This window comes from Hakea prostrata, chromosome 10, assembly GCF_041222555.1.
Source record: "Hakea prostrata isolate BN-2017 chromosome 10, UWA_Hpros_2, whole genome shotgun sequence".
Lineage (NCBI taxonomy): Eukaryota > Viridiplantae > Streptophyta > Magnoliopsida > Proteales > Proteaceae > Hakea > Hakea prostrata.
Genome location: NC_142609.1, coordinates 39,546,877 through 39,673,370, shown reverse-complemented (window position 1 = coordinate 39,673,370; position 126,494 = coordinate 39,546,877). Strand labels below are relative to the sequence as shown.

General features: G+C 37.0%; 4 protein-coding genes, 1 non-coding gene and 2 pseudogenes across 6 annotated transcripts; all 7 read left to right on the top strand.

Moving 5' to 3' along the window:
* The first annotated feature begins 18,264 nt into the window (after positions 1–18,264).
* EDA25 (CCAAT-binding factor) lies at positions 18,265–66,115 on the top strand. Its single transcript, XM_089138471.1, has 16 exons — positions 18,265–19,016; positions 19,977–20,052; positions 27,765–27,884; positions 28,355–28,430; positions 32,913–32,981; positions 33,205–33,285; positions 44,398–44,469; positions 49,015–49,107; positions 49,216–49,362; positions 52,193–52,276; positions 52,443–52,586; positions 55,780–55,869; positions 62,500–62,582; positions 62,692–63,069; positions 64,227–64,449; positions 64,660–66,115. Exons 1-16 carry the CDS (start codon positions 18,341–18,343, stop codon positions 65,323–65,325), a joined length of 3,078 nt encoding a protein of 1,025 aa, XP_088994597.1. The 5' UTR covers positions 18,265–18,340; the 3' UTR covers positions 65,326–66,115.
* Positions 54,765–54,831, top strand: LOC149002888 (small nucleolar RNA SNORD77). The gene has a single exon (XR_016170457.1). It is a non-coding gene; the product is annotated as a small nucleolar RNA SNORD77 (small nucleolar RNA).
* An 843-nt stretch (positions 66,116–66,958) lies between the features above and the next one.
* On the top strand, positions 66,959–79,256 carry LOC149002886 (small ribosomal subunit protein uS19 pseudogene; annotated as a pseudogene).
* A 12,578-nt stretch (positions 79,257–91,834) lies between these two features.
* On the top strand, positions 91,835–96,513 carry LOC149002885 (uncharacterized; the record flags this gene model as incomplete). The annotated part of the gene is given in 5 exon segments (XM_089138776.1): positions 91,835–92,035; positions 92,037–92,476; positions 92,478–94,465; positions 94,828–95,261; positions 96,364–96,513. Coding segments are annotated over 5 exon segments (3,213 nt in total), but the record flags the coding sequence as incomplete, so codon positions are not given.
* A 4,460-nt stretch (positions 96,514–100,973) lies between these two features.
* Positions 100,974–107,615, top strand: LOC149002884 (uncharacterized; annotated as a pseudogene). The gene is made up of 5 exons (XR_016170192.1): positions 100,974–101,264; positions 102,008–102,840; positions 103,612–103,770; positions 106,144–106,399; positions 107,246–107,615. The product of XR_016170192.1 is annotated as an uncharacterized LOC149002884 (transcript).
* Positions 107,616–110,757: 3,142 nt separating this feature from the next.
* LOC149002883 (uncharacterized) lies at positions 110,758–116,647 on the top strand. Its single transcript, XM_089136794.1, has 5 exons — positions 110,758–110,867; positions 111,320–112,151; positions 113,089–113,247; positions 115,209–115,463; positions 116,262–116,647. Exons 2-5 carry the CDS (start codon positions 111,324–111,326, stop codon positions 116,382–116,384), a joined length of 1,365 nt encoding a protein of 454 aa, XP_088992920.1. The 5' UTR covers positions 110,758–110,867; positions 111,320–111,323; the 3' UTR covers positions 116,385–116,647.
* Positions 116,648–119,874: 3,227 nt separating this feature from the next.
* On the top strand, positions 119,875–122,345 carry LOC149002882 (uncharacterized). Its single transcript, XM_089136795.1, has 5 exons — positions 119,875–120,085; positions 120,208–121,033; positions 121,207–121,365; positions 121,635–121,889; positions 122,074–122,345. The coding sequence occupies exons 2-5, from the start codon at positions 120,212–120,214 to the stop codon at positions 122,194–122,196; spliced, it is 1,359 nt and encodes a 452-aa protein (XP_088992921.1). The 5' UTR covers positions 119,875–120,085; positions 120,208–120,211; the 3' UTR covers positions 122,197–122,345.
* The last annotated feature ends 4,149 nt before the right edge of the window (positions 122,346–126,494 follow it).

Below are 126,494 nucleotides of genomic sequence, written 5' to 3'. Positions count from 1 at the left end.
CCCATTCAAACTAAATTTGAATTGGGTGACCGTTGAATTACTTAATGCCCCATGGCATAATCCTAGGAGGGAATTGTAGGAAATTGTAGGGAAATGAATTATAGAGGATGTGAATCCGGTAGCCACATATGCAGAGGCAGTAAGACTATAAAAATTTTGAATTCGAACTTTCATCCCTTCACATCTTTTCTGCTTTCTCCCCCCTCCTCTCTCTTTTCCCATATCCTGGGCTTATGAACCCCCAATGTTTATGATTGATTTGATGATGAAAAAAAAATTAATTTTACATGCCACACCAGCATCTATCTAACAAATACATGATTTGATCAGATCGGTCAATGTTTTGACTTCACTTCTTTATATAGTTCCTTGAAAAGAAAATAAACTTTATGGTCTCCCAGTCTAGCAACTCAACTCATAATTAAATGTTAACCTAAACCTAACCCTAACCCTAAACCCCAAACAGGAAGAAAAAAAATCACAACTAACAACATAGTTTTGCACGTCGTCTCAGATCTCAACATTAAGAAATTGGATTACAACTGTAGTCTAAGGCACGTAAAGCATTTGTTCATTATTGTAGACAATCACATCTCACCCTCCGGGCTCACGGGTTTTCCTCTTTTGGGTAAAAAGGCCGGGTTCACGGGTTAGGGTAGGTGAAGAAGGGTTCATCCATAAATCATAATTGGGGACCCAAGATAATGGCTTTTCATTCCATGCTTTGTAAGAGAGATTGCCAAAGAACCCTTCAATAAGGTATATTTTTCATGGGTCTTGGATGGAGACACGTGGATCTATTAAGATTCGATAAGTAAGAGAGATCACAGTCGTTGGATCTTAAAATGTATATATATTGTCTTTCGAGAGCTGCACAGAAGATATTCGGGTTTTTATTGCAATGACTTGTATGATCCAATTAAGGAAGATGAGAGTAGATTAAAAGATAAGAGTGACAGAAAATAAGAAAGGATAAACAAGAAAACTATAGGCACCATCAAAAAGTAGGTTGATGATTGTGTGTTTCATCATATTGCTAATGAGACAAATGCTAAAACACTTTGAAAAAAATTGAAGAATCTTTATGAGAAGAAGACAATATTAAAGTTTTCTTGATTAGCAAACTTGTTAATTTGAAGTATAAACAAAAATATCGGCAAAGTGGATTTTATGGAGGATGGACATGAGAGTATTTGTCATTAGTTTTTGAAAACAAAATAATTAAACTCCATCGTACAATTAGGAGAGACCTTTAGGGCCTGTTTGGTTACTTGGGTCTAAAGATTTCAAAAATCTAGAGTCAAATCTATGTAATCATGTTTCATAAAATTAACTGTTTGGTTAGCCTAAATCTTTGAAATGAAATCTATAGATTCATCCTAAAAAAAAACATTTATGGAGCCATGTTCAAATGTTTAACGATTTTATGGTAGGGATGAAATCTCTAGAATTCTCGTCATACCCATAAATCTACAGATTTACATTTTTAGTGTAAAAAGGTGAATCTCTAGATTTCATGAATACAGGGATTCACACAATAAAACAGATAGAAATCTTCCATTTGTGAATCTTGAAATCTCTAGTTTCATGTAACCAAACAGGCCCTTAAGCACTAACAAGGTGGATTAGAGATGTACTCTTTCACCATATGTTCTTTAAATGTATGGGTTTGGGCCCATTGGGCTTTGACAGGCAAAACAAAATAGTTTCTTGCTTTTCTAGTTTAGCATCATCCATGTCCATGTGGACAAATGATTGGGGGTAACATTTAAAAACCATAACTTTCAAGTTCAAACTTGAGGACTTTCTCGGTAAAAGACCGATGTCTCCATTTAAGAGGTCAGAGTTTAAATCCCTTGGGTACCATGAGTAAAATCTAATCTTATATTGAAATTACATGTAACAACTACCCCCTGAGCAAGGTTTAAAGTATCGGTATCGAGTATCGTATTGGTCAGGTGATTTTAAGAGACGTATCGTCCTGTATTGAGTATTGTATCTTTCTGGCTAAGGAATTTTAGTGTAATTCAATGGAGAAACATATCGAGATGTATCATATCGTTGGATCAAATATGCATACGTATCGGCAAGTATCGTATAGTATCGTGGGATACTTTAAACCTTGCCCCTGGGTATATAGTCAAGGTGTGCAAAAGATGACCCGAGCTAACCTTTTCCCCCAAAAAAAATCTATTTTTTAAAAAGTTTAGTTACTTTGTCTATTTTTTCTAATTTTTCTCTTCATACATGTGAAATATCACTTTGTCCCACCACCCACCAAAAATATTGGAAAAATGTTTAAAGGTAAAGATGATGGGCATAAACATCATCCTCAATAATTATCCGATGATTAGTCAATGCAAGGTTGTTAGAGTGGTAAGATCAATACTTTTCAATAGAGAGGTCATATGTTCGACCCTTGCGGACGTCAAAGCTCCACCCTGAAGATGTAATTGAGGTGTCCGCAAACTGGCCTAGCTGAACCTCAGATACTAAAAATTATCCAATGATTAACTGTCGCCATATAGGCAGTTTACAAGAAATCGTCTTACAAAAAAAAGTCGTCAAATAAAACATTTTTCGACCGCCAAATAAATTGTTGAAAAAAACCCAATTTTTCGCAACACTTATGAAATATTCGTCGCTAAAAAAGTGTTACTTCTTAAAAACTTTTTGGCGACGAACATTACTGTCGCCGAAAATATTTTCCCAGTCAATGCTTATAAATTGTCGCCTATTTTCCATGACGCCAATATAGACGACAGACGTGGCAACGGTAGGTAAGCGTAGCCCTTTATGTTTTGCGAAGATTTTGTTATTTTTGGATACGATTGTAAACCGTCACCAAAAATAAATTTTTTGTAGTGTGTTTTTATTTTTTATTTTTTAAAAATAAGTTCCTTATTTTTTTGTAAGCATAAAAATATCATTATAAATGATTATCTATATTTTTAATATGTTAGAGTCATATCTAAACATGATAATATAATTCAAAAGTATGATTTTTACTCGGTCCCACATAGACCCATACAATGTGTAGTAAAAAAACATTAGTGCTCCTTTGATGGAGAGATGATCTAGACTCTCATTATCCGGCCCCTCCAATGTCGAATCCCAGGTCCACTCTCCTGAGTAGAGATTTCCAACCCTTAACATCTTCATCAAATTATGAATACCACATAGCCAACAACCACACCCTACAAATCCTGCTAAACAAACGGGGCATAAATGACTTAGAAGTACTAATAGTCATAATTAATTTAGCTTTGAGTCAAAATTAGTCTAAATCACCATGATAGATGAACATGCACAATATTGACAGATTTTAGTTAAATTATTCTTTAAATGAGTAGTATTATATTGCTGCCTCATAGAGAAAATGACTTTTCTAAAGAAGATTTGATGTTTTTTTTTTTTAATTTGCTTTTTCTTTTTTCAACTTTACTTCAAAAGTAAAGATTCCAAAAGAATTTTGCTTGAACATAAAAAGAAAACTGAAATTGAAATATGGTATGGTTCTTGAACCTTAGTGGTTGGTAATTGAAAAGTTTTTAGGAGTCATAGGTTTTGGAATTCTTTATTGTAATCAGAATTCATTTGAAAATGTGAGCCCTAGCAATTATAACCTACTCTATTTTCACTGTAGATGTTGAAAATCTTATCAATAAATTTGATGTGATAGGTTTTTACACAACCAGCAGAATCCACTAGAAAAAATGTAATTTTTTTTATATAGTTTTATCTTGGTAATTTGAAAATTTAGAACTTATTCAAACATGTTTGGTTGAGTTTGGCACTCAGAATATAAAATATTGAATGGAATTTTAACTAACTTTCAGGTGGTAATTTGTAGTTTAATCATAAGGGAGATCAAGTCCTAATTTGTTATTTTAGGTTTTTTTTTTTGGGAAATTCATCCATTCAAAAATAAAAACGTCAATTACACATGGAGAGCTGCCAAAGGTTCTTTCAACTACAGAGTGGCAATAGGCCAAGAAGTTACACACGAACATGACAAGGCTGCCTTTTACTAGATTATCAACCACAGAGTTGGTTCTAGAAACTCTTTTTAGAGGCAAAACAACGGAGTGGTAATCTAGAAACATACGAAAAAATACAAGAACTATACTTAGAGGCAAGACAACGGATATAAAAAACTAGTAGTCACCTTTCCTCATATCACTTAGGAAGGAAATGAGTCCGCCTCCAGAATTCAATCATCTGCCGACAAGGGTTGCACCCACGACCTCTGAGCTAAGAAATGAGGTTCTCAACCATTCTACTAACCCTCCATTGACACAAATTTTTGTTTCAATCATTTAATCTTAGGATAATTAGTGTCATCTTTCCTGTAATATAATTAATTTACAATCTTATTTCTTGTATTTATTAAAATTACTTATTGAATATTGTATTTTTATTTGTTTTTATTATTGTCCTTTTGTCATTAAGAATTGTTTGTTAATTGTGGATGTGACATTTTTCTATTTTTTAAAATGTCCAAATTGACCCTAATGGTTGCTATTTATCCAGCCTTTAGTTAAGTTACTCTTGTACTCGTGATAAATATTACGTAAAAAACTTTCTTCTTGCGGTTTTACCTCCAATTGAAATCGGCACCATAGTGATTGTTTGTTCATGATTTATCAATAAAGGCAAAGTGATAATTTAATTTAATTTATTTTTTTTTTTGATTATATAAACGGGGTTAAAGAACCTTGAGTGTTAAACTACTAAACTTGCTGGTTGTTTGCCATTAGGATCTCCACAATTTTCAAAGGGGGATCCGGATAGAAAAGTGATGGATTCTCCAACGTTGTTAGCATCTTAGACATTCCATCATCAGCGATGTTTGAACTTCTGTAAGTGTGGTTGAATCTTATGGTTCTAGAAGGACCAGCTGCTTGTCTAATTTCCTTCACCATCCTAGACAAATTCCCATACATGCACTGACTTGTACTTAAAATATATCTCATTTTATTAAATGGTCAATACATCGAAACAGCTTTCTAGTAAAAATTGTTACCAACGGAGGTTGGTCCAAGTGGTAAACAGCTTGGTCCGCTTAAGCAAGGTTCCGGTATTGAAACCTTGTGGATGCAAAAAATCCGTGTTGAGAGACTCGTCCACCACAGTCAGGTGTGCGACCCGGGTCAAACACCGAATTAGTCAGGGCAAAGCCTTGGAAACCGGGATTGGCAACCAAAAATAAATAAAAATTTGTTGGATGTGATTAAAAATAATGAATTAATGAATAAAGTTATTTATTATTGCATATTGGAAATGTAAGAAAATAAGGCAAGGAATAAACTTTATATAAGAAGATTCAAGTCTTTAATTTTGTCAATTCAAATCTATACATATTAAGTATTGTATTTCTCAATGGAGAGGTCATGGATTCAACCCTTGTAGACAGCGTCTCCCCCCAACGCCCCCGAGGATGTAATCAAAGTGCGTGTAAGCTGGCCCAGATGAACCTCATTTTCCAACAAAAAAAAAAGTATTTTATTTTGACTGTAGTTCGTTTATCAAAAAAAGTGTTTGACTTTAGTTAAGTTCCTTGTGTGCGTCATTATATACCAAAGTGAACAGAGTATTGGGGCTATGGGTTGTGAGAGAGTTGTCCATATAATGTAATAATTTTACATGGTGACATTTTTTCTAGTTGTCTTTTGACAATGACCGCGATTTTTCTCCGATTTGACGTTTTTCACATAAATTATTGCAGTTGGTTATTATTCTTCTTGCATCCAGTCCCAATAAGAAAACTTTCAGCATCGAGGGCACCCTTTTTTTGAAGTGATGCTACATTACTATAGAAAAAAGGGGGAGTCGCAAAGGTGTGAACCTACATAGGGGCTACAGTGATTAAAGTAATTTAGAGATGGAACCCTTAGTGGGCCTTATATGGGCCTATACAATATTTATGGTGAAAAAGTGACATACTCTTCAGAAGGACGGGTGATCCAGACTCTCGCTGTTCTCTCCGAACAAGACAGTGATCGAGACTCTCAGTGTTCCTCTATTGAATCCTGATTCCGCCCCTGGAGAATTGAACGAAAGAAGAACTAATTACATATCACATGCACTACCCATGAGAATTGGGAAGTAACCACAAAATTAGAAAGCTTGATTGGGTAAGAGACAAGTTTGACAAAAAAAGATTTGTTCATTCACGTGTGGCAAGCGTAAAACTTGGGAAACTCAAAGTTTCTATAAGGTTTTTTTTTTGGCACCATAATCTATGATGGACTTTCTATAATTTACTTCCCCATCTTTATCTTATTTCTATTTTTTAATTCAATCTCTTTTTTACTTTTCCCATGAGCTTTCCATCTATTCCTTGTTTTCTATTGTACAAAATTCCTAGGCATTGTTGTCGTTGAAGATTCAAAGGTACATTCTCATTTCCCAATAATTTGAATCACAAGATAAGTTTTATCTAAAATATTAAAAAAAATTTGGTTGAAATCTTGGCTTGGACTGACCTTGGTTAGGTTAGAACATGCCTTAAGTTCAACAGCCTTAACTTTAGGATTGAACTTAAAGTCATAGTTTAACAACTTTTAATCTTTTGTCTTTTCTTTCTCGCCTTATTATCTATTGTTCGCATTGAAACAGATTCTACCAAATTTCATATAGAAATAAAATTATGTATAATATCATTTGGGACTCGAAAACAAAATTAAACTACTTCTTTAGCTTTCATTTTATTCAAATTAGAAGTTAACATTCCAAAAGAACAATAATGACTTCTCTCAATCCCCTGAAAAAGGGGCCGAGCTCGCTTGGAGCCTCGCCCCCTAATTTTTAATTATTTTTTAAGAGAACCCTTTTAACCTTTTTTTCATATGTGAAATACCCAAACTTTCCCCCTCCCCCCCCCCCACGTATGAGAAAATTGTTTACCAGTAAAAATAATGGGTAGACAAGTCATTGTGTTATGCAGCTTTTCACTTGTTCTTAATGGTAGAAATTTTGTAACCATCATTTAGGCCCGCTCATCTCAATGTTAAATCATGACTCTGCCCCTCTCAATGTTACATTATGCGTTTGTCAATAATGTACAAAAACCCTCTCACCATCTAGAGATTTGTAATTATTTTTCTCCACTATAATATTATTTTAAAGTAGAGTTCGAAAGTAAATAAAAGAAAAAGAAGAAAAGACCACAAAAAAACAAATTATGAAAAGACAATAACTGATTCATATATATTTGTCAAATTTTTATTCACATTATCCTAAGAGTCTCATCCAACCTCTAGAAGCTACAAATAAAGAAGTGTTTTGTTCACCAATCACACAAATTAGTGAAAGAAATTATGTTTGATTACATTATTAATTAAACCCTCTCGTGTACAACACTAAAACTATAATATATCAACTTTTTACTTACCACTTAATCAGAAAGGGACAACAAGTTAACCAGCCATTATCAAAAAGATTAGAAAATGAACAAAAAAGAAATGGTGAAAAGTCAAATCTAAAGTCAAACAAAACCGGTTTTCCAGCTTCTCCCTCGGGCGTAATGCAAGCCGTAAATTTTTGAAAATGAAAGGGATCTTCTCCATTTTCCCCTTCCGACAAGGTTTATTAAACCAAGGAGATGAAGTTGATGAGATTGAGAAGAGCTACCAACCCTCTAAGCACCATTTCATCTCTAGTTAATCTTTGTTTCTGTTGAATTTGATCAATTGATTAGATCATTGGTTGGATCCTATGTTACTTATGAGACCTAACCTGATCTAGATTTGTTAAGAAATGAAAGAAAAGTCAATGCGGGCGGATCGTGTCAATTGACGTGCGACATTTGATGCTTGAGTCAGATTGCGAGCAATACCAATTAGGGTAACTAATGCTTAGAACAATAGGGATTGAGAACTAGAAATGCATGCCCTCGCTTGACTTTGGTTGAGGGTATTTATACTTATCTCACTTAGAGTTTAGGGTTTTAGATGTGATCGAGTCAACTTTGTAGGTTAAACACGTCTTAGTCAGCATTGACGGTTTATGTCCAATTGTCCACGTAAAATAATGTACTCTAGATGAAGAGAAGGATGTGACATGGTGTCATACAAAGCGCCAAGTGTGTGACCAAAGCTTGTTGGATTGGCTATCAGGCAATCCAGCTAATGCATGACTTACACGCCAAATTGGATCAAACGTCCAACTCAGTGGGCTTGTATCAAATCGGTGGTCGGCATATTTTATCCTAACAATTTTAGTACAAGGTGAAAATTTGTATTAATGGGTCGAACTTGTCTTGAGCTCGAATGGAGTCTTTAACTTAAAATTCTAGCCTTGAGGGTGAGTTTTGGACATGGTCAAAATGAGTCAAAATTAGGACCAGAGCAATGTTAATTAGTTTTGAGCATTTGACCTGGGTTGGCCTGATGTAGGCCAATCCAACCCGACCACCTCGTAGGAAATTTTTGATAAAAGTGGGATAAAATTATATAATTAACATTATTTATTTAATATATATGTTGTGGTTAAGGTCAAAGTTGGATCAAGATTAAGTGTCTAACCTAATTTTGCCCAACTCCATTCTTAGAATTAAGATTAGAATCAAGGTCATATTAAACTATTTAAGATCAAGATGATGGTTTAAAAATACCCAACCTAACTCATCCTTGTTGCAATCCTAAGTAGAAAAATCATTTCCCTTTGTTCATATGACTCATAAACCAAAAGTTTAATCCAATATATTTATTTTTTTCTATCAAATTGAAATTCAATATAATTGTTAAAGTTAGTTGCCTAACAATACAAGTAAAAGCTATGAATGAGCAAGAAGAAAAAAATTTCATGTGGATATGTTTGTCTAATAAAGAAATAAAAATAATAGTTCTGTGGCCTATGAAGTGTCTTTTGTTGTTTAGCTGTTGTTGAGGTGTAGCTATCTCAATATTGAACTTAAAGGGAATAAAGGAATAGGGTAGAGAAAAGAAAGAAATCTTAAACCCTAGTTATGCTTTTTTTTTTTATGCATTTTGATGGATTAGAATCATGAACAACAGATCTTCATCTCAATTTAACTGATAAATTTTAACTTTAATCAAACCAAAGTAACCATCAATCAAAATCAGAAGGGAAAGAAAATTAAGAGATAATTAAGAGAGAACCTAACTAAACTGACAAGTGTAATAAATGTAAACTCTATTAAGGAAGATTATCTTTTCTCCTATCATGAATTGAAGTTGGTTGAAAGCATGATTATGATGTTGATGATGCAATGATCAAAGTGTGTTTTATCACATATATGTACTTTGTTGGGGGAGATGCTTTTTGGATCTGCCTTAATTAATTTTTTTTTTCTTCTTTTCATTTTTAGGGGATGTGAGATTAGGGTATGGGAATATCTTAACCTACAATACGAATTCAAGCAAATGAGTTGTGCATGATCTAATTAAAAGCCGATTTGGTGAAGGTACTACATGAATGGACAATGATTTTTCGCCTTTTCTTATTTTTAGAGGACAACATTAAAATAAAGCGAATACAACAACAAAGAATGAGCGAACACAGGATCTAGAGTAGAAAGGTCATGTCAGGAGAAGCAGAGAGAAGACTCCGATATCCTGTTGCTCTGATGCCCATTACTCAGATGGCAACATATGTTTATAAAAACAATTCAACAATCACCATTGCATTTGGGTTTAAGGTAAATTTTGAGTTTCAACATAAATGACCATTGCAATGTTTTCTTGAACACCTAACTCCATTTGAGTCACAAGAGGTAGAGCTACCAGGAACAAAAGATCAAAATCCGTGAAGGTATGGTTATTTGTTTTTCCAGAATAAGCTAAGGGAAGTATTCCCCTCATTTTGTTCCAAAAATAAGATAATAACAAACCCTGATCAAGATGCTCTTGGTATGATCTGGTCTGAACTCAGAAGCTAATACAATCTAATACAAATCCAAATCCTATTTATTTATGTTAATCGGTGTTCCTAACATATTCTCAAATTGAAAATGAAAGCTTAACAGCCATTCAGAAAAATCATATTTTTTCATCTCTATCTCCATAGATTCTGATTTTCTTGGGAACATCTTTGTCTTCATAGTTCATAACAAAAAGTAAGATCAGACACGAAATAACGTAAACCCACTTGCACTCAACCTTGATGGAAATTAATGAAAGTTAAAGATGAAGAAAACATGTCAGATAAAGACAACTGAGAAGGACCTGGAAAATCAGCAGGAAAAAAACTTTATTTCATTTCTATCAATCTAACCCTTCAAAATCAAGGGCCGTTTACATGTATTTTCTCTTCCAATCTCAACTATGAATCCCTCTCACAAGCTAATTTGAAAATCTGAGTAAGATACAAGAAAAGTAGAACAAGAACAAGAACAAGAACAAGAAGAAAAAAGGAGGAGAAGAAGAAATGCCTGGCTTTCCCATGTATGCCACAAGCTGTCCAATGAATTCTTCACCGAAAACCCATTTCAGACAATGTCAAACAGAGATCGCCAGAAGATCAAGAAAGCAAAGTTTGGTAATCCATGGAGAGATTTGCACAGAAGATGTCTGTTACTGATGCAGCTTTTGTTTTTCTTCTTCTTCTTCTTTCTCTTCTTCTCCATCTTTGCTTGTCTGGTGCTCTCGTTGCTTGTGAAAGAGGAAGGGAGGAAGAGGAGAGAAGAGAAGAAACAGAAAGACAAGAGAAGTGAATGCTACTGAGGCTTTAATGAGAGAGAGAAAGAAAGAAAGGAAGAAAGAAGAGAATATAAAATGGGGTAGCAAGAGAGACCAAGAAGCGTTAAGTAAGGAAGGAAGGAAGAAGAAGAGTGTTCCCAAGAAGATGACGAAGCGTTTCGTGTTTAAGTGTTTTTGTTGAAATTCTGATTAATTAGACTAGTTGTGTGGGCCAGTAACCTATTCTTCTCGTTGTCTTCCTTCTCTTAAGCCTTTATTAGTCAATGATTTTGACTCCTCCAATGACTAAATTGCCCCTTCTCCTTGTCTCACCCAAAATTCTACAATTGATAAAGATGAACGAGATCATTGAAATGAATATGAATGAGATCATGATAAAAAATTTTGGAAAATTATACCAACCATGGTACTAAAATTTGGAATTGGATCTTCAGATCAAGTTGGAATTGATTTCATACTGAATTTTAAGTGTTTAAGTTTGAGGGTCTCAATTTTGTTAAAATAACATAGAAACGAGTATATTGATAAATAATTTTTAAATAATTTAACTAATGCTTTGATATTTGGAAATAGTTTAATTGTTCAAACTTGAAATGAATCATTTAAAAATCAGTTTTTGTTTTTTCCAAATCATTTATTAGATAGGTATACGTGGGACGTTTCATAATCCATCAAATACTTTAAGAAATACCAGAAATAATTTTGAGTATTTATGTAAAGGAAACATTTTTTTTTCAGGCATTCAATAAAACTTGCTTCTAAAAACAAAAGCATAATAAAAAATAATTTCACATTTTCAAATGAATCCGAATCAAGGGGTTTTTACCAAAGCTTTGTCGTAATACGAAAGGGTTTTAGTGGAGTCCTCGACCCTCATTACCCCTAAAGCCTCTAAAATTTGTCTCTCACGATCACTTGACATAGGTAAGACAGCGTGATCTGCGTCAAGTAGACTGCAAGAGGGAATTTTGGAGGCACGGGAGTAGTGGGAATAGATGATATGTTCTACTTTTGGTGAGGTTCTTATGTTTAATATGCTAAATTCCATGAATGTCTCTCTCAAAAAATGCTTTACTTGAAATCAATTGACCACAATTTTTGCTTTTAGAAAAATGGATGCAACGAATAAAAGTGTTTCTCAAATCAACACTTTTCATAAATGATCAATAGTTTCGTCAACTAGTTTTTTATCGATTCCCTGTAAAATTTCTTGAAGAAAGAAATACCAGAAATTGTTTTCTGATAAATACTGAAACAAATCCTTAAACTAAAACTATTAGGGCCTGTTTGGTTACATGAGTCTGGAGATTTCAAATATCTAGAGATTTCAAATCTATGGAATCATAATTTTAAAAAAATTAAATGTCGGAATGAAATTTGTGGATTTATCCTAAAAAAATATTTGATCGATGTGATTTTTGTGAATGTGCAAATGTATAGTTTTTTTGAAATCTCTAGATTTCACTCCTTACCCATAAATCTACATAGTCACGTTTTTATTGTGAAAAGGTGAATCTCTAGATTTCATGAATCTAGAGATTTTTACAATCAAACGGGTATAATTCTCAGATTCATGTAACCAAACATGCCCTTACACAAGCATAACCAAATTCTTTCTGATTATCCAAAAACCCTAAACGAGTTTAAGCCATTTTGATTTTGAGTCTGTTAACTACACCCAACAACCAACATAAATTCTCTTTTGCACTCCACATTCATGAGATATACAAGTTGGGGTTTCATATTTTCAAAACTTTGTGGGAATTTAATGATTGCCAAGGCTAATTATGGCCGACACTTATTTGAGTTTTTAAAAAATCTCATGTGAATTTGGTCTTCAATACGGCAAGTGGTAGTAGGCAGGTCCACTATGACTGCACCTCGGTGTAGTTCTACCCATCCTAGATGTCGTGTGCCAAGTCAGAGTGGCCAACAGATTTTCATTATTGGATTGAAGATTTCTTTTTCTTTTTTTCTTTTTTGATTTGATAAATGAAATATAATATTATATTAAATTAACGTATAAAATATCCATGACTAGAATGTTGAACAAGCTCAAAAGAGTAAAACACATTGTAGAGAGTTTTGGAATCTTGAGAGAGAATTTCCCTACACTATCTTATCTTTGTCAATTGGAAAGTAAGGATAATATAAAATAAAGAAGAAAATTACGGATTGTATGCGGGCCTAGGATTTAAAAGTGGGGGGCGATTAAAACTACATACCCTTCGTATGGGAAGCACTAATGCTTATTTTGTAGCCCATTATTGATAATAATTTTTTTTGACAAATATAGATAAATAAATAAAAATAAAAATAATAAAAATAATAAACATGAATTCAACCCTAGACTCATACGCAAACCAAAATATCAAATAACAAAAATTGTAGAAGAAATTAATTACCAAAAAAATATATATTGTAAAAGAAATAAAGAAAAAAATAGTATAAAATCAAATAAAAATAATAAAAAAATAGAAACGATAAATAAATTGAGAAAGAGAAAGAATACCTATTGTAGAGAGTTTTTTTTCCAATTTTTCCTTCCCATACTTATAGAAAGGGAAGAGAATAAATAGAAAGAGAATATGGAGTGTGAATAAATACGGATTGAGAAGTCTAATGCTTTAATTAGGAACGAAATTTTGAATACATAATAAGATTTTTTTGTAAAAAAATTTCTTTCCGTCTTATAAAAAGATAAGAGAATAAATAGGAAGAAAACATGAGAGAGAAGAAAGGGGAGAATAAATAGGGCTTGAGGAACTAGTTTTTAATTTGGAATGACATTTATATCCATTATATTACCTTTAAAAATGGTTTTCATTGGGGGGCATGTGACATTTCACTGTGAGAGAAAGCTTCAAAAATAAAGGAATTAGCATAAAACCGAAAATTAAGGAATTTATAACAAATTTTAAAAAATTCGTTTTTTAAGCAGCCGCCCTGTGTATGATTTAGTGGGGCTTAAACTATAAGTTGCAAAACCTCCATACCAAAAAAAAAAAAAAAAGTTGCAAAACCTAAAATTTCATTGAAGATTCTGTAATTTAGGGCACTAAAACATGCAACCTAGAGTTTAAACTTCGCTAAATTACAAGTTGCATACTCCTAACATTCCATCTAAGACTCTGTTAACTCATGTGTGAAATGTTTATATTACTCTCGTTAAAGTCAAATGACATAAATACCCTTTTTAAATCCTTTCATACCCAACATTTTAGGAGGGAGAAGTTATCCATCTTCTACCTATACCTCATCATAAACTGCCCACCTTTGCTGAAAATCACCACACATGCTAGAAAATCCATCCACCAACAGTCCCCTACTGGAAAATATCTTCAAAACAATGAAACGACAAATGGCAAGATATCTAACAAATGATAAAATTCAGAATCTACCCTCTTCAAAGCCTTTGAAAATGCCCCTTCTTCGTCTAACCCAAATGAGAAGGAGATATATGATGGCCTCTTATGTTGAATTTGGTTGTTTCAAAGTCATTCCCCTTTCAATCCCTTCGCTCTATCCTTTTCATTGTGTCATGTCATCAAAGACCCTAGCATTTGCTCAATCCACTTCGAAATTGAAACTATAAGATTAATTTGTAATGGGCACAAAGCCCTTTTTCGAGTTCGTTGTGACCTGAGGGTTAGCAACATGTATGGTGATTGTTGGAGACTTGTTGCTATAGCCAAAGCTAAAACTACCCATATCAACCAAGGATAAGCCAAAGAGATCAAAAAGGAATTGTAGAGAGAGGCAGAGGGGGAGAGAGTGAAATCCCCTATAAACTTAACCTAAAAATTCATATTGTAAGTCCGAGAACTCAAAGCGCAGACCGAAGGCAATTGTGGACCATCCAAATAGAGACCATTGGATTGGAACTTGAACCAATGGAAGTGGATGGTGTAGATGACGAAACTGGAGAGTTGTTGAAGTTCAGAAAAATATCTCACTTTAACACTAACAAATATGGAAGGTGGATCAAGAGCAAATTGGCGATACGTTTGGAAAGTCCTAGAGATTAGACAAGACCTCCCCTAAGTATGGATTAAGTGCTAGAGTAGAGCCACAGGAAGAACCACCCTCAAAACTGCTCCTGGAGCAATTCCAAGGGTCAGGGTTGATTGGGGGTATAGGTCTCCTAGGGCGACCCTACCTGGACAACCCATACTAGTGGCCGTGAGTGAAAAAGGTGTAGTTTGGAGATTTGATGTTTTAAACCCCTATTCAATGGTTTCTTGGACTTAAAACGTGTTATTTCACTCGTAAGCCCTCATAGAATGCCAAAGAACTACTAGTAAAGAGGGAGAATACTGTGGAGATCATCCGAAGAGCCTTCCATTCACCAAATTAGTTTTTTTTAAGGTCAGTGTATTCTTTCTTCTTCTAGTTATCTTCTTTAGATTCTTTGCCGTTAGTGGATCCTTGTGAAGATATCATTTGTTAGAAGAGATCTAAACCCCACATTTGTTTTTGTTTCAAAGTGATCCCATAATCACTCTATTCTACCTTTTATTTTCGAATAGATTTTAGGGAAGACCTATTTGTGTTTCATTAGGTTTTTTATTTGATTTGAGTTTTTGAATGATTTCTATTGTTAGATCTTGTTCTTAGGAGTTTTTAGAACTTCATTTTGTTTTGGAAGAAGTTTAGAACCAAATCTTGTAGCCAATACTGTACCAGAGCAAATTATGCTCGTACTCAGACATGGGTCTCCCCGGAGCGGCCCATATAGAGTACTATTCATGCAACCTATAACCCCCAACGGTCTCCAAACAAGGTTCTCTCCAATCAACCCCCTATAGACGCTATTCATGCAACCTATACCCCTCTGAGTTGATTGACCATGGGTCTTTCCAAGTAAGCTATACCCCCTGGGTTGATTGACCAAGAGTCTCTCCAACCAACCCATTTAGTTACTGTTCATGCGACCCATACCCCTTGGGTTGATTGATCAAGGTATCCTTAGGCCACCGATACGTGTTACTATTCACGATATCCATACCTCGGTTTGGTTTTTGCTTATATTTTTTACATAGAACTTCTAGGGTTATTTCTAACCCTTAACCAACCTTTAGATAGGATTAATTGAGACATATTAGACACTTTTTGGTTTCTTTTGAATAAGTACAACTCACTCGCAAGGTGAGAGAATTCATTACCTACGCTTATCTTTAATTCTTAATGCGATATTTGACTTGTAGATTCAACTACATACAAGTTCGTGAGGGATCAGAGTGATGAGACCTACTTAGAGGAAACTGATGTTATATCTTAATGCGTGTCTACCTAGATAGAGATTTGCATTGGTTAGAGTATATGAACATTATTACATCACATTGCATTATCATGACACTTCAAACCATCTTAGCATATTATGGTTATTACTTTTTGTATGAATGAAAGATATGTATATTTATATGACTTACTCGATGAGTTCTTCCGGATTCATCGGTTGTGGAATTGTGTTTTAAATTTATTGTAGATCTAAATACTATGCCGAATCAAGATTATGAGACACCAACGATTGACCAATGCAGTGTACAGCATTACAGAGATGATGACATGCACGGTGAAATGTGTTCATGTTATGACTGTTTAAACCATAATTAGTCCTATACTTCAAGAGATAGTGACAATCCGAGAGATTGGAAATTTTGAGTCTCATATTTACCATTTTTTTTAAAGAATATTTACCATTTAATTAAAGACACTTATTTGATTTAACTCCTTAAGAGATGTGAGTTATTCCTTTTTAGTTCATCTTTCTTTGAGGATTAATATAATTAGATTTGACTTCGCTTCCACTTACTTGATTTTGAGATCCTTGAATACTTTTGATATTTCTATTTTAATATTGGACTTTTGATTTATTCTTGTTCATGGTTATGTTATCATGTGGAATGGAGTGTGATGTGACTTGAAACCTAACTTGTGACTATGGATCACTCCCTCGGGTATTTGAGTAAATGGATACCTACTAGGTGGATGAGAGAGAGAGAGAGAGAGAGAGAGAGAGAGAGAGAGAGAGAGAGAGAGAGAGAGAGAGAGAGAGAGAGTTTTCGGTAGGGGATGGTGAGTGGAGAGATTTCCCGGCAAGGGTAGTGGTTTGAGAGAGATATTTTTCGGTAGGGGATGTTGAGCGGAGAGATTTCCCGGCAAGGGTAGTGGTTTGAGAGAGATATTTTTTGGTAGGGGATGTTGAGCGGAGAGATTTTCTGCAAGGGTAGTGGTTTGAGAGAGATTTTTTGGTAGGAGATGGTGAGCGGAGAGATTTTCCGGCAAGGGTAGTGGTTTTTGGTGAAGGTGTAAGTAGAAGATGGGTGAAGGGAGACCTGGAAACCTAAAGGGTTGCTATGAAAGGGTTTAAAAAGGTATTTATGCCATTTGACTTTAATGGGGTTAATGAGAACATTTCATGCATGAGTTAATAATCTTGGATGGAATATTAGAAGTCTGCAACTTGTAAATTTGAAAGTGTGTAATTTGTAATAGGTATTAAAGTGTACAACACAGAGTTTAAGCCCCACTAAAGCTTGCAATCTACAATTTTCTCAAAATAAAATCAATACCTCCAAGTAAGACGTCGCAGTTTGAATCTCTTCGAGGCTAGGAGCGAAGTCTCGGCTTCCATTTGAATTATATATAACAACTATCTCCAGAAAGATGTAATCAAGGTATGCTTAAGCTGGCCCGGACAAACTTCAGTTCTAACAAAGCCACCCTCGATGAGTAGTCAAGGTGAACAATGCAATATTAGTAAAGCTAGTGTGCAAGCCATGAACTTGGTTTATCTTTAGTGTTGAGGAATGATGGTTATTTATTACAATTATTTTCATGTCTAAGTATTGGTATCATAAGTGATAACATAAGTACATCATTGATGTTTTTGATGGTAATAAAGGTTTATGGAAAAAAATATCTACTTTTACAAAACTATAAGAATAAATATGTAAATATCATTGACTTTTATTAGAAAAATTTACGTTTGGGTTTTCTTAGTAAAACATAAATTAATGTTGGGTTTCCTTGATGCAATAAATTACGTTTAGGTCCCAAACCAACTAATATCTCCAATCGTAATCCAAATTTCAAACATGGAATGATCAAAATGCACCTTAAGTTGTTTAATATATATGATATGACTAAAATACCACCATGCTTCGTTTTATCAATCATACAGGTGGGTGAAGGATAATCCGATCTGTAGACATCCTGAAGAGGGAGACAAAGGGGCTTGACCCAAGGCCTCTTGGGCTCTTGGATCATGTCAACGGCCTTGAGAAGGGTTGGGCCCTTAAAAAAAAAAAAAAAAGGAGAAAATAAGAAATGAAGAAGAAGGAAAAATTTTCAGGGTTGGGGTTATTTTTCTTTTGTTAGTAAAAGTAATATATTTGTAACCAAAAAAAAAAAGTAATATATTTTTGAACGGGATGATTGAAATAATGAAATGTGATGATCCAGGCCCAAATTAAGACCAAGCCCATAATAGGTCCAAAAGCCCAAACGAAGAGCACCCGGCCCGGCCTCAGGATTGAGCTCAGGTTTAAAAAGAACCCGGTTCAAACCGACTTGGTTGAATCCCTAATTCATACATTGCGCTACTGCCGCCTCTGAACAAAACAAAGCTATTGCTAAGCTTCTTCTCTCTTCCGCCATTAGAGAAGCAGAACATGGGGGTTTCGAAAGCTAAAACGAAGTCTAATGACTCTGAAAATTTGGACCTTTTGAAGGATGTTGCATCTTTCGCTTCTTCGATTGGGTTTTCTTCCGCAGCATCTTCGGCTCTTCCGAGTTCTGGTTTCGATGATACTGATTTTAGGAAAACTGGTCCTCTCAAACCTAAGGAACAAGATAAGACTCCCAAACCCAAGCCATCTAACAATGGAAGCAGGAATTTGCAGAAGGAAGAGGTTGAGAAGCAGAAGAAGAAGAGGAATGATCTTCCTGCTAAAACTGGAGCGCCTAAATTGTCATTGGATCATTCTAAGCCTATTGATCGATGGAAGAATCTTCCAAAACTTCCTTTGGTGAAGGCTAATGCATTGGGTGTTTGGTATGCTGATGCAGAAGAATATGAAACAAGGGTTATTGGAGAAGAAGCGAAAAATGTGGAGGCTAAGAATGCTGATGAACTCAAGAGCTTGGCTGCACAGAAGAAGGAACTTGCGGAAAGGCTATTGGCACAGTATACGCAGGATTTTGAGTTGTCAAGAGGGAAGAGCGGGGATATAAAGATGCTACTGACAACGCAGCGATCAGGAACAGCAGCAGATAAGGTATCTGCGTTTTCAGTGTTAATTGGGGAGAACCCAATTGCAAATATGAGATCGCTCGATGCCCTCCTAGGTACTAATTTTCTGCTTCACAATTGCAAATATTTCATTTTAATTGTTTTCACAACCTTATGTTTCTTCTGGAATAATCTTTTTTTGAGTGATTTCGGATGTCTTGCTAATGTAAAAGTTAATATTACATATTTGCTTCAAGTTCAAAAGTTGAGTAGACACAACAATATTAACGTAAGAAGTAATCTGGACTTGAATTAAATAAAGAGGAGGAACATATCTTTCATCACTTGCTTGGTTTCTTTTTCGCGTGATCAACTACGTCCTCAGTCACTAACAAATTAATAACGTAGTGCGGAACGCTTCTGCCATGTAATTTTCAATAATTGAACTAAAAGAAACCCTTTTGGGGTATTGTATAGTTGTTGCTTTCTGAGGGGGCCTATTTTTTTTTCTCTTTCTGAATCATTTATTTGATGTCTCAGCGCAATGCTAGAGGTTCAATTTCATATTGTCATCATAATGGATATCATAGCATGATGGGTGGAAAAACTAGTCCTGCTGATGTCTTACAATGTCCATCTGCAAAAAATTCCGTTTGCTGAAGGGGGGGGGGGGGGAGGGATATTGATCAGTTCAATAAAAAAATTTACCTTACTGCTGGTTTATTTGGTATTACTGGGTTAGAACGCATATTGATGCAAATTCTGCACTTGGTTGATCAATTCCAGCATGTAAGTTCATTGTACTTAGATTTGGTTGTATGGAGGTTTCTGTTAATTTCTATTATTCATTGAGTTAGTTCCATTGTTCTTGATTAAGGTCTCTGTACAATGAATCTCATTTACATGAGGGAAGGATTAGCATGTTTGAAAGGTCATTTAAAATTTTTGCTGGTATCTGGTGCTTATTATGTAATCAAATAATGCTTGAAGATGTTTTCCCTTTATCTCATTCCAAGAATTTCGTTCTCCTCTAGTTCTTAGATCTGGTTTTTTATTGTTTTGATGGGGTGATGCAGCAATGGTGACATCAAAGGTTGGAAAGCGCCACGCGTTGACAGGCTTTGAAGCATTAACGGAATTATTTTTGTCAAGGTCTGCACTACCTCCTGTAAGGAGAATGATCTCTCTTTTCCCTGCCCCATTCCCCCCGTGTTATGCCTCTTTGGCCTTAAAAAGAAAAAGGAAGTGTGGTCTCAAGGTTGCTATTAATGGATGTCTTAGAATCGTAGGAACTGTGTGATTACTTTGTGTCCTTGAGTATTTGATTTCACCATTTTGCAGTTTCCATCTTGGGCTATAATAGATTGAATCCTGGGTATGATTTATTCTTATGGTTTTGGATCATTGCCAAGGCATCAGACACAATAAACATTCAACTTACAGCTGTATGTAGATGTAGTTATGGAGATAGAAGTGAAAACCACTTTGGTGTTAGGAGGCAATAAATTTTATAATTTTGGAGAGAGAAGAATTCTAGGCAAATGTTATAAGTTTGATAACATTAGGCTGAAAAAAGGAAATCTGGTTTCCTGTGAGTCTCCACTGATGTGACTTAGGTGTTCGACAGCCTTCTATAAAATAGATTTTCACTATTGATACATTTATGATATCGAATGGAAAGGTTGCTCCTTTTCTATCTGATGGTCATCCCAGGGGTTGGAACTTCAAGGGTGTGCCATCTACTTGTATGGACCATAACATGTTGACCCCAGTCTTGTCAGGCTCGGGTTGTACAACATTACATTAGGTTAAGGATTAGTAGGGTATTACATGTTAAAAGAATTTTATGCTAACTTCAGGGTACGATTACTCTTGGGCTTGTTTTTCCAAAACACCCCACACACATCCTCTCTGCATATTCGGATGCAGACTGGGCTGGATGTCCAGATGATAGGAAGTTTAGAGGAGGGTATGCAATTTTTGTGTGTTTAGATTTGGTCTCCAATTATACTCTAACCTGATTGATAGAGGAAGAACCATCATCTCGAGAATGCTTGACACTTGAGGCTCATCAAATTTTTATATTTCTTTCCAAGTTGGTGAATAGTCTGTCTGTGCGGTGGGGGCAAGGCTACATAAATTATGCTTCTCCTCAGACCCCACAATATTTTCTTTTTATATATTTTGACATTTATTTTTTGTGGGGGGGGGGGAGGGGGGAAAGGAGGGGGAGGTTGTTATACACCTTGGCAAATGTGGGAGTGGCATACTCTCAAGTGATGATCAAAGTTTAGTCTTGTTTTTAGAAGATCCAATCAGTAATATAGCAATAAGAATACATAAATGTAGTTAGAATACAAACGAAAATTCACTATTAATATTCTGAATTTAAAAAAATGAGCACTTGATAGTTGTATTATATCTTTAAAATGTGTCACTACAAGTTTAGTGTGAAAACACACACACACACACACACACACACGCTTGTCTAATTTAGGAAATGTTGGGACTATCATTTTTATCTAGCCTTGTGTACAATGTTTGTTGACATGCAAAGTTGGTGGCTTGTCTGGATGTGTTGCCATTTGCCTTCATTGGTTGCTTGGGTCACCCTAACTATTATTTTCTAGGGTGCAGACAAGCACCTGTAAACCAAAAAAAAGCGATTTTCTAACTGCCTGAACTATCCTTAGGTTAGGAATGTTGTTAGCAAGTCGCCTGTCACAACCCACCTGAACTACGTTGGTTCTGGGCATGACTAATGTGCGCGCTCACCACATGATCTAGTAGCACATAGTTTAAGGGCCAAACCTCACATCCACTCCATGGATTTCAATATCAATGGCATAAAGAGAATCCAATGATCATTAGCAGCGGAATAAGAAATAAACTATATTAATTGAAACCATTAAGGTTTTCAAAGACTAATTATTGGAGTGCTATCTACTTGTCTTATTATAACCAAATCCAATTAAATAGAGTAAAACCAATGTATCATGAAGAAAAGCTCTTATGTCCATAAGCACAATCAACATACAATCCGAGAAGCATCATGCATCTCTATCTCCTACCCATACCAAGTATACTCTTCTAGTGTTGAAACATCACCTATTATGGTATCTAATGAAACATTCCTCGAGGACAAGCTTTCCGACAAAAGCTTAGGGAGGGATGATGCAAGTTCAAGGCAATCTAACACATAACATCTCTACATGTAATATTAAAACTATTATAATGAGTAATCATGCAAGCAAGCAATTGAACAAAATCACTTAGTCCATAGTAATACATACTTTCATTTATTAGAAATTAAAACCTAGCAAATGATCTCATAATCTTAAGTGGTATAGTACTACTACAATAGATTAGCTAGATTTCTAGCCTCCATAGTGCAATGAACGCATGGAAACACATCGTCTTGGAAGTAGTCGTGGCTTATACTATTTAACAACCTTCCATATAATCCTTATCTTTTGCCTTTAACCAGGAAGTCCTCATGCCAATCGCCTATTTCGGGTAGAGATCAACATTGTAATTTAGGCTGGGTAGCTTCGCAATTATCTTTGTCGGTTTTACCCATATACAGGATTATACAACTCCTAAAACCCTGTTGGCAAGGGTTGTAGTATTTGGAATGTTCACTCACCGAAATGCATACATCCTCACATTATGTCATGACTGGCTACACTTATTCATGCCTCCTGTACCACATTATGTATGTAATAAGTGAAGTATAGAATCATAATAAACCCAACCCTGAATCAACCACAACATCTGACATAACATCTCATGATTATCCTTCTCATCACATAATGACAATCCCATAACATTGCAATATTGTCAAACAAAATGGTAATGATGCATGAACACATATGATCAGGTAAGACTTGGTAAAATAAAACTGACCCCACTTGTAACAATGATCAACATGTGTTAGGAATCAAACAACAGATATAGCCTCAGAATCACTATTCTAGAATATGGACTTACTTTGATATCACCAATAAACAAAAGGTACCCTCAGGTGTGAGGAACAAAACCCTAAAAGTACAACACTTGATCTTCACATTCTGTGTTAGAAATCTATTTCCCAATTTCAGTCCACAGATTTTGCCCAATTTCCTACGCAGATGTTGTAAAATATGGGATGAATAGAAATAAGCTGAAGTTAATTGATGTAAACCCAGAACTAGGGTTAAGGGTAGAAGTGGGATTTTGCTAGGTCTAGGGGTTGTGCAGGAATTCCCAGCAAAGAAGAACGGAAATCCTAGGGTTTAGAGGGTGCTTTGACACTCCTAAACTCTGCGATAGTGTGGACACAGTTCTGGTTTTTAGCAGAAATCAGAAATTAGGGTTTTGAGAAGGTTCGGCTTGGGTTGATTAGGGTCTATGGTTGCTGGTTCTGTCCTTGTTTGTCCCACTCGTCCCTGCAGTGGTTTTGCTTTCATACTTAGGGAGAGTGTTTGTGTGAATCGCGTTCTCAATTTGTTGACCCGCCTCTGCTAACCCATCAAAGGTAGTCAATGGCTGTGCAAAGAGGTATTAGGCGTACTAAGGGATTCTTAATGACCATTTTAACCTGTTCTTTTTCAGATGGGCGATCCCACATCTGAGCTGCCTTCTTCCTAAACCTCATCAGAAAAGTTGTGAACCCCTCTTTTGGTTCTTATCTAGTGGTCTCCAAGTCATGAGGGTAAGTTCCATCTCTACGGTTAAGTGATTTGGAGGTTTAAGAAGGTCTGAATTGACTGAACTTATGGTTTTCAGAAGTTTTAGAAATCTGCAGAATTCTTCTAAGGAAGAAGATGAAGTGCAGATTTTTTTTTGAAACTGAGAAATTAACAACAGCTTTAAGGCTTAGAGGGTGTTGCGATTTTTGGCTTGTGTCTAAAAAAAATGCTACGCAAGTGCACGTGTCGCAATCAAGTAGTAAATAATATGTAGAGTATCGATCCCACGGAGAATTTTATCATTAACTATTAATGTAAAAGGAAGGCTAATTTAAACAAGATTAACAAAATTACTTTGTGATTAATGAACTAAATAACCAAAGGACAGGTAAATTAAACTAAAGATACTAAATGAAAAATATGCAATAGAAGGAATTATAATACATGGTAAGAATGTTGGGAATCAATTTCCCCTCCCCTGAATTTGGCTGTCAAAACTACAGCAACGCTGCAGTACAAGGTATATCAAGGAACCTAGAACTCAATTGCATACGGGTATCTTCCAATCCACATATGCATCAACATCCTATTTCAAAACCCTTAAATTCCTATGGAGAATTGAACTAAGGATGCAGATTACGCTCGAGTTCCAATATTGGTTACGTGAGGCAGGTGAGTATTCCTACCCCACCCATTAATTAGCTAAACCCAAATAAGGATTAAGCTATCTCACGCTATTCAACATTTATCTAGGTCTAATTAACTTTCCAATTAACTAACACCACAACATTCACTCACGGATGATCAGTCAGTAAATGAAATTACTCAAAACTAACATGCGAATACATTGATAATAGACTGTGCTACAGCAGAGCTACAGAAAACTGGATAATTACAGCTTAAATCACAGGTTCAGGTACTCTTATCATCCCAACACAATAAGAGCTTAGCTCATATTAAAGTTCAAAAACAGAGAAATATATGTAGTCATTAACACATTTCAGCTAGAATATGAAGAATTAAGAATTATAAAACCAAATAGAAAACTCGTGGATGCTTCCACACTGCTCCAACTTCCTGTCTCCAGCAGGTCTTCTTTATGCACGAGCTTAGCTTCCTCTTCTCTCTGGTCCTCACTCATCCGCCTCCCTTCTCATTTTTCCAAACTTTCCTCAAATGATAGGGTAGAAATGGGCTGTAGGATTAGAACCTTTCCACTAGTATCAAGGGCTGAGATCCTTCATGTAGTGACAAGAAGAATGTCTAATTAGTTAACCCCTTTACAATCATTTCACTAGGTGGTACTACGTGAGTTCAATCTGGGAATATTTTGCTACGTAATGCTGTAGCATCTTTACAGCAAGCTGAGAAGACATGTTCTTTGTTCCTCTTCTATGTTTCATGTCATATTTTCCTTTATGATTCTTTTCCTACAAGGCCAAGAGAAAGAGGGCTGATCAGTTCCATCCATTAATTCAAGAGAAATTCATGCATGAATGACATAAAAGACCTTTACAAAATTTAAAACACTCAAACTAACTAAAACAAAATTTAATGACAATTAACACTAAAACAAAGATAAAATACTCTTAAATCAAGCTATCTCAAGTATAAAATTACTAGAATTAACTCTATTTCATAGAGTTATCAGCGACCTAAGGGGAGAAGAAAGAGAGGCTTAAGGTGCTGTGATCTGAAATCTGCAGGGGAAGGGTCCTTAGAGCTGCCGTGGGTAGGAGGGAGGGGTGGGGGAGTTGTAGGGCTAAGGGAGAATTGGGGGAGGGCCAGGAGCTGTTGCAGGGTGTAGGAGAAGGGGGTAAGAGGGGCGGTAGGGGTTGGGGAAGGAACTGGAAGATCCTATGATGGAAGGGGGAGGGGGTCCTATGGTCATGCAAGGGAGGGGAAGGGCGGGAAGGGGCTGCAGAAGAGGGAGGGGCAGGGGTTGGGGGTGGGGTCCTCTATACTTACTTGGTTGCTGCTAGAATTGTTGCTTGAAGGCTAAAGTTGCTTGCTGGAGTTGCAGGACTGAAGTTAAAAACCTTGAAGAATGTTGGCTTAGACAACTGCAGGGTCCTCCTCAAAGGAACCCTGCTAATACCACTTTGGCTGCAATAAAATCGATAATTTTATTCATAAAACTGGGTACATGGGCTGGTTTTTTGCCTCAAAAGCTCTAATTTGGGTGGGATCTCCGGCCCCCCCTTTGACCAAAAAAGAATCCGAATTTATTTAAAATACTTGGACTCTAGGTGGGGTTCCTTTATTGATTAGGGTCTGACCACATTACATGGACTCTTTGAATTGGACTCTACTAATTAAAAACACATGCTAGAGTTAGATTTTAAGTTGACTTAAATAAGTACGTGCTAGTTTAAGGTAACTTAGGGCTCAACCAAACAACTTTGAATTAAAGTAAACCTCCCTAAACTAATCCAAACTCAACTTATTTAGGTATTTGAACTCAAATAAAATTATAATTTTTAAAAAAAATCTGTTCTTTCAAAGCGGAGGGTGAAAGAAAAGGAAAATTTTTTTTTGTCTAATAGAGAAAAAAGAAAGCAGCAATTTTCTGTAATATTCTGGAAAAAATTCCAGAAAAAGGGGGCAAAATGCCCAATATACTCCCAAATAGGGGTTTTGCCAGGTTAGGATGGCTTCTTGGAGTCATCCTGGGGGCCCCACATGAAGTTTCAGCCTGGGGGTCTTTGTGTTCACATCGTTAGTGTAAATTTAATTTCAATTAAACTAGACTTCTAAAACTGACATCCATGAAAATACGAGTCAAAATCAACTCTTAGGTTGGGTATCAGATCTCCTGGAAGTACAGTACCCAGAATTGTTCTATTTTCTGCCCATAGTGGATACATGACTTCAGAATGTACAATTAACAATTTGTAATATTTTTGATAGATTTATTACGTGATACTGAGTTAATTAATGCCAAAAAGTCAGAAGAACTCAAGTGATCTGGCAGTGCTAAAACTTACAAAAACCTGTTGAAATAGGGTTAAACCTGGTAAACACTAGTTTCAATGGTTGGTTTGTCTTAGACAAGGTTGAAATTAGTGTTGTCATGCAAGGTTATTAAAGCGGCAAAGCGACCAAAGCGATTGGGGCTCCATCTTGGTGATTAGGCGACTAAGCGGCGCTTAGGCGGCAATAAAGCAACCAAAGCGGTTTAGTCAATATTTTTAATATAACTACTTTTTAATACAAATACTTTTTATAATAAACTAAAGTACTAAACAAACATTCAACAATCACATTCATAAAAATAAAAATAAAAAAACATTCAAGAATCACAATTATGAAAAATTATCCAAAAAAAGATTAAAAACATAACTTCATCTCATCAAGCATCATAAGATTCATAACAATAATTATGTAGTATGTACTATATTAGTAATCAATGTGAAAAATGAAAATGAAAGTAGTAATTTTACATTCTTACTTATCTCTATGATAGTGTGACGCCAAATAAGTGTCTTGTACTCTTGTGCATAGATCAGTAATCAGAATTGATATATCCATTTTTCCCTTTTTTTAACCAAATAGTGCCGACATGATAAATTAATAGATCTCATTATTCTGATTTCCAAGTCATTGTTTATTTAATGATTCATTGATTATCAATGTTGAATATGGCTCATGCTTCACATTCTGTTGCCGATAGGCACTTTGGGCCTCGATTCCGAAATGGCTCACATATTTAAATTTATATACGGCATTGTAGAATAAATTATGATTGAAAAAAAGAAAAAATAATATGCACAAATTACAAAATGTAAAAAAAAAAAAAAAAAAAACGGTTACTTTAGCATCTAGGCGGCAATATGGCGCAAAAGGCCGCAAAGTGGTAGTGCCTAAGTAAAAAAAAGGCAAGAATTCAGCCCGTTAGTTAAGCGGCAACAATTTAAGCGGTTCAAAAACCGCTTTGCCGCCTTAGCGGCTGCTTAGGCACGCCTGGGCGGACACTTTGATAACCATGTTGTCATGGTCAAGTTTCAACTGAAACTTAGAATGATGATCTCATCCTGCCCAGGTAAGCCTTTGAAATGTTTTTCTTCTGTCGTTGTGCTCCTTGTAGTGCTCTTTTGTTGTATTCCACTTGTTTGTTTTGTGAAGTCACCCCACTACTTAGGTTATGTACTTCTAATTTCTCATCATTGACTAATCATACTTTTGTCATGGCAGTCTCTTACCAGATCGTAAGCTGAAAAGTCTTTTCCAGCGACCGTTGAATTGCCTGCCTGAATCAAAAGATGGTTACTCACTTTTACTATTCTGGTACTGGGAAGAATGCTTAAAGCAGAGGTATTCTCTCACGATATTCATATGGCTATTTCTTTAACACCAGACAATTGAATCCTACATTATTTCCTTTGTACAATGATAAATTCATGCTTCAAGAGATTGCATTACTGATATGAAGCCTCTCTTCCTATGTGCGTATGTATTTATTCATGCAACTAGCATAGCTTGTGATGCCTAACAAAGCTTTGTATTGTTGATGGTCAAATTTGTGAGAATGGTTTTGCATGTCATTGGTTGACTTGCTTCTTTGCTCCCCTAATGAGCTCTGTGGATGGTTTTCCATTGAGTTGCCAATTTAAGGTTTTGAATGCCTGTTACTTGGTTTTTCCATGTGTATTTGATGTTCCAGCACATTGTGTGTCAAGTCAAGATCATTATATTTTTCACTGGAAGTGGTTATAGCTTTGCATTCTGGTGGGCTGAACTAGGTTCTGTTTCACTGAATGTGATCCTTAAATAAATTGCTGCAGGTATGAACGCTTTATTTTGGCACTTGAGGAAGCATCTAAGGATATGTTGCCTGTACTCAAAGATAAGGCTTTGAAGGTTAGCTTGCTTATTCATTCTACTTTGTTCCTTTTCATTCCAACTTTAAAATTTTATCAGTAACTATTTAAGTATGCCTTAATTTTCTGATGGAATCTTCTATAGAATTAGCTTCACTTTGAGTTGTTTGAGTCCAAACAGATGGTATTGGTAGTGTTGTGCCAATTTGCTCGTCATTAGTAGATTGGCTTTGGCAAATTAGGTTCCCATTAAATCAACTAATTCTTTAAGTTCAACTTGGTGCAAAATAGCCAATTGCATTGCAGTTAGGAATTTTTGGAGAGTTAAGAAGCATTATATAGATAAACTCACCGTAACGGAGATGAGGATGTTGATTAGGATTAGTTGCAAAATTAAGAAGGATAAAGCAAGAAATGATCATACTGGAGTTGGTGGTATGGGACTGCTCTGATATGTGAAAGACTATGAGAAGTCATTTAAGATGGGATGGCCATGTTCTTTGGAGGGCTTTGGGTGCTCTAGAACAGAGGAGTGATTCAGTTCAGATTGGAGGAGGCCTTCAGATTCTCTAGCACAGAGGAGTGGTATAATCCAGATTGGAGGAAACAAAAATCCAAGGGCAGAGGTGAAGGATAGGTTTGGTGACTACCTCAGATAACAGTTCTGGCATTTTTTTTATTCTTGGAGAACAGAAGAATGTGTGGCAGGTGTTTATAAAGGTGATTCATTCTTTTGTTCTTGAAGAATGAACAAGTAAGAAAAATGGTCTGAAAAACAGCTTTTATCTGGCAGGGAAATAAAAACTTATTAAAATGGTCCCAATGGTAAATACCCCTTGACACCACCCCCATTCTTGCTCGCAAACTACTTCCACATTGTGCCCTTGCTTTGAATCTATGAAATCTCGAATTGTGGGGCCAATTGGGGAATGCTTCTAGTATGGGTTTATCAAATGCACATTTTCAAACAAAGAACTGTCTCCCAGCATAAAAACACGTAAAAATGGTTTTACACCCTTTTACCAAAAATAAAAAAAGGCTTTACACAAGAGTTGGTTCCCAAAACGTAGATTTTACCAAACACATACAAAATGACCTTGGGAGAAGTGGTGATTTAAGACTTGCATAACTTAGGCCTTATCAAGTATGATCTTTACTAGAGCTGATTGGAGTGCAAGGGTCCATGTAGCTGACCCGATTACTGGTCCCTTCAACATTTCATAAATCTAATGCAGCAGTGGTCTTTGGAACTTGACTTTTGAGTGAATATTGTTGGGAAGGAAAATGGTACAGTGCATTAGCGATCAGAACCTACAAATGCAAAATATCAAAGCCTTAGTGGTGTTTGCATGCATTTGTTATTTTTCAAATGCACAAGGATGTTCTGACATTTTAAAATTTCTTTTATTACCTGCGTGTTTAGATGATGAGCTATTATCTTATGGGAAGAGTCCTCCACCTCAAATCTTTTACTGTAAATGAATTTCGGATATTGCTGGAATTCACCTTCACAATTATTCCAATTCACTTCAGGTTTGGAAACTCCTTTTGTGTTCCTTTGAGAGAATCTAATGTAAAGCTAAGTTCATGGATGACTTATCCCCATTTTAACCGAAATTCAGATAATTAGGAATAGGAACAGACATGATAACCTAGTGTCTGAAACAGCAATTAGAAGTATGATCAGTGTGGTTTATGATGAACCGTGTATGGTGGTGAAAACTGTTCCAAATTTCATTTGATTCCAATGGTCGAATTGAAAGATATGGAGGTGGACTGAAAATTAAAACTTACGATAAAACTCACAGTTTAATGGTGGGTTGCAGTGATGAATTGGGTGCATTGGATAAATGGGAATATGAGATGGAATGGAAGGTCTATAAACCCAGCTGGATTTGAGAGGTGAGTGTGAAGCAAAGTATCCAATCAACCAATTAATTCAGTCTCGCACCTGTTCGGATGAGAGGCTCCAGCTGCAGCTTAACACAGCAGGTGATGGTCTACATGATCAAAATACTAGCTGATTTGTTCAAACAGTACAGCAACACGGGCAGCAATAGCAGATTCTGAACAAGATATTTGAAAAAAAAAAAAAAAGAAGAGAAAATTACACAGTACCCACTATTTTTGGGGTGAAACTAGTGACCACCCACTATTTTCTCCAAAATTACATGGCACCCACATGCATAATTACAAATTACCCACAGTTAAATTTACTGTTAAATGAGTTGTAGAATTACCTAAATGCCCTTTGATGCCATAGCCAACCCCTAGATTGGTGGGATTCTCCCTTCACCCATCTTCTTCCTATGCCGGAACTACCCTCCACCACCGGAAACTGCCCACCACGCCAACGACCAGACCCCCTCCCCGCGGGCGACCACAGCCCAACCCCATCTCTCTCTCTAAAACAAGCGTAGATCTGCAGAAATAACACTCAGATTTGAAGAACAAGATTTTGCAGAAATTTGAAACGCTGGATGGATTTCTACGACTCTCCATCGTGTATATCGAGTAAATGGGTTGTAATAGAAACACTTCGTTTCTCTCTCTCTCTTCTCTTCCTTCTTTCTTCATTGATAAAATCTGCTACCAAACCTCTTATTGCAGATTTAGGGGTTTCCAATTAGGTTCTTCATTTGAGAAGCTAGAAGAAGTGGAAATACTTTCTAGGATGATGAATTTGCATTCGATTTCAGTGGTGAGATGGAGAAAAACTCTCTATACACGAAGGAGCTATTTGATGGAGGAGTAATTCGACCTCCGAAGGTCCTTCCTCCTCTAAAACTCTGTGAGGAATCTTCAACTTGGAATAGCTTTCTACAGATTCCTGGGTTTTCTTGGGCAAACAGTGTATTTCCTTAATGGGTCTTTGGCCGTTGCTCTACCTTTTGATGCACTTCAAAACAAAAGCCAATCTTCTAATCTCCATTTCCTAGAGCCCTTGAGAGATGAAAAAGACAAAGAAGAAGATTGTTTCGACATCGATGCTTCTGCTTTTGTGTTCTCTTGCTGATTCTTCTGTTCTTCTTCCCACGAGAACTCTGGAACTCTATAGGGAGAGAGTGATCTGGTTCCTCTACGACCAGACCTCGAAGACATCAAAATGGGTTCTCTATCTCCACCTCGAGTCTGAGATTTATCTGACCCATTATGTGTTTGTTCTATTGCCGCAATGGATGAATTGGTATCTTTCTTCTGTCTTGGCGAGAAGGTGTCAAGAATCATCTTCTTCTCTAGTCAAACCTCTAATTGCAGATTCAAGGGTTTCCAATTAGAGAGAGAGAGAGAGAAATGGGGTGGGCTGTGGTGGCCAGTGGGGAGGGGGCCTGATCTTTGGCGTGGTGGGCGGCGGTGGAGAGTAGTTTTCAGCATAGGAAGAATATGGGTGAATCCCTTCACCCATCTAGGGGTTGGGTATGACATCAAACGGCATTTAAGTAATTTTTTAACCCATTTAACAGCAGAATTTAACTGTGGGTAACTAGTAATTATGCATGTGGGTGCCATGTAATTTTTGAGACAATAGTGGGTGGTTACTAGTTTCACCCCAAATATAGTGGGTGCCGTATAATTTGCTCAAAAAAAGAAAAAAGAGCTATGATGAGTGTATTTAGCTATCAACAGCAAGGCTTTGCTAGTCCTAGGATTTAACAGTCTAACAACAAGGTTTCCTTGAGGTGCTTAGCTCTCTCAGCCAAACCCTAGCCCTTCTTATCATTTAAGCAAGAAACAAGAGAATAAGCTTCAACAGTAAGTTCATTGAAGTTCTGTGAATTGACTCACCTCACACACACGCGCACAAGTTACATATTAAGTGGTTATGTGAACTGAAAACAGCTTATTACATATTAATTGAGTGTTAATACTAGCTCTCAAGTTACATAGAATATAGAAACTACTAATCCTAAAAATAGGAACCAAATCTTTAGAAACTACTTGGCTTTAAAATTCACCACATGCATGAATTACTAAAATTTTTTTTTGGAAATTAGGAATGGCATAATGATAGTTACTAAAAAACATCTTCACTCTTCTAAAAGGCTAGTTGTGTTCTTGTGAGCTTTTTTCTGCCTTGTTGCTTAGTTAGTAGGCTAGTTGCTTAACAGCTCTTTGATGAGTTAAATTTCTTTCATTTGTTTGTTATATCTAGACTATGATGTTGTACTTAGATATTATGGGTCCTGGATTTTCTGCTTTTTGATGCATGGAACTTTGACATAGTTAGTCATTTATACATTAGAGAACTTATTTTGCACTAGGGCTGTTGAGTAGGAATGCTAAATCATGAGAATATAGTAATAGCCGTGCTTCAAACATCTGTTTTTGTTCAAACTTGAATATTTATTTGGTTGGCTGCTACAAAAAATTTATTTTGGGGGATGTAGGTGCATTATCTCTTTGTTGACGAAACTAAGGAATCTTCATTCTTTCTATCAATATTTTACTGGTGTAGGATATCATGTGTAGGAGGAGGCTAATCTTAATAGAAAGTTTCTTATGTACTGTGACTCTTTTGCAGACAATATATGCTCTACTAAGAAGTAAACCAGAGCAAGAAAGAAGGTTGCTCTCTGCTCTAGTTAATAAGGTAATTCTTGTTATTTTTCTGTTTTGGTCAAAAGAAATTAATGTTATGATTTCCTATTACAATTCTATGTCCAGCATATATGTGTTTCTGGTTATCTGTGGCTTTTATTTTCGTTTTTACTGAGAGGGTCTTACTATTGGAGAGGCTTGTTTGATGTTTCTTAGACTCTTGGAATAATAGAAACTTGACCCAAAAAGTACTTCAATTTTCTGATTCACTGCAGCTTGGGGATCCTACTAATCGGGCTGCGTCAAATGCTGATTTCCATTTGTCAAACCTTTTATCTGCACATCCAAATATGAAGGTAGAACTCTCAAGTTGAGGCTGTTGTGCATTTTACTTACTGATCCTATTGTAGCATATTCATGGATACTAAGCATTAATGGTTTTGCATTTGTATAGTTCTTAACTGTTAGTTTTGAGTACCCTCATTGAAGAGGCAACTAGTATGCCATGGGTCTCTGTTCTCAAGTTGAATAGAGACCAAATTTCCAATTCCAAGTTTTTGAAATATGTTGAGAATTCACTTGGCGGATTTGTTAAAAGACTGATTTCCTTGAAAAGTCAAGAGGAAAATTTTGTGGGACACTTGGATGCACAGCAATGATTATGAAGCTTGATGTTGTATAATAAAGAAACAACATGTGGACAAATTAGTGAAAGCTGAAATGAGGATGTTGGGATGGATTTGGTAAAAGTAGGAAAGAGAAAAATAAGTTGCAAGAATTCTGCTTGATGTTGCATACTTGCTTGTACATGTGCAATGTCGGCATTTGAGTGCTCCGCTCCTGGGGGACGATCTGGTTCAGATCAAAAGAGGGTAAGCCCAAAATGAATCTTAAAGAAGTGAGGAAAGACATGCATACCCTTGGATTAGTATCAAGCATAGAACAAAATTCCATCGAAACTTGCGAAATTTCCACCGAAATTTCCCATTTCGGAAAATGCGAAACGAAACTCATGAGGACCGAAAAAAAGTCCTCAGTTTCGATCAAAACTATCGAAATTTCGTCAACTTGTCGAAACTTGTCGAAACTTGGTTCAACCCAATTGGACCAGCTGGTTCATGAGGAAAAAAAATTCCCAAATTTCGTGGGAAACTTGGGAAATTTCGTGGAAACTTGGAAAATTTCGTGGAAACTTGGGAAATTTTGTGGAAACTTGGGACTTTTTCTTGTAAATTTTGTAGCTTTTCCAAATTTTCATTTATTTTTGTTTATTTCATGTTTTCCTCAAATACCCACGACAAATACCCCCTCCATCAGGACTTCCCTATCCAAAGTGCATATTCCCTCAGGTTGGTTATCTTAAGCATATTTATGACCAGACTCATAAAGTTACCGTTGTCGATTAACTTGACAACCATAGGCATAAAATGTCATGGGATGTCTATGTTCGTTGGTTGGAGGAGAGGATGTTACAGGCATAATACTACTCAGCTCACAGGATGAATCTACTCTTGGCACTCCTCTTAACACTAAGTTGTATTTTCCTTTTATTGTCAACTATTTTGAAGTTAGAAATTATATATTGAATGTTATGTGCTTAAGTAGTTAAGTTTATAATGTACTTTTTGGACAACTCTACATTGATGTTATGTACATTGAATGACATATCTACATTGATTTTTTTAGCAAAATACAACAAATGTATTCTTTATACTCTAATTAGCTTAAATACAGGATCCCACCCCAAAATACTCTCTAAAACCTGTCAAAACTTGATGTCGAAACTTGTACGGAAAAGTCCTCGGTTTCCTCGAAATTTCCCAAGTTTCCACCTAAGTTTCCCATTTTCACCCGGTCGAAACTTGAGTTTCCCTCAAATTTTTTTACATTGTTTTAAAGTATAACTCTTAGTCTTGAATATAAGATCCATATAGCTGAAGTAGGGGTAAGGTCAAGTTGGTTAACAAAGAAGGCGATGCAGAGGATGATGGAGATTGCATTGGGAGTGTTGTCTGATTTGAGGGTCAAGTCAAGAAGAAGGAAACTAGGACAAAAATCAGAGATGCAGGGAGAAGAAACCACATAATAGGAGAGGGGGGGGGGTATGGAGATGATATAGGTCCCAAGACCTTGAGGCCCAAGGAAACTCCTGACTTGCTGCCCAGCAGCATTACAGTAGTCTAATAGTAGTCTTAGTTCTTTTCCAGTTAAAAAAACTTAGGTTGGGCAGGAGAAATTTTGTAATTGTGCCCAACCATGTCGGGGACAGTTTAGTCCTTTCATTTAATCACTACAACTAGTCAGTCAGTCAGTCTTTTAACCCAAGTATGATACTACAAAAGCAGCCTGTGGTTGGGATACAACGTCCTTGTACAGGTCAGCTTACAAGAAGACCTAAAGTTGGTCCATGTTCAAGTTGTATTGGGCGCAAGCTCTAAATCTATGGTTCATCCTCAGGATCCTCTTCAAGTGAACCAGCAGTAAACTAGGGTTTGTAAAACCCTGCAGTTGAGGGAATAGGGCTGTTTTTGTAGGTAGGGTCTAGGGAGGGATATGGCTTGGGCCTAGAAGCTAGGGTAATGAAATTGAAGTCTAAACCCTTGCTGTAAAATTCAGGACTGAATTCCAAGTATAGGTGTTAAGACACTAATGTATAGGGTTTCCACCCATCCTTGTTGGGGGCAGAATCAAGGACAAGGACATGTGGCAGGAATTTATTGGGGAGCAGCTACTGGCTGAAGGAATGGCTGAGGTGGAAAAGGGTTAGTTAGGATTTTTGAGGCATTGGGTGTGGGTATATCAGTGGAGAGAGGAGGAAGAAAGAAGTGGGGAATGAATTCAGTTTTGTTGGGCGAGGTTACTTGCGTGAAGGGGAAGACCCTTAGGTGGGCTTTTTGAAGGGTGAATTCAGATCTGTAATGGACTTTTCTGGGAGAGTTTAGTGCAATTAGCCATTTATATTTCTTTTACAGATCGGTTTGTACCTTTCAAGTGCTGTGCGTGAGTGAATCGAGCTAATCAGGGAGCAGAGTAGAGCTGGTTCTGGTGTTCGATCGATTGGGAATTGCAGGGTCTTATCAACTGGTATCAGAGCATGTTGATCAAGGGAATTGCTGGCAGCCAAATGGAGTCCGGGGTTGATCTGGAATCACAAGTGCAGAATTTGCGTAGTCAAGATTGGCCATGGAATTTAAAATGAAATCCATATTCCAGTGCGTAGAGGAGGTTGAGGAGAATCAGAAGTTCAGCGAAGAAATGAGAGCATGCGTTTTGCGTGCAAAGGCCCTCGATGTTGATTCACTAATGCTGGAGATGACACAGGAGAGAATAACGAAGACGCTATAGCCTTCATCGAACAGAGAAGAGAAGATATGGTAGGAGGTACTCCATTGCGTCGAAGAGTACTTGCAGACGCGACCTCAAGAAAGTCAGTAGATGTGATCGAACACCGCAGAAGGCAAAGGGAGTTCAGAGAAGTTTGCGTCGACTGCCAGAGATTGGGAAGGAGGAGGCTTCAGAAGAGCCGTTAGGCTTGGCTGTGCGAAGAGCATAGGGCGAAGTGGGGTTGGTTGGGCCCACTATATTGAGCCAGCCACAGGCTCCCAAAGCTCTTCTGCTGCGATGAAGCAACATACCAGGGTGCGATCCAGAGCCAGAAGGAACTGCTCGTGGTGGCAAAGGTGTTTGCAGCAATGACGATGGTGGCGGTGTTCCATCTTGCGGTTGAAGATGACCTGGAAAAGATGTTTTACGACGGCATCATCTTCAGGGTTTCGGGCATGCTGGAAAATTTTCTCATACACAAAGGTTATTGCTACTCCAGTGTTGACTGGTGAACTCCATCTCACTTATGGTAGTCGCTTGTTGGTGACTTTAACTCAAGCCTGAGCAAACAGGTGCTCCTCATATCAACTGGAGTTGGAGAGTTGAGCATGATTCTGGTCAGTGCAAATCATGTTGAATTGTTGGATCTGAATTGGAACCCAGAACAAGACCTATAGGTATGCGATAGGTCAACTCGTTATGGGCAAAAATGACTGTCTTTCGCCTTCTTGGAGCCGGTTCCCTAGGGAAACTTCTGCATTCCTGTCAAGTATACAAGCAGCAGCTATTAAACATTGTTGTTTCAGGAAAAATGGAAATAACGATATTTTGAAGGTGTAGAGGACTGAAAGAATTTCAAGGTGAGTTTTTTTGGAATTTTGCAATCTGTTCCCTAATCTGCCTGATAAGCATTTTAGAAGTGAGATTATTGAATCAGTTCAGAAGTGGGAACAAGAACATGGTCTTCAAAATCCAGCTGAACTTGGGGAAAATCTGGTTTCATCAGAATCCAGTGAATCTGATGGGTTGGTCAAGTCTTGAATTGATGCAACAATGCTTTGAGAATTAGGAATTCTCTTTACTCCTTGTAGCGGACCAACTTCGGCCTGGGGTTTCATGGCAGGAAAACTATGACCCCACTCATGAATGATACTGCTGAACAGCTACAGCCATCCAGACCAAAATTAGAAATGAACTCAGGCCCACTTGTGTCCATGGACCATGCTACGCAACTTTGTCTCAGGCTGCTTCAAAGGTTTGCGTTTGAAGTCATTGCTTTGGAGAACCTAGTTCAAGGATATCACCTTGAAGGCAAGGTGAAACCGAAGGAAATCTTGTTAATACACTAATGTATGGGGTTCATTTCCGCCCACCCACGTGGGGGACATAATCAAGGACAATGACATGTGGCAGGGACTCATTGGGGAGCATCCACTGGCTGAGGGTATGGCTGAGGTGGAAAGGAATTAGTTAGGATTTATATTGAGGTATTGGGTTTGGTATATTAAGGGAGAGAGGGAAGAGAGAAGGGGGGAGGGGGGAATGAATTCACTTTTGTTAGGCAAGGTTACTTGTATGAGGGGAAGACCCTTAGGTGGGCATTGTGAAGGGTGAATTCATATATGTAATGGAGTCTTGTAGGAGAATTTAGTGCAATTAGCCATTTATATTTCTTTTACAGATTGGCTTGTACCTTTCAAGTGCTCTGTGTGTGAGTTTATTGAGTTAATCAGGGAGTAGAATAGACCTTGTTCTGGTGTTTGATCAACTGGGAATTGGTGGGTCTTATCACTAGGTTTTAGAAAATTAGGGTTTCTAGGGGATGAGCTAGGGTCGAGTGTCAAGTAAGGGTTGGGGAAGGTAATCCTAAAAGGAATTAAAGTTTGGATTAAAGGTTGAGGAGAATTGGGCTTTTGAAGTCTTCAGGGTTTTAGCGTTTTCTAATCGTGACGATGAAGATTAGGTTTAATAGGATTTAGAGGGAAGGGAGGGGCTGAATTGAGGATTGTAGGGTAGGGGAGGGTAGTCTTGATCCTCAAGGGGATGGGTATTGGTTAAGGGGTTTGGGTAACGTAGGGTTTTTATACATAAATTCTCGTTTTTAATTTTCTGGGAAATCCTAAGCTGCTGCAAGTAAGAACGAAAAATAAGAAGAAGAAAAAAAGGGGAGGGGGGTTGGGGGTTAAGGGAGAGGGTGGGTAAGGTTGTTGCCACCGGGTAGGGGAAGGGGGAGGATGTTATGCCATGGGTAAGGGGCTGTTACTACAGAATTAGGGCTTTGGGGATGGGGGGTGCTGTGGATGACGGAAGAAGAAGAGGGTTGGGGCTCAGCGTGGGGCTTGGCTGTAATTACTTGGAGAACTTAGGGGCCTTGAGACTTTGAAACTGCAGAATTTCATGCACAAACGCAGCCACAAGTTCCCTCCAAAGGAATCACGACTCCTCGCTCATTCAAGTCTCAAATTCTTATTCATCAAATCATAATCTGATTTTTACAAGCTAGAGAGGCTTATTTATATCCTTCAATGCGAAACTCACATTAGGACTCAACTTTAGAAATAAATAAACTAGGGCTCCTATTTTGATTCAAGACTCACATCCATACAAGGACTGTATCATAACTTATTCTAGGATCCAATTTGAAAAATAAAAGTAGGTGGGAAAGTGCGTGTACAAATTGAGGAAGATAATTGCATTGATGCAATTGGAGAGTTGACAAAATTGCAGCAAACCACAACGGTGAGCTTAATCAAGAAAGTTTTAAATAAAAAGACTACTTGTTTCCTAACAGTGTTGTCAAAGCGTTTGCCTAGGCGGTTTTTCAACCGCTCTGTTTTGAACTGCTTAATTGATGCACTTATTTTTTGCCGCTTTTTTGCCTAAGCGTTGTCGCTTTGTGCGCCTTATTGCCACCTATACGCTAAAGCAGCTGCTTTTTTGACATTTTGTGCATAATATTTTTTCTTAACTTTTTTTTTAAAATCAAAATTTATTCTACAAAGCCGTATATAAATACAAAGCCGTATATAAATTAATAGCTTAGTCATTTCGGAATCGAGACCCAAATTGCAAAGGAACTCTGAGGCCCAAGGTGACATAGGACCTTTACAATAGAATGTGAAGCATGAGCCATATTCAACATCAAGAATCAATGAATCATTAAATGGACAATGACTTGGAAATCGGAATAATGAGATTTATTAATTTATTGTGTTGGCCTTGTTATTACATGGTCATTGTTATGATGCTTGATGAGATGAACTTATGTTTGTGTTCTTTTTTTGGATAATTTTCATAATTATGATTCTTGAATGCTTTTTTTTTTGGATGAATGTGACTATTGAATGTTTGTTTAGCTTATTATAGAAAGTTGTAGTATTAAAAAGTAGTATTAAAAATAGTTGTATTGAAAATTTTTGACCCAACCGCTTTGGTGGCCTTATTGCCGCCTAGGCGCTGCTTTGTCACCTAATTGCCTAGGCGGAGCCCCAATCGCTTTTGTTGCCTTGCTGCCTTGAATACCTTGTTTCCAAACAGAAAGTCACTTTGATTGTACTCTGGACTTGAAATTAAAACTTTTTCTTGCTACTTATAACTTTTTACAAGATTAAAAGGAAAATTACATTATTTCCTCTACTTAAAGTGATTCTTGTATATCCCACTGAACCTGTAATAAACTTTGGACCTGGTTTCATTTCACATGGATAACCAAATCGTTTGTATCTATCCTAGGCTGTGCATTTGCATGAACTCTCTTGGTGTATAGAAAAATTGACCATGGGTTATGTAATTGAGAGGATCAACACCACTTGATTTAGCACTGTATTTGAATGATCAAAACAGTAGCCAATTAAGATATTTTCATAGGGAATGAGTTATAGATTTGATAGATTAAGTATAAGACAAAAATCAGGCGCGAATCAAGACTAAAACAACAACAGCAACAACAAGCCTTGTGTCAACTAAATGGGGTCAGCTACATGGATTCTTGCCTTCCAATGAATCCAATCAGCTCTGTTTAGGCCATACTAGATAAAAGGCCTAACTTATTTATATCCTTTCTCACTACTTCTCTTAAGGTTATCTTACATCTACCCTTAGCTCTTCTAACAAATCAGAACTGAAACCTAGAGTGGTATCACATTGAAAATAACATAATAACAGAGACTATACTATCTCTTCAAAGTAGGGGCAGAACTATGAACTAGATTTGAGTTAGGCTAAAATGTGGATTGCCATAATGAATGAGAAAGATACCCTGAGGAACTGATGTCAAGTAGATGGCAGATCTGAATAGTAACCAAAACAGAAAACAGTGACAAAAAGTTGAATTGTCAATAGCCAAAGAAAGTGAGGGAATAATATGAGGGAATTGACAAGACCATAATGACAACTAAGTAACACTTGGGCTTCACACTTGTAAGATGGATAGATTGGATCGAACCCCAAACTACCTTGATCAAACACAAGGTTTCTTTATAGAGAAGAATAGCTTGCAAAGAAACTATTGGTTTTAGTTGATGAATGGGTTTCTCCATCCTCTTGTTTAAGTCCTTTATATAGCCAATGTAAAGACACGTGCATTAGGTAAACCGACCAATCACTAGCTATTACCCACCTAATGTTGATTCAACCACTACCTAACTATGGACAAAGGAAAGCTCCTTTTGACAATGAGTTCTTATTTTCAAACTGCAGCTCTTTTTATTGATTTTGGTGAATTTCTCAAGTACTCATTCATAATAGACTAGACTTGGGCTTAGATCTAGTCCATGAAGATCATGTGGGCAGACTTTTACCCATCAAAATAGCCCTAGCCCATGAAAGCCATGGGTTGATTTGGGTTAGTTCTCAGGCCATTGATTGGCCTAACCTGTTGGGCTTCCTTTTTCTAGCATATGTCTTCAGCCCTGCATCACATCCTCAAATCCCAACTTTGAATTGGGGTGGGGGTGGGGGTAATGATCTGGTGCATCTTCAAATGAATCGTCATGTTCTTTTGATGGTCAATAGCAAATGGCTTTTATTCAATGGAAACCTGAATTTTTTTTTTTGGGGGGGGGGGGGGTTCACAATTAAAATTGGACAATCAATAAGTCAACTTTGATTCATGGAACTGTGCATTTTCCCTTGATCTCCCCTTCCTGTATCTTTTTCCTAACACGATTGAGTCACACCCCCTAAGGCTTCTAGTATGCTGCACATTTATCACAGAATCTGTTTGGTACTATTTGTAAGCTCTCAAAAATGTTATTGAAAATCTGATTTGACATTGGATAGTTCCTTCTAAAAATTCAATAATCCTTCCTGACATTCTTTTGCAGAAAACTTCAAAGATTGTTAAGCTCACAACCGAATACTATCATGTAGGGATCAACTTGGAACCACTTGAAATTTAAGTGCACTAGATGATAAGAGACAGTAATGGGCATTATGTAAAGCTAAAAAAGCAAGATAAAAATAAAATAAAGAATGTAAATGGAACAGTGAGGGGGGGAGAGGTATGCTTGGAAGAACAAGGTAATTAAAAAGAATAAGATGATGGAAAATTTTAATTAAGAGACAATGATATCTTACGTATAGTTCTTTTCACATCTGCGCCCCCCTTCCCTGTGGCCAGGGAAGAGGGTGGGTGGGGGAGTAAATATGGAAGTGAAATAAATGCGGCAGAATAGAATGAGGACAAGAGAAGGTTAAATCTGGAAAAGAAAGTTATTGCTATTAAGTAAAGTAAGATATTATAGGGTGGAGGAATCTTGGAAAAATTGATAATAAGACCTAAAGTTACTAAAAGAATAATATGGGGGCATTATAGGAATGCTGGGCTTTACAGAAGGCAATTATTTCATTGCTAGAATCTAGATTGTATTTGACCCTTTGATGTGAGAATGTCACTGGATGAGTTTGACTCCTCCCGTGGGTGGGGGAGCCTGGTTGGGACTACGAGACTGACGAGGAGAACTCCTCCGTGAGAATGGCCTGGAACTAGAAGACTCATGAGGAGAACTGCAAGGCTGGAATGGACTGGTTATGTTCAGCTGCTCTTTTTCTGATACATTTCACTCTTTTTGCTTTTCTTCTTTCTTTTTGTTTTGCTAGTGGCAGAACTTTAGAGGTGTTTGATGGAGGCGTGTGAGTGAGAGGGGTGGGTTTCGGTGAGAGGATGGGGGTGATGAAGGGTTGTTGCAGAAAAGGGACAGGGTTTTAGTGTTTGAAGCAAGATTCTAAATCTTGTATTGAACCATCATCTTGGCCAAGTCAAGTTTTCTATAGTGATATTTTTAATGTTTCAAACAAAGTTGTCAAGGTGACGTCTAGGTGTCTTGACTCTTTTTTGGGTCAAGACATCCTGGTGTCGCTTTTGGCACCTTGCTTGGTGTTGACTTGGTTTTCGCTGCCCTCTATCTCCTCACCTTGACAATCTTGGTTTCGACCATTGTTTTTTGGGTGGAAAAACGGCCATGGTTGGCTTTCAAATTTTAATAGAAGCTTGGACTAAGTTTAATAACTACGTTTAAACCTTCAATCTGAAAAAAAAAAAACACCTGATTAATGATTTGGATTTAAATCTTTAGCTGGCATTTAAGGCCGAAACCTAAATGTAATTCTGTAATGTTTCCTATTCTATATATGAGACACTATAGAGGGTACAAAAGGTAAATTATGTATGGATGAAGACTTGTAAAATTTACGACTCAAAGTTCCTGCTAGAAAGTACTCGCTATAGTGAGCAATAAGTAAATCACATCAGACAGCTAGATGCAATTCTACCATGTAGATAATACATAAGTCATATAGACACTCATAGTCTTCCATATAAATTTAAGACTTAAAAAGTTTCTATTTGCAAATTGCAAAATGCTTCCTAAATGAACATTAAGTACTAAATCAGTAAGATAGAAACCATTCTACCATGTACATGATACATAAATATCCAAGTGATACACACCCTAGCCTTCCATATCCCTAGCCTCCTAAGGCCTGGCTCCGAAAAAGTAACTGCGTGGTTATTGTCCTAGTCTTCCATGTTGCAACTACCAAGTCCAACAATGCAGTACTACTGTGGTCTAGAATCTTGAGATATTCAAGGTATTATTGTGATTCTTGATGCATTAGGAATTTAAGTTGATCCATTCGTAACTTTTGGTTTTTTTTTTTGTTGTAGAAATTATATGCTACCTAGTCTTAAGCAGCTTGAGTTTCTGGAGATCTCATTGAGATTTTGAACCATGGTTTGACAATCCTTCTACTTCCACATATAAGAGGTTATAGGAGTTACTGAAAGGGGTTAGGGAGATTGGGTTGGTTCTCTGCCCCACCAACTCCCTTTTGTCATATGATCAGTTATGATGTATGGTTGGATATTGAGATGGATCTGTGGCAAGACCGTGAAGGATAAAGTAAGGAATGACCATATTAGAGGAGAGATAGAGAGAATAGAGATGAGTTAAAGAGTAGCTTTTGATTTATGATCATGGTCCTCAAGATGTCGCTTTGGCGATGTCTTGGTACATTTCTGGTGCTTTGTTTGTTGGAGTTGTCTTATTCTTTTGCCCCCACAAATGCCTTGATTGACCTAGATGCCATGGCCACTATGTTCAATATGAACTATGTGAGAATCAATTTGGGGTGTAGGCCAGGTTCAGTGAAGGGCCTTGTAATGCTCCAGTATGGTGGAGTGATTTTATTCAGATTGAAGGTGTGGAGTGATTTAATTCAGATTGAAGGTGCTAGAAGAGCCAGGGGCTGGCCTAAATTAATGATAGGAGAACTGGTGAGGAAAGGCATGCATAACCTGGTACCACTAATGACTTCGAATACAACTTATTAGAGAGCAAGGATTTATGTGGCTGATCCCACCCAAGTCGGAATAAGGTTATGCTGTTGTTAATCGGAGCTGAATTGAGTTCTATGTTGGTATCCAAACCCGGTTTCCAATCAGAACTATTGTTTATACCTTTGCTATTAAAAAAGATATGAGGTTGAAATTTTGCATTTTGAACTTGTTATTATCTTTCATGAATAATGTTTGTAACTCTTTACTGTCATGTGATTAGTTGTTCATTTTATTCTCTGTTATCTTATCCAAGGTAAAGCTTCCAGATCTTATATTTTAGTTCTCAGTATAGAGCTTCTTCTTACAGGCTGTAGTGGTTGCCGAGGTGGACACTTTTCTCTTTCGACCTCATTTGGGATTACGAGCAAAGTACCATGCTGTATGTTCTATCATTTGTACTGCTTCTGTTTCTTTAATTTGACTTTGTTATGTGGAGTGAATGGAAGCTTGTTAGCATGTGTTTGTTACTTCAAGGATTTCTTTTGTTTTTCAGGAGTATCATGCATACGTTCATGTCGTTCACAGTTAATATTCTCCTTCCCTCCCCCTTTTGTAGAATTGATATTTGTAATGATATTACTCTTTGGACTCTATCGTTCTGGAATAATGAGTTCGTTTTTGAACTTTAAGAAGGAATCCAGTTTGAATAAGAACTACTCAAATAACAAGAACTTAAATAAGTAAAATCCAATTTGAAATAGGATTCCAACTTGACACTCCTAAAGGGACTAAAACTTTGTTGTAACTTAACAACCAAGGACCCAGATTCTAAAATAATAGTTGATCTAAACTCCTAACAGGACTCTGAATCAAAGTTTGTTAGATTGGGTTTGACTAGGGGACCCAAAATAACCAAAATACCCCTGCCCAGGTTTGGCTTCTTCCTTGGGCCGTAGGGTGTTGGGCAACATCCTTAGGCCCTGTTTCGTTTAGTGGGGGCTTTTCAGGGTTTGGCCCTTCTGGATACATTAGCTCTCCCGTTTTTGAAAACATTCATCTCCAATGAATGGGTGGGAGCAATATGCCTTTCATGCAAATCTAGGTCACTTCTCTTGAGATCTTCAGTATGAACTTGTCTTTGAATTTTGCAGTAATGTGGGGGGAGTGACACGTGTGTAGCAGCTTGTACCACTCCTAGGCAAAAGTCAGTCAAGTTAGGAGCACTAGAAATGAAGCCTTTTGAGTCTGGGGACCTTGGGACCTTTTTTGAAGAATCATGGGGGCAAGACAATGTAATATGATTAGGTTCAAACTCACCAGCCACGCTGTTCTGATCTTTATTCATCACAACTTCTTTCAGTACTATCGTCTTAGTCATGTCTTCATGAACCTTTGCAGTGCTGTCTCTCACCTTGTGGTCCTTCACGTCGAGAGTTGGACTTTGATAGCTTGTAGGGAAGTCTCTCAATTTCTTCCTTACCTTGCTCTAGAAGTTAGCCGTAATTGCCTCAGTCTCTTCTTCTTCAAGAATATCCTTTACCGGGATAGCCTCCTTGTTGTAGCTTCAAACATTACCTCTTCTTTGGGTAGAACACAATCAGGATCCAGGTCAAAGATATTATGAACTAAAGATAGGGAGGTACTTCTTCAGGCACATTTGCAGCTGGTGTAATTGCTTCGATCTTCTCCTTGTAAGCTGTAGCAGTACCATCTTCAGCTTTCACAACTTTGTTGTCAAGGGCTTGAGTCAACTCTTGGTCCTTAATTGTTTCAGCATTGTTGTCCTTAACTCTCTTCTGGCACTATCTCTGAGAGGAGCTTCTGGATTGGTGAGAGAGTTAATCATCAGGTTGTGGAGTTGCGGCATTGGCAATCGAGGTTGAGCTCTGGTTACTTTCTTGGGGCGGAACCACCATGTGCTGTGGTTTGGTACTGGAGTCCTTCTGATGGGTTTTGAGGGCCTGCTTCTTCTTAATCTCTTGAAGAAGGTTGAGGGGGTGGAGGACGACTTTCTGACGCTTATGGATAAATTTACAAGAATTTTCTCTACCCTTGATGGTGACATCACTATCAATCTATCATACAACCAAGGTCTTCCTAGGACCATATGAGAAAACCTGAACCACATCACACCAGATCTCAGAGTAGGAATGGAGACTGGTGGGTATTAGGCTCCTCACTTTAACTTCTAGTTGGTCATCATTAAGGAGAGATACTCGATAGGGTTGGGGATGTCTTTCAGTTTTGAGTTTGGCTCTGTTGATGAAGCTTTTGGATACTACATTAACACTGTCTATAATCACCTTGGCTGGGATTCCTCCTGATTTGAGTTTGGTGTGGAAGGTGCAACTTCTCCAGAATTTTAGTCATGACATTCACGGGAAAGTTTTGGTCAAGATACTCTTCGTCATAGGGGTTTTCAAGTTCTTCTCTGAAGTTGTCTGCTGATTCATCCGAGGTGCTGGCTACTGCTGATTCCTACGTGGCTCTGATACCAATTGATGTAACCCCCAAATTGAGGGCCACTTATAGGATCACTCAAATTGAATTCAGCAGTAAATTAGGGTTCTTAACCCCTGCAGTTATGGCTTCTTAGGGCAATTCACAGATGGACAACAGCTAAAACACACTGACACAACTAGGACACTAACTAAAGAAAGAATTCTGTTGTAAGGACTTCTAAATAAATAATAATTGCATAATTAAAAGAACCTCCTAACTTAAGAAGGAATCTAATTTGAAGTAGGATTCCAACTTGACTCTCCTACTTGTACTGGGACTTTTAAAAGGATTCAAATAACAAGGTAAAAGTAGATTTGGAGTCCTCAAATTTTGCTGCATCTAAACAGACCAGAAAGAAACTCAAAATGGGTTGGTAGAATAACCAAATTGTCCCCCATATGGTTTGGCCTTCTTGTAGGAGCACATGGTTTTGGGCTGCTGTTCTGTCCTACCTTTTGGCTCTTGGGGATTATCTGGGGGTGGGGGGGTCGATCTGGTTACATCAGTGTCGCAGGCCTTCCTCCTTGGAAGTCTTCAAAACTCCACAATTCTCCAATTCAATTTGTTATTCAACTGTTCTGATAACAAGTGGGAGGCTTTATTTATAGCCTTTACATTGAAGGAGTCACACTACGACTTAGAAACAAAACAAATAAGGAATTCTGTTTTAATAAACTCCTATTCAAATAAGAACTTAAATCCTAATTTAAGGAGGCGGCAAATTTGAAATAGGATTCCAACTTGACAATCCTAAAGGGACTAAGAGTGTTGTAACTTAACAATAATGACGCAAATTCAAAAATAAAAGTAGATCTAAACTCCTAATAGGACTCTGGATCAAACCAGCTCAGGTTGGGTTTGACTAGGGGAACCAAAATGACCAAAAAACCCCTGCCCATGTTTGTCTTCTTCTTTGGCTGTAGGGTGTTGGGCAGCATCCCTAGGCCCTGTTTTGTGTAGTGGGGTCTTTCTGGGGTTGGCCCTTCTGTTACATCAGAGAGATCCGTGACCAGCGAATATAGTGCACGTAGACTTTGAGAAGTCCCCAGCAGGAGGAACCACAAGCAGAATTCTGAGAACAGATCGTCAGGTTTGGAAGTCAAAACAAGGAGGAACACTATGGCGTTCATAAAGAGAATGTATTTTTACTATTATGCCCCCAATTTGCACTTGGATTCTAAGCTGCTTGTGCAGAAATCAATAGAATGAGTTTTTGACTCAGAAATCCATAGCTGACAAAAAGTCTACTATAGATTTTTGGGGTTTTCTATTCTTTTAAATAAAATTAAGTTTTAAAATAGATCCCAAACAAATCGATAAAGTGAAAACAATGTAAGAATTGAAGATGAAAATTGATACCATGGATAGTCTAAATCAGACCAGATCTGAATTCCTCATTCTTTAAAACATAAAATGAAGTATTTCTAAAGTCATGCTCAGCCTAGATACACATATTCAACACCCATAAAAGGAGTACTGTTACAGAATAAACCGTTGGAATCATTGGCTCATTACTTGGAACCAGAATCCCATTTGGGTTATGAATCTGCGTCAGCTTGTCTCGACCAATCCAGATCTCAGCAAGTTAGTGCATTGGCTTCTGATGTCTCGTGGGCAAATGGTGAAAGTTGCATCTGTTAATTTTAAGGGAAACTTGTTTTAGGCACAACGAACATACTGAAATCTTCAAACTGTCGGATGATGAAAACCCAATCTGGTGTCCAGATTTGCACCTTTGGTTGGCTGTAAATGTTGAACCTTAATGCTATATTGTATATTCTACATGTTACTTGAGTACAATGAGACATAATTGGGAAGTTAAGTAAATTATGCAATCATGGATGTAAAAAAGTAATATTGAATAATTATTTATAATAGTTAGATTATTGCATAAGCTACAATGTTGAACAATGTAGATTGCACACTCAAGTTTATTGTAACAATACATGCCATAGACACCATAGTCTTCTATGTCCCAAGTCCCAACATTATAATAACTATGAGTCTTGACTATTTGCTATTTACTGTTGCTTACTGGATTCAGTGCACTTATGATCCAGTGGAGTTGACATACATTGTCTTCTGTTTGCCTGAGAATTTATGCCTTGTCATTGTGTTCGAATATGATTGTGAGTAATTTCTTTTTGGGTAGGTTGAGAAATATCACAGACATTTTGGTAAACTCAACCGAAACTGTATTAAGTTTGATGTTTCATATGCAATCTCATCTCATCCATGTCTAGGTCTTGAGAGTGTATGGACCATGCTCAGACTCTCGATGCATGTTAAGTTAGTAGGCTGTCAAGGAGTTTAAGATTTGTAGTCACAAAGCTTATCTTTGAATCAATGTGGTGCATCACTGTTGTAGCCATATCCTATGTGTTGCTGTATATTCCAAATGTTTTTTCGTAGGTGCTATGTTGCAAATGATGTGAAAACTGTCAGAACACTGATCATACAGTTAAACCCTGTTTATATCTAGGTCAATTTCTTGAGCCAAATTCGTCTGAATCATAAAGGAGATGGACCAAAAGTCGCAAAGCGTTTGGTGGATGTTTATTTTGCACTATTTAAGGTTTGAATCGGTTTCCTGATTGTTGTGTAGAAGATATCTGGATATTACTTTTTTTGAATGTTAACGACATGCCCCCCCCCCCTCCCCAACCCAAAAAAAATCTTGCAGGTCCTGATTTCTGAGGCTAATGGGGGTCAAAACACAGGCAAGGGCAGCAAACAAGAGGAGAATAAAGCCAATGAATCTTCTAAACTTAAAAAAGGAGAAAGCTCTGAAGCAGAAATGGATTCAAGGCTCCTTTCTGCTTTGCTGACGGTCAGTATATATGTGTGTCAATATTATAATATGTATATATATAGGCAGGAAGTTTTTGATATAAGTTTCAAATATAGCTCTTTGTTGATGACCTCAAGTCTTAAAATCATATCTTATGACTTTTTTCCAGTGGATTCAAAGGCAGGTACATACTGATTAGTATCGCTTGGTTAATGCTTAAAAATTAGGTGTTGGATGTACTTTTATATATTGTTTATTGGCAATTTTGTCATGCAGAAATGGATTTATGGCTCCTATCTGCTTTGCTGACGATCAGCATATGTGTGTGTCAATATATATATAGGCAGGAGAGGAGAAAGTAGAAAAGAGGGAATAGGGTAGAGGAGGTGAGGGGATGCTATAATGGGCGAAGAAGATTGGGGAACTGGAGGGGGATTGAGGGAATAGGGTAGGAGAGGCGATGCTGCCGCAGGGTTTAGGAAGGGGGTAGGGTGATTTGCGGTTGAAAGCATGCTGGATAGAATGGATTTTGGGAATATTGGGGTGTTGCTGCAGGCATGGGGGAAGAAGGGCTGCAAGTGAGATAAGAAGAAAGGAGAGAGGTAGGGGTTGGGATGGGGGCTTGTTGTACTTACTTGAAGAAGATAATTGGGGCTGAGGAACCTTAAAATCCGCATAAATCTCACACTACAGCAGCTGCAAATTCCATTCTTAGGGAAACCCACAACTCCCAACATTGGCACCTTTAAATTTCAAATTTTATTAATAAATCGTAATCTGTTCTTTACAAGCTAAAGAAGTTCTATTTATAGCCTTACATGAATGTAATCATATTAGGACTCAACATTAGAAGGCGCCCAAAACATGGACTATAACTAGACTTCGGACTCTTACTTTAATAGAGGCTCTGTCATAACTTCTCCTTGGATGATCCTAATTACGAAACAAGAGAAGATCTAGACACCTTGTAACTAAAGGAATCCCTCTCTAATTGGGATTCCTAACTTGACTAGGAGTCTTCAATAACAAAGCCAGAACCAAACCAAATTCAAAAATAAAAATATAGTTGGAATCCTACTAAACATACTAGATCTAGCAAACCCTAATTTGACTCAACTAGAACAATGCAAAATCACCAAAATGTCCTTGGTTTACTATAGGGGTATAGTGTGTTGCATTATCACCCTAAGCCTTGTTACAACCCTTATTGTTTCCCTGATTCTGGTTCACAACAACCTTCCTAATACAAGTAACCATCTCATTCCACATAGTATTAGTGTCCTTGATTCTGGTTCACAACAACCTTCGTAATACAAGTAACCATCTCATTCCACATAGTATTAGTGACCCCCTTAGACTTCCACTTTTTGTTTTACTACTTCGTTAGTAAAAGATTTCAAGCAATTTCCTTTAAAGCTCCACCACTTTATCCTAGGTATTAACTTCTTACATTTTATGAGTTTGTGGAGTGAGGTACACATCCAATACCACCAATCTGTGCCATGGTCAAGCTTTCCTCTGGTATCACCTTCTAGTCTTTGACAATTCGTCTGATTTTCTAGTTGGAAAGAAGTCTATTTGGCTACTATGATGTCCACCTTTTGAAGGTAACTATATGCTCTTGCTTTTTGAAGTGAAAATTTACAATAGATAAACCAAACGCAACAACAATGTCAAAAATTGAGATCCTACCCACATTCCTCTCTCTAAAACCATAGGTTCCATGTACACTTTCATAACCTCTTTAATTTTTCTCAATATGCTCATTTAGATTGCCCTTATAATCATTTTACCTTGATGAATTCCTTGCACTATTTTTGTCAAATCCTATTTGAGGTGCATATGCACTAATTATATTTAAAATTTTCCAACACAAGCTTGATGGATATAATCCTATGACTAAATGTTTTGACACCATCACATCATTCTTTAAATCATTACCCACTAATATGCCCACTCCAATTTTAATTATTTTATTCTTAGTGTACCAAAATTTGATGTCATCCATCTCCTTCGTTATTTCCCCTTCCATTTATTCTCTTGAATACAAGTTATATTGATCCTTCTTCTCCTCATAAAACCTATCAATTCTAGCGTCTTACTTTGTTAAAGATTCTATGTTCCGAGATGATGTTTCTTATTCTAAAACCCAAAACTTTGTCATCCCCATACTGGATGTTCCTTTAATTAATTAGTTCATCATTTTTTGGGTTTGCTGCTGGGGGGGGCGGTGGAGGGGAGTAAATGTTTCTTTTCTCAGCTCTCAGTTCCTGTTCTATCAAAATTAGGTTGAACTATCTTGAAGGCTACATTTTATTTTTGTGGCACCTTGTACTCGGTTGGAAACTTTACTTGTTTTCTGTGTTTATTCCACGAATTGGCGTTTCTGAAAGAATTTTCTAGGTAATCAATTAATTTGTTTGGCATTTGAAGGATGGACATGTGGGAAATGGGGTTTGTCTTAAAATGCAAGGGTGAAGGGAATGACAGAAGTGTAGAAACTAGGAATGCCATAATGAGTGTTAACTTGCTTTGCGAATACACAGAAGGCCGTCTTGTAATGTGCATATGCAAGGTAGTTTATTGTAATTCAAAAATTCTATTGCTGATGTCTTTTGAAGCATCTTCTTATTTGTACCCACATGGCTCTTTATTACTTCTTTATTTACTGTTAATGCTTCAGTGAGTTCCAATCAGTAATATGAATACAGTGTGTACCATCCTCCCTCCCCCTTTTCTTATCTAGTCCATGACATCCATTTCCTATTGTACTTTTTACTTATAATGAACTAATTGGACGTGGGCAAATGGTCAGGCAAAGTTTTCTGAACTGTTTAGGTGTACTGTTTGTTCTGTATCATGTTCACAGGGTATCAACAGAGCATTTCCTTTTGTTGCAAATGATGAGGTAGATGATGTTATTGAAGTCCAAACACCAATGCTGTTCAAATTGGTGAGTTAACATTATGATACCAACTACATTAAGATTAAATTCTCATCAATCTTTCTTCCTTGTCTCTCAGACGGCATTGGTGTGCCTCTGGCATGCTGACATTATTTGTATATTCATCTTATTCACTTAATTATTGCACTTTTGTTGTTGATGGATTTGCTTGCAGGTTCATTCGAAGAATTTCAATGTGGCTATTCAAGCTTTGATGCTTCTTGATAAAATTTCATCCAAGCACTCAATTGTTAGCGATAGGTTTTACCGTGCTTTATATTCCAAACTTCTGCTTCCATCGGCTATGAATTCTTCAAAGGTTATGGTTGTCTATTTTGTTTCTTTTCAATTTACTCATAGATTGAACTATTTATTTTTCTCAAGAAAGTTATATTTATAATAAACTCCATGAGAACAAGGTGAAAATTAAAGAAAAGCTCAAAATACACTTTGCTTGTTAATGAGCTCAAGTGCAATGTTTATAAGATATTGGAATAACTGTGTATTGAAGGCATTGAAATATTTCATCAATTCTCTCTCTTTTTTATGATGGATTAACTTTTGTCCTTTAATGATGCTTCCACTCTAATTATTTACGGATTTAAGAACAAGTATAACCATGGACTCATGTATACCTGTGTTATCACCATATCGAGTGGTGAGAATAAATTGTATGGAGATTACAAGTTTGGTTATTGTTTCCTAGAACAAATCAGGGAGCAGAACCAGTCTTCTGACTGAGATTTTTTTTTTATTATATATGTTTTTTTTTAAATTATGTCTTCTGTCATCTGATGATATTTGCCATCTCCATTTAACTGGTGATTAAAGGTGAACTTTGTGTTGTTTGCCCTTTGATTTTTTGGCAATTCTTTTTGTTTCTTCTAAAATCTCATATGCATAATCTGTTAATGGTAGGAGATCTTGCTCTTGAAAAGACCGATATCTCGACCATCTCGGTCGAGATATGTCATTTTTTTGGCGTCAACTCGGTAGCCCATCTCGGTGGGTTTTAGGGTCCCAGTTGGGCTAAAACTTGGTATTTAACCTATTTAAGGCCTTTTGAACATACTAGTGGCCTTGGATTTGTGAGAAAACAACCCTAAATATGATTTCTAAGTCACCCATAGTGTGAAACCAAAATGCTATAGGATTAGATAATGCAATGTTATATAACATGTAATATAAAACCATTAATGTTGTAGGATTAGAGAATGCAATGTTATATAACATGTAATATAAAACCATTAAGGCATATAAATGAAAATCAAGTGTGTTAAATACATCAAATAACTTAAATGTCATCAAGATAACATTCATATGAGTATTACAATCTTGACTTTTGAGAATAGAATGATAAAAGTATACAACCGTTAGAAGTTCTATATAAGTCATTAACGCATAAGTTCATAAGACAAGTAGAGGATGATTGAGCTTCCTTTGACGTTGTAGATGCGCGAAGAGTAGTTGGAAGTGAAACTTTGGCTGAAATCCCGCAAAAAATTGGGCAAAAATTGAGAGTTCCAGCGAGATATGGCGAGATTTGGGGTGAAATATGATGAGATATAGCGAGATATGGTGAGATATTGCGAGATCTCGAGCGAGATATCCCATTTCACAGATCTCGCCCTTGATCTCGTCTCGGTTTATGAAAAAAGCGAGATATCTCGCGAGATCTCCCACCATGAATCTGTATCTCTGGTTTATGCAAAACAAAACTTAAAATATTGATGCTGGTTTATGTAATTGTGTTTCATTCTCTCACCAATAATAAACCTGCTAACTGGCCTATTTGTATTGATTTGTCATGCACATATACAAATATAAGCAATAATCATGAATTGGTCCCAGCTGGAAAGGAACTATTCATATCCTTGAATGCTCAAAAAAGAAAATAAAGTCATTTTCTCTAAAAATTATGAGACAGCCATCATCATAGAAGGGGATCTAGCAAAATCTCAGTCAAGATATTGATTTCTAGGGGCTCAAGACGAGACCAAGTGTGATACCTGAATAATACCCAAACTCAACCGAGATCTCGGTTTGAAGACACCCCTTTTTACCTCCTATAGCTCAAGATTCCCATCTCATCTCGACTCCCTCTCGCGCTTCTCGATTCTTTTCTCAACGACAGCCTGCGAGAACCTTTTTGGCTGTATTTTTTGCTTGAATCTTGTCAGATCTTCACCTGCACAACTCCTTAGGACTCTTTAGCACATCTATTGCGGTAAATTCCTCATTAGAGGCAAAATGCGGTTCAATCAACACTTGGTTGGAAACCATAGAGATACATGTGGTTGCCCTGCTGCCCCCTAATTTTGTGTGGGATGATATTCTTGACCACCTCATGAGTTGGCTGAATGATGTAGAGCCACCCGTAGAGTACATGTGGGGCGTGGTCAGGGTGCTGGTGGAGCTGGGCCTTGATGGATTTCATCTCACCTTGTTCTGTTATGAAGTTATGATGGTTGTACAATTATATTCTCGAAAGTCGAGAATATGATGATGTCATATTGTACTCATATGGATGGAATCCTGAATAATTTAAGTTATTTGATGTATCTTATCACTTGGTTTTCATATATATCAATTAATGATTCAAACTTAGGGCCAACTTGGAACTTATATATAGGTTTGTTTTCTTACAAATCTAAGGCCACTAGTGTTTTAAAAGGCCTAAAATATGCTAAATATTTAGTTTCAGCCCAACCTGATCCTTAAAAGTCCCAAGATGACCTCGAGTTCATTCGAGTTGAGCCCTCCAAAAATTACAATATCTGGATTCTTGACTGAGATCTCATGAGATCTTGGTTTTCTAGAAGCTCCAGATCAAGATCTCCTGCAATGGCCATCATATAAAAAGACCTAATGTTCAGGGTAGGACAAAGCTCAATTATTGCCAAGGTGACAGTAGTAGTTTATTTGCATTCACATGTCACCTTGCATTGTTTTCAACAAGGTTTGATTGGTCTTGTCCTTGGAATTGCAAGTAGCTCCAGAAAAATACCTACAGAAAATTCATGCTGTGTAATTTCATGACAAGGTCTGATGGGGCATTATGGTGTCTTGTTCAATTCTCATATATTAAGACTGCATTAAGAGTTTTACAGGAGTTCAGATGGCATTACTACACTGGTGTTACCTCCCTCCTATTCCCAAAACCTCACTACTACCTCCTCTTCCCACCCCTTCCCCCCCCCCCCCCCGGAAAAAAAAAAAAAAGAGAGAGAGAGAGAAGAAGAAGAAAAAAACAATGTAGTAGATTCCTACACTTCTATTCAATTGGTAATGAATCCATTAATACTTGGAATGAAGGAAAATAAGTGTAATTTAAGTTGACCAGATTTTCTGTAATTGTGGCATTATTTCTTTACCGTTCTTTCACCTACATGTGAAGGTTTCCTCGACGAAGATAATGCCTTAGGTTTTTTTATATATGGCCTAGTTTTCTCGGGTTGATTGCTGCACTTACTGACACTGCTTTCATTGCATTGATGTGGTTTGGTTTCCAGGCTGAAATGTTTATTGGACTACTTCTTAGATCTATGAAGAATGACATAAATTTGAAGAGGGTTTCTGCCTTCTCAAAACGTATTCTGCAGGTTAGTGATCAAACTGGTTACTTTTATCTGTGTTACTGGTTAGTATATTTTTTGAGCCCTATGGTCATTTTGATTTTAAAAGTCAGATGAGATACTTTTTTGGTGTTGGGAATCTAGCTAATAACATGAATTGTTTATTTTGTGATTTTTGGGTTTGCTAGACTTCATATACATATGTAGGTGGGTTATCTCTGCAAATTTTAATTCATCTGCTCTGCTGGTATCTGGTAGTACTTGTGAGATTGCGTATATAAATTTTCGCCAAAAAAAATTTAGTTGCACAAGATTTGAAGTACGTGTTTTTGTTGGTCTTGGGCCTAGAACAGTAAATTGGTTGTTGGAGTTTGAAACCCTAGCTCATCTATCCATTTTGGCTGATGTTTTGTCAGATTGGATTTCTGTGCTAGGCCCTACCATTTTTGGACAAAAGGATATTTCTGAGGCATGTCTATCATATGCTTTTTCTAGGTCAATAAAGATCAATGAAGATCTTTCTTATACTTTCAATACATTTCCATAAGTCTCATAATTAGGTAAATAGCTTCCATAGTAGATTTTCCTAACATAGAACTGTTGGTTCTTTGTAATGGTGGTTTCTCAGCTCAAATGGGTTTCAGTTACTCTCTCCCTTGATTTGTGACTTATCAGTTTCATGCCTCTGTTGTTTCAAGGAGATCTTCATATGATCTCCTTGACCCAGAAAAAGCCTATGATAGAGTCCCTAGATAGTGAAATTACCAAGTACTTGAGACGAGAAATGTTTAAAGTAAAATATGTGAACATAGTTAGGATATGTATGTTTGTTCAGTGAAAAGTATATGAAATGTGGGGGACTAGGTGGCAACCTCCCGATTACAGTTGGGTTACATCAAGCATCAACTTTAACCCATATTTATTTTCACTTGTAATGGATGATTTTACCAAAGGCATACATGATGAGGTTTCTTGATGTATGCTTTTTGCTGATGATATTGTTTTAGTAGATGAGACACAAGTAAGGATCAATACCAAGTTACGACTATGAAGTGCAACTTCAGAATCAAAAGATTTTAATCTAAGTAGGATGAAGACATAATGGCTAGTGTATAACTGTGGTTGTGATTGGATGGCTAATAAGGTAATGAATCTTGATGAGAAGGAGATTCTGCAAAGAGATGATTTTAGGTAGCTTGGCTCAAGAAGATGATGTTTCCAAAAGAATCGAAGTCGGATGTGTGAAGTGGAGAGGTGCGTATAGGTTTTTGTGTGATCAAGATGTTCCTTTCAAGTTCAAAGGGAAAATTCTATAGGACCATTGCCAACTATTATGCATGGGGCAAAGCGTTGGGTTGTTAAGAAGCATAATATACATTAACTCAATATAGCAGAAATGAGGATGTTAGAATGGATGAATGGAAACACTAGTAAGGATAATGTAGTGAATGATCATACCACAGTTGTCATGGCGACGAGGCGATTCGAGGTGGTTTAGGCTAGTTGAGGTGATGAGTTGACGAAGCGCCCTCTGAGGCGCTTTTGAGGCGCTTCGTCGGTTTAGGCGTTTTGAGTGAAATTTTTAGTGTACATCTCATACACTCTAATTCATTATAGATCTATCATATTTTATGTAATAAAAAAACTAATTAGCCTACCTTAAGTCATCCAACATACTACAAACCACACATAGTGGGTCCTAAATAAATTCCAAGTAGCATACTATCATTAGCAATTGAATTCAAAAATCAAGATATGATAAAATGGGACTAAATAGTAAACACATAGATGCATAAGCAAAACAAGTAGACAACATACCTTCATTAAATGTCACCAACACCAACACCAGCACCACCTACAACTCCACCTCCACCAGCACCTATAGCTCCACCTCCTCTACATTGTCGAACCCTAGCCAAATATCCTCACAAGTGAAAGAAGAAAATGAAACAAAGCATATAGCCAAATATTTAAATAGAAAGTTTTAAATATTTAAGCAAACAATCCCACTTATATCTAAAACCTAAAGTCCAAATCCCAAATATAGCAAAACATAACATATCCAAAATTCCCAATAAAAATCCACAATCCATATCCAAAATTTCCAATAGAAAAGTATAAGTCAACTAGTTATAATCATTATCAAGCAAATTGGTAGCAAGTGGGAGATCTTCTCGAAGCTGTTGTTGCTCCGAAGAGGTACTTGTCCTAGTCCCCTAACCATAATCATCTACAATGTTCTCATCATCATGCAAATCTTCCTCTTGTTCATGTCTTCATCAGATTTAGAGTCATGTTCCTCAACCACCCTCTCTGAAGTAGGACCACCCTCTCTAAAGACTTGCGACGTGAGTAACATATATTACTCCAATGGATGTTGATTCACTTGGTTGACCTCTCCTCAGTCTGTTATAGCCCTCAAGTGATGCAGATGCCCCCATAGCTCTATCAGCAATGCTCCAAGTAAGATCACCCTCAAGATGGACTAAATCACCAGGTTGACTAACCATCCACTTACTGCTCCAGTCAAGCTCATCAAGGAGTAGTGGATCATAATTTCTACTCTGTAATCGCCTTTCATTGAACCTTTCTTGTAAACGGAAATTGTATTGAATAAAAACTAGATCATTCAACCACTCATGTTCCAGCTTATTCCTCTTCTTGGTGTGAATCTGAATTCATAAACAATTGAAAAGAATCCCAAGTCATTCTTTCAAATTTAAACTTAAAAGTATTTTAAATACATAAATCATTTAATACTTACAAACTCAAATGTGCTCCAATTCCGTTCACAACCAGAGGAGGAACAACAAAGGCCTAGTATCCTCCATTCAATCCTTGTAAGCTCAAAAGCATTTCCTCCATGTGTATCCTACCGTGTAACTATAGTATAAAAAAACTAGATTAACATAAATGCTAGAATTATAAACCAAATAAATATAATCAAAAATAAAAAAACATAGAAGTAAAAACTTACGAGGACTCATAGTTGTACTTGTACCCTGTCTGATAGCCATACTTGCGGAGAAAGGACCTTTAACTTGCTTGTATTCACTTGTCTGGTGTAATACCTTATCTTGTCGATGTACATCAGGCACTAGTCTTCCAACCACTTCATTGAAAAAGGAGAGAACTAATTAACTCACAATCATCTACAACATCTAAATTGTATAGCTTCCCAGGATTCAAAAATATCTCTCCATTTGACACTCCCATCACCTATCAATTATTTGTATGACTTTCTTCCAAATTCGTTCTTTGCCTCCAATATTGTCCTTTACTCTTCTCTTAACCTTTTGCATGGCTATAAACACTTCAGGCAATGCGAGTCTTTCATCAACATCTACAATCCTCAATACAATCATAAGAGGTTCTGATGCTCTAATGCAATCTTCCACACCATGCCAAAATGCTATAGAAAATGTTGTTTCATCTACTCTCTTCCTTGCGTCTGTCTTGGACAAATTGGATTTTGTCCACTCCTCATAAATGAATAAGTGCCTTAAGTCATCCTTGTGTTTCAATAAGCTTTGCAGTTTCAAGAATGAAGTGGCAAATCTAGTCACTGCAGCTCTCACAAGATCCCTGCCATTTGTCTTCTGTCTCAAGGCGTCCAACAATCTTGTGTGCCTATAAATAAAAGTGGTTATTCTCTTCCCCTGAATTATCACCTTCTTATATTGTTTCAAATTCCCAATGTCCTCTAGCATCAAATCAAGACAGTGGGTTGCACAGGGAGTCCAATATAATATAGTCCTCTTCTCCATTAATAATGCCCCTGTTGCTTTGTAATTTGAGGCATTATCAGTCACCACTTGAACTACATGCTTTTCCCCAATTTCTTCAACTTTGTTATTCAATAATTGAAAGAGCATTTTTGCATCTTGCACGTGGCTAGATGCATCCACAGAACCAAGGAAGATTGTTCCCTCTGGATAATTGATCAGAAAATTGATAAGGTGCCTACCCTTTTTGTCAGTTCACCCATTAGACATGAGTGTGCATCCATACATCTTCCAATACCTTTCATATCTTTTCCTCATCTCCATTGTTCTTTCTTTTGCATTCTTCAATAAAGACACCCTGACTTATGGTAAGTTGGGGGCTTATACCCAGAACCATATTGTGCAACAGACTCGATCATCACCTCAAAGCTTTTAGTTTTAACTGCATTGAATGGGATGCCACACTGATACATCCAATCAACGATGTGGTTATCGACTCGCTTCTTTTCTTCTGCAAATCTCATTCTATTTAAGATTGTTGTTTGAGTAGCACCCTTTGCCCTCCTTTCATCAAAAACTTCTTTAGGAGTGTGTCTAACATACATATCCATAGGACCCCTTACTAGTGTCTTTTTGAGGGCATTTTTCAATCTCTTTGATGCAGTCCCCGAGATTGCATTCTTCCCCTTGTCTGGTAAGTTTTGGAGTTTTTCTTCACAAACTGGGGAAACTGTTGACTTTACTAAGTAAGTCCAAAGTTAAACCAAGAAAAGTTGAGACATGGTATATATATTACATTATGTCATTTTGGTGAGATGCTGAACTTTGGCCCCAACTTTTGTACTTCTGTTGAGTTGTGGCATGTCTCATCTCGGTACTTGAAAATTCAATGTTTACTGAGATCTTGAACCATGGGTCTTGGTTCTGTAGGGTTATTATGTGTGAACCATTTTGTACCAAGCTTGATCGTTGCCTTTTGTAGTCATTGTTGTTGTATTCCAAAGTTGAATTCTGTAAACAATACGTGATCATTACCAAGAACCCCAAAGCGAGGGAAAAAATATAAGGATGAGAAGGGGGGGGGGGGGAGGGAAGGACCAACATTCATGGATGAGACTGAAAAGAGGAGCTTAAACCCCAAATTACAACATTGGGCCTGTTCCTTGGGGTGACATCGAGCAAAGGATGGGGCAATCAATGGAGTTTAGAGGGTACATCAAACATATGGCTTTCCAATTCAACTCTGAGGATCTAGATTTGGAAGTCCAACACCTAGGGCACGTTTGGTAACGGGCTATGGAACAATTTTTGGTAAAATGGGTTGTTTGTTCTTTCATTTTTAGGAAATGAACTAGTCCAATTTACTTGTTTGAGAAGGCCTTTCACAAAACAACTTTGACTTGTTTCGTCGTTCTCAAAAACAAACACCACGTCAAAATTATGTCAAAGAGGGGCATTCAACCCAAACTTCGTTCATATGCAACTTCTAACGCTAGAAAAACAATTGTCGCAAAGAATGTTGTTCTCAGAAAAGACCGTTACCAAATGCGCCCTAAGGTTTCACTCCCACCACAAGTGGTGAACAATTGCTCCAAGAACCAACTTACGAACTAGGTCACAAATAGATGGGCTAGAGAAGGATCTTAGAATCCAAGATTAGTCCCCAAGCAAACCCAACTGAATGCCTAGAGCAGGGTGCGAGGCGCCGAGGCCAAATGGCGGACAAGGCTTTCTCCTAGTTGGAATAGGAGAAACGGTATGAGAAGAAAAGATGGCCTAGGTCTTTGGCACCATTTCAAGAAAGGATGCAATTGGGGTTGGCAGGGATGTTGCGGTGGATAAGGAATGTGTGAGTCGAGACACAGTGGTTTAGGGATATCCAAAGTGTGAGGGAATGGCAAGGAACATGACCATTGAACCAAACTAGGGACAACCAAGGGGCTACTTGGCAATGGGTGTAGGTGAGGTTCTGGGTTGAGGTGGTGGAGAAAGAGCCAAATTGGAGGGGAGCCAAATGGTTCTATCATGGGGTAGGAAGTGAAGGGATCCCTATGTGCTGAGAATAGAACATGGTTCATGTTTTTGGTTTCAACTTCAAATGGTTAACATTGACTTTTGCTTCAAGTTCTTTATGTTACAGGCATTTGTTGTTTGGACTTGCCCAACAGAGTTGTGGTAGAAACCTAACCCTAATTATAGATTTGGTATCCAGCATTTAGAGAAAAGGGGGAGGTCAGGTTCTAAGACAGACATTGGAATCTAGTAGTATTTGTAGAATATGAGAGAATACAGGACATAAACAAAGGGATTTCCGTATATTAGATATTAAGTCCTGATAGGCAACTTTTGATAACTAAGGTACGAGGAAAAGTTAGATAAGGGAGGTGTCCCCCCCTCCACAAACTCATTTTGGTACTTGGCTAAAATGTGTAAAGGAAAAAGTTTGGGTTTACTCCGGGGGGTTGGGGCTGGTGTTGGATTGTCTTCTTCACAGCTATGTCCAAGTGTCAACTTTTGTGGCTATGCGTTTATCAGAACTCTATTGGTATCCATCTCATGTTGTCTTGGTACAAGTTTCCTTGGATTATGAATGTAGCATTAAATCCTGATAATTTACATTTCTTAATGACTAGACAGAACTGGTAATGAGGGTTATCCTTTCGAGAGCCTTGATAGCTTGCTTATTTCTTTTTGAGGAAGCGAATTTGGGATTTGTAAAAGAAAAAGTAATGGTATTAGAACTTTGCCTAGAAGGATGCTAGCCAAAGGATTCTGCACTTAGAAAGTCATAACGATTCTGCACTCAGAAAGTCATAACCATGCATAAAATTATCATGCATTTCTGAATTTTTACTTGTACATTCAAGATTTCATCTTATACCTACACCATTTGCAGCATTTTTTCAATGATCACTCATCTGTATTTGAACAGGTTGCCCTTCAGCAGCCCCCTCAGTATGCCTGTGGATGCCTCTTTCTGCTCTCTGAAGTCCTAAAAGCAAGACCACCTCTATGGCAAGACTGCTTTCTGATTTTAACCATTTGGATCTTTTGCCAGTGTTTAATTGTGCATTTTCATCTTGTTTATCAACAGATTAATTACTGTATTTGTTCTCCTCTGCAGGAATATGGTGCATCAGAATGAGTCAGTTGATGATGATCTTGAACACTTCGAAGATATAGTGGAAAAAGGTGAAAATGAAACAGGCACATCTCCAGTGAAGCAACCACAGGGTACCAATGGAGTTGTTCAGGGTGTAAGTGATGGTCTGAAAACTAGTGATGATTCTTCTTCTGATTTGGAAGATAAAGATTCTTTAGCTTCATATTCTGAAGATGATGGGTCGGATGGAGAAGAGGACCTTCTTGGTGGAGATGGTCTTATTAATGTTTGGGAATCTGAAGGAAAAACCATTTCTGAAGGTGGTCCCCCTCAAGTATCTGGTATGAGATCTGCAATGCCTGGAGGGTACAACCCACAGCATAGGGAACCTTCTTACTGGTAATGTTCCTCTGTTAATCAAATTTTATTTGAGGTACTTATGCCAGTACTTCTGGATTTCGATCTACGCTCCTTAAGCTCTCTATTTTTTCCATTATTGAAAATATGGGACTTAAAAAATGTGCTATACAAAAACCCATTATTTTATGCCCAAATGCTATATATATATGGGTATTACTGTACTAAAACAATTCCTTGCTTTATTTACTTTCTGGTATTTTATGCCAACAACGAGAGCCTCAATAAAGACTCTAACCTGGTAGTTGAATTGAGGAAACCACTGTAGGACCAAGAATGGGGATCTTTTAGATAACTGGAAGGTTTGTGAACTTTGATAAAGTCATTTGAGGTGGTATGACCTTGTTCAATGGAGACGTTTGGATGCCCCAGTATGGAGGAGAGTGATATGATTCAGATTCAAGGACTTAAAGAGCCAGGGGCAAGTCTAAAATGTCCTTGGTAGAGTTGGAGAGTAAAGACATGCATAGCCTAGGCCTTGTATCAAGTATGACCCTCAAGTAGCGCTGGTTAGAGGATGTGGATCTATGAAGCCGATCCCATTTGGCTGGATAAGGCTGAGTTGTTGGATGATTGGTAAAGTTTATGAACAATGCTCATATATATATAGAAAGAGATGCTTAGTGATATAGGAGTATGATAGTTACAGTAATGGAACATGCCTTCTATCTAGCAAATTCGCTTTTTGATCATATTGCTGAGGAATCGGGTAGGTATGCAAGGAGAGCCTTTTCAATTGACATCATCTGCTATTTAGTCTTGGTTTTAGTCAGTTTCACGTTCATTCTTCAAATGAACCTTTATGAATTTTGTTTTCAATTGTGAGTTTGTGGGGGGTGTTGGGGGTTTCATTACTGTAGCACTAAGATATTCATATTACTCTGTTACAATTTTGCTGTTTCAAATTGCTGACTGCTATTATGGCTTTCTTATAATAGAAAATAATGGGCAAGATTCCAAACATTGTGTGTCCAAATTAAACCTTCCTCAATGCTTGGTTATCAGTATGAGCTAATTGCTCAAAATATTTAATCATAGTATTCTGATGGTACCTTAGTATCTTTAATCAGTTCTTGTGCTTCACTTCTTACTGAACGCCAAGCTAATTGAATTCATCTTCTTTGCTTGCTGTGCAATAGCAATGCAGATCGCACAAGCTGGTGGGAGCTGATGGTTCTAGGTTCTCACGTGCACCCATCAGTTGCAACCATGGCTAAGACACTCCTTTCTGGGGCCAATATCGTTTATAAAGGGAACCCTATAAATGATCTATCACTTACTGCATTTCTTGATAAGTTTATGGAGAAGAAAGCGAAGGCAAGGACATGGCACGGTGGTTCTCAAATTGAACCTGCCAAGGAGGTCAGTTTCTTTACCATGTTATGTGGGTACCTCTAATTTTGTCTCCTTTTTCTTGTTTGAAACTGGTTAAAGTAGGTACAAACAATTATTTATTCAGAGTATTAACAATCAATGAAAATATTGATAGAATATTATATATTTGTTGAAACAAATGTCTGATTGTTGTGCCGAGAAACAATTGTTTCAGATACTTCTTTTGATCTACTGCAGATGGATACAAACAAGGATCTGATTGGGGCTGAGATTCTCTCCTTGGCTGAAATGGATGTTCCCCCCGAAGACTTCGTCTTCCACAAGTTCTATGTGAACAAAATGAATTCGGTGAAGAAGCCAAAGAAGAAGAAAAAGAAGAAAGGAGCTGAGGATGAAGCTGCTGAAGAATTGTTTGCAGTGGATGGTGGTGGTGATGAGAGTGACAATGAGGAGATAGATAACATGTTGGATTCTGGAGATCTTCCACTGGAAACTGGAGGTGATTATGATTATGATGATCTGGATCAAGTAGCTAATGCAGATGACGAAGACCTGCTTGGGAGTGGCAGTGACATTGAGACAGACCTCCCTCCTGATCTTGCTGAAAGAGAAGATGTTGATCATTCAGATGATGATGGTGAGGATGATGATGTTAATGTGGATGTTGGGGATGCAGATGACAGTGGTGCTGATGATGACAATAAGAGTTTGAACAACAAGAAAAAACGTAAGTCAGGAAGAAGGGCTGGGGCGTCTCCATTTGCAAGTCTTGAAGAATATAGTCATCTCTTGAATGAGGATGATGCCACAGAAATAGAGCTTGTGGATGATTCATTGAATGAGGACACTAGTGCCAAAAGAAGGAAACTGAAGTCACGAAAGAAGAGGAGGTCATCAAATTGAATGCCTCCCTGTAGTGGCATAATTTTGCACGGCCATATTTGTGTTGTAAATTATAGTGGATTCCTTACTGGTGTGATCGAGAAGTTAATACAGGGGAGGGAAAGTCTGGTTGAGGGGGAAGGCTAATGTATTCTTGCTCATATTGTTAGGTTAAGAATGGATCTGTTTTTGCTTATCCTCCCTGTTTGGTTCCGAGTATAAATTCTTTAATCTTGATATATGTTGTAACATCTGCTGAGATGGGCGTATTAGTGTTGGCTAGGTAAGCTGCAATATGGAACTTTGGTTGTCATGCACGGAGAATGATCTGAGGGTGAAGAGAATAACTGGTAAGTTTTGAAATTTGGTCATCAAATGCAACAGAAAGAAGTCAAGAACCAAGTTGAAACTGAAAAAACATCTAATCCATTTCGGTAACTATTCCACGGTGTAAAATTTGCCAAAAATCTGGGACCATTAGGTAACCCACCAAGTGATCTGATTTGAGAACACTATAATCAGTTGTGAATGTTTCTAGAAGCAAAAGTATTTTTACAGGTGTTTGAGAAAACTTGCTTTTGGAGGTAGAAGTGTTAGACATTTTATCATAGTAGCCTGAGATAAGGGGATGAAGATTAAGGATTTCTTTCATAAAGATAGGGGCTAGGGTTTCATTGAGAAAGAAAGATGTAGAGGCATATTGGCCTTCAGAGATAGACAAGTTGAAAAAGCAAACAATCCTTATCGTTAGGGTTGAAGAAGCAACGAATGGAAGAGTTCCATCGCAGTATGAGTGGGTTTTTGCATTATGTTTAGGCCACTAATTTTTTTTTTGGGGTATTAGGCTACCAAACTTCATGAATATCTTTCTGTAGTAACTGTTTCACTTGCATTGACCAAAAAAAAAAAAAAAGTAACTGTTTCACTTGCACTTACCCGTATTGCGCATTGGAAGTGTTTATTGAACTAGAAGTTTCATCAATTTTAAGTTCCATTGTGCTTCTCTGATCATGACAAAGATGCATTACTCACTTGAAAACCAGAGAAGACTTTGGCGATTTTGCTGAACACCACTCACTTTCCGGCCGTTTGAGGCGGAGAGACTCGCCGCTATAGTCTCTCCGCCTCCTCTGTTTCGTCTTCCTCTCTCCCAGCTCCGGCTCTCTCGTCTCCCTCGCTCTCATCACCCGCCTCAGTCTCAGTCTTTTCTTCTCCGTCTCACATCTCCCGTCTAATGTCTACCTCCTCCCGTCTCCCACTTCCCATTTCCGTCTCTCCCGTCTCCTCTCTCTCTCCCTTCTCGGTTTTGTTAACCAGATCTGAGGTTTTTCTCCCTTAGATCTGTGTGTTGTTCTTGTCGATCTTTCTCATCTATTCCAGATCTTGACATCTCCTTCTCCCTCTCTCCTCTCCGGTCTCCGCCTCCTTCCTCTCCGGTCTCTTCCACCACACGTTTATTCGTCTCCGATCTCCGCCTCCATCCTCTTCTTTCCGTCTCCTCTTCCGCCTCTCCCTCACCGATCTCTTTCTCCGCCTCTTGCCTTTTTTGCTCGGACACCTAGATCGGTAGTTTTTGGCTTCGATTTGTTTGTTTTTTTGGCCTATCTCTCCCTTGGTTGTAGTACTTCTCTTTCCCTTTCTTTAGTTTTAAATAATGAATAATTTCTTTGGTTGCAGCGATCGTTGGTGCACACCGCCGATAAACTCCAAATCTGGATACAAGTTTTTCTACGGCAGGCTTGAACGCCTTTACGACAGCGCCGGAAGGCAGGTCTGACCCTCCTCCGCACTTTTGATGTTACCACTGCGACAACCGAACGACTTTTGTGTCCGCCCTTGCGGCGTCTGTGTCCATGTCCGCCCTTGAGGCGTGTTATGTGTCCGCCATTGAGGCGTGTATTTTGTTCCCCTTTGTGGGTGCCTATGTTTATTTGGTGCTGTATTTGTTGCAGCTTTATTTCTAAGGGTATATTGGGCTTGACCCATCCCTTACTCAGGATGACCCTGTCTATTGCATGTATGACAGTTTGGTCGCTTTCTACTCCTTGGTTCGGTGTGAACCTTGTGTTTTCATGCAGCTGTGTGTTTGTACTTTTATTTCTTTAATGAATGAAGTACTCTTTACCAAAAAAAAAAGAAGTTTCATCAATTTCAATTTATGTTGTAAAAACACTAGAAACATAATAGTTTTAAGAAGATGGGTTATCAGACAAGTCCTTAATTTGTTGTCCCATGTATCCTCCAAAAGGGTTAGCTAATTGTAAGAAGTTGGCAACGCTTGTAGGATTTGTGAACTCTACGATAAGTGCTCAGTGAATTTGGTTTAGATATACATAGCTGCAACCCCCAATTAGTACATTTTGTGCTGGTGCCTAAGATGTCAACGTCAGATTGACAGACGTGAATTTCATTAAATCTCAACTGCTTAAAACACTATATGCACATGTATCAAATTTAAGTTAAAAAAAAAAAATTATTTATTTAAAATGACCTGAACCATGTTTTGAGTGGTTATGATTCAATAAAATTCATGCAAAATCCATCCTACATTGAGCACCATAGGCATCACCATGTCACTAGTATTGGCTAGCAAAAATCCTCTTTTAACCTGATCAATATTGACCAAAGTGCAGAAACTACAAATCAACCATGCCGAACATTACTAACATGACTTCTCTGTCTTTTTATTGAAACAGAGATGTTGGATCTAAAACCAAAAGAAAAAGAAAAGTCACCGTTGAACTCCTCAAGCAGAATAAAATGGTGGTTCATATTCCTAAATCACCAAGGGCAGAAAATAATTGATTACATTATTGAAGTTTAAAGTTAAGCATGAACCAGATTGAAAAGCTTAGGCTGTGTTTGGTTCTATAATTTTTTGGAATTGCATTCTAAGGAATTACGATTCCAGGTTAAAAAAAAAACTATTGGTTCAAAAATGACTCAAAATCCACAGGTTCTGTGGAGTTTGGTTTTTTTTTACATTTTGATGTAACATGGGTCAAAATGGATAATTCTATGGAAACACACCTCAATAGGTGGTTTTTAATTGGACTCACTAAAATGAAGCATGTATATTTAAGAGAATCAGACCCATTCCTAAAAAAAAAAGAAAAACCATTGATGGTTGTTCATCTTCTGCGGGCAGCTTCTCTTCAAACAATACTCAAACCCTAAACTCGAGTGAAACTGCAATCTCTCGTTTCTTTTGCAACTCTAATCATGAAATCTCTCATCAGTGGAACAAAGAGAGAGAGAGGGCCAAATTTTTACTTCATCGCCTAGGTATCTTACTCTTTCTAGGGTTGGAATTACCTTCTCCCTATGTACAAGCCCTAATCTTCATTTCTCTTTTCTCATTCAGAAGTTGGTTCCATTCTAGGGTTCTAGTTGATGGAATTTTATCAGCTAAAATGAGATGTTGGTTTTATCATGTGTTCAAATCCTATTAATTTTTCTACTCTCTGTACACTACAATCCATCTTTCAAATTTATTAGGGAACAGAAGAGCTTTAATCAGAAGCTTTTCTTATTTGGAATCATTATCATTAAAAGAGTCTACCAATGCCTTCTTCACTTTTCTTAATTGGAATGAATTATCATTAAAAGAGGCTACCAATGCCTTTTTCCTACCTTGTATATCTTGTGATTCTGCATGTCTCATGAGTTTGGGTCAGCTCTGTTTTCATTGAATCCTAAAATTTTCATTTCTTTTTGGACTTGTAGAATTCAAAACTTGCATTAGTCTGGCTGTACTTCATTTACCAGGATACTGAATCAAATTTTTACTGTGGAGAATAATTTCAATTGTTACTACCATTATTTATTGATCATAGAGATCATGCAGCATATGCAACAGAATTCATCTAATGGCTATGTTTTCTCTCACTAAACTTCAATAGTTTTTATATAACCATTGGTTGCATTCTGCTACTTATGTTGCACATTCACTGCTAGGGAGTATTTGAGACCCTATTATGGTGGGTGAACCATCCAATGTTGGTGAGGAATAGTTATAAAAATTACATAAATTAATATATTTCTTTTCCATATTGGTTGTAACCAGCTTTGTCACAAATTCAATATGCATACCACCAATCAATATACATTCTATCTACATGAAACTTATACTACAAATACCAACAAATCAAGCTTGAGATCCATCAAGCTGTATGGATGTGGATGGAATAATTTGAGAGATTAGAGGAAACCAATAAAATTGTAAGTTTGAAGTCCTTATTTTCAATTGTATTTTGGTCATTGGCTTTCATTAATTCATTTCAAAGTGATTGTGATGGTTGACATGTCTTATAATTCTCAAATGGTTTTATACATTTTAAGAGAATTATTTGGACGAGTCGGTAATGTATAGCCTAGTAGCCATACTACATTCATACAAGCTCTTCGCAATTTGGGGATTTTTAAACATTTTAATGTTCTATAATTAAGAGAAAATGACCCGGCATCAACTGTTTTAGGGTGAAACTAGTTACCACCCACTATTATCTCCAAAGTTATATAATATTCACATGCATAATTACAAGTTATCCATAGTCAAGTTTTACTATTAAATGTAAGGTAAAATTACATAACTGCCTCTACCCCTATTTAACTAATTAAAACTTTTTTTATTAAACGTGCAGTCAATCTGGAGATTCCATTCCAACTGTCATTTGCTCTATCGTTGACATTACCGGAGGCTTTTTGTTTCTGATGTTAATTAACCAACCAGAATTACTAGTTTCCGACAAACAAACACTCCAGCAGCAATAGGATTGAAGCCATAAAAATTTCTCAGAAACAGAGAAGAGAGGAAACAAGAATTTGAAGGAAAAAAACTTGCAGAAACAGAGATGAAATAGATAAGATCGAAGAGGAAATGAGACTGATAGAGGAAGTCTGGCTATTTATGAAACACCAAATCATATGTTGAGAAGGTTTAATGGGGTCAAGAATCATAAGAAGGTCATCATGAACTAATGAAAATAATATAATGCTTGACTTGAAAGAAGCACTGCAGCTCTACTAAAAACTTGGAAACTTCGACTCTTTTCTTCTTTGGTCAACTGATCTTATGCTTCATCACTGAGTGCGTCTCGCTCAGCTTGATCTGAGCTTCCTCTTCCCTAACTCTCGTCTATGTAACTTTTGCATGTAAAATTAATAGTCAAGATCTGTCTTTCTTATAGAAAAAGGTTTTGATGGTTATAGAACACTACAATATATAAATCACTTAATGAGGGTGGGATTTTTGATCTTGAAGTCAACTGCAACTATTTTTACCAAACAGGCAAACACTACTTTCGTTAAGGATAAAATGAAGGCAAAGTTGTAGTATATGAATTACAATATATTTAGACTAGGGTTTAGGGGATTTGTAGAGAAAGGAATCTACCCTTTTTTTTTTCCATTATCACTTTCCAACCATGACCAACTCATTATTATATTTTATCACAGGATCAATGGGCTATTTATTGGGGACAAGAACACATAAATCAGAAAGAAGATCAATTTAGTTACCATCTTGTCAAGATTTTACTTTTTATTAGAGAATTTGTCAAATTGGCATCGACATTGGTTGGACATTCGTGAATTTTATTAAATCTCAATTGCTTAAAACACTACATGCACATGTAACCAACTCAAGTTAAAAAAAAAAATTAAAAAAAAATAATGTTTTTTTTTTCAAATGACATGAACCATGTTTTGAGCTGTTATGATTCAATCAAATTCATGCAAAATCCATCCAACGTTGAGTACCATAGGCATCACCATGTCACTAGTATTGGCTAGCAAGAATCCTCTTTTAACCTGGTCAATATTGACCAAGTGCAGAAACTACAAATCAACCATGCCGAACATGACTTTTCCGTCTTTTTATTGAAACAAAGATGTTGGATCTAAAACCAAAAGAAAAAGAAAAGCCACCATTGAACTCCTCAAGCAGAATAAAATGATGATTCATATTCCTAAATCACAAAGGGCAGAAAATAATTGATTACATTATTGAAGTTTAAAGTGAAGCATGAACCGGATTGAAAAGCTTAGGCTGTGTTTGGTTCTGCAATTTTTTTAGAATTGCATTCTAAGGAATCACAATTCCAGGTTAAAAAGAAAACTTTTGGTTCAAAAATGACTCAAAAGAAGAAAACCATTGACGGTTGTTCATCTCCTGCAGGCAGCTTCTCTTCAAACAATACTCGAACCCTAAACTCGAGTGAAACTGCAATCTCCCATTTCCTTTGCAACTCTAATCATGAAATCTCTTGTTCCTCTTCCTTTGCAAACCCTAACAGTGGAACAAAGAGAGAGAGAGATGACCAAATTTTTACTTCATCACATAGGTATCGTTACTCTTTCTAGGATTGGAATTACCTTCTCCCTATGTTCAAGCCCTAATCTTCATTTCTCTTTTCTCACTCAGAAGTTGGTTCCATTCTAGGGTTCTAGTTGATGGAATTTTATCAGCTAAGGTGAGATGCTGGTTTTATCATGTGTTCAAATCCTATTAATTTTTCTAGTCTCTTTACACTACAATCTATCTTTCAACTTTATTAGGAGACAAAAGAGCTTTAATCATAAGCTTTTCTTAATTGGAATGAATTATCATTAAAAGAGGCTACCAATGCCTTTTTCCTACCTTGTATATCTTGTGATTCTGCAGGTCTCATGAGTTTGGTTCAGCTCTGTTTTCATTGAATCCTAAATTTTTCATTTCTTTTTGGACTTGTGGAATTCAAAACTTGCATTTGTCTGGCTGTACTTCATTTACCAGGATACCAAATCCAATTTTTACTGTGAACAGTAATTTCAATTTTTACTGCCATTATTTATTGATCATAGAGATCATGCCACATATGCAACATAATATATCTAATGGCTATGTTTTCTCTCACTAAACTTCAATAGTTTTTATATAACCATTGGTTGCATTCTTATGTTGCACATTCACTGATTTGAGACCCTATTATGGTGGGTGAACCATCCAATGTGGGTGAAGAATAGTTATATAGAAGTTAGATGAATTAATAAATTTCTTTTTCATATTGGTTGTTATCAACTTTGTCACAAATTCAATATGCATACCACCAATACAAATGCATTCTATCTACATGAAACTTATATTACAAATACCAAAAAATCAAGCTTTGAGACCCATAAAACTGTATGGATGCAGATTGAAGAATTTTGAGAAATTGGAGGAAACCAATAAAAATGTAGGTTTGAAGTTTGAATCCCGTATTTTTTAATTGTATTTTGGTCATTTGGTAGTGGCTTTCATTAATTCATTTCAAAGTGATTGAGATTGTTGAGACGTCTTATAATTCCTAAATAGTTTTATACAAGAGAATTATTTGGACGAGTTAGTAATGTCTATACAAAAAAATAGCCTAGTAGAATACTGCATTCACAATTTAAGGATTTTTAAACATTTTATTGTTTTATAATTGAGAGAAAATTATACGAAATTTAATACTTTTGGCGTGAAATTAGTGACCATTCACTATTATCTCTAAAGTTACATGACACCCACATGCATAATTACAAGTTACGCATAGTCCAGTTTTGCTATTAAATGTTAGGTAAAATTACATAAATGCCTTTATTCCCATTTAACTAATTAAATTTTTTTTTCTCAAATTTGCAATCAATCGGAAATTCCATTTCAACAGTCATTCGCTCTATCGTTGACATCACGGGTGGCTTTTGTTTCTAATGATAATAAACCTACCAAATAATTGGTTTCTAAAAAATAAAAACACTATAGGGTGGATGCCATAAAAAATGCTAAGGAGACGAAACACCAAATTGGGCAGTGATTCAAATCAAGATTTTTCTGGTACTCCATCTTAAAATCACAAAAATCAAACAAAGATACCAGAGCAATGCCATATCAGATTACTTGGCTCTTGTAGTTGGATCTCCTAGTTTTTGAAATGTTCCAAATTCTACTTGAGTATCCAAATCTGGGTCAATCCCAGCAAAAACGGTTAAGAAGGTTTAATGGGATCAAGAATCATAACAAGATAATCATGAATTATGGAAATAATATAATGCTCGAATTGAAAGAGTTCTGCTAAAAACTTGAAAGCTTCAACTCTTTCTTTCTTATAAAACTGGTCTTACGCTTCATTACTGAGTCTGTCTTGCTCAGCTCAGATCTGGCTCAGATCAGCTTCGATCTCTTCTTCTTCTTCCCAAACTCTCCTCTCTGCAACTTTTGTTCTCTCACCTCCCAGATCTTTCCATTTCTCTCTACTTCTCTTCATTGTTATTGTTATCTCTATCTTCTTCTCCAGTGTCTCAATAGAAGTAAATCTCGATCTTCTGCTTCTCATCCGTCTATATCTTCCGAGTTCAAAAACCCTAATGAGAATCACTCGTCTCAAGCGCCTCAAAAAGTCTTTGAACCCTTTTTGTTAATCCATACAACGTTTCAAATCTTCCTTTCATAAATTTTTATTCTTACAAAAATGTAAGAGAATAGTTTCTGCATAATTTTACAACTCATTTAACAACAAAATTTAACTGTGAGTAATTTATAATAATGCATGTAAGTGCCATGTAATTTTGAAAATAACAGTAGGTGGTTACTGATTTTACCAAAAAATAGTTATTACCGTATAAACTCAGATCTGAAAAGAAAAAAAAAAAAAAAAAAAGACGCACAAGAATCTCCTTAGACTTCTTTCAAGGCTTTTGGTGAAATGCCTTCTAAGATTCAGATGTTTCCTGATAATTCCTAAAGCTGCGTTTGTTTGCAAATGTGGGGTGGGGAAAAAAAGATATGTGGGCCCAATGTGTAGTGGGGTGAGAGAGAAGGAAAGAAAAGTGTGAGAAAATATTAATTGTGGGTCTCACATTTTACTTTTTTATAAAGTCACACACATTTTGTGGGGGTTTTGAAAAAGCTTGAAGGTGAGAAAATTGGATTGCCACCTCACCAGATAAATTTCCTTAATTTAAACTTAATCTCTAACTTTTCCACCCCCTAGCAACCAAACAATGTACAATTTTAGGATTTAAAGGAAAAGTAACAAAATTTTATATTTTTCAAGAATTTTCTCACCGTTTTTTCCCGCCCTACCTTTATGCCAACAAACAAACGCAGCCTAAATGACTTATTGATCCTTCCGTTAAGATTGTAATGCATACTACTAACAAAACAATAAAAAAAAAAAATGACAACCTTTGTTCGGGCAGGCTCATTGTTACAAAGTCTTATAATTTTGAGTTTGAATGTCATAATGTATTGAGCAAGAAACTGAGCTACCAATCAATATTATGGGCATACTTGTAATGGCTACATGCTTAATCAGTCTAATCTCTTTCTAATGACCCTCACATATTGACTTTAGCAGGCGCTATATTAATTTTTCATACTAAAGTGGTTTTTTTTCTTCTTCATTCATTCATTACTTGATAGTCCATTAGGCATGCACTATTTGAATTTATTTTGGCCTATATTATGCTTGACCCTAATGGGTTTCCCAACACAAGAAGTTTTGTGCTATAACAATCACATCTTCACTACTCCCCCCATAGTTGGTGGAATTTTTTGTTTAATTTTCGTGTTCTTTGATATTTCATTAGAATTTGCTTATAATAGCCAAGATCTGTCTTCCTTATAGGTTTTGATGGTTATGGAGCACTATAATATATGAATAACTTAGACTCTTTTTTGTATCAATTATCATTATCTATTATGTTTATTGGATAGTGTTATTTATTTCAAAATTAATACTGTTTTTCTTTTTTCTTTTGGGTTTTCAAATTATGTCTGTGGAGCTTCTTTTCCATTCTCAAGCGTTAGAACCATTTTAGTTTATTCTGTCATGTTATCATAGGGACCTTGGGGATTTTGGGAAAGTATACTTCTCTGGCTAGAATCAAGTAGGGCTGCAACATGGTTGGGTTGGGCCGAGCTTTTGCAAGACCAAGCTAAGCCCTATATATTCTAATCTAAGCCCATTCTCGCCCTGACCGTAATTCAGGGCCATTGATTATTGTCCCTGACCCTATGTCTTACAGGGTCAAGCCAAGCTCATTCTCACTCTGATTGGCCTTGTTCTTGGCCCTGATTGACCCTGTCTCTTGCCCTGATTGGCCCTATGCTTGGCCTTGGCCCTATCCTTGCCTTTGGCCCTATCCCTAGACCTGGCTCTGATTGACCCTATACTTGGCCCTGACCCTAATTAGCCATATCATTGTCCTTATTCCTAATTCATTGAGATCAAGCATCAGAGACAAAATTAGAGCCAAGATTAGGGCAAAAAATCAAGGACGGGTCAGACAGGCCCGACAAACCAAAAAGTAATCCCAGGCCCACCCTTGGCCGTAGGCAAGGCCAGAATATTTTGGCCCTAATCTGCCTTTAGGACTAAAATCTTGAGCCCAAGTCCTATTCGGGCTCAGGACGGGCTTAAAGCGGGTCAAGGCCGTCAGGGTCAAACTTGCACCCTTACAATCAAGAGAAAGTATTTGGGCTTGTCGTTGATGGCTGCTTATTTTGTTGATGGAGTTCCTTATATATGGTAATAGGCCTTCGTAGCTTTGGATATGAAGCTATTGTTTTAACTTCTCCCTTTGTGTGCATCTCTATGATGTAATTATTTGTCTTTTTGTCTTTGTTTGCTTTTCTATTGAACTGCCTTATTGCGTTTCTAGGCATGATGGAAAAAAAGGATATAATCTAGCTTAGCATTGTTATAGCATGAGAACTGGAGTTGAAATCATGATTGATAAAAATTTCAAGGGAAAATGCTCTCAAGACAGGGATGTTTGGTTTGGCACTGATGAGGGTCCAATAAGGCCTCAATACAAATAATTAGAAAAATTCAAAAAATTAATTGTAATTATTAGGAAGTAAACTGCAAAGAGAAGTTTATACCAATAGAAACGGTTACATGTATGGAATTGCTTCTTGCATTGTATGGGCTTTGAATACTTCATCTTCTTGCATTTTATAGGAAGGTTCTGATTTATCAATATTCATACCTGGATAGCTTGGATTTTAGTAGAGTTTTTCAAGCAAAAAATGAACATGCAACCAGTATTTGTTTGAAGTTACAAATCAGAGCTCATGGCTTGCAATTGGACACCTGGGTTTGGTAGATTTTTATCTAATTTCTGTCTCAATTCAATTGGACTGAATGCACACCTGAAGCTGATTTAGCTTTTAACATGGTAATTAGGGATTATTGTTATAATTTCATTAGGGGTGTCAATTTTCAACCACGACCCCGTCCCCCCGCCCCCCTTACGGGCTGGGGTCCTCCCCGGGGCGGCGGGTGCCCGGTTGTCTTTCTATTTAAATTTTGTTTAATTTTTTGTGTTGTATTATGCCGATTTCGTTTTGGCGTTGTGGTGTGGTGGTTCTTTTGTTTGTTTGTTTTTTTTTTTTCTTTGTTTTTTTAGTCTTAATTGATACTCTTAGTCTTATCTTATCGTTCTTTTTTTTTCTTTCTTTTTTTATTATTTTATTTGTCTTAATTGATCTCTTCTCTTGTCTTTTTTGGTTTTGTTGGGGGCCTCTCCCGGTGGTCTGTTTTAATCCCCACTTCCTGTCTTTCCTTTGCACGTTTTCCATTCCCCGGTTCTCCTCCCAATTCATTTTGACCGCTGCCTTTACGATCCTTCGTTTGCTTTCTTCTTGTCTTCTTCGTTTCTCCATTTTCCCTTTTCTTGCTCGCTTTTTCTCTCTCTCCGTGGCCGGACCCCCTCTCCCTTTCGTGGTTTGGTTTTTTCGTTGGTCGGGGGGGGGGGGGTGCGGTTTTCCGATATTTTTTCTTCCATTGTTCCGGTGTGCCATAGTTTCCGGCAGCGCGATCCCGATCGTCGCTTTGGGCTGCTTTTAGAGATCTTTAATCTTTATTAGAGAGAATTGAATCTTCTTTCATAGTACTCAGGATTTCTGAGCAGGTATTACCCGGTGATTCTCGAATCTTCCCCCGATGATCTTTCAATCGATTTGAAGATGGAGGCGTTGTCCATCCCTTTCTCCCAATCATCCGTTTGCCCCTGCAAGTAGAAGATCAATCGATCGCTTGTGGAATCCAACACTTATTCGAATCGGTTGTAACCATACGAGAATAGACACGAGCAAAGAAGGCGGAGCATTGTTTTCCTTTTTCTTCTTTGGGTAAAATAGATAGGGTTTGTACTGAAATTTGAGAGAAGCCAAATCTCTTATTCGAGTTTCTTAGGATATCGGTTGAAACCCACTTCAAAGAAACATTCCTCATCCCCAGTCCAATTAATGGAGATCTTTAAAACCCAACAAATCTCGGGCGTTGTTTCCGCCATCGGCTCCATTATTTCTCTCCTAACCCACCACATGCTTCGCTGCTACATTCTAAATCGAACTCAAATAGGAGGGAGGGAGAGAGGGAGGCGGTGGTTGCTGGGGGGGGGCGGTGAGGAGGGTCCGACTCTGCTTTCGTTCGTTGTGCCTCATCATCATTTTCTTCTTCTTCCAATCAAATAATCATTCTTGGCCCACTTGTATCACGCGATGATCCTTGTGCGGGATGACGGTTCATGGAGAGCGCGATTTTTAATTTTTAATAGGATTTTGGTTTTGTATGGTTCGTTGTGAATCGTCAACCGACCGTCTGTTCTTAAATCATTTTTATGCACATGAGTAAATGTCGATGATGTTTAATCAAGAGTCCAATTTTAATCTTGCCGTTTGCTTGGAGTGCCATGTAGGCCCGCCCCAAGCAAAATCCTTAATCTTAATCGTTAACATTGTTTCGTTTGACTTTCGTCTTTCACATTTTTACTTTGTGAAATCGGGCATCGGGTTTCTAATGCCATCACTTATCGTTGGATCTTTTGGAGTCTTCATCCTCTATCTTTTGTAGTTTTGTGTGTGAGAAACTAGGATTTGGAGTTGAGGAAAAAATAAAAATAAATTTCAATATTGATTTTTAATTTAGTCCAAATCGTTAGTCAAACCGAATCCAAACCATTAGGCCAAACCGTTAGTCAACCCGAACCCAAACCGCACCAAACCGAAACCGCACCGAAACCGTTATCTTTTAAATGGGTTGGTTTGGGCTGGGAGGTTTTCAGCCCGAAACCGTTAGGTCCGACCCGAAACAGCTCCAAACCACACCTTTGACACCCCTAAATTTCATGTTGATTGAATTGTTGCTCATAGTAGCCTGGTAAGAGAGAGAGTTTGAACCCATTCAGAATTCAAGTTAAATACTATTGTCAGCTCTGCTGACATGATATTCTTTTCCATCTTACCTTCCCAACTCACTCTTTTGTTGGCATGGCTTGATAATCCATAACAATTGGTGTAGCTGGTTGGTTGTAAACCCGATTATTCTGCAATTTGGTGCATGGTTAACATCACCACTTAGGATATTATCCAGTTGTGTAGGTTTTAAGATCTGCTTTAGAACCAATTCTGACACTGTTGCTCTCTGTAATTCAATTCACTTGGGATATTATTCTTTTGCATCTTATTTGTTTGTCCATTGTAATTCAATTTCAAGGGTGCATGAACTTGAGATTACATCAGCTATGGTTGTGCTTCTGTTTATTGCAAATTTCTCTAGCTTGCCAAGACTGAGATTGCTTAGATAAATGGCTGTTGGAATTGATTTTATTTAGCTCTTTCTTGGTAGGAGTGGCATTTTTCTTGAGCAACATCAGTTGCTGAATGCTTACTGTTTTGTATAATTGAACAGAAGCGAGAGGCTCCACCAGGTGAGAAGCCAGAGCCAGTTAGAACTCACCTCAGGAACATGATCATAGTGCCCGAAATGATTGGAAGCATCATTGGGGTTTACAATGGAAAGACCTTCAACTCAGTTGAAATCAGACCAGAGATGATTGGTCACTATTTGGCTGAGTTTTCAATCTCTTACAAACCAGTCAAGCATGGAAGGCCCGGTATTGGTGCTACCCACTCATCGAGGTTCATTCCTCTCAAATGAGGTCTTCAAAGGCACTGTGGATTTCAACTAGTTGTTCCTCTCTGAGAGATTTGTCTGGTGGAGCTATTTATGTTTTCTTTTGGTGCATTTTTGACTAAAAATTTTGAACCCATTTATATTTGTTGTTAGTTCTTTAATTAGTTGGATTTATTTGAGAAGTATGGATCTTACAAGTTACAACTCTACCAACTCCATGTTGAAAAATAATATTATTTTCATATGATGAGGAGAATCTCAGATATTATACGGATCCATCTCTTCTTTTCTTTTTTTGGGGTTGGGCAGGAGATGTAAACCATCCATTTCGGGTTGTCAAAGGTTTAAACTTCAAACCATTTCCAATGCGATAACATATCCATATGAGAACCACATAGATACATATTGTCGATATATTTCTCTATTTCTTGAAGGGTAAATATTAGTGTACATAAAAATATATTGTCTAGTACAACACGGCATGATCTAGATTGAAAAGCTCAGGTTGTGTTTGGTTCAGTAATTCTGTGGAATTAGATTCCAAAGAATCATGATTCTAGTTTAGAAATGTCTTTTCGTTCAAAAGTGATTCGAAATCCACATGGTTCTATGGAGTGAAGTGATTTTATGGATATACACCTCAATAGGGGATTTCTAATTGGGATCACCAAAATGAAGGATGGCTATTTAAGAGGTTGATTCCATTGAACGACACCCCATTGTTTAAAAAAAGGGGGAGAAATTTTTGTCTTTTGCAAGCAGCTTCTCTTCAGATGATAGTCGAACCCTAAACTTGAGCGAACTGCAATCTCTCCCTTCCTTCGCAACTTTAATCATGAAATTTCTTCTTCCTCTTCCTTTGCAAACCCTAACCGTGGAAGAGAGAGAGAGGAGGGCCATTTTTTTTGTCATCATCAAAGCAACCATAGCAAATAGGGCCTCACAGGCCCAATGGGAGAGGGAGGGTGTGGTTAGGGATGTAAATGGATAACCGAAATCCGTTTCGAATTTGCATCCGCATCCGTTTAGGGGTATCCGAATCCATCCGATTACTAATAGGATGCGGATATGGTATACCCCCTTTTTACCGATTATTATCGGTCCGATAAAATTATCCGATTAAGTTACTTATTTAGATTTATTTTTATAATTTTATAATTTTTTTACTTGTTATATGTGACTATTTTTTTAGATTTTCTACTAAAATAACTATCAAAATTGCTTAATTCTTAAATTTCAAACTTAGCCCTCACAAATAAAGTAATAAAGATGTAAACAGGTAGTCTAAAACTTGTATTCAATCTGTATTCATGCCCATTTAGAAGAACCTACTTAAGAAAATAATTATCCGATTATCATCCGAATCCGACTAAACCCGTCCGAAAACCGATAGAATATTATCCGAATCCGTCCTAATATAATAGGATGCGGATAGTGGTAACCACTATCCGATCCGAATCCGGTCCGTTTACACCCCTAGGTGTGGTAAAGGCGGAAGTTCAAACCCATAACCTCCTTGACTTACTGCCTTCTTGGAAAAAAATAGTGTTAATTATTTAACTGAAAGAGAGGTGACTGCTTATTTGTATCCAATTTAGTATCCAGTTTTTAAGTGGCGAAACGTTTATTGTCTAATTGAAACTTAAGAATTATATCAATTGGAGGTTCAGAGTGTATCTGTATATTTTCTGATTCCCATGAATTTCGTTCAGCTATGTTTTCATTGAATCCTTAATTTTTCATTTCTTTCTGGACTTCTAGAATTCTAAATTTGCATTAGTTTGGCTGTACTCCATATACCAAGATACTGAATCCAATTTCCACCGTTACTGTAGAGAATAATTTCAGTTGTTTTTTTACTACCATTATTTAAGATGGAACCAGTTGGTATAGAACTTCAAAGTAGTAGAGGACCCAAATACGAAATAACTAGTGTTTGCAGGCATGGTGAAACTTTTAAATGTCCTACCATCACTGTTATTGATCACAGAGATCATGCAGCATATGCAACAGAATTCATCTAATGGTTATGTTTTCTCTCACTGAACTACAATAGTTTTTTTTATAACCATTGGTTGCATTCTGTTACTTGTGTTGCTCATTCACTGCTAGGGAGTATTTGAGACCCTATTATGGTGGGTGAACCATCCAATATGTGTGAAGAATAGTTATTAAAATTAGATAAATTAAAATATTTCTTTTCCATATTGGTTGTAATCAATTTTGTCACAAATTTAGTATGCATACCACCAATCAATATGCATTCTGTCTACATGAAATTTAGATTATAAATACCAACAAATTAAGTTTTGAGATTCATAAAGATGTATGAATGTGGATGGAACAATTTTGAGAGATTAGAGGAAACCAATAAAAATGTGAGTTTCGGAAGTTCTTATTTCTAAATGTATTTTGGTCATTCTTGAGTGGCTTTCATTAATTCATTTCTAAGAGGATTGTAATGATTGACATGTCTTATAAATCCTTAGATTTAATAATTTTTATATGCTTTAAGCGAATTATTTGAATAAGAAATAATGTCTATACATACCCAGCCTAGTAGCATACCACATTCTCGTAAAAGCTCTTTGGAACATGGGGTTTTGTAAATATTTTTATAATTAAAGATATTTTTGTTGTCAAGCTCATTAGAGTTTTAAGTTTATAAAAAAGCTGACCCTTTGCTTGTTAGTCATGGTAGACCAAAAAAAAAAAAGCAAAACAATGAAGAGAAGAAAGTAGGAGACAAGAACCTCTTGATAATCACAAATGACTAGTTGATTCTTCCAACAAGATTGTCATGCATACTGTTCACAAAACAATAAAGAATAGATGACAACTTTTAATTGCGTTGGTCCATTTTTACAAGTGAAATCAGCTTTCATGATACAATGGTTGATACAAATATATCTCACTCATACATACTTTTGTGTGCAGGTGTACCTAATGAGTTTGTGGTACAAATAAATCTCATGAACATGATGGTCTAGCTTAGGATCAAAATAAAAAAAATTGAACTGCCAGACACCACCGGATGGAGGGAGATAACATTAAAAATCATTGAACGTCAAATTGCATGGGCTTCAACCTATCCATATTGAACTTCAAATCACCATATCTATGTCTCCTCCGCATTTCTTGGAGTATTATGTAGAAACCCTGGAAATTCAGAATCCATGGATATGCAATGCATGGATAATTGTGGAGTATATATGCTTTGAATATAAACTATTTCTTGCTCAAAATTTGAGCGCCAAACCTCCCGCATCAGGTAATTCAATTCCATGAATATTCCTTTGTCATTGAAAAGAAAGAAATGATCACTATTGGAGTTCAACTAAAAAGGGTTGCTACCAATGTCCTCCTTGTCTAGAACAACTCAGTTGGAATTCAAGTTAGAATCGAGAAGGGAAACAACAAAATCAAAGTTAGGAGTTGAAATTAGACACTCCTGAGTGTGACTTGCTGTTTTGGTGGTGAATTTAACGGCTAGTTAATAAAAAACAAATATTAATTCCCAAAAATATTTTCAAGAAGTGTGCTTACTGGATTGGGGTTGTCTATATATGTATTGACTCACGTGTTTGAAACCGACATCATGATGTTTTTATTGATTAATACAAATAAAATTTAGCGTAAATTACTGATTGCATGCTTTAGTGGAGCTTAAACTCTGAGTTGCACGCTATAATACCTAAAATACAGATTGTATACTCTCAAAGTTAACAGTTGCATACTCCAAGATTCTATTAACTTATGTATGAAATGTCCATATTACCCTCATTAAAGTCAAATAACATAAATACCCTTTTAAACCCTCTCATATAAAACTCTTGAGGCCATCTTTTACCTACACTTTGCCTGTGAATGCAAACCAAATATAAAACTTATGCCTGAGGATGGAGATATCATTGAAGATCTTGAGAAGTGTAGAAGGTTGGTTGGAAAGGTAAACTAATTGGTTGTAACTTGACTTGACATTGCTTTTCCAGTTAATGTTACGAGTTAGTTTTTATCTAGCCCTCGTACCACTTATTGGGATGCAGTTGTGCACATATTGAGACATCTTAAGAAAGCTCTTGCACGTGGACTTCTCTACACAAGTCATGGTCATAGGAGAATTGAAGGTTTTTCCGATGCCGATTGGGCTGGTGCATCGAGTGATAGAAAGTCTACTACAAGCTATTGTAACTTTGTTGGAAGAAATCTTGCATCTTGGAAAAGTAAGAAGTAAATAGTAGTCGCTTGATCTAGTGCAGAGTCTAAGTACCGTGCCATTTCACTAGTCACTTGTGAACTAATGTGGATTAAACAATTCTTGAGTGAGCTTGGCTTTGGTCACAAGTCTCCTATGTCTCTGTGGTATGACAATTAGGCAGCTATTCACATAGCATCAAATCATGTCTTTCTCAAGCATACAAAGTATATAGAAATTGATTACCATTTTATTCGAGAGAAGTTTCAATAGGGACTGATCTCCACTCATCATATACGAATTGAAGAACAGTTGGCTGATTTATTTACAAAATCGTTTGGGATAGAAATTAAGAGAGATATATTTGTAACAAGTTGTGATTGTTTGATATTTATTCTCCAACTTGAAGGAGAGTGTTGGAGGGCAATTTGGGAAACAGAAAAATAGACTCGAGATTTAGCCTAGGCGCTAAATCTCCAGTTGAGGTGTTTTAGTTTTGAAGTCCATATTGAACTCCTCCTTCTCTGTTTTGAATTCGATTGTAACTACGAACACCTATGCTATAAATATAGATTTTTCACTGGAGTTACTCACTTGACTGAGGCTCCTCTCATTCTCAATCTTCTTCTTCTTCCTTTATCTGCCAGAAAATCTCTGAGTTGGTAGAGGTAGCAGCCATGCACACCTGTGACACATACCTACAAAAATAAAGTAGTAATTCCTCTAGGTTTCAAGTTCCATTGATAGCGTCTAAAGCTTCCAATTCCACCTACCAATCTATCAACGCCAACGTCCTGATCTTATTAACCAGTGGGTTGAACCAATTCTTAGAGATGACGAAAATCAGGTTCTCCTGTTTGTAGCCCAAGGAGCAGCAGTGATATTGGATATGGGTTGTGGTCGTATTGTATATACAGAAGATTCGTGATGTCGTCAATGGTGAAACATGTGAACTGCACGGAAGATGCTGCTGCAACTCGTGAAACATGTGAAATGCAAAAGGAAGATGCTGCTACAAATTCTCATAGCTTTCGTCAACTGCCATCGATCTTAGCATGGACATTTGCAAAATAGGTTAATTATTGATAATAACTCTTTTTGGACAAAATATACATAAATTAAGCCAACAACAGGGTTTGGAATCCGGATCCTTCTCCTGTCGGGGGGGGGAATAGCACTGCTCTCCCATGGATAATATCACTTACCTCCTCTTACCTAGCGAATATATCAAACAAATTAAATTTTTTTCAACCTAAATATTTTTCTAAAACCCCAAACTACCCTTGGATTAAAATATTTTTTATTTAAACCCTAAATTACCTAATCACTCTAGCAATTAAATATTATTCTTAAATATGTTACCTGATTTCCATGGTTTCATCTTCTTTTTTAATTTATTTTATCATTAAATATAGTGTTTGTTTTTAATTTTGATTCCTTCCGAGTAGATTACATGTTTGATAATTAAAAAAAAAACGGGTATATTGGGCTTTTAATAATTTAAGTTTTAACCTATATTTTGATTTTTAATAATTATATTTTAAATTTAGGTGGAATTGTTGTAATAAGTAATTTAAAAATACCCTACTAAATTTAAAAGTTTGGATTTCAGAAAAATATTTAACGGTAAAAGTTAACCTCTAGGTAGGGGTTTGATATATGGATAATCAAAAGGTAGGATTTATCCAAATAAGAGGGGTCCGTGCTATTTGTTTAAGGGGGTAATCGATATTTACCCAAAACAAATTAATTCAACGCTATAAATTGATATGCAAACAAATTTTCTTTACCAAGAGATGCTAACCGATGGTAATTTTACCTTCGACTAAGTTAGCATTATTCAGATTTATAATTCAAATTTTTATAAAATTTACCTATGATATGTGACTATTTTTAAAATTTCTACTAAAATATCTACCAAAATTCTTAAATTTCAAACTTAGTCCTCACAAATAAAAAGGATAAATATGAAAATAAATAGATAGTTAAAATACATTTTGTATCCTTAATTTTTTCAAATATTTCTTAAGCCCATTTAGAAAGAATCTAATTAAGAAAAAAAAAAAAAAAAATAAAAGGGATTGAGGAAGTAGTTTTTAATTAAAAATGGCATTTATATGATTATATCCATTATATTACCTTTAAAAATTATTCTCAATATTGAGGGGCTAAATAGTGACATTTTACATGTGGGAAGAGAAAAAGATGAAGAAAAATAAAGGAATTAATATAAAAATCAGAAAAATTAAGAAATTATAACAAATTTCAATTCCGAGGGCATAGCCCCCGAGTTCTTCCTCTTGCTTTGTCAACTGCCATCAATCTTAGCTTAACATGGGCATTTGCAGGTTTTACTCGCAGGAACTCAGAAAAGAACTTTGCCAACAACACGAATTGATGGGCTGATTTGGATCGAACCATCTTCTTTGGCTTTTGCTCAATGGGATTCCTTGGAGTAAAACGGCACTCGCCTTAAATGGGGTAAATAAATTTTACAACAGGCGTTACCCAGGATTACATTTCAGTTAAATGATGATAATACCTCGTAGATGTGCTTCTCGACGAAATTCTCTTCGGCTAACTTGGCACCGTAGATGGACACACCGCGGATACCATTTCCGGCAGTAAAATCTCCTCCCTAGCACATGAAACTTGGGATTACATGGTGGAAGGCCGATCCCTTGTAGTGCAGGGGCTTGCCAAATCGGCTGGTTCCCTTCTCTCCGGTGCAAAGAGCATGGAAGTTCTCTACGGTATGAGGAGTTTGTTCTTTAATGGCTTCTTAGATCTAATTCCATGTTTGATGGTGGAAGTAGAAGGTTGTTACTGAAGGTGAAAATCTTGTGATTTGAGTTTTGGAAGCAATTTGAGAACGAATCTGAAAGGTGCTCTTATTCCACGTTCATCTACATCTCATATCTCCTTCTAGCTAGTTGTGGATCGGAACCCTCACAGAGAAGAAACTTCAACCGATTTTAATTTGCAGAACAAGCAGGTCTTCAAATCGTTTCAATTGATGAAAAACAAACTTAATCCTTCGATAAATTAGGGGGAAAATGGTCAAGGGAGATCAACTTTTTTTACTTACTCAGATCTAAATCTCTTCTTTTCTTATCAAGAAATATTCCAGAAAAAGGGAAGTTCACTTCGACACGTAAGCTCAAGAATTCCAACTCATTTGAATGAAGAAGTTTCGGTGCATTTACTTGTAGCTTCTAAAGCTATTGTAGAGATTGACCGGACTTCTAAGCTTCTAAACTTGAAGGTTTTTCATTGGATTTCCATCATTTGAACTTTTAAAGCTATTGTAGATTGACCGGACCTCCGAGTGTCTAATCTTGAAGGTTTTTCATCGAATTTCATCACCTGAACTGAAGGCAGCAAATAAGTTGCTCAAAATTGCTAGATGGCTTGTTGTTGGGTGTAAATGTATTACAAATTCCACCAGACACAAAAAATGAAATTGCAATACAATTGAAAGACAAAGATCCTCAGCCAATCCGGAGATCTTGATATTGCAACGATCAATGAGGTTGAGTCACACCTTGAGTGCTGTCTTTTAAGGTAATTGATGCACCCTACTACTAAGGGTTCTTCGCACAACCACTTCCAAAATAAAACAACCTCCAACTAGAAGATGAAATAGTTCTTCTAATCCCTTCAAGGAGCCAAAAACTAAAGTACAACACTTAAACAACTCAAAAAAGAAATGAACAAATAATGTGAGTGTGAGGAATGTCTCTATTCCACACCACATGCAATGAAGGGTTGGGTTTATATAGGCCCAAACCACACCTTACATCCCTTAGGATTCTCAAGTCAATGAATTGGGTCATTGAATCACAATGACTCACCTCCTCACAAGAGGGAGAATCAATGGTTTGTCCCTCCTTCATTAATGAGAATAAACCACTTTGACCTAACCTCTCCACTATTTGGAGAAGTAACTCTTATATTCACTTTCTTTGAATGAATTAGATTTAATCCATTCAAAAACCTTAACCCCACTCATGGTAATGGCCATGAATGGTCATGAAGTTGAAATGAGAATTGAAGGTCAAGAGTTAGAATTTGAGTAAATTTCACTCTTCAAGTAAGCTCATCTCATCACCATGATCAAAACCTTTAAGACCCATGACCAATGTCATGAAGAGCCTCATAACCAAGGTCATGAATGGCCTCCTTTACTCATGGTGCTTCATTACCACCCTTACCTCATGAGTCCCACACACTAACAAAACAATTAAATTAAAAAAATACAAAAACTAATTAATGAATTCAATTTCCACCATTACTGTAGAGAATAATTTCAGTTGTGTTTTTTACTACCATTATTTAAGATGGAGCCAGTGGGATAGGACTTCAAAGTAGCAGATGATCCAAATACGAAATAACTAGTGTTTGCAGGCATGGTGAAACTTTTAAATGTTTTACTCTCACTGTTATTGATCACAGAGATCATGCAACATATGCAACAGAATTCACCTAATGGTTATGTTTTCTCTCACTGAACTATAATAGTTTTTATATAACCATTGTTTGCATTCTGTTACTCATGTTGCACATCCACTGCTAGGGGGTCTTTGAAACCCTATTATGGTGGGCGAACCATCCAATATGGGTGAAGAATAATTATTTTTAGATAAATTAATAATTTCTTTTCCATATTGGTTGTAATCTACTTTGTCACAAATTCAGTATGCATACCACCAATCAATATGCATTCTGTCTAACTTATACTATAAATACCAACAAATTAAGCTTGTGATTCATAAAGGCTGTATGAATGTGAATGCAACAATTTTGAGAGATTAGAGGAAACCAATAAACATGTGAGTTTCAGAAGTTCTTATTTTTAGATGTATTTTGGTCATTCTAAAGTGGCTTTCATTATTGCATTTCTAAGGGGATTGTCAAGCTCATTAAAGATTTAAGTTTATAAAAAAGAGGACCCTTTACTAGCTTGCTAGTCATCCTAGATGAAAAAGAAGAACAAATCAATGAAGAGAAAAAATGGGAAATAAAGGTGATAATTCACAATGACTAGTTGATCAATCCAATAAGATTGTCATGCATATTGTTAACGAAACAATAAAGAATAAATGAGAACAATTGTTTGCATGAAATTGGACCTTATGATACAATGGTTAATACAAATATATCTCACTTTCGTACTTTTGTGTGCAGGGGTACCTAATGTTATCTTGACAATCACAAGATGGAGCGTGAGGATAGCTGAATCAAGGATGGACATACTATATTAAGGTAGAAAGTTAGAAAATACCACCAAGCTGGAAGCAGCGCTGGTGGCAATTCGGGAAAGGTTGGATTACGGTAGAAACGCCAACATACCAGTCAAAGAGATTTAATGCAACACTTTTGAAGAAATCTTGTAGCCAACCTGTATTTGACGCATGGCCACAACTGCTAACTTCTTCTTTGGTAGACATTTTAACAAAATGCCAACATGTACCCTTTTGTAATTTTAAATCCCCATCCCCAACACTTCGCTAATGTAGTTTTTAATATAGTCTCTCATATAGTTTTTGAAGCTGGACAGCACTGGACTAACACCGTGAACCCAGCAACCCTATGTATTATTAATGTTTGACTTATTTATCAGATAAAATATACTAAGACTAGGGTTTAGGAGATTTGAGACCCAGAAATTTGAATCTTTCCAATTTGTTTCCATTGTCACTTTCCAACCGTGGCCAATTCATTATTATATTTTTATCAAAGAATCAATGGGCTATCTATAGGTTACGGAAGAAAACAAAGATCTCAAAACCTACTACAGTTAAATTAAATCAAATGCAGAAGCTAGAAATGACACCAAGAAAGGAGAACAAGAACAAAGAAATCAGAACCAGTTTCACCATTGAAGATCAACTAATTACCGTCTTGTCAAGATTTTTTTTTGGGTAGAATTTTATGACATTCCAGGAAAAATGTCTCAAATTGGCATTGACATCCAAAATGTTCTTAAATTTACACGATATTACGAGAATTTTTTTTATTTTTTATTATTCCCATTTTGTTAAAAGATATGGAGCTCGGGTAATGCAGTCCACAAGCTTTTGCTCATTCCCGCATCTGGCCATGTTGGCTTTCGTCATTGGTTTCTATTCTGTTAAAATTGTTATGAGAAATTCGGTTTAGAACCTCGTGAGGGAAAGATATACTGTCACATTAAATCTGAGTAATATAGCCATATAGCTAGCTAGGTAGGACAAATTTGATATATGGGAGCTCAGTTCATGTTCAAGTTGAAGGATAACTTCCATCCTTTACAAGGATTGGAATTACTTAATATTTTCACTTAGAAGAATACCAAATGTTGGAGCAAAAATTGCATGTACGCTTAATTGTTTTGTGTAACAATGAGGAGATGAGGTGTGAACTGTCAAGCCAAACTAAAAATCCAAATCTTGTCGAAACTATAAACAAATGGAACTCATGTTACTCCAAAACTTCACATACAATAAAGAATGTTGTCTTTTTTTTCTTCTCTTTTGGATTTGTGCATGTCATCCTTGCACAGGTCATGTAAAACTTTAAATTGCTTGGGTGTTGCGTTTTAAATACGGAGTACCGTGTTGCATACGGTAGAGATCAAAACTAGGATTGAGATTTCAATCTCAACCGTTCACTTTGTAATAGTTGCTTTGAACATTTGTGCGAAACAAACGGTCAAGATCAAAATCTTGATCGTACACAGAACCCAAGTAGAGCTCTACTAAACTTCTTTATGTCATTCCAATTCTGTCAGATGTCTCCAAACAAACAGTCTTTTTGTATTTATTCCAGCCCAACTAGTAATCATAGAATATGTTTTATTTTTCATCAACATGAAAAGCTTCACAATTCTTGAACCCCATTGTAGAGAGCCGGAAGACTCACTGGTTAGATAAGTGATATTAGAGTTGTGTCCGGTTTGAGCATATCAGTATAGACGCAAATCAAGCTGCTGATTGGATGCCCAAGGAAGCATTGGATCCATCGACCCATTGGAGGTTCTTTCTGGATATTCTCACCAGTCTAGGGAGCATTCTAATGGCAAATAATGACTCCTACTCAAGCTAATTTATATTGTTGTTTCTTTCTTTGAGTGTATGACCCCATTTTCTTGTAGCAACAAAGAAAAGAAGAAAGTGACAACCAAGCACTCATCTCCATCCTTCAAAAGCAGCCTTCAAAGGTACCATGGTAGATCTTTTTTATCATCTCTATTCAAAGGATGGTGGAAAATTTTGAATGTATCTCATTTATAGGGAAGCTAATTCTGTAGCTGATGCTTTGGTCAAGGAAGGGACGTTAACACAGGAAACTTTCTTATATGTACATACCCCCTGATCATCTTAGATGGTTAATGTTATATGATGTTTTCTCCTTAGGTTATAATCGGGTTTTTCTTATAATAAAGTATTTTCTTCATAAAAAAATAAAAAAAATAAAAAAACAAAGAAAAAAGAAAATGTTCAAAACTTGATAAGCAATATAGATAATATTCAAAAGTCAAAATTCAAACCAAATTTGTTCAACTATATTTAGTTTTGAATTTCATTAAAACCTTGAAGAAAAAAAAAATAAGAATCACCCCACCCTCGAGTCAGGTTGAGCCAAATTAACCTAATGTTGTCCTGGGTTAAATGTCTAACTAACTTTGTTTTCCCTCCACAGAGGCCCAACTCAACCCTATTACACCCTCCATGACCCTATTAAGGTTTTCTTTAACCCAACACGGACTTGATTGACCCTAATTGAATCGAGTTGAGTCAAGTTAACCATGATTTATCTTGACCCAGATACTGATTTTATGATACATTAGAACAGTCATGCGCCAACGCATTTCCAATCAAACTATTAAACCCTGCATGCAATTCCATCACTATGATCAAATAAAAAATATAGGTGGAGAACAGTAATTCAATGGATATGGTTTGATTGATTTTTTTTTGGGTAGATGACGATTCCATTGATAGGGATTCTAATAAAAAGGAAAATTACATGAAAGACTTCTTTTTGGTAGATCATTAATCAATGAAAGACATTCAGTCATTAAATTTAGAGAAAATCTTATAGATCTACGAGATAGGGAAAAAAGAAATTAAGTCAATGCTCATAAATTTTCTTTATAAGATTTTAAGATATCCTTTGAACTTCCAAGCTCAATAGGAACACAATCAAAACTAAGATCTGCAACTCAAAGTTTCAACTTGGTGGTCCATGGATGTTCGGTTAAGATGGTCCAGAACAATAATTAATATCGCTGCGGACTTATTTCATGGATCAACCAGTTCTAGTCAAGCTTTTGGTGGACGTTAAATACAGATTAAATGGTTGCTTGCTTCTGCAACTCAAAATTTTATGGTTTTCTTAATCAAATTTTGCCTCGCTTCATCTTCTAGTTTTGATTCTTTTTTTTGGGAGTTCTTCAAAGCTTCAGGCCAGTGGAAGAATATCAGCTGGGAACAAGACAGAAGCGCTTGCATTGCTGGAGTTTAAGAAAGCAGCTGATGATCCCTATGGATCACTCAGTTCTTGGAACACTTCCAATCATCTTTGCAACTGGGTTGGAATCACATGTGGCAGCCGTCACCAACTAGGTTACTGCATTGATTTTAACAGGGAAGAGCTTGATAGGAAGAATATCTCCTTCAATAGGGAATCTCAGTTTTCTGCATTTGCTTGATTTTACAAACAATAGCTTCAATGGCGAAATTCCACACGAAATAGGTACTCTATTTCAACTGCGGAAGATTAGTCTTGAAAACAACACCCTTGAAGGAGAGATTCCTAGCAGCTTGGCCAATTGCACTCATCTGAGACAGATCTTTCTAGGCATCAACAGTCTCGTGGGAAAGATTCCAGCTGATATCACTTTTTTGTCAAAGCTGGAGATAATTTCTATCCATAAAAACAACTTATCAGGAGAGATACCAACTTCTTTTGCTAATGTTTCCTCCATCCAAGTCATTTCTTTGGGTGTGAATCAACTTTATGGAAGCATTCCTGAATCCCTTGGTCAGCTTTCAAACTTATTCTATCCCTTTATCGAAACAACCTATTGGTGACTTCCCTCTCTCACTTTACAATCTTTCATCTCTACCTAATGTCAACTCTGGGAGCTTTCCCAAAGACTTAGGTCTTACTCTTCCAAATCTCAATGTAATGGTACTTGGAGTGAACTTTTTCTTTGGGAGAATTCCGGACTCTATTTCCAATATTTCAACACTTGAAGTATTTGAAATTCCGATCAATAGTTTTGTTGGACCAATCCCCACAAACTTGGGAAACCTTCAAAATCTTCAAGTATTCAATGTTGCTCAAAACCAATTTGGAAATGGGGAAGTTGGTGATTTGGATTTTGTAAATTCTTTGGTCAATTGTACAAAGCTAAATCGGTGGAGCATACAACACAATGGTTTTGGGGGAACCTTTCCCAACATTAGAGCCAACCTCTCAACTCAGCTCTCAATATTTGCATTAGGAGGTAATCAAATATCTGGAAGCATCCTTGTTGGAATTGAGAACCTTGCCAACTTAACTTTATTGGCCATGGATCGAAACCTTTTGTCAGGTAATATCCCATCTCAAATAGGGAAACTTCCAAAGCTTCAAGCTTTGTTGCTGGATAGAAATAGGCTTTCAGGAGAAATACCAACTTCTATAGGGAATCTCAGTCTTTTGTATGAACTCTTTTTAGACAACAACAACTTAACTGCAAGCATTCCTTCTAGCATTGGACATTGTCAAAACTTACAAACCCTAACCCTTTTTCACAATAATATCCAAGGCCCAATTCCTACACAACTCTTTGAGATCTCTTTCTTAACAATACTTCTTGACTTATCTGATAATTTGTTGGTTGGATCCCTACCATCACAAATTAGTACTTTAAAAAGTCTTTCTACATTAGACATTTCCAACAACAGACTCTCAGGAGAAATACCCTCCTCCATTGGTGATTGTAATAGTTTGGAAAATCTCTATATGGGATATAATTTCTTTGGAGGAACCATTCCTCAGTCTTTGGCTTTACTAAAGGGACTTCAGAATTTAGATCTCTCAAGCAACAACTTATCTGGGCAAATCCCAGAAGATTTAGCGAACCTTTTTGCATTACAAAGTTTGAATTTATCTTTCAATAATCTTGAGGGGGAGGTACCAACAAAAGGGATCTTTGGAAATGCAAGTGCAATTTCATTGAGTGGAAATGACAAACTTTGTGGTGGCATTGCAGAATTACTATTGCCTAGATGCCCAAACTTTGGATCTAAGAGACGAGAGAAATCTCATACTCTTATAAGAGTTGTGACACTAACAAGTGTAGTTATTGGCATTCTTTTGATATCCACCATTTTTGCTCTTTATTGGCTTAGAAGATCAAAAAGTAAAACTCCATCTGGACCATTAGTTGATGATAACTTCTTAAAAATTTCTTACAAAGAGCTCTTCGAAGCTACTGGAGGATTTTCTTTAACTAACTTCTTGGGTTTTGGAAGTTTTGGTTCTGTATATAAGGGGATGATCAACCAAGGTGAAAGTATTGTTGCAGTCAAGGTATTCAACCTTCAAAATCCAAGAGCCTGTAAAAGCTTTATGACCGAATGTGAAGCATTAAGAAACATTCGTCATCGAAATCTTGTCAAGATATTAACTTCTTGTTCAAGTCTTGATTCAAAGGGAAAAGATTTCAAAGCCCTTGTTTATGAGTTCATGCCTAATGGAAGTTTGGATGATTGGTTGCATCTAGAAGTGGAGACAAATAATCATCCAAGGAGTTTAAGTCTCCTTGAAAGATTAAATATAGCAATTGATGTGGCTTCTGCATTGGATTACCTTCATCACCACTCTTACACACCAATTGTTCATTGTGACTTGAAGCCAAGCAATATCCTACTTGATAATGATATGACAACACGTGTCAGTGATTTTGGTTTGGCAAGGCTACTGTTTGAATCCGATAATAAGTCATCTCAAGCTCAAGCTAGTACCACTGACATAAAAGGAACTATTGGCTATGCAGCTCCAGGTAATAGATAAACCCGATACTTTTATTTTTGAGTTATTATGATTATAATCTTCTTTAAATGCTATTTACTAAGTTGATTTATGTTCTAAGTCAAAATCCATTATAGGATTTTAAACATTGCCAAATGATAATTTCTTGGAAAAAAGTGGCTCCAAATCAAGAGACATTGATTACTAGGTTTACAATTGTTTCAACCCAATTTTATATCTAAATCACAAATCTATTTATAGTTGATTGAATATATCAACAGACATTTCTATATTAGTTAGAGTTTGCATGGCTTTATATATCCTTTTTCAATTTTCAATTAAGAATTGGTTATAGTATTATTATACTAATAATGAGATGATTCTAAATTTTAGAATATGGCATTGATGGAAAAGCAAGTATAGAAGGAGATGTGTTTAGCTATGGGATCATTTTATTGGAGATGTTCACTGGAAAAAAGCCAACAAATCAAATGTTTATAGATGAACTAAATCTCCATAACTTTGCAAAGGCAGCTTTACATGCAAGCCTAATGCAAATTCTAGATCCAATGCTTGTATCCAAAGAAAAACACGATGCAAAAATTGAGCAAGAAGCTGCAAGCAACACTGAAGGTCCTGCACATAACATATATAAGTTGGAATATTGCATGAGATCAATAATTGAGATTGCAATCCAGTGCTCTATGGAGTCGCCAAGAGAACGTATGAACATGAGCGATGTTGTGAAGAGACTACATGTAATCAAGGAAAATTATCTTAGAGCGAGAACTTATCACCGTTATTCCTCTCGTACGCATGTTTACCAGGTAATTCTAAACCAACTGCCTTTGAAGTTTATTGTAATGACTTTCCTAAATAAATCCTATCAAAAGAAAATTTAAGTTATAACGTAGTAGAGGTTGGCTGATTCATCGAGTGTTGTTAACAAATGATATATAGTAACAGCACACACTTCTCCAATTTAATCAGAAGCTGAATATCATTGTAATGACTCTGTCTCATGGTCAAAAATTTTCTTCTTCTCTTGTCACCTTGAATGAATATTTTATATGGAAAATGATATATGGTTATAGTAATAATATTGTCTCTTCTTCACATATAGAAAACTGGTTTTACTGGGTTTACCAGTTTTATGTGTTCAAATGCCACTCATTCTTGTATAAATGATAAAGAAATTTGTCAAGTGATAAAACTTGGTACTTTAAGTGTTCAAATAAAAGCTATAAGTACTCAAAGGGTACTCATTCTGGTATACATGAATCTAGAGATTTCAAATCTGTCGATTCATGAATCCTGTAGAAGGATACCCGTTTGGTTGTAAACCATAATACTCTTAAAGACAAATCATGGAAAAATCTTCCTTTCTTGGCACGGTTTCAGCTCTAAGAGGGTGAACCATGAGATTTATGGGTATTGGAGTGAAACCCAGACTTGATTTCAAAACTCAAGCTATACCCAATTAATTGTACATTCACAAAAATCATGTCGAGTTGAGTCAAACTAAATTTGTTCTAGGATGAATTCATCGATTTCAGTTCCACAACCAAACACTGTAATGTTTATAAATTATAACTCCATAGATTTGAAGTCTATAGATTTGAAATCTCTAGATATTTGAAATCTCCAGACTCATGTAACCAAACAGGCCCTAAAGACAAATATGGAAAAATGTTCCTTTCTTGGCACTGAATTATCTCTACACGGCACCATGGCTGCCTTCTGCTTCGGTGTAGCTGAATCTAAATTTTTTGATTCATCGCAACATGTTGAACCTTCACAGATCCCTTCACCCGTTCAAACTATTTTTGTTTTTCATTGAATAGTAGCAACTGTGTAGAATATTTACTGACGATGCTTGGTCTATTATCACAGGAATTGGTGGCAGATGATGTATAATATAAAACCCAGAGATCCACTTTTGTGGCAGCTAAAGGTGTTCGTAGTTCAGGCTTCTCTGCAGCTGCCATGAAAGCTGAAGCAATCCGTGATGTCACTTTGCACTTGGCATATCACTCCATCTTGATTATTGCTTTGTGTTCTCCAACTGCTCGGCATTGACCAGACAATTTCTAATATCATTGAGGATGCTTGAGTGCTGTCATGTTGTTTTTCTTCTAATAATTGTTTTAGATGCATTAGTAAAAGTTTTACCACTCAAGCTAAGGTTGGTTGGGCTAACCCACCCATTTTAATATCTTGTAAATACGGCTTTCTTGGAGTCCAAGAATGATTCCCTCTCTCTCTTTTTTATTTTTTCTTTTTTAATAAAATTCTCACTTTTTACCTGACAAATAAATATAAAATATAAAAAAAGATATCCATTTTGTTATCCATTTTTATTTTTATTTTTTTAATGTGTTTGATATTTATGTTAAATTTTACTTGTGATGGAGTGGTAAAGATTCATACTTCTTAGTGAAGAGGTTGAAGATTCGATCCTTATGGACGACGTATGTAATATCTCAATTCCCTACATATAAAAAAATCTCCTCAAAAAAAAAAAATTTTGAGGTTGTGGATTCCATCCTTGTGGATGATGTACCTGTAGATACAACCTCCCACAACCTAAAATTGGTTGAATGGTCCAAATATCCATGCTATCAAAATCGCCGAGAGTCTTGGATGTCGATCCGAACAAAGACGGCACTTTTCATTTCTAGTATCTAGCCGCCAGCACCAAAGTAAAAACACAAGAAAAAAATAAAAAAATAAAATAAAATAAAAAACCCTCCAATTCCCTAGATATGATTCTGGCTCTTTTAGGTGCAAAATCCATTCTATTTAATTTTGCTCAAATCATTTAAAAATTCAATGCAAATTGAGGAATACATAAAAAAATATTAATAAAAACCTTACTATTTCTCTTTTTTTATTATTTCCAAGTCCTAATGATTTGTTCTTAGTTTTCATTATCAAATTTTCATTTTGACATGCCAAACTTATTTTTCATTCTATAGATTATTTTGACAAAAAACTTTCACTATTTCCAAGAAACCATACACCACTCTCACACCTCCAAAATATTATCATTTGCTTCCAGTTGCCCAATCTCTATCCTCAGGATGATGATTCCCCTTCCAATTCCCTACATATAAAAAAATCCCCTAAAAAAATGTTGAAAATGCTATTATGATTCTGGTTAGGTCCCAAATCCACTATTTATTAGACAAATCATTTAAAATCCTAATCTCAAGTATAATTATAATTTTTGAAGAAACCCAACTATTTCTCTTTTTCTGATATTCAAACCCTAATGTTCAATCACAAATACAACCAAAACCATCATTACATAGACCCACAGAATACAAGACACCCAAACCCAACATCAAATGCCCAAGAAAAGAAAACTCAAATAAATCTCTAAATCTGCCTTAAGCATATCTTCCAATTCACATTTTGACAAAAGTTACTAAACTATCTTTCATTTATGACCTGAAATGAATTATTCTATCCATTTCTTTTAAATAAATAAAATAAAGAATGAGAATTAATTTAAAAAAAAAATATCCCAAGTCAACAGTCTTCATTTGGTCGGAAGAAATAATGATATTTCAAGAAGGTATAAATAAATAGAGAATGTGTTCCACAGTAGTATTTGCAGTCCACTTGAAAAGTGCAAAACAAAATATGAGATTAAGTGGAATATAATGGATGGGGTTGAGTTGGGTTGGGCCGCAAACCCAAACCCATAACTTCAATCAAAATCCAAGCCCAGCTCAACTTTGTTAGATCCAAACAGAACCCTAATTGCATTGAGTCAAGTTGGCCCTGATTGATCGTGACCCAAACTCTAATTTATTTTTAGAGTAGTAAGCTCTCAAGGCTCATAACTTTTGAGGTCACACGTTCAAATCCTGTCTTTACAACATTTAAAAAAAATGGAAGAAACTTCCAAACGTTTTGAATGATCATAAAAATTGTACAAATCAATAAGTTTCTATTCTACCTATGTACCATTGAGCTTTGTCACAAAACCAATATGCATTCTATCTACATGAAATTTACAATACAAATACCAACAAATTAAGCTTGAGAATCATAATGTTGTATGGGCATGAATTGAACAATTTTAAGAGATTAGAGGAAACCAACAAACATTTAAGTACATTTTCTCAATATAGGATATTATGATTTTCTAAAGTCATTTCCCATTCCTTCCTAGCCATGATAGACCAAGAATAAGCTCATGAAACAAATTTGAGAGGAAAATGGGAAACAATAATATGATTGTGAGTTTCTCATAAAGATTTTCGGTTAATATGAGAATGCATATCGCCAATATTGAACGCTGAAATGGTTGAGATCTTCATTTGGAATTTGCATATTTTTTTATAATCTCTTCATATATAAATATTATTTATAATAATTTTCTATTATTTTCACCTTTTTTAATTTTTATGTTTTCCAAAGAAAAAAAATGAGTGACAATAGGTACTAAGTAGTAGTGTTGATACTATAGGTTGTTTGATGACAATTTTGAATCTTCTTGTTGAAGTTATTTTTATGTATTTATCTTCTTGTGATAAAAGTCTTGTTTATATAAATAAGGGAAGAAAAAAAAAACTATTTTTGTGGTAAAAGAAATAAAAAGCTTTGAACATATAAAATAGAGTAAATTGTACTGGCACCACGGTCCAATACGTCGATTGAAGTTGCCATGTCGATGGGTGGCTACAATCACCAAAATGTCGGGCAACCATCGCCACAAGCACTGACGCCAAATTCCAGCTCTGTCAGCAAGCAAATCCAACACCAGCACTACCACTTGCGCCACCAACACCACCTACTGCACCAACTCCACCACCCAATCCACCTCCCCCACCACCACAACACCACCAAACCCTCCACCTCCTCTAGCTCTTGCTCCTCCTGTCCTCCACCAGCACCGACACCGCCGCCCAAACCTCCTCTTGCACGGCTGCACCTCCACCAGCACCACCACTAGCTCCTCCTCCCAGTCCCCGTCTGCACCTCCACCAAGTCTGCCACTGCTTCACGCTTTTGCACGAAAGTTGTTGATAGCCCTCTGCAGCTCTCCGGTTTGCCCTAAAACTAAAGAAGAGACCTGAAAATCAAAATACTCAACTAGATATCGCCGGCGTTGCAGTGACGATGATGGAGTTTCCAAGTATACATTACTTGAGGTCATCAACACATTTGAGTTCAAAACAAGCACCACATATCTGACCTTTTTCGTATAAAATGCTACTTAAAACTACCGTTGCTTGGCCATACCCTCTTTTACCAGATCTCCATAGCCGCAAGCACCTCCAACCGTGTCTCGAGGATCTAGAGCTGCGTAGTAAGTTGCTCTTGTTGATCTCCATTTTGACAAAGCTGGTGATGAGGAAGAAGAAGAAGAACAACAACAGCGGTGAAGTTTTTCCATCATTAGAGTCGGAGAAGGTGAAGATCCGGCAATGACAGTTAAATGTTGGCCGATATTTCACCGGTTCAACAATTTTTCGATGACTTTGGTTGATGCATATTGAAGGTCGGGTTTCGTGTCGCCCTTTAGTGACATTGCCGGCTTATAGCCAAAATATCGCGATATTTTGATGACACAATGTACCGTGACTAGCACATTAAAATGAAGGCCATAAGACATTGACACGTGACACCCTACTTTATATTAAAAAGTACATAAAACTCAAAATTGAATTTTCATTAGATATATTTGTCCAATTTATCATTAAAACAATTAATCATTGTTTATTTTCTTTCAATTCTTTTAATTGAACAAATATATTTAATAAAAATTCAATTTTAGGTCTCTGTGTTTTGTAAGAATAAACTGGGATGTCATAAGCCTTTATTTGGGGTGTTAGTACAATTTGCTTTATAAAATATTCATTCATACTTGTTCAAAAATAAATAAATAAATAAAAACGTTCATTTATCGTTCGTTTTTATTTAAAAATAATAGAAAGATTCTAACTCCAGAAAAAGGTCGAAGAATCCTAAATAATCAATTAAATCCTTCTACAAAACCTGAAACGATAAAATCGCCATTAACTCGCAGATCTTTAGCTCGAATGAGGGTTGCAGTTTGTATATCAAGGTTGTGAAAACACAAGTTTGAATTGTTTCGAAGAAATAAAAGATTGTCCCAACATTAACAAACCTAAATTTCGTCTCGTTGAGGCCTATCGTCCGCTGCAAGCTACCCTCCATGGGAAAGCATTGCATCTCTGAGGTCTGAAGAGTACCCAGCAATTCTATCTGGGTCGGTTTTGATCTAAAACCCTAAGGCAGACAAATGGCGGTTTAATTTGGTTTCCAGTTCCCATTTCGAACTAGTTCTGGAATTGGGGATGGGACGATTCTTCTTCTCCCTCTCACTGGACTGGAGTGTCAGAGAGTAACTTTGGATTATCCGAACGCAATGTCACGACGAAAACGTGTTTCGTAGGGTAGCCATTAATTAATTGCAGAGCTGATAGGGACAATGGTGATTGGTGGACCAGTCAATGGCGATGAAGAAATGCAGGTGCAGGCTATGCAGCATGGGAACCACAAACGAAAACCCAAATCCAATTCTAGACAGACAAATCTTACGCCACTCTATCTATTTGACGTTTTCTACATTATTCCATATCTGATACATGGGTTATCAAAGCATGATCGTCATGGATGAAGTCATTGATGACCATCCTCATCCAGACGCGTGTCGTCAGTTATTTGAAATTTGATACAAACGTGACAAAGCATGAGTGGTCTATCTCTCGCGCTAACTCCCTGGTTGTCTCAGTTCAGAATCTAAGGCAGTTTGTGGAGCTCAGCCGCCCCTCTGTAATCGAAGCTGCAAGGTAATCTTCATTCGTATCTATCATTCAAGCTTCTTCCCTGTTTAATAAGATTGGAATTTGGTTTGGTGTTTCAGTTTCTCAAATGAATAACCCTCGTTTTATACTCCTGTTCTACTATGACGATTATGATTCGGTTTGGTTGATTTAAGGGTTAGAGATTCCATTTTTATGTCATTTCTGTTTGATTTTATTATTTTCCCTTATAACCAACTTTCGTAGTTTAAAAGTGTTGTTTCGATGATAATCGGAGATTCTTGTAACTCAGTTTTGAATCCTTTAGAGAACCCACTATTGGGCTTTAATCTTCTCTGTCTTGCAGGCAAAAAGAGCATCGTTGTTCAATACACTCGCCTGAAATTTGTTTATCCTACTGCAATCCTGTCTTAAAGAAAATGTGGTTGTGATCTCTTTCTTCTATTTGTTTGCATTGTTCTGATGGGCCATTTTTGGTTGGGAGTGGGGTGCAATTTCTTAAGTTGGAGTCTTCACAATTACTCTTCGATTTTTCTATTTTCTTATGTTAGCGTTCTCATGTTCCTTTTCTTTGATATATAGAGGTATTTTGAATACTGCTACAAATTAAGTCTTGTCAAACTTGTAAATCAAATGAGTCTTGGTTAATGAAGTAACCTAACTAAGCAATGAATCATTTGAATACTTTTGCTTCACAAGAGAATGCTTACAAAGAAGTATCTCTGAGTTTAGCTGAGTGTATGTTTAACTCAAGATCTTTGACTCTGCAGAAAAATGCAACATTATTCCCGATGGTGTGTCCCTTTACTGGCAATATTTCTCTTGGCCATTACAGTTCAAGCTAATGAAAATAAGGTGAAAACTGCTGTTTTCCTGTCGCCAGAGTTTGTGCTGGGACCAGGGAAAGTGGAGAATAAATTCTACCATGATATCGACTATCCAAGAGGTCATATTGCAGTTAAGGAATTTTATGGTGAAGTGGTTGATGAATTGGGTAATTCTGTGCCTCTTCTTGAAACCTATCTCCACCACTGGGCAGTAGGGAAGATATTATGCCCCCAAGGGTGTGGACCCAAAGGGTAACGGTGATTTTCACTTGTCAAAGAATATTATGGTAAGAAACTCTGGAACATGTCAGGGAAATGTTCTGGGGCAGTATTTTGGTGTTGGATCTGAAACACGCAAAACAAAGACTTATGTTCCAGATCCATATGGCATAGAAATTGGGAATCCAACAGAAATTCCTGATGGTTATGAGGAGAGATGGTTGCTTAATGTTCATGCAATTGATACACGGGGTGTGGTGGATAGGCTGGGTTGCACTGAATGCAGATGTGATCTCTATAACATCACAAAAGATGAGTATGGCCGGCCTTTGCGTCCAGAGTACACAGGTGGTCTGTTGTGTTGTTATGATCAAGTGCAGTGCAGGGTGAAAGAGGGCTTTGAGAGTGTCAAGAGAAGCCTATACGTGAGATACACTGTGACATGGATAGATTGGGAGGACACTATTATTCCTGCTAAAATTTATATACTTGATGTTACTGATATCAGGAATAGTGAACATAATTCAGCTAGACTTGGTGCTTCTCATGGTTGCCAGGTATTTAATGACTACTCATCATCTGTTATTTGTAGGATTTATTTTGATGAGACTATTAGTGGTAACTGGTGTTGTTACATCATACCTCCATAGTTGGGAGATTGGACCAACTTAAATAAGAGGGCTCTTGTCAGTAGTTTTAATTTTACGTTATATACCTGCCACAAGTGTGGATAGTGGGGGATCGGTAGGATGAGCCCTAGTTTCAGGTTACAAACTCCTGTAACAGGATCACAGGAAAACCCTAAACCAGAAATTTGATCAGCTAATAAAGTCAAAGTCAACCTTTTACAGATGGGGCTTAGATTCTGGTCAAAGGTTGAAAGAGTTTAGGATCAGTAAACCCCAAAATACTACAATAATTTAATGATGAGAGACTCTCAATAGTCAAAACAATAAGATATGAAACCAGAACTTAGATTTGTCACTACAGTGGATCAGAGGCTGAAGTCTGCCTCTTATCTGATCAAAGGTCACGTTGGTTGCCTTTTAATACCAACAACTGTGTGGGTAATCAGGTGGCCAAGTTGCTGAATATGACCAATATGAGCTTCAGTAAAATTGGCCATTGGGGGTTGGGGTAGCAAAACAGGTTTTCCTCTCCCAGCTTTATGTTATTGGTTCATTGCTGTCATTTAATTCCCACTACCTACAGCACATGAACATAGACAACCTGTCTACAGCATTCGATATGATGGATGTGCCTTCTTCATCTTGGTACTGGCCTTTTTCTGAACATTAATCAATGTTTTGGATGGTTTTTTTGTGCAGGTAGAATATGAAGTTGAGGCCTGTGGTGCCAGTGATTTGGCAAATACTGGGTGTGTGCATACCAAGAAAACAAGTATTGTCATGCCTCGTGGTGGTTCTGTTATCTATGGTGTTGCCCACCAACATTCAGGAGGAGTAGGTTCAGCCCTATATAAAGAGGTAGCGATCAGCATCTACTTCTATTCTGCAGAGGTGTCCACTACCCTCTGATTCTTTTCTTATCTATTAGATGGATACTTTCTGTGTTCCTGTATATTATTTGTGAAGTAGGCTGCTAAATGAGATCCATCCTCAGACTACAAGTACCTGCTTTTATTTCCACAATGTGAATCTTATTCATGTAATTCTGAAGATTTGCTTAAACCTTGTAATCTACAACCAAAATCTGCCATACACTTCCTTAGTTGATCGATAAGTGGGTTCCTCTAATCAATTAGTCAACTGTCTATAAAAACCTGTCCATGGTTTTAAGGGAAAGTATTGTATACTGTAATCAAGTTAACAATCTATATAAACCTGTCCCTAGTCTTAAGGGGAAGTATACTGTAATTGAATACCCAAAACAGTATGTTAAGTCCCCGAATGCAGTAGCTTAACAATGGTGGATCGCAAAAGGGTAGATTTTTATTGAATACGAATTAAAACAGCACACTACCAGCGTGGTGTCCAGCACCCGAGAGCAGCCCCACCCCCCCCGTACCAAAAGCCCCTTCCTACTCCCCTTCCCCTTATTAATGAAACTACCTACATATCCCTCAAGTCCCCCAAATCCCCTTGGCGTTGTTCTCTCCTGTTTCCTTCCTTCTTGGCGCCTGGCTCTCTTGCCTGCTGGGAGTGCCGTGAACGGGCCGCCAACAATCTTTTCTCAGAGAATAAAATCCAGATTATGGAGAAATAGCGTAAGTTAAAATCAGGTGGTCATATGAACTCAAAAGTCAGATTGCGCTGGATTCAGGGTATAATACATTAGTATGATCGCTGCTTGATTCTGACCATAAGACAAAAATATCTGCATGAATAAGTCAGTAGAAGCAATTAATTGATGAGCACTTCAAGTCTTCAACAGATGGTTGGTAAATCTGAAAACTGGGGCAGAATTGGGAGAGATTATCTCCAGATTGGCTGGTCTGATCAAGATAAGATGAAGAACAGTTTCTTAGTTGAGGGGTTAGCTGATGGCTAGATTTACAGCTGTAACTCATGTTAAAAAGAAAGAAAAAAAGTTCCAAAAAAATTTGCAACAAAAATTTGCAGAAAAAACACAAGACAAACCCGCTAGTTAATGGAGGAACAGTAGTAACAGTAAAGAAGAATTGTCAGGCTTTTCACCACAAGGTAGTTGGAAGGATCAAACGTCAAACATCCTTGATCAAACACAAGGACAATCTGCATGTGAGTAATAGAACAGCAACAACTTTTTACAGTTATTAAAGTCATGGAAGTCATGGGCTGAGAATGGTTCTGACAGCTTGCTGTTATTGACAATAGAAGTGAAAGAGTTGGGAGCTGGTCAGGGAGAACCCTTGGCCAACACCAACTGTTCACAACACTGTTCCATGAAATCAGGTAGACTATGTTGAGTTTTACAGGTGATGTACCATTCTGTGTGAATTGAACCATTGCAATCTGGAACATACAAAAACACTAAGAACTAACAAAAGATGGAAAATAAAAGGACCTAACCACAATAGCTTGTGCCTATGCTTGGCCATGCTTGGTTGTCATGCTGTATGTCTTCAGATATGCATCGGATTGACAGGTGGAAAACTGGAAATTTTAAATTTAGAACTGTTGACAACCAGAACTAAGTTGTATCCACTATATGTTGTGTTCCTTCCCACATGTTGATGAGTTACTGTCAGAAATTATTACTGCAATAGTGATACATAAGCTGCTTGGCAAAGCGAGGATTGGTTGCAGGAGTTCTCCCCCCACTCTCCAGTCCCCCTCTTCATTCTCAGAATTAGATTACTTGTGGATGATGTGTTGGGTCAGTTGGAGGTCTCAAGATATACTTCAATAATAATGCAGTCTTCTTTATTGTAAAATTCTGCACAGAATAATACTTCAATCCTCCTCTATAGGTAAAATTTTGCAAAATTTGGTTTTTGAACAAATTTCTAGTCTGGAATTCCTTGTTTCATGGTCATATTTGCAGAAAATCTATATTACTCGCGCTTTGCTCTGTCCTTACCCCTATGGAATGTGTAGTTTATGCTCCTCAGGTCTTAAACAGCCCAACTGTTTGATTATTTATATTTTATTTTATTTTTAAATTTTCTCCCACTCTTGCTCATTTGTTTATTCTAATTAAAATTGGATTGTGTCGTTCATGTTCCTCAGGTCTTAAACAGCCCAACTGTTTGATTATTTATATTTTATTTTATTTTTAAATTTTTCTCCCACTCTTGCTCATTTCTTTGTTCTAATTAAATTCACTCATGTGAATTGCTTTTTCCCACTGAGTGAATAATTGAAAGATCTCCTTCGACTAATAAAGCCACTTCTTTGGTCCATGGAAAATGGAAATAGGATGGTCAAATTATATGCACTTCTTTACCAATTTATGGACAAGGGAAAGGAACCAGGCAATGAGGCTGGTTACATTGTGGGAATATCTTCATGCTATCTGCAACCAGGCACGGTTAGGATATCTGAAGGCGAGGCTTTGATTTTGGAATCCAATTACAATAGCACACAAAAGCATACAGGGGTAATGGGTATCTTCTACATTTTGCTTGCAGAAGATCCACCAAAACCCATGCTCTCTTTACAAACTTCAATTCATGTAAGTGTTTTTTCTTTTTGCCCCCCACTCTGCACTTTGTTGATGATGATGAACATATCTCATGCCTGCACAAAGTAGAATTGTATAATATTTTGAATGCTGGACTGTTTTCCTCAAGCCATGGAGAAGGAAGAATTTCTTCTCCAACAGCCATCTTGCAATAGGTGGGCCAGAATGCGATGAATGGCATTTTAGACCTCCTCCAACAAAAACAAATAGGAGTGAGTAATAATGTTATTCCTTCACCATGGATGAAGGGAAACTTTAGCAGTTAGTGTCTGCATAATTTTCACTGCGGCATTCATTTGAAACATGAAAGTGGTGATGAATGGCTGATAAACAAGAAATAGACAAAGTAAATGGAAATGCCCTTCTTTCTTCCTATTTTTGACATTTTGTGTTGACTCCAACCAGGGATTATTGAGCCTGAATGACCCAGCCAGACCTTTCTGACAGGCATTTTCTGGCCATGGTTTTATAACCGGCTGGATTAGCTATTGCCTTGACCAAGTGTGGGCTTAAAAGAGCCTGAAAATTTGTTTTAAAAGGTGTTCTTTTGTACAAGGGTACCTCCTCCCACACAGTAAAGACCCCGAACCCACCCCACGATCCACATTGCAGTATTCAATCCCTGGTATTCACTATCAACAGATGAAGACCTTACCACTAAACCAAGTATAGCATTTTGGTTTTAATTTTATGCAGGTAGGCTAAGCTACAAGTTTGTAAGAATGTGAATTGTAAAATGCCCATGTTATTAATCACAATAACTTTCATCAAGAAAAACTTCTTCATTCATGGGAAGTTATTTAGATCATTTTACAACATTTGGAATTGTGTGTGCAGGAACTTAAAATGCTAAGTAAATATTCATGGGCACTAGTTTTCGTTGGAATGGCTGCAGCTGTATTCATTGGTGTTGGTTATCTTCAAAGGAATGGAAGAGAAGGCGATTACCAATCCATATGATGTATAATTATCCAGTAGTGTTAGTTTTCCGTGCACAAGTAAAGGTTACTGATCCCTATGATGTATAATTATCAGAATTCAGGTGTTATAGTTGTTTTGCTCTCTAATCAAACTCAATCTGAAAGACAGATTATTTTGCCCAGAGCAATAGGTCTGTCATATATCTTCTATAAGTTTCCTCTGTTTCCATAATAAAGATATCCTGTACTGGTTTATAATCACATTCACATCCAGCATTTTCCTTGGGGTTCAGAAACCCTTCATTTTCCACTGTTTGTTTCAAGTTGAATCTTTGAGAAAATTCATATGTTAAGCTCGACCTTTACAGCATATACCTGTGATTGTGATTCAAGATGTTGGTCATTTACCAACTGAGGCAACCTGTGATGGGGTGCGTCATCAAAGTTGAGAACTAACTTGATATCATCTATTCTTCTTGCATTGCGGCCAAGTAAATAACAGCTTCTAAGGGGTGGCAATCTAACTCTTTCTTCTACAGAACCTGAAACTGTCAAATAGTCATTAACCTGCAGATCTTTAGCTTGAGTGAGGCTATGCAGTTTGCTTATCAAGTTTGCGGATTAGCAGGTTGAACTATCAGAAAACTTCATACAAGGTGACCTTGACTTGCAGGTATGATACTGGTGAAACCATCATGAATCTTGAGGAGAAAAAATAAAAACAGATACACAAGAAAGACTGCAAATGCCGGTTGGATCCAACAAATCCAAGCTACATGCTCTTTACTGTCTTTTCCACAAGTTTTGGATTGTTTCGAAGAAATAAAAAAATTATGATAACGAACCTAAATTTCGTCGAGGTCTTGTTGTAAAGTCTTAGTCACACATCTAGTAGAAGTGGGAGTTGTTATCCTACATCGAAAAGAAATGGGAGTTTGTTGAGAGTTTTAGTCCCAGTTTGAGTAGATGTGGGAAAAGGTAGGATGGGGAGAGGCTATAAAATGATGCATTTCCCTCCACATGTAATTCATCCCAAAATATTCCCTCTTGTATATTTCTTTATCTATAGCAGAATTTTCTCTCTTGCCCTTGGTTTTTTCTCTTTAAGGGCTTTCCACGTAAATTCTTGTGTTCTTCTTTTCTCTTATGCAGTTGTTTTTTCGGGGTTTTTCATAACCCGACTGCTCCCAATTACCTTCCTTGGGCAAGCGTTACAGGCTTGAGGTTTGAAGTGTAAAGGACTATAATTTATGGCTTTATGCCTAAACGCAATTGGGTGATTTTGTAAGTGGCGGTCATAGTAACCGCCCTTCCCTCTCTGTGCTCAATTCCTCTTTATAATTGTTGTTGCATATTTCAAGAATTCAACTAAGATTTTTGGGTAATTTTCATCTGGACCCCTTGAGATTTAGTCATGTCATTTTCAGTCCAAATAAATGGACATTTTGCATCTGCCTCCTTTGAGGTATTCATAAGATTATTAAGGAATTTGTAATTTTTTGACTAAAATCCCTTACATCTATTCTCCGTGTTTTATTTTTTCATTGTTCGTGAAATCAGTTGTTTGTTCCTCTTCCCCTCCCATTACCTTCCTTGGCGTTGTTTTCTGTGTTTTCCATCGGTACATAATCCATTTGAATCCTTTCTAATCCCATTCTCTCTCATCTCCTTCTCGGTCCCGTTGGCACCTTTTTCCATTTTGCCTTCTTGGTCGGTTCTGGGAGCTGACTGTTGGCGGCCTGCTCCTTTCTAGGCCGTGCTTCCGTTTTGCTTTGTGGGTCCCTCGTGGCTCTGTTTCTTTCCTTTCCTCCTTCTCCCCCTGTCCTCTTGGGCTCCCTCTCTCTTCCTCTCTCTTCTATGCCTCCCTTTCCCTGTTCTGTTTCGGTTGGTCTTGTGTTTTTGGGTGCCCTTGCCCATTTCCCTTCCCCCCTCCCTTTCCTCGGCTTGGTCCCTCCCCCTGGTGGCCCGCGTCCTGGGGGGGCCCCTGGGTTTGCGGTTGGTGGGCCGGGGTTGTTCCTGTCTCTTGGTGCTTTTTTGGTGCTGTGGTCGCTGTCTCATTCACCACTATCCAATCGGTGCTCTCTTGCCTCTTCCACTATCCAATCTCTTTGCTCGTCCATCGTCTTTCTTTGTGCCTTTTCCTTAACTCTTCCATCGTCTCATTCACCCTTCCCCTTTTCATCTCCCTTACTCTTACCCTTACATTTCGTTCTGTTTCTCCCACCCTCTATGCATCCCCACTCCCCCCCGTCCTGCTCCCTTCACTCACTGCCCTATCTCCGTTCCCTCCTCTGCTCCTCCCCCCCTTCCTCTCCCCCTTTCTGTTTTTGTGTTTTTGTTTTTCTTCTTTTCTCTTGGGTTGGTGGTTTGGGTTTTTTCTGGTTTCTATCATTTTCTACCATTCTTTTTTCTGTGTCTATTTGGTGTCTCCCTCCGGTTGCCTTGTTTTTTCCCGGGTCTCGTGTCTGCCGGCCTGTTTCTCTTCCTCTGCGTTTTCTTTCCATCACTATCATCTGGGTTCAATCTCCCTTCTGGTTCTTATTCTCCCTTCTTCTTTGATTGGTCCTCAATCTTCTTCATTGAGTCCATCGTCATCTCTTTCGTTATGTTACTTGTAACCGTTGTTTACCTTTTTGGACTCTATTTCGATTATCATTTGCACACTGCCGTTTGCGTCGCAAGTTACCATTGATAAAAAGGGGTTCAGCCAAGAGATTTCTGAATCGATAATTTGTCTTCAATCTTAAATGATTTGTAACGATGAAGCCACTTGAGAAGTACTGGATTCGGAGTGGTAACTTTAGCCATGAGTTTCTAAAACTGTGAAGAAAATATGAAAAGAAAAATACGCAAATTTGACGGTAGAATAGATGTGAGGGTATTTTGATCATAAAAATTACAAATTGTTCTTATTTGATCTTATTGAATACTTAGGGGAGGCAGATGTAAAGTGTTCATTTTTTTTTAACTAAAAATTATATTAGACCAAACCTTAGGAAGTCTAGATGAAAATTATCCAAGATTTTTTTAACCTGTTCATACCCAAAAGCTGACAAATGGCTGTTCAATTTGGTTTCGAGTTTCCATTTCTTCTCCTTCGCTGGGGTGGAGTGATTTCCTACTGTGTCATTATCTTGGGATTATTCAAATGCAAGAACACGTATTGTTGGTAGTTATTAATTAATTAATTGCAGAGCTGATAGGGACACTGGTGGACTGTGGACTAGTCAATGCCGGTGAAGGAATGCAGAACGGGACCAAAAACAAAAGCGCATATGGCAAATCTTAGTCTACTCATCTATTTGACATTTTCTACATAATTTTCCATTTATCTGATTCATGGGTTATCAACGCATGATCGTCATGGATGAAGTCATTATGGCTCATCCTCATTCAAACGCGTGTCACTCTTTTGAAATGTGATATAAATGTGACAAAGCAAGAGCGGTCTATTTCTCGCGCTAACTCCTTGGCTTCTCCGTTCAGAATCTAAGGCAGTTTGTGGAGCTCAGCCGCCGCTCTGCGATCGAAGCTACAAGGTATCTTCGTTCTTATCTATCATTCAAGCTCCTTACAGTTAATCTCTTCTTCTTTCTTTCTTCTTTTTTTTTTGTGCATTCTTATGTTCCTTTTCTTTGATATATAAAGGTTTCTTCATTTTTTTTGGGATTCTCATGTTCTTTTTCTTTGATATATAAAGGTTCTTGTTCATCTTTTTTGGGATTCTCATGTTCTTTTTCTTTGATATATAAAGGTTCTTGTTCTTCTTTTTTTCCTTTTTTTTGTGGCACTCTCATGTTCCTTTTCTTTGATGTATAAATTTTTTTGGGCATTCTCATGTTCCCTTTCTTTGATATATAAATGTATTTGAAATACTGCCACAAATTGAATCTTGCTGAACTTGTTCATTTGACTGTTCATGCTTCAGAGAAGTATGCTTACAATGAATATCTCTGAGTTTGTGTTTAACTCATGATCTTTGACTTCACAGAAAAATGCGACATTATTCCCAATGGTGTGTCCCTTTACTGGCAATATTTTTCTTGGCCTCAACAGTTCAAGCTAATGAAAATAAGTTGAAAACTGCTGTTTTCCTGTCGCCAAAGTTTGTGCTGGGACCAGGGAAAGTGGAGAATAAATTCTACCATGATATTGACTATCCAAGAGGTCATATTGCAATTAAGGAATTTTATGGTGAAGTGGTTGATGAGTTGGGTAATTCTGTGCCTCTTCATGAAACTTATCTCCACCACTGGGTGGTAGAAAGATATTACACCCCCAAGGGTGTGGATCTGAAGGGTAACAGTGATTTTCACTTGTCAAAGAATATTATAGTAAGAAACTCTGGAGTATGTCAGGGAAATGTTCTGGGGCAGTATTTTGGTGTTGGATCTGAAACACGCAAAACAAAGGCTTATGTTCCAGATCCATATGGCATAGAAGTTGGGAATCCAACAGAAATTCCTGACGGCTATGAGGAGAAATGGTTGCTTAATGTTCATGCAATTGATACACGGGGTGTGGTGGATCGGCTGGGTTGCACTGAATGCAGATGTGATCTCTATAACATCACAAAAGATGAGTATGGCCGGCCTTTGCGTCCAGAGTATACAGGTGGTCTGTTGTGTTGTTATGATCAAGTGCAGTGCAGGGTGAAAGAGGGCTTTGAGAGTGTCAAGAGAAGCCTATACGTGAGATACACTGTGAAATGGATAGATTGGGAGGACACTATTATTCCTGCTAAAGTTTATTTACTTGATGTTACCGATAACAGGAATGGTGATCGTAATTCACCTAGACTTGGTGCTTCACATGGTTGCCAGGTATTTAATGACTACTCTTTATCTGTATTTGTAGGATTTATTTTGATGAGACTGAAGAGGTAACTAGTGTTGTGACATGAGAGGCTCTTGTCAGTACTTTGAATTTACCTTATGTATCTGGTGCAATTGTGGATAATGGGGGATTGGTAGGATGAGCCCTAGGTTCAGATTACAAAGCCCTGCAACAGGATCATAGGAAAACCCTAACCCAGAAATTAGATCAGCTAATAAAGTCAAAGTCAACCTTTTATAGATGGAGACTTAGATTCTGGTCAAAGGTTGGAGATGTTAGGATCAATAAACCCCAAAATGCTACAATGATTTAATGATGAGATACTCTCAATAGTCAGATCTGTAAGATATGAAGCCAGGAAGCCATGATTTAGATTTATCACTACAGTAGGTCAGAAACTGCATAGCGTCAGCCTTGTATCTAGCATGGCCTCAAACAGAACTGATTGGAAGGCAAGAATCCATGTAGCCAACCCCATTTAGTTGGGACAAGGCTTATTGTTGTTATTGTAGGTCAGAAACTGAAGCCAGCCTCCTATCTGATCAAAAGATCACTGTTGGTAGGCCTTTTAATACCAGCAGTTGTGTGGGAAACTAGCTGGCCAAGTTGCCCAATATGACCAATATGAGCTTCAGTAAAATTGGTCACTGGGGGGTGGCAGAGCAAAACAGGGTTCCCTCTCCCAGCTTTGTGTTATTGGTTCCTTGCTGTGATTTAAATCCCACTACCTACAGCACATGAGCATAGACAACCTGTCTACAGGATCCGATATGATGGATGTGTCTTCTTCATCTTAGTACTGGCCTTTTTTCCAAACACATAAACAATGTTTACAGGATCTGATATGATGGATGTGGCTTCTTCATCTTAGTACTGCCTTCTCTCCGAGCATTAATAGATGTTTTGGATGGGTTTTTTGTGCAGGTAGAATATAATGTTGAGGCCTGTGGTGCCAGTGATTTGGCAAATACTGGGTGTGTACATACCAAGAAAACAAGTATTGTCATGCCTCGTGGTGGTTCTGTTATCTATGGTGTTGCCCACCAACATTCAGGAGGAGTAGGTTCAATCCTATATAAAGAGGTAGTGATCAGCATTTACTTCTATTCTGCAGAGGGTCCACTACCCTCATACTTTTCTCATCTGTTAGACGGATACGTTGTGTTTCCTGTATATTTTTTACTAAGTAGGCTGCTAAATGAGATCCATCCTCAGACTACTAAGTTAGTGCCTGCTTTTATTTCCACAAATATGGTTATGTGAATCTTAATCATGTACTTCTGAAGATTTGCTTTTTGTCATCTCTCTCATGAGAAACTTTGTTGTCTACAACCAAAATCTGACAAACGCCTCCTTAGTTGATGGATAAGCGGATTCCTCTAATCAATTAGTCAACTGTCTATAAAAACATGTCCATAGTCTAAGGAAAAGTATTGTATACTGTAATCGAGTCAACAGCCTAATAACCTGTCCATAGTCTTAAGGGGAAGTACTGTATACTGTAATTGAATACCCAAAACAGAACCAAGGCAAAATCTTTTCTCAGAGAATAAATCCAGACTGGAGAAATAGCAAAAGTCAAAATCAGGTGGTCATATGGACTCAGATTGTTCTGGGTTCAGGGTATAATACATTAATATGATGGCTGCCCGATTCTGACCATAAGACATAAATATCTGCGTGAAGTAAATCAGTAGAAAAAATTAATTGACGAGTACTTCAACAGATGGTGGTAAATTGGAAAAATGGGGCAGAATTGAGAGATATTATCTCTACATTAGCTGGTCTGATCAAGATAAGATGAAGAACAGTTCCTTGGAAGTTGAGGGGTGATCTGATGGCTAGATTTACAAATGTAACTCATTTTTTTTAAAATTAAAAAAAAATAAAATTGCAGAAAACACAAGACAACCCACAAGTTAATGAAGGAAGTAAAGGTAAGGAAGAATTGTCAGGCTTTTCACGACAAGGTAGTTGGAGGGATCAAACAGCAACATCCTTGATCAAATGCAAGGAGAGTCTCCATGTCAGTAATAGAACAGCAACAGCTTTTTACAGTTATTAAAGTCATGGAAGTCATGGGCTAAGAATGGTTCTAATGGTTTGCTGTTATTGACAATAGAAGAGAAAGAGCTGGGAGTTGGTCAGGGGAAACCCTTGGCCAACACCAACTGTTCACAACACTATTCCATGAAATTGGGTAGACTGTTGATTTTACAGGTGATGTACCATTCTGAACCATATTGTAAATTGAACCATTGCAATCTGGAACATACAAAACGTGAAGAACTAGAAAAAGCTGGAAGATAAAAGGAACTAAGCACAATAGCTCGTTCCTATGCTTGGCCATTCTTGGTTGTCCTGCAGTATGTCTTCAGATATGCATCAGATTGACAGGTAGAAAACTGGAAATTCTTAAATTTAGAACTGTTGACAACCAGAACTAAGTGGTGTCCACTATCTGCTCTGTCCCTTCCCACATGTTAATGAGTTACTGTCAGAAATTACTTCTGCAATAGTGATTCATAAGATGCTTGGCAAAGCAAGGATTGGTTGCAGGGGTTCTCCACCACTCTCCAGTCTCCCTCTTCACCCTCAGAATTTGCTTACTTTTGGATGATGTGGTGGATCAGTTGCAGGTCTCAAGATATACTTAATTAATAATGCAATCTTCTTTATCGTAAAATTCTGCACAGCATAATACTGCAAACCTCCTCTATAGGTAAACTTTTGCAAATTTGACTTGAACAAATTTCTTGTCTGGAATTCCGTGTCATGGTCATATTTGCAAAAAATCTCTGTTATTGGGTGCATGGCTCCGACCGTACTCCTTTCAAATGTGTAGTTCATGTTCCTTAGGTCTTAAAACAGCCAAACTGTTTGATTATTTTTTTATTTTTAACTTAATTCCCATTCTTGCTCATTTCTTTATTTCTAATTGAATTGACTCATGAGAATTGCTTTTCCCCACTGAGTGAGTAATTGAAAGATCTCCTACTAATAAAGCCACTTCTCCTTCTTTGGTCCATGGAAAATGGAAATAGGATGGTCAAATTATATGCAATTCTTTACCAATTTATGGACAAGGGAAGGAACCGGGCAATGAAGCTGGTTACATTGTGGGAATATCTTCATGCTATCTGCGACCAGGCACAGTTAGGATATCTGAAGGCGAGGCTTTGATTTTGGAATCCAGTTACAATAGCACACAAAAGCATACAGGGGTAATGGGTCTCTTCTACATTTTGCTTGCAGAAGATCCACCAAAACCCATGCTCTCTTTACAAACATCAGTTCATGTAAGTGTTTTTCTTTTTGCCCCCCACTATGCACTTTATTGATCATGATGAACATATCTCATACCTGCACAAAGTAGAAATGTATAATATTTTGAATGCTTGACTGTTCCTCAAGCCATAGTGAAGGAAGAATTTCTTCTCCAACAGCCACCTTGTAACAGTTGGGCCAGGATGTGGTGAAGGGCATTTTAAGATGACCTCCAACAAAAATAAATAGGAGTTGGTAATAATGTTCTTCCTTCACCATGGATGAAGGGAAACGTTAGCTGTTAGCGTCCGCATATTTTTCATTACAGCATTCATTTGAAACATTAAATTGGTGATGAATGGCTGACAGACAAGAAATAGGCGAAGTAAACATAAATGCCCTTCTTCCTATTTTTGACATTTTTGTGCGACTTCACCAGGGATTGTTGAGCCTGAATGACCCAGGCATTTAGAACCAGGTGGATAATCATTACCTTAACCAATTGTGGGCTTAAAAGAGCCTGAAAATTTGTTCTAAAGGTGTTCCTTTGTACAAGGGTACCTCCCCACACGGTAAAGACCCCAACCCAACCCATGACCCACATTGCAGCATTCAATCCTGGCTTCACTATCAACAGATGAAGACCTTACCACCAAACCAAGTATTGCATTTTGGTTTTAATTTTATGCAGGTAGGATAAGCTACAGGTTTATAAGAATGTGATTGTAAAATGCCCATGTAATTAATCACTATAACTTCCTTCAACAAAACTTCATCATTCATGGGAAGTTATTCAGATCATTTTACAACATTTGGAATTGGGTGTGCAGGAACTGAAAATGCTAAGTAAATATTCATGGGCACTAGTTTTGGTCGGAGTGGCTGCAGCTGTATTCATCGGTGTTGGTTATCTCCGAAGGAATGGAAGAAAAGGCGACTACCAATCCATATGATGTATAATTATACAGTAGTGTTATAGCTTTTCTGTGCACAAATAAAGGTTACCGATCCCTATAATGTATAATTATCAGAACTGTTGTAGTTGTTTTGCCCACCAATCAAATTCACTCTCACAGATGAGATCATTTTGCTAGAGCAATAGATCTGTCATTAAGTCTTGTATAAGTTCCCTATATTTCCATAATAAAGATGTCCTGTACTAGTTTGTAATAACATCCTTCTTTAATCATTTATATTTCTGCACAGTTTTTACTCATTCATTTTCCTTGGGGTTCAGAAACACTTCATTTTCTACTGTTCGTTCCAAGTTGACTCCTTGAGAAAATTCATATGTTAACCTCAACCCTTTAAGCATACCCCATGGCTTAATCGTTAATTTTTTTTTGGGTGGGAAGAATATTTATTGAACAATTGAGTCAATACAACCATTGGAATTTGCCATACAGAGGAGAATGATTCAAGGAGTAGTGATGAAAATTTCTGTGATTCATCCGAAATGAACAATCTTGTGCTACTAAATTAACAGGCAAATTAATTGAAGGCACTGAGAAAGAGATCTGGAGTTGAATATAATGTCTAAAAAGATATTATCCAAAAAAATGTTGTTGCAATTTCCATTAGCAATTTGTTGAGCTAAATCTCTATAATCAGACTCCACAATAATCTGGTTGAAATCATGTCTGGCAGTCTTGAGTCGAACCTACCTTGATGGCAATGGCTTCCTGAGGGAGCATTGATTCGCGTTGAATACCGCTCGAATATGCTAAAATAAGATCACCATTTGAATTCTGAACATTAATATCAATAACTCTTTCTTTGACTTGGTGCACCAGCCAGCATAGCCCTTAATTTTAATAAGGTCCAGGAAAGGAGACTAAATGTATAGGGTTTATTATTATTATTTTCTTTCTGTCATCAAACTCTTTATTACAAATTACAATCTTGCAGTCTCGATTTTCTTACCAAAGAATACCTTGAAGTTTAATGCCATTAGATTTTCCTTTAGCTTTGACTGACCGATCTATACTAGAAGACCTTGTCAACCAGAGATGCTTGGAGCTTGAGGAGGTTTTGTCTAGATTGCAAACAATTTGGTTTCCATGGTCATGCCTCTGATTGAAATCCTTCGCTATTATTTTTCCAAATTGATGAGATATTCTTCCTATTAAGTTGTAACTTGTAAGTTTTGTTTGAATACTTCAAATAGTGCAGGTCTATCATTGAGTTTCTATTTTCACTATGGAAACTTTTTTATGTGAAAACACATTGTATTTCCTCAATCTTCATGATATAAACATGATTAGATTAGATGGAAAAGTTTATCGTCTCACCCTAATTTTTTTGTTGTATAACGATTGTTCAGTTTATGCTTTTAATAGACTCAAAGCAACATGCTTGTTATCCCCAGATTGATGATAAAATCATGTCTACCATTAAAAATTGTACTCCATGTTTTTCTATTCAATTAGAATAGAAGTGAAAAGTTGATGTGCAGAAGAATTTTTAACCAATCATTACAAAAGGAAGAATGAACCAAAGCTTAATCATTAAATGGATTGACATAATTCAATGGAGGGATCGTAAATGAGTGTTTCTGGAGAAATCGAATGCTTTTGTTTTATGTTTCAGAAGGCATGGGAACTCTTAAACCCCACGGATTCCCTTTGGGGAAGATTGATGAAGCAAAAGTATTTCAAACATTGTTCCTTTCTTGACGCGCCCTCACCAGCAATCGCTTCTTGGGGATGGAAGTCGCTAATTAAAGCAAAGCACCTTTTACGGCAGGGTCTTTTTCTTCAGCTCAGAGATGGTCAACAAGCGATTCCTTTGGGGTTCCAAACCACCCCTAGGATCAGGGTTGTTATCCGGTAGCTTACCTTCCACTTAAAGTTTCAGACTTCATTAACTCAAAGATAGGTTCCTGGCTTGGTGGTCAGCTGAAATAGCAGCAAAAGTACTTAACATACCCCTTCCGTTATCCCCAACAGCAGATCGTGTCATATGGAATCTTACTTCAGCAGGAAGATTTACTATCAGTTCAGCTTACAAGTTGGCTACTTCATCTCACACCTGCCCCCACTACCCACCCTTAACTAGCTTTAGCTTTGGCATCTCCCCCTCCCACCTAGGATTTTCTTTTTCTTATGGAAGGCTATTCATGATAAATTTCTCACAGCAAATCTTGTGATAGCAATAGGATGTCATGTTCCAGTCCAATGTATTTCCTGTGGTCACCCTAATTTTTCGGCGCATCACCTCTTTACAAGCCGCCCTTTTACCCTTCACCTCTGGCACACCCTTCACCTCCATCCGTGGGACCCCTGAAAACCCTTCAGCCCCCAACTTCGAGCCTGTGTCACCCTATCTACTCCATCATCCCCTTATAGATAGCAAAACTTACACACCCTAGCCTCATTGCACTTTGGGCTCTTTGAGGATACTTATAATCTTGTTACACACTCTTCCCAACCCCCTAGGTATCAAGATGTTGTGCAGCGCTTACAACAAGCGATAACTGACTTCTCTCCTCCCTCCCCACAAAATCCCTCTAGCAAGACACCTACTCTCCTTAGGTGGGAACCTCCTCAGCCAGATTAGATCAAGCTCAATGTAAATGGATCCTCTTTTTCTAATCCAAAACATTCTAGGATTGGCAGTATAGCACGTGACTAATCATTAGGGGGTGTTTGCCTTTGGCGGAATGGGTTGTCACGATTCTTTTACTACTGAAGCACTAGCTATTAGGCGTGGACTCAGTCTTGCCCTAGATTTCCAGATTCCCCATATCTTCGTGGAAAATGACAACCATGTGCTAGTGCAGGCTATCACGCATCTAGCATCCTGTCGCAACTGGGAAATCTCCTATTTACTCAATGATATTCTCAAGTTAGCGACAACCTTTACGGATTGTTCATTCAATATATACATCGTGAAGCAAACTTCGCCGCCAATGAGTTGGCCAAATCTATAGCACTTTCTAAGGATTGGTTCGTGTACCACCATACCCCCCCCCCCCCCAACCCTTCTATCATGGATTCTACTTTATGACTCTCTAAGATGTAAGATCCCTTTGTAATTTTTTCTTGAATAAATAAAGCTCTCTTTTCTATAAATAAAAAAATATAGAAGTTGGGCATTTAACCGCTTTAGTAACCCATCATTGGCAAAACGAAGAACGAACGACAGTTTATTCTTTTTTTTGGGTAGAACGAAAGCTTATTCATTAAATGGATTAGTATAATTCAATAGAGGGATCATAAATGAGTGCTTTCTCGAGAAATCAAATGCCCATCCACAAGAACACGATGTCCTCGTGGGCATTTGTAGATTATTTAATGGTTGGATTGGAGTGGAGATTATACTATTTAGTTACAATAATTGCAGGGGAGATGGCATTATTACTGTAGCCAGTGATGGTGGTGGGCCAGGGAGAACGATTCGATTTCAAAGCAAGAACACTCGTAGTTTCAGTCTTTCAGAAAAATATTTTCATTTATATGGATGAGGACAAAGCTGTCTGATCATACAAGTCCCTACCCAGATTCTTTAAATTTAGTCCCAGAAGGTAAAGTACAGGGGAAGTGGAATCGAGTCTCTCTGCCCCTCTCTCTCTCTGTCTAGCTCGCTGTCTGTGTAGAAGTGTTAACAAATCTGCTAAGTATCTTCTTTCCTCATTTCTGCCACTTTCTTGATAGTAAGTTTTCTACAAAGAAGAAATCTTTACAGTGTGGTTTTTCTCTGCTTCATGCTTAGTGAATTATTTCTTCCACTTTATCAGAATTATGTTCTAACTCAAAGATCTTTGACACTTCGCAGAAAAATGATGCCTTGGTGTCAATGGCTTGTGCTTATACTGGCAATTTTTCTCTCGGCTTTAAGGGTGCAAGCTTATGAAAAGCAAGCGAAAACTGCGGTTTTCCTATCACCAGAGTTTGTGCTGGGACCAGGGGAGGTACATAAAAAAATCTACCACAGTATAGATTTTCCAACAGGTCATATTGCTATTAAGGATTTTCATGGTGAACTGGTTGATGAGAAGGGAATTCCTGTCCCTCTGTACGAAACTTACATCCACCATTGGGCTGTAGGACCAGAATATGTCCCTAAGGTTAATGGTGATGAGGAGTTTCAGTTATCAAAGAATATTATTGCAGTAAGAAATTCTGGAGTGTGCCAGGGAAATGAACTAGGCCAGTATTTTGGTTCTGGATCTGAAACCCGTAAAACAAAAACATTCATTCCAGATCCATATGGGATAGAAGTTGGGAATCCAGTAGAAATTCCTGATGGGTATGAGGAAAGATGGTGGCTTGATATGCATGCAATTGATACGCGTGGTGTGGTGGATAACCTGGGATGCACAGAATGCAGGTGTGATCTCTATAATGTCACAACAGATATGTCTGGCAAGCCCTTGCATCCAGGTTATACCGGTGGCTTGCTTTGTTGCTATGATCAAACACAGTGCAGGGTGCAAGAAGGCTTTGAGGGTATCAAGAGAAGCATCTACATGAGATACACTGTGAAATGGGTAGACTGGGAAGACACTGTTGTGCCTGTTAAGATTTATATACTTGATGTTACTGATAGCAGACAGAAGGCAAATGATTCAGCAAGACTTGGTTCTTCACATGATTGCCAGGTATTTAGTGAACCATTGTTATCTATATTTAGGTATTTATTTTGATGAGCAGACCAATTTACACTAGAGTTTCTGATCAGTAGTTTGTTTTTCACCATATCTGTCTTCCACTTTGGTGCATTCCTAATATGAGTTTGTTCTTGATAAAATGTCTTGGATGAGTTTTATTGCAGATAGAGTATGATGTTGAGTCCTGTGATGCCAGTGACTTGGCAAATGATGGGTGTGTAAATACCAGGAAAACAAGCATTGTCATGCCCCATGGAGGCTCTGTTATCTTTGGATTTGCCCACCAACATTCAGGGGCTTTAGGTTCAACTCTATATAAAGAGGTAATGATCAGCATCTACTTCTATTCTTGCAGAGAATCTCATTTCCTCATGCTTTTCTCATCTGCTAGATTAGATATTTTCCTTGGCCTGCTTTTATTTCCACAAATATGGTTATCTACATCTTGATCATGTAATTTGGATGATTTGCTTTCTCTCATCTCTCTCATGAGAAACCTCATTGCTATTTCCCCCCTGAGTGACTGGTTGAAAGATCTTCTTCTACTGATAAAGCCACTTCTCCCTCTTTTGTCTATGGAAAATGGGATTAGGATGGTCAAATTATATGCACTTCTTTACCAATTTATGGACAAGGGAAGGAAGCAGGCAATGAGGCAGGTTACGTTGTGGGAATGTCTTCATGCCATCTGCAACCAGGCACAGTTAGGATATCTGAAGGCGAGGCTTTGGTTTTGGAATCCAACTACAATAGCACACTAAAGCATACAGGGTTGATGGGTTTCTTCCACATTTTCCTTGCAGAAGATCCACCAAAAACAATGCTTTCTTTACCAACTTCAGCTCATGTAAGTGTTCTTTTTCTTGTTTCTTCCCCCCACTCTGCACTCCATTGATCAACATATCCAGTAACTGCACAAGGTGGATTGTATATATTTTGAATGCTGGACTGTTTCCTCAAGCCATAATAGCTTCATCATTCATGGGAAAGTTTTCTGATCATTTTCACAGCAATTAGAATTGTTTATGCAGGAAATGAAAATGTTAAGCAACTATTCATGGGCACTAGTTTTTGTTGGAGTGGCTGCAGCTGTGTTCATCAGTGTTGGTTATTTTCGAAGGAATGAAAGAGAAGGCGATTACCAATCCATATGATGTATAATAATACAGTAGTTTTACAGTGGTTTTGCCCACTAAAAATGGTTATGGATTCCTATAATGTATTATTTTCTAGAAGTGTTATAGTTGTTCTGCCCACCAATCAAACTCTTAATCCCATAGATGGAATCATTTTGCCAGAGCAAGAGGTTTTAGAACTGAATAATATTTAGAAAGATATTATATAGATAAATATTGCCTCAATTTTCATTTGTAAGTTGCGGAACCAAATATCTGCAATAAACTCCACTAATCGGAGAAACATGTTTGCGTTTAATCAAACCTTCTTGGCTCTCCCAATGGCACTGAGTCCCCACCTGTTCGAATTCCCTTTTTGCTGGTATACCAATATCTTTTTTTTTGGCGTGGGGCATCAGCTAGCATCACAATTAATTTTAATGAAGTCTAAAGGAGGACTATTAGCATTAGTTATCATCAGTAGATCATCAATTTCAATACTCAGTAGGATGCATAGAAACCATATTTGAATCTAGACATGGTAGGGTTTTTGCTGAAATAAATTCTTGATGAGCTTTGTATAACAACATTAATAACTTTGCCTTCCCCTCATCCCTGCCGTCTTCGTGGTCACTATTGTTCCCCGATGTTTAACCTCCTCTAATATGTCGACTATCTTGTCTTGATCAATGAACTAAATCTCGTAAGATTTCGCCGGTTCGATACTTGGCGAACCGGCGAAATCAAGATTTCGCCAATAAATGTCATTTGAAAGTTAAAAGTTGAAGTGTTATATATTATATATACAATGCAACACGTCAACGTCAATCAGTAAATTTTAAAAATATAAAATAATATTAATATGACTTTTTTCTCTGCAAATCATTAATACAAAATTTGAAAAAATAACAAAAGCACTTCAAAGTAGTCAAATAATGTATCTGCAAACTGCAAAACGTCGATAGAAAATTTTAAAAAATAATAAAATATTTAACTTGTCAAATCAATATACTGATGTTTACATTTTGTTTTTTATTTTATTTTTTATAATCCCGTGGTTTAATAAAAGCCACGTAAGTGGCTCAAATTTCAAATACAACTCAACCACAAACGTAAAAAACACGAGAAATACTGATAAATACCGATAAATGGCGATAAATAGTGGGATATCGCTGAAAATTTTGGTTCTCCATTTGCTGTCAATGGGTTTAGTTACAAAAAAAAATAATAATAAAAATAATAATAAATAAGAATAATAATAATAATAATAATAATAATAATTATTATTATTATTATTATTATTATTATTTTTATTAATAAATAAATTTTCTATTATAAGTTGGTTCTCCATTGGCTGTTAATGAAAACATGTTGGTGGACGTGCCGGAGTGGTTATCGGGCATGATTAGAAATCACAGGTTCGAATCCTGTTGTTCACGTTTTTTAAAAGAAAATTCATGATTCTTATTAATTCTTACTGATATAAATAAATTTTAGGGATAATTACTATTGGCCCCCTGTACTTTGATTTTATTATTACTATATCCTGTACTTTTTACAATTACTAATCCAACATTTGTCTAAAATTTTAGGGATAATTACTATTGGCCCCTGCACTTTGATTTTATTATTATTGTATCCTGTACTTTTGATTCTTATTAATTCTTACTGATTTAAATAAATTTTAGGGATAATTACTATTGGCCCCCTGCACTTTGATTTTATTATTATTGTATCATGTACTTTTTACAATTACTAATCCAACATTTGTCTATAATTATTATTGCCCTCGTACCGTTAAGTTCAGTTAGTTAACTGATGATGTGGCATCTTTATATTTTTCAAAAACCCCAAAATACCCTTATACTTATCTCTTTAGTTATTTACCATTTTGTCAAGTTACAGTAGTACCCTTAATTAACTGTGGACAAAAAGAATAACTATAATCCATTTTATTTTAAAAACAAAAAAAAAAAAGAGCCACCAAATAAAAAAAGAATGATTGAATAAAACTCAAATAGAAACCGAAGAGGAAGGAAAATCGAATTCTAACTCAAATTGAAAACTGAATATCACCTAAAAAAATTTCAAAATAAATGAAATTTAGTGAAGGTGGGAAACAAATTGGATTTGGATTTTATTCATTTCTTTAATTCAAAATAAACAAAAATCCTTCCCCCTTTTTTTTTTGGAAAAAATTCATATCGCTTTTCGTTCATTTCCGCCACGCCAACATAGCCGCCATAATAAGAAGCAGGCGAAGCTCGATGTAGATGGTGCAGAAGAGGGGAAGGAAGCGTGAATAATTAATTAATAAAAAGACGATAACAAATACAAAGAAAGATCCACGGGCAAAGGATCAAGGGGGAGAATGGATTTGGGAGTTGAGGCCCCAGGCAACAACAATGAGTCTGTTCCTTGGGGAGTCAACAAACCGAGGGGGGGAGGAAAAAGCAAAAATTTTAGAGGATACATCAAAATAAACAGCATTCCAAATAGCATTAATGGATCGGGATTTAGAAGTCCAGCGCCGAAGGTTTCGTTCCTACCACAGATGGTGGACTGAAGCCCCAAAAACAAGCCTGCATATTCGGTCACAGATAGAGGTACCTGAGAAGTTACTCAAAACCCAATACCAGTCCCTAATAAACCCAAATGAGCGTCGACAGCGGGACCAAATGAAGTTAAGGGCTTTTCTCAAAATTCTTCCCTTAGTTGGATTCAAAGAATGATATCCATGATGATTTGAGCTATATCCAACAAAGACACAACGAGTTGAACGAAATAGTTTCTTCTCTCTCTCTAACCAAATACCGCAAAAGAAAAGGAAGAGATAACAATACTAATTGATTATCATGGAGAGATTTAGAGAGATATGATGGGTCCATTGTCTCTATCACTGCATGTAGAAGATTCAGAGTACTCTTAAACATGTATGTTTTATATCATCTTGTGAAATTCATTCTCAATCAAAATATTTTTATTTTCACACGATTGATAGTTATTTTCTGTCTTAGTTGATCAAATGACACTTTGAATCCTCTTTGTTGGATAATGACAACTACACGCTTTTATACCTGACAAACCATTTTCACCATCACCAGCAACGGTGACATGGTTATTATCCTAATCTCTACTGTGGATCCTTTACAAGCAAACTATTGATCAAATCCTTAGCAGCAAAACTCAAATTTGATCGATCCCTCTGGAAACTTGAGCTACTGCTCAACTCTGTTGAATAACGTCTCCTGGTTACCACTTCCCTTCAGTGGCGTCCCTCCTTGAAGCAGTTCATACTCGAAGATGCCAAAAGTCCAGTCCACAGCATTTACTATCGTCATACTCAAGGGCAGCTTCAATGGAGGCAAACATCAGAAAAATAGAGGCCAGATAGAACCAGAATTCAAAAATTCAACGGTTTTAATTTCTTTTGCTATTATAATCACAATAGTTTGATTTCTAAAACATCACCTATCGCAATGTGAGGATTGCGTTAAAGATGCCCATAAGATGCAAGACAGCAAGCAAAGGTTCATAGAGTTATTTAGAAGTTTATATGTGAATAGATAAGATGCTTATTTCTCTTTTGTCTTTCCCATCTCAAATATATTATATTCTTTTTTTGGTCATCATCAAACCGGTCATAATGACTAGAGGCCAACAAGTTTACGGGGAGGGGGAAAAGTGTGGTAGGGACGTAACGTAAGTCTGAACTTGTGATCTTTTTAGACTTAATGCCTCTACAGATTAAGTTACCACCACTGCACTAAAAGCATATCCACCCATCAAATATAATAAACCAATATATTAAGAACCAAAATTCCAATAAGTGTCATATGTACAAATGTTTGTGAATAGATTGAATCTGAATCAATAGCATTAACGTATGTGTATTTTATTATATTCAAATTTGGTTAATATCCTAACAGTTTTTGAACGGATTTAGTTGCATTCGAATAATATTTGTATCATTAATTTTTTTTAATACAAATTTTCTTAAATATGCAATGTTGATTATTGAAATACAAATTTTCAACTACCCAAATCATCCTCAAACCAAAGAAGAAGAGGAGGTTGTGACCTTAACAAATTCAAAGAACAAATATTTATGAAGAATTAGGAACTCATTGAGCCAAAAACCTCACCAACAGTACCCTTAGGTCTCAAACAGATATTCAACACTTAGTGAGAAGTACGAAATTTAGGGTTAAGATTTCAAACCTCAGTAAAAGAATAGAGGAAACCTTACAGAACTTGGTTTAAACCTGCATCATACCTAATTTTGTCAGCATATTCGATCTATAATTAGCAACTTCTAAGGATAATAAACCAAGTTC

Excerpts from the sequence above, each read along its gene's own strand:
- LOC149002883 (XM_089136794.1), top strand. The coding sequence starts at position 111,324 with ATGCGACATTATTCCCAATGGTGTGTCCCTTTACTGGCAATATTTTTC. Across the intron at positions 113,248-115,208 it reads GTTCAATCCTATATAAAGAG|GATGGTCAAATTATATGCAA; the intron begins GTAGTGATCAGC and ends AAATGGAAATAG. Across the intron at positions 115,464-116,261 it reads CTTTACAAACATCAGTTCAT|GAACTGAAAATGCTAAGTAA; the intron begins GTAAGTGTTTTT and ends TTGGGTGTGCAG.
- EDA25 (XM_089138471.1), top strand. The coding sequence starts at position 18,341 with ATGGGGGTTTCGAAAGCTAAAACGAAGTCTAATGACTCTGAAAATTTG. Across the intron at positions 49,108-49,215 it reads TTTATTTTGCACTATTTAAG|GTCCTGATTTCTGAGGCTAA; the intron begins GTTTGAATCGGT and ends AAAATCTTGCAG. Across the intron at positions 62,583-62,691 it reads AAAGCAAGACCACCTCTATG|GAATATGGTGCATCAGAATG; the intron begins GCAAGACTGCTT and ends TCTCCTCTGCAG.
- LOC149002882 (XM_089136795.1), top strand. The coding sequence starts at position 120,212 with ATGATGCCTTGGTGTCAATGGCTTGTGCTTATACTGGCAATTTTTCTC. Across the intron at positions 121,034-121,206 it reads GTTCTTCACATGATTGCCAG|ATAGAGTATGATGTTGAGTC; the intron begins GTATTTAGTGAA and ends GTTTTATTGCAG. Across the intron at positions 121,366-121,634 it reads GTTCAACTCTATATAAAGAG|GATGGTCAAATTATATGCAC; the intron begins GTAATGATCAGC and ends AAATGGGATTAG.